The sequence below is a fragment of the Amblyomma mixtum genome, chromosome 1, assembly GCF_055824585.1.
Source record: "Amblyomma mixtum isolate Tamu chromosome 1, ASM5582458v1, whole genome shotgun sequence".
Classification (NCBI taxonomy): Eukaryota; Metazoa; Arthropoda; class Arachnida; order Ixodida; family Ixodidae; genus Amblyomma; species Amblyomma mixtum.
Window position 1 is genome coordinate 125,800,115 of NC_143012.1, and position 144,179 is coordinate 125,944,293.

Consider the following 144,179-nt stretch of genomic DNA (forward strand, 5'->3'; position numbering starts at 1 on the left):
GGAATATAAGGAGCACCTCGGCGAACAAGGCTTCAGAGGGCACGGTGTTACCGTGACCAACGCATCGGTGAACCCTTACTGTTCACCCAGGTCACGCTGTAGAAGACAGTCAAATTTTTGGTTGCATCCGGCGCCATCAGCCGTTAAGACACATGGCAAAGGCCTGCTATTCGCGTCCCCTTGAGACACCCAGATCCCACCCGCGCAATTTCTGCGCCACTAATAATCGAATATAAGGAGCACCTCGGCGAACAAGGCTTCAGAGGGCACGGTGTTACCGTGACCAACGCTTGGTGAGCCCTTTACTCTTCATCCAGGTCAAGCTCTAGAAGACAGTCAAATTTTTGGTTGCATCCGGCACCATCAGCAGTCAAGACACATGGCAAAGGCCTGGCATTCGCGTCCCCTTGAGACACCCAGATCCCACCCGCGCAATTTCTGCGCCACTACTAATGGAATATAAGGAGCACCTCGGCGAACAAGGCTTCAGAGGGCACGGTGTTACCGTGACCAACGCATCGGTGAACCCTTTACTGTTCACCCAGGTCACGCTGTAGAAGACAGTCAAATTTTTGGTTGCATCCGGCGCCATCAGCAGTCAAGCCACATGGCAAAGCCCTGGCATTCGCGTCCCCTTGAGACACCCAGATCCCAACCGCGCAATTTCTGCGCCACTACTAATGGAATATAAGGAGCACCTCGGCGAACAAGGCTTCAGAGGGCACGGTGTTACCGTGACCAACGCATCGGTGAACCCTTACTGTTCACCCAGGTCATGCTGTAGAAGACAGTCAAATTTTTGGTTGCATCCGGCGCCATCAGCAGTCAAGACACATGGCAAAGGCCTGGCATTCGCGTCCCCTTGAGACACCCAGATCCCACCCGCGCAATTTCTGCGCCACTACTAATGGAATATAAGGAGCACCTCGGCGAACAAGGCTTCAGAGGGCACGGTGTTACCGTGACCAACGCATCGGTATTGGTGAACCCTTTACGTTTCACCCAGGTCACGCTGTAGAAGACAGTCAAATTATTGGTTGCACCCGGCACCATCAGCAGTCAAGACACATGGCAAAGGCCTGGCATTCCCGTCCCCTTGAGACACCCGGATCCCAACCGCGCAATTTCTGCGCCACTACTAATGGAATATAAGGAGTACCTCGGCGAACAAGGCTTTAGAGGGCACGGTGTTACCGTGACCAACGCATCGGTGAACCCTTACTGTTCACCCAGGTCACGCTGTAGAAGACAGTCAAATTTTTGGTTGCATCCGGCGCCATCAGCAGTCAAGACACATGGCAAAGGCCTGGCATTCGCGTCCCCTTGAGACACCCAGATCCCACCCGCGCAATTTCTGCGCCACTAATAATGGAATATAAGGAGCTCCTCGGCGAACAAGGCTTCAGAGGGCACGGTGTTACCATGACCAACGCTTGGTGAACCCTTTACTGTTCATCCAGGTCAAGCTCTAGAAGAGAGTCAAATTTTTGGTTGCATCCGGCACCATCAGCAGTCAAGACACATGGCAAAGGCCTGGCATTCGCGTCCCCTTGAGACACCCAGATCCCACCCGCGCAATTTCTGCGCCACTACTAATGGAATATAAGGAGCACCTCGGCGAACAAGGCTTCAGAGGGCACGGTGTTACCGTGACCAACGCATCGGTGAACCCTTACTGTTTACCCAGGTCACGCTGTAGAAGACAGTCAAATTTCTGGTTGCATCCGGCGCCATCAGCAGTCAAGACACATGGCAAAGGCCTGGCATTCGCGTCCCCTTGAGACACCCGGATCCCAACCGCGCAATTTCTGCGCCACTACTAATTGAATATAAGGAGCACCTCGGCGAACAAGGCTTCAGAGGGCACGATGTTACCGTGACCAACGCATCGGTGAACCCTTACTGTTCACCCAGGTCACGCTGTAGAAGACAGTCAAATTTCTGGTTGCATCCGGCGCCATCAGCAGTCAAGACACATGGCAAAGGCCTGGCATTCGCGTCCCCTTGAGACACCCAGATCCCACCCGCGCAATTTCTGCGCCACTAATAATGGAATATAAGGAGCACCTCGGCGAACAAGGCTTCAGAGGGCACGGTGTTGCCATGGCCAACGCTTGGTGAACCCTTTACTGTTCATCCAGGTCAAGCTCTAGAGGACAGTCAAATTTTTGGTTGCATCCGGCGCCATCACCAGTCAAGACACATGGCAAAGGCCTGGCATTCGCGTCCCCTTGAGCCACCCGGATCCCAACCGCGCAATTTCTGCGCCACTACTAATGGAATATAAGGAGCACCTCGGCGAACAAGGCTTCAGAGGGCACGGTGTTACCGTGACCAACGCATCGGTGAAGCCTTTACTGTTCACCCAGGCCACGCTGTAGAAGACAGTCAAATTTTTGGTTGCATCCGGCACCATCAGCAGTCAAGACACATGGCAAAGCCCTGGCATTCGCGTCCCCTTGAGACACCCAGATCCCACCCGCGCAATTTCTGCGCCACTACTAATGGAATATAAGGAGCACCTCGGCGAACAAGGCTTCAGAGGGCACGGTGTTACCGTGACCAACGCATAGATGAACCCTTTACTGTTCACCCAGGTCACGCTGTAGAAGACAGTCAAAGTTTTGGTTGCATCCGGCACCATCAGCAGTCAAGACACATGGCAAAGCCCTGGCATTCGCGTCCCCTTGAGACACCCAGATCCCACCCGCGCAATTTCTGCGCCACTAATAATGGAATATAAGCAGCACCTCGGCGAACAAGGCTTCAGAGGGCACGGTGTTACCATGACCAACGCTTGGTGAACCCTTTACTGTTCATCCAGGTCAAGCTCTAGAAGACAGTCAAATTTTTGGTTGCATCCGGCACCATCAGCAGTCAAGACACATGGCAAAGGCCTGGCATTCGCGTCCCCTTGAGACACCCAGATCCCACCCGCGCAATTTCTGCGCCACTACTAATGGAATATAAGGAGCACCTCGGCGAACAAGGCTTCAGAGGGCACGGTGTTACCGTGACCAACGCATCGGTGAACCCTTACTGTTCACCCAGGTCACGCTGTAGAAGACAGTCAAATTTCTGGTTGCATCCGGCGCCATCAGCAGTCAAGACACATGGCAAAGGCCTGGCATTCGCGTCCCCTTGAGACACCCAGATCCCACCCGCGCAATTTCTGCGCCACTACTAATGGAATATAAGGAGCACCTCGGCGAACAAGGCTTCAGAGGGCACGGTGTTACCGTGACCAACGCATCGGTATTGGTGAACCCTTTACGTTTCACCCAGGTCACGCTGTAGAAGACAGTCAAATTATTGGTTGCACCCGGCACCATCAGCAGTCAAGACACATGGCAAAGGCCTGGCATTCCCGTCCCCTTGAGACACCCGCATCCCAACCGCGCAATTTCTGCGCCACTACTAATGGAATATAAGGAGTACCTCGGCGAACAAGGCTTTAGAGGGCACGGTGTTACCGTGACCAACGCATCGGTGAACCCTTACTGTTCACCCAGGTCACGCTGTAGAAGATAGTCAAATTTTTGGTTGCATCCGGCGCCATCAGCAGTCAAGACACATGGCAAAGGCCTGGCATTCGCGTCCCCTTGAGACACCCAGATCCCACCCGCGCAATTTCTGCGCCACTACTAATGGAATATAAGGAGCACCTCGGCGAACAAGGCTTCAGAGGGCACGGTGTTACCGTGACCAACGCATCGGTATTGGTGAACCCTTTACGTTTCACCCAGGTCACGCTGTAGAAGACAGTCAAATTATTGGTTGCACCCGGCACCATCAGCAGTCAAGACACATGGCAAAGGCCTGCCATTCGCGTCCCCTTGAGACACCCAGATCCCACCCGCGCAATTTCTGCGCCACTAATAATGGAATATAAGGAGCACCTCGGCGAACAAGGCTTCAGAGGGCACGGTGTTACCGTGACCAACGCTTGGTGAGCCCTTTACTGTTCATCCAGGTCAAGCTCTAGAAGACAGTCAAATTTTTGGTTGCATCCGGCACCATCAGCAGTCAAGACACATGGCAAAGGCCTGGCATTCGCGTCCCCTTGAGACACCCAGATCCCACCCGCGCAATTTCTGCGCCACTACTAATGGAATATAAGGAGCACCTCGGCGAACAAGGCTTCAGAGGGCACGGTGTTACCGTGACCAACGCATCGGTGAACCCTTTACTGTTCACCCAGGTCACGCTGTAGAAGACAGTCAAATTTTTGGTTGCATCCGGCGCCATCAGCAGTCAAGCCACATGGCAAAGCCCTGGCATTCGCGTCCCCTTGAGACACCCAGATCCCAACCGCGCAATTTCTGCGCCACTACTAATGGAATATAAGGAGCACCTCGGCGAACAAGGCTTCAGAGGGCACGGTGTTACCGTGACCAACGCATCGGTGAACCCTTACTGTTCACCCAGGTCATGCTGTAGAAGACAGTCAAATTTTTGGTTGCATCCGGCGCCATCAGCAGTCAAGACACATGGCAAAGGCCTGGCATTCGCGTCCCCTTGAGACACCCAGATCCCACCCGCGCAATTTCTGCGCCACTACTAATGGAATATAAGGAGCACCTCGGCGAACAAGGCTTCAGAGGGCACGGTGTTACCGTGACCAACGCATCGGTATTGGTGAACCCTTTACGTTTCACCCAGGTCACGCTGTAGAAGACAGTCAAATTTTTGGTTGCATCCGGCACCATCAGCAGTCAAGACACATGGCAAAGGCCTGGCATTCGCGTCCCCTTGAGACACCCAGATCCCACCCGCGCAATTTCTGCGCCACTACTAATGGAATATAAGGAGCACCTCGGCGAACAAGGCTTCAGAGGGCACGGTGTTACCGTGACCAACGCATCGGTGAACCCTTACTGTTCACCCAGGTCACGCTGTAGAAGACAGTCAAATTTCTGGTTGCATCCGGCGCCATCAGCAGTCAAGACACATGGCAAATGCCTGGCATTCGCGTCCCCTTGAGACACCCAGATCCCACCCGCGCAATTTCTGCGCCACTAATAATGGAATATAAGGAGCACCTCGGCGAACAAGGCTTCAGAGGGCACGGTGTTGCCATGACCAACGAATCGGTGAACCCTTTACTGTTCATCCAGGTCAAGCTCTAGAGGACAGTCAAATTTTTGGTTGCATCCGGCGCCATCACCAGTCAAGACACATGGCAAAGGCCTGGCATTCGCGTCCCCTTGAGCCACCCGGATCCCAACCGCGCAATTTCTGCGCCACTACCAATGGAATATAAGGAGCACCTCGGCGAACAAGGCTTCAGAGGGCACGGTGTTACCGTGACCAACGCATCGGTGAACCCTTTACTGTTCACCCAGGCCACGCTGTAGAAGACAGTCAAATTTTTGGTTGCATCCGGCACCATCAGCAGTCAAGACACATGGCAAAGCCCTGGCATTCGCGTCCCCTTGAGACACCCAGATCCCACCCGCGCAATTTCTGCGCCACTACTAATGGAATATAAGGAGCACCTCGGCGAACAAGGCTTCAGAGGGCACGGTGTTACCGTGACCAACGCATAGGTGAACCCTTTACTGTTCACCCAGGTCACGCTGTAGAAGACAGTCAAAGTTTTGGTTGCATCCGGCACCATCAGCAGTCAAGACACATGGCAAAGCCCTGGCATTCGCGTCCCCTTGAGACACCCAGATCCCACCCGCGCAATTTCTGCGCCACTAATAATGGAATATAAGCAGCACCTCGGCGAACAAGGCTTCAGAGGGCACGGTGTTACCATGACCAACGCTTGGTGAACCCTTTACTGTTCATCCAGGTCAAGCTCTAGAAGACAGTCAAATTTTTGGTTGCATCCGGCACCATCAGCAGTCAAGACACATGGCAAAGGCCTGGCATTCGCGTCCCCTTGAGACACCCAGATCCCACCCGCGCAATTTCTGCGCCACTACTAATGGAATATAAGGAGCACCGCGGCGAACAAGGCTTCAGAGGGCACGGTGTTACCGTGACCAACGCATCGGTGAACCCTTACTGTTCACCCAGGTCACGCTGTAGAAGACAGTCAAATTTCTGGTTGCATCCGGCGCCATCAGCAGTCAAGACACATGGCAAAGGCCTGGCATTCGCGTCCCCTTGAGACACCCAGATCCCACCCGCGCAATTTCTGCGCCACTACTAATGGAATATAAGGAGCACCTCGGCGAACAAGGCTTCAGAGGGCACGGTGTTACCGTGACCAACGCATCGGTATTGGTGAACCCTTTACGTTTCACCCAGGTCACGCTGTAGAAGACAGTCAAATTATTGGTTGCACCCGGCACCATCAGCAGTCAAGACACATGGCAAAGGCCTGGCATTCCCGTCCCCTTGAGACACCCGCATCCCAACCGCGCAATTTCTGCTCCACTACTAATGGAATATAAGGAGTACCTCGGCGAACAAGGCTTTAGAGGGCACGGTGTTACCGTGACCAACGCATCGGTGAACCCTTACTGTTCACCCAGGTCACGCTGTAGAAGATAGTCAAATTTTTGGTTGCATCCGGCGCCATCAGCAGTCAAGACACATGGCAAAGGCCTGCCATTCGCGTCCCCTTGAGACACCCAGATCCCACCCGCGCAATTTCTGCGCCACTAATAATGGAATATAAGGAGCACCTCGGCGAACAAGGCTTCAGAGGGCACGGTGTTACCGTGACCAACGCTTGGTGAGCCCTTTACTGTTCATCCAGGTCAAGCTCTAGAAGACAGTCAAATTTTTGGTTGCATCCGGCACCATCAGCAGTCAAGACACATGGCAAAGGCCTGGCATTCGCGTCCCCTTGAGACACCCAGATCCCACCCGCGCAATTTCTGCGCCACTACTAATGGAATATAAGGAGCACCTCGGCGAACAAGGCTTCAGAGGGCACGGTGTTACCGTGACCAACGCATCGGTGAACCCTTTACTGTTCACCCAGGTCACGCTGTAGAAGACAGTCAAATTTTTGGTTGCATCCGGCGCCATCAGCAGTCAAGCCACATGGCAAAGCCCTGGCATTCGCGTCCCCTTGAGACACCCAGATCCCAACCGCGCAATTTCTGCGCCACTACTAATGGAATATAAGGAGCACCTCGGCGAACAAGGCTTCAGAGGGCACGGTGTTACCGTGACCAACGCATCGGTGAACCCTTACTGTTCACCCAGGTCATGCTGTAGAAGACAGTCAAATTTTTGGTTGCATCCGGCGCCATCAGCAGTCAAGACACATGGCAAAGGCCTGGCATTCGCGTCCCCTTGAGACACCCAGATCCCACCCGCGCAATTTCTGCGCCACTACTAATGGAATATAAGGAGCACCTCGGCGAACAAGGCTTCAGAGGGCACGGTGTTACCGTGACCAACGCATCGGTATTGGTGAACCCTTTACGTTTCACCCAGGTCACGCTGTAGAAGACAGTCAAATTATTGGTTGCACCCGGCACCATCAGCAGTCAAGACACATGGCAAAGGCCTGGCATTCCCGTCCCCTTGAGACACCCGGATCCCAACCGCGCAATTTCTGCGCCACTACTAATGGAATATAAGGAGTACCTCGGCGAACAAGGCTTTAGAGGGCACGGTGTTACCGTGACCAACGCATCGGTGAACCCTTACTGTTCACCCAGGTCACGCTGTAGAAGACAGTCAAATTTTTGGTTGCATCCGGCGCCATCAGCAGTCAAGACACATGGCAAAGGCCTGGCATTCGCGTCCCCTTGAGACACCCAGATCCCACCCGCGCAATTTCTGCGCCACTAATAATGGAATATAAGGAGCTCCTCGGCGAACAAGGCTTCAGAGGGCACGGTGTTACCATGACCAACGCTTGGTGAACCCTTTACTGTTCATCCAGGTCAAGCTCTAGAAGACAGTCAAATTTTTGGTTGCATCCGGCACCATCAGCAGTCAAGACACATGGCAAAGGCCTGGCATTCGCGTCCCCTTGAGACACCCAGATCCCACCCGCGCAATTTCTGCGCCACTACTAATGGAATATAAGGAGCACCTCGGCGAACAAGGCTTCAGAGGGCACGGTGTTACCGTGACCAACGCATCGGTGAACCCTTACTGTTCACCCAGGTCACGCTGTAGAAGACAGTCAAATTTCTGGTTGCATCCGGCGCCATCAGCAGTCAAGACACATGGCAAAGGCCTGGCATTCGCGTCCCCTTGAGACACCCAGATCCCACCCGCGCAATTTCTGCGCCACTAATAATGGAATATAAGGAGCACCTCGGCGAACAAGGCTTCAGAGGGCACGGTGTTGCCATGACCAACGCTTGGTGAACCCTTTACTGTTCATCCAGGTCAAGCTCTAGAGGACAGTCAAATTTTTGGTTGCATCCGGCGCCATCACCAGTCAAGACACATGGCAAAGGCCTGGCATTCGCGTCCCCTTGAGCCACCCGGATCCCAACCGCGCAATTTCTGCGCCACTACTAATGGAATATAAGGAGCACCTCGGCGAACAAGGCTTCAGAGGGCACGGTGTTACCGTGACCAACGCATCGGTGAACCCTTTACTGTTCACCCAGGCCACGCTGTAGAAGACAGTCAAATTTTTGGTTGCATCCGGCACCATCAGCAGTCAAGACACATGGCAAAGCCCTGGCATTCGCGTCCCCTTGAGACACCCAGATCCCACCCGCGCAATTTCTGCGCCACTAATAATGGAATATAAGCAGCACCTCGGCGAACAAGGCTTCAGAGGGCACGGTGTTACCATGACCAACGCTTGGTGAACCCTTTACTGTTCATCCAGGTCAAGCTCTAGAAGACAGTCAAATTTTTGGTTTCATCCGGCACCATCAGCAGTCAAGACACATGGCAAAGGCCTGGCATTCGCGTCCCCTTGAGACACCCAGATCCCACCCGCGCAATTTCTGCGCCACTACTAATGGAATATAAGGAGCACCTCGGCGAACAAGGCTTCAGAGGGCACGGTGTTACCGTGACCAACGCATCGGTGAACCCTTACTGTTCACCCAGGTCACGCTGTAGAAGACAGTCAAATTTCTGGTTGCATCCGGCGCCATCAGCAGTCAAGACACATGGCAAAGGCCTGGCATTCGCGTCCCCTTGAGACACCCAGATCCCACCCGCGCAATTTCTGCGCCACTACTAATGGAATATAAGGAGCACCTCGGCGAACAAGGCTTCAGAGGGCACGGTGTTACCGTGACCAACGCATCGGTGAACCCTTACTGTTCACCCAGGTCACGCTGTAGAAGACAGTCAAATTTCTGGTTGCATCCGGCGCCATCAGCAGTCAAGACACATGGCAAAGGCCTGGCATTCGCGTCCCCTTGAGACACCCGGATCCCAACCGCGCATTTTCTGCGCCACTACTAATTGAATATAAGGAGCAACTCGGCGAACAAGGCTTCAGAGGGCACGGTGTTACCGTGACCAACGCATCGGTGAACCCTTTACTGTTCACCCAGGTCACGCTGTAGAAGACAGTCAAATTTTTGGTTGCATCCGGCGCCATCAGCAGTCAAGACACATGGCAAAGGCCTGGCATTCGCGTCCCCTTGAGACACCCAGATCCCACCCGCGCAATTTCTGCGCCACTACTAATGGAATATAAGGAGCACCTCGGCGAACAAGGCTTCAGAGGGCACGGTGTTACCGTGACCAACGCATCGGTGAACCCTTACTGTTCACCCAGGTCACGCTGTAGAAGACAGTCAAATTTCTGGTTGCATCCGGCGCCATCAGCAGTCAAGACACATGGCAAAGGCCTGGCATTCGCGTCCCCTTGAGACACCCAGATCCCACCCGCGCAATTTCTGCGCCACTACTAATGGAATATAAGGAGCACCTCGGCGAACAAGGCTTCAGAGGGCACGGTGTTACCGTGACCAACGCATCGGTGAACCCTTACTGTTCACCCAGGTCACGCTGTAGAAGACAGTCAAATTTCTGGTTGCATCCGGCGCCATCAGCAGTCAAGACACATGGCAAAGGCCTGGCATTCGCGTCCCCTTGAGACACCCGGATCCCAACCGCGCATTTTCTGCGCCACTACTAATTGAATATAAGGAGCAACTCGGCGAACAAGGCTTCAGAGGGCACGGTGTTACCGTGACCAACGCATCGGTGAACCCTTTACTGTTCACCCAGGTCACGCTGTAGAAGACAGTCAAATTTTTGGTTGCATCCGGCGCCATCAGCAGTCAAGACACATGGCAAAGGCCTGGCATTCGCGTCCACTTGAGACACCCAGATCCCACCCGCGCAATTTCTGCGCCACTAATAATGGAATATAAGGAGCACCTCGGCGAACAAGGCTTCAGAGGGCACGGTGTTACCATGACCAACGCTTGGTGAACACTTTACTGTTCATCCAGGTCAAGCTCTAGAAGACAGTCAAATTTTTGGTTGCATCCGGCACCATCAGCAGTCAAGACACATGGCAAAGGCCTGGCATTCGCGTCCCCTTGAGACACCCAGATCCCACCCGCGTAATTTCTGCGCGACTACTAATGGAATATAAGGAGCACCTCGGCGAACAAGGCTTCAGAGGGCACGGTGTTACCGTGACCAACGCATCGGTGAACCCTTACTGTTCACCCAGGTCACGCTGTAGAAGACAGTCAAATTTCTGGTTGCATCCGGCGCCATCAGCAGTCAAGACACATGGCAAAGGCCTGGCATTCGCGTCCCCTTGAGACACCCAGATCCCACCCGCGCAATTTCTGCGCCACTAATAATGGAATATAAGGAGCACCTCGGCGAACAAGGCTTCAGAGGGGACGGTGTTGCCATGACCAACGCTTGGTGAACCCTTTACTGTTCATCCAGGTCAAGCTCTAGAGGACATTCAAATTTTTGGTTGCATCCGGCGCCATCACCAGTCAAGACACATGGCAAAGGCCTGGCATTCGCGTCCCCTTGAGCCACCCGGATCCCAACCGCGCAATTTCTGCGCCACTACTAATGGGATATAAGGAGCACCTCGGCGAACAAGGCTTCAGAGGGCACGGTGTTACCGTGACCAACGCATCGGTGAACCCTTTACTGTTCACCCAGGCCACGCTGTAGAAGACAGTCAAATTTTTGGTTGCATCCGGCACCATCAGCAGTCAAGACACATGGCAAAGCCCTGGCATTCGCGTCCCCTTGAGACACCCAGATCCCACCCGCGCAATTTCTGCGCCACTACTAATGGAATATAAGGAGCACCTCGGCGAACAAGGCTTCAGAGGGCACGGTGTTACCGTGACCAACGCATAGGTGAACCCTTTACTGTTCACCCAGGTCACGCTGTAGAAGACAGTCAAAGTTTTGGTTGCATCCGGCACCATCAGCAGTCAAGACACATGGCAAAGCCCTGGCATTCGCGTCCCCTTGAGACACCCAGATCCCACCCGCGCAATTTCTGCGCCACTAATAATGGAATATAAGCAGCACCTCGGCGAACAAGGCTTCAGAGGGCACGGTGTTACCATGACCAACGCTTGGTGAACCCTTTACTGTTCATCCAGGTCAAGCTCTAGAAGACAGTCAAATTTTTGGTTGCATCCGGCACCATCAGCAGTCAAGACACATGGCAAAGGCCTGGCATTCGCGTCCCCTTGAGACACCCAGATCCCACCCGCGCAATTTCTGCGCCACTACTAATGGAATATAAGGAGCACCTCGGCGAACAAGGCTTCAGAGGGCACGGTGTTACCGTGACCAACACATCGGTGAACCCTTACTGTTCACCCAGGTCACGCTGTAGAAGACAGTCAAATTTCTGGTTGCATCCGGCGCCATCAGCAGTCAAGACACATGGCAAAGGCCTGGCATTCGCGTCCCCTTGAGACACCCAGATTCCACCCGCGCAATTTCTGCGCCACTAATAATGGAATATAAGGAGCACCTCGGCGAACAAGGCTTCAGAGGGCACGGTGCTACCATGACCAACGCTTGGTGAACCCTTTACTGTTCATCCAGGTCAAGCTCTAGAAGACAGTCAAATTTTTGGTTGCATCCGGCGCCATCAGCAGTCAAGACACATGGCAAAGGCCTGGCATTCGCGTCCCCTTGAGACACCCGGATCCCAACCGCGCAATTTCTGCGCCACTACTAATGGAATATAAGGAGCACCTCGGCGAACAAGGCTTCAGAGGGCACGGTGTTACCGTGACCAACGCATCGGTGAACCCTTTACTGTTCACCCAGGCCACGCTGTAGAAGACAGTCAAATTTTTGGTTGCATCCGGCACCATCAGCAGTCAAGACACATGGCAAAGCCCTGGCATTCGCGTCCCCTTGAGACACCCAGATCCCACCTGCGCAATTTCTGCGCCACTAATAATGGAATATAAGGAACACCTCGGCGAACAAGGCTTCAGAGGGCACGCTGTTACCGTGATCAACGCTTGGTGAACCCTTCACTGTTCATCCAGGTCACGCTGTAGAAGACATTCAAAGTTTTGGTTGCATCCGGCACCATCAGCAGTCAAGACACATGGCAAAGGCCTGGCATTCGCGTCCCCTTGAGACACCCAGATCCCACCCGCGCATTTTCTGCGCCACTACTAATGGAATATAAGGAGCACCTCGGCGAACAAGGCTTCAGAGGGCACGGTGTTACCGTGACCAACGCATCGGTGAACCCTTACTGTTCACCCAGGTCACGCTGTAGAAGACAGTCAAATTTTTGGTTGCATCCGGCGCCATCAGCAGTCAAGACACATGGCAAAGGCCTGGCATTCGCGTCCCCTTGAGACACCCAGATCCCACCCGCGCAATTTCTGCGCCACTAATAATGGAATATAAGGAACACCTCGGCGAACAAGGCTTCAGAGGGCACGGTGTTACCGTGACCAACGCTTGGTGAACCCTTCACTGTTCATCCAGGTCAAGCTCTAGAAGACAGTCAAATTTTTGGTTGCATCCGGCACCATAAGCAGTAAAGACACATGGCAAAGGCCTGGCATTCACGTCCCCTTGAGACACCCAGATCCCACCCGCGCAATTTCTGCGCCACTACTAATGGAATATAAGGAGCACCTCGGCGAACAAGGCTTCAGAGGGCACGGTGTTACCGTGACCAACGCATCGGTATTGGTGAACCCTTTACGTTTCACCCAGGTCACGCTGTAGAAGACAGTCAAATTATTGGTTGCACCCGGCACCATCAGCAGTCAAGACACATGGCAAAGGCCTGGCATTCCCGTCCCCTTGAGACACCCGGATCCCAACCGCGCAATTTCTGCGCCACTACTAATGGAATATAAGGAGTACCACGGCTAACAAGGCTTTAGAGGGCACGGTGTTACCGTGACCAACGCATCGGTGAACCCTTACTGTTCACCCAGGTCACGCTGTAGAAGACAGTCAAATTTTTGGTTGCATCCGGCGCCATCAGCAGTCAAGACACATGGCAAAGGCCTGGCATTCGCGTCCCCTTGAGACACCCAGATCCCACCCGCGATATTTCTGCGCCACTAATAATGGAATATAAGGAGCACCTCGGCGAACAAGGCTTCAGAGGGCACGGTGTTACCATGACCAACGCTTGGTGAACCCTTTACTGTTCACCCAGGTCAAGCTCTAGAAGACAGTCAAATTTTTGGTTGCATCCGGCACCATCAGCAGTCAAGACACATGGCAAAGGCCTGGCATTCGCGTCCCCTTGAGACACCCAGATCCCACCCGCGCAATTTCTGCGCCACTACTAATGGAATATAAGGAGCACCTCGGCGAACAAGGCTTCAGAGGGCACGGTGTTACCGTGACCAACGCATCGGTGAACCCTTTACTGTTCACCCAGGTCACGCTGTAGAAGACAGTCAAAGTTTTGGTTGCATCCGGCGCCATCAGCAGTCAAGACACATGGCAAAGCCCTGGCATTCGCGTCCCCTTGAGACACCCAGATCCCACCCGCGCAATTTCTGCGCCACTAATAATGGAATATAAGGAGCACCTCGGCGAACAAGGCTTCAGAGGGCACGGTGTTACCGTGACCAACGCATCGGTGAACCCTTTACTGTTCACCCAGGTCACGCTGTAGAAGACAGTCAAATTTTTGGTTGCATCCGGCACCATCAGCAGTCAAGACACATGGCAAAGGCCTGCATTCGCGTCCCCTTGAGACACCCAGATCCCACCCGCGCAATTTCTGCGCCACTACTAATGGAATATAAGGAGCACCTCGGCGAACAAGGCTTCAGAGGGCACGGTGTTACCGTGACCAACGCATCGGTGAACCCTTTACTGTTCACCCAGGTCACGCTGTAGAAGACAGTCAAAGTTTTGGTTGCATCCGGCGCCATCAGCAGTCAAGACACATGGCAAAGCCCTGGCATTCGCGTCCCCTTGAGACACCCAGATCCCACCCGCGCAATTTCTGCGCCACTACTAATGGAATATAAGGAGTACCTCGGCGAACAAGGCTTCAGAGGGCACGGTGTTACCGTGACCAACGCATAGGTGAACCCTCTACTGTTCACCCAGGTCACGCTGTAGAAGACAGTCAAAGTTTTGGTTGCATCCGGCACCATCAGCAGTCAAGACACATGGCAAAGCCCTGGCATTCGCGTCCCCTTGAGACACCCAGATCCCACCCGCGCAATTTCTGCGCCACTACTAATGGAATATAAGGAGCACCTCGGCGAACAAGGCTTCAGAGGGCACGGTGTTACCGTGACCAACGCATCGGTGAACCCTTTACTGTTCACCCAGGTCACACTGTAGAAGACAGTCAAATTTTTGGTTGCATCCGGCGCCATCAGCAGTCAAGCTACATGGCAAAGCCCTGGCATTCGCGTCCCCTTGAGACACCCAGATCCCAACGGCGCAATTTCTGCGCCACTACTAATGGAATATAAGGAGCACCTCGGCGAACAAGGCTTCAGAGGGCACGGTGTTACCGTGACCAACGCATCGGTGAACCCTTACTGTTCACCCAGGTCACGCTGTAGAAGACAGTCAAATTTTTGGTTGCATCCGGCGCCATCAGCACTCAAGACACATGGCAAAGGCCTGGCATTCGCGTCCCCTTGAGACACCCAGATCCCACCCGCGCAATTTCTGCGCCACTAATAATGGAATATAAGGAGCACCTCGGCGAACAAGGCTTCAGAGGGCACGGTGTTACCGTGACCAACGCTTGGTGAGCCCTTTACTGTTCATCCAGGTCAAGCTCTAGAAGACAGTCAAATTTTTGGTTGCATCCGGCACCATCAGCAGTCAAGACACATGGCAAACCCTGACAATCGCGTCCCCTTGAGACACCCGGATCCCAACCGCGCAATTTCTGCGCCACTACTAATGGAATATAAGGAGCACCTCGGCGAACAAACTTCAAAGCGCACGGTGTTACCGTGACCAACGCATCGGTGAACCCTTTACTGTTCACCCAGTTCACGCTGTAGAAGACAGTCAAAGTTTTGGTTGCATCCGGCGCCATCAGCAGTCAAGACACATGGCAAAGCCCTGGCATTCGCGTCCCCTTGAGACACCCAGATCCCACCCGCGCAATTTCTGCGCCACTACTAATGGAATATAAGGAGCACCTCGGCGAACAAGGCTTCAGAGGGCACTGTGTTACCGTGACCAACGCATCGGTGAACCCTTTACTGTTCACCCAGGTCACGCTGTAGAAGACAGTCAAATTTTTGGTTGCATCCGGCGCCATCAGCAGTCAAGCCACATGGCAAAGCCCGGGCATTCGCCCAGGCAGCACAACAACATTGGCCGAACGTCGCGCAAGTGTTGGCAAAACTTGGCACGAACATCGGTCCTACACTGGCATTTGGGCCGAGCGCTACCACTTCACACATTGGCCTTACTTTCATGCCAGTTTTGGGCCAACGCTCGGCCGATCAAGCGGCCAACGCAGTCCCGATGTTCGTTCTGCAGCATGGACCAGCAAAGGTCTCATACTGGCATCCAACTTTCAAACATTGGTAGCCAAGTTTTAAACATTGGTAGCCAGCTTTCGAATAATGGTTTCCAGCTTTCGAATATTGGCATCCAGCTTTCGAATAATGGTTTCCAGCTTTCGAATAATGGCATCCATCTTTCGAACGCTAGCACATGCAATTAACCCACTCGCCAATGACCGGCACTGTGGATAGATGTACATACATAACATTCTACCTAGCAAATATTCATAAATGAGGGTGCGAAAGAACTCCAGAAAAAAGACCCGTTTATTGCATTGAGTTACAAGAATCACGCTTCTAGCCCACACAGGATGGTTTGCGCTACCACCAGCCACCCTGGGGAGTAAAGAAAAGGGGCCCAAGAGCATGGTGGCAGAGGCTGTGGGAAAACAATTTATTTTCAAGTTTGGTGAGTGCCGATCAGGTTGGACAAAGCATCTCGGCAAGCTGCTGCGGCACGGCTAAGGCATCCAAAAAGCGCTCAACGGAGCTGTCCTCCAGTGAACTGATCAGTCATATCCGAAGTAATCGTTGCACTCCACTTGCAAGGGGGCTGCTGGACTGCATTCAAACAAATTCCTCGTCCAGTTCTTGCACGATGGCCTCACGAAGTGCCAAGCCTGCAAAGAGATGCATGATGTCATGGTAAGTTGAATTATGGCCATCACAGAACAAAAACAAACATAACAAAGATAACACCGAATTTTGTGAAACACAGTAATCGTGAAGACACTAGCAACATATTTTACAGGATAATTTTTAATTTATTCTTAAGAACCAGCCCCACATTAGTTGCACAAAGTGGAATTTAATTTACTAAACTTCCCTTACACCAAATGGTTTAATTTAGTTTAATGCGTCGTGTCGCACTCCCAGTAAATATATTCAATGCGAGATAAGGAAATTAATGTGATATTGAAAACAGATTAATGTATTATTTTGTTTTAATATCATAACTTGTGTCTCTAAATTGCGAGGTAATTTTTTATTCCAGTAAATATGCACAGGTTGTAGCGTCTCTTCCACATGGACGTCAAAACAACATTTTTGGTTAGTTTTATTTAATGGGGTCAAAAATGCGGCTTGCGACTTTTGACGAAATACGCTGAACGCAAGGAACTCAGGGCACCTTTGTTTTACCTTAGTTGCTTCGCATGCATGCTATAGTTGGATTCGAAACTGCAACTTGAAAACCACACAAAAATACTAGTCTGATAGTCCAGAGTAATGCCCTTTTTCATTGCGAGAGAACTTGGGCAAAAGCTTTAACCAGTAATTGCGGATTTTCTATTGAGTCTGCAAGAGTAGAAGGCAAAAAGAAATACTACGGAAGTGTTACACATATCCTTACCAACTAGTCTGCAGTGGAAAATTAATTAAGCGGTTCTGATTTCCGTCGTGCATAAGCGGTAAAGGACATATTCCCGAATGCATCCTATCTCAATTCATATGACTTCAAACCCGCTGTTAGCCAAAGTAGTGAATCTTTAGTGAGTTCATCTCACCAAAGACGAAAAATTAAATTCTCACCATTCGGCCACAATTCCACTGCGCACGACGTCAAGCAAGCCATTTCGCAATGAGAGTGGGTACACAGAAGTCGTCCTCGTGCTTTTTGGCTCGCTCTCTTCTCCTGCCGAAAAAATAAAGGCGCATGTAGTCAAAGCAACATTTACTACAAAAACCACTTTAACTTCCAGACGTATATCAAGATAAAAGAGTTTTAGTACTTACAAAAGATCTTGCAGGCGATACGAACAGCGTCGGAGCTCTCCTAATATATGAGTGTGGCTTTTCGCGTGCGCAGACTATGAACGGTGCTAGCTCGAGTGTGCATGCATTTTCGTCGCGTTGGTTTGCACGTGGTTGAGCTCCGCCCTGCAGTCAAGAATGTCTTATTGTGATGAGTCGCGCGGTTCCAAGACGAGCAGTGGAGACGATGGTGTGGGGGGGTGGGGGGTTGGCTGGAGGGGAGAGAGGAATTTTCCTTTACACAGGTTTGGCGGTTCCGAGAAAAGTCCTCGAGCTGAAAGCTGGAGACAGGGAGGTGGAGGATCAGCGAAGCGCGTAGCTGCGCGCGAGGGAAAACAGGTTTGAGAAAGTGACAACCAGAAAGAAAAAATAGCGCTTCGCGGGGTGGGGTGTTAGCCCGCTACCTGGAAAAGGGCACGGCCGGGAGAACAGGTGGGGAGATATTGGACTTGAAGACTTGAAAGAGAAAGGGAAAGAGGCCAGAACACGTGAAAAGGGTTTGGAATTTTTGGAGAATGAGTCACATGGCCACAGGCAGTACAGAAAGGAATATCTACAAGAGAGAAGTGGATGGGAAACACGGAAGCGTCAAAGTATTGCTACAAAGCTGCAGCAAAAGCCTGAAAATTTTGAAGTGAAAAACTTGGAGCTTCAAGATGCATTTCGCCAAAACGACTTGAGACACTCGCGTATTTTGTGGGGCCGTATGATGTGGCTTCTGTTAGTTCAAGATAGCTTAAAATGTTACCACATAATAACAAAAATATAAAGCAAAAAAAATATCCAAGCAGAATGCGCGCTCTTTCATAGTTTCATGTACCGTACATGCGCCAAACAAGCTAGGTTAACATGCGTCTAACGCCAGTTGTCAGTCCATTTATTCAGTGGTCGTCGAAGAATCCTCAAAGTGTTTGTTGGTGTGGAACTTTCGCGCAAAAAAGCAAAAACAAACAAAGGCATGTTGAATTGTGGTTCGCAACTACTTTCGACGGTTTTCATCAATAAAGGTCATGTTCGAAAGAAAAAAAAAACTTGCGAGTAAATATGCAAGGACGTGAGCAAGAGCTATATTGCCCCCAATGCAAATTACGCAACAGAAGAATAAAATGGTCAAAAACAACAATTTCCGTGGAAGAGCTCCGTGCGGTACCTCGGCCTGGAAATCGACCAGCGCCTCTCCTTCCGCCCCGCGGCGACCAGGGCCTGCCAGCAGATGAAGAGGACTACAGCCGCTGTGCACAAGCTCACCGCCCGGGGCCAGGGGATTTCTCAGCAGGCTGCGCTGCGCCTCTACAACGCCGCAGCCTTAGGGGCGATACTCTACGCGCTGCCCCTCGTCACGGTGCGCAAACCATCATGGAAGGCACTGGAGGTGCAGCATCGCAAAGCGCTGCGGACCTGCCTCGGTCTACCCGGAAACTCGCAATGCGAGGCGACACTGGCCGAGGCGGGCGCGTGGCCGCTGCAGCTACAGGCCACGCAGCGCTCGCTGCACCACATTGACCGCCTTCACCGCGCACCAGACGGCGCGGAACTCCTGCAGCGCCTTCGTCACTACCCGCGCTCAAGAATGGGCGCGGCACTGCAGGAATATGACCAGCTGACGCGCGCCACGCCCCCCTACGGCCTCTGCTCCCCCTGGCCCCTCACGACGGAGGTACAGCGAGAGATCGTCGGCATCGCGGGAAAACGCAGCACACCACTATGTGCAGTGCAGCAGCTAGCCGGAGCCGTCATCTACGAGCAACTGCGCGACCATCTGCTTTTGTTCACTGACGGCTCCGTGGTGAGCGAAAACTGCTCGCTCGCCGCAGCGGCCACCATCCCCGCCCTGCAGCTGCACCGCCAGCAAAGAGTGGCTTACCTGGGCTCTTCGACCACGGCGGAGCTACTGGGTCTTCGCCTGGGCTTGGACCTGGTGCTCACCCTTACTCCGCCGCCACCCAGGTGTGCTCTGCTGTGTGATTCCCGTGCCGCCCTTAGCCGCCTGCAGACTCACGGCCGTGGCACCCCGTTGCTGTGCGCGTTACGCGAGCGCATTGAGCGCCTTGCGGAGCGCAGATGCAGTATTCGCGTGCAGTGGGTGCCCGGTCACTACGGCATGCGCGGCAACGAGCAAGCCGACGAGCTCGCCACCGCCGCACATCAGCTTCCTCCCAGCGACGAACCGCTCGCCCTGGAAGACGTGCGTGCGGTGATCTATGACCACCTCCGTCAGCAACACCCGGACCCTCGCATCGCGCGAGGAGAGCGCATTTCTCTCGTCGGCGCGCGCTCACTGTCGCGCCTCCAGCGGGCGATGATCATCCGAGTGCGCGTCGGCTGCGTGTGGCCCGGGGAAAGACGGGTGCGCCACGGACTTTCGTCGAGCGACGCGTGCGCTGACTGCGGCGCAGTGGAGACATTGGAGCACATGCTCCTTCGCTGTACCGCTTCTGCAGTGCCGCGTCGCGAGATGCTCGCGGCCTACAGGGCGCTGGGAATCATCCCGGACAGTCTCGAAGCGCTCCTGTGGCCGCGCGGCAGTGCGCGCACCCGTGACAGAACAATGGTGAGCCTCTGTGCGTTCATCGAGCAGGCGGATTTGACTTCCCGCCTGCTCTACGCCAGGTAGTGCACGCGTGACACGAACGCTCCGTGGGTGCTACCTCGGACGGTATACGCGGTCGGGCGCCCCACCCCGGCCGCTAGTGCAGTGTGCCGCGCGCGCGATTAGTCCGAGACAGGACGCTACGTGCGCGCGGCTATGTACATACAGTTTACTTCTTGTGTAAGTAATTGTGCGCAGTGGCCGCTCGCGCGCACTTATTTTCGGACAATGCTTGGACATTAGCGCGCGAGCGGCGCGAACTTGATTACTTTTGTATTTTGTAAATAGTGTACAAAGCTCTCCCCTGTCCTTTCTTGCTGTCGCTCCCCTCTATACTTCTCCTCACTATCCTCTCCCTTTCCCTTTAATTTCCGCCGGCTGCAGCTCGGGTGCTTAAGATATTAGATAGCAATTGCCGCGGCCGGCAACACTCTTTTGCTTCACTTTTTTATTTATTTATTTATTTTTAAATAAACCACTACCACCACCACCAACACAACGATTTGCAGAAAAGGAAGGAAATAGCAAATCAGAAAACACGGGAAAGGCGCAATCACAGGGCACGACGTAGGGAAGCGTAGGAATCGCTTAGCACGTGTCCGCGTGCGTTTATGAAGCACCCGCCTAATATTTCACGAGCGCAACGCATAATTCAAAATTACGAGGCGACTGCTTCGTTTCTGGACGTTGCCAAAACTGAGCACAATTTCGGTTTAGCGAATGCACTTGCGCTAATCTATTACGTTTGTATCGCGATCTCCCTGAAGCAGACACCAGCTGCGCACTGCGGCAGTGAATTCCTAGAGCGAATAAAAAAAAGTGATTTTTTATTCCAAAAATTTAATAAAATGAAACTTATTTGATTTTTGTTGAAGGCACCTGTTCACAATTTTTGTTTAAGGCGTCTCGGGTGTAATCAGAACGTTAATTCTGATCAACAGGACTTCGATCGCAATTCTAAACGTATTATTGCTGCTCACTGCGCAACCAGAGTGCAGTTTTTCCAACGGAATCATGGGTAGCTTTGCTCACAAACTGCAAAAGTGTTCGCTTAAAATATAATTATAAATAAAACCAAATCTTTGAACTCGCATGTTTTAGCGCGTTCGAAAATTATGAACTGCCGATATGGTACTCGACAATAAAATTAATTTTGAACCCATTTTAATGGATGACACAATGTTTACCAACGTTTGCCAGTATACTTTGAACACTGGATAAGCGGTGGTAATCCTAGGCCAATATAGCCAGCTCCCGGAAATGGCATAGCCAATTCTGGCAAAGAGTGGAACAACACTGGCTAACATGGCCCATGATAGCCATGATTCGGTGATGGCACAGCCAGCAATGGCAAACAGTGGGGCAATCCTGGCTAACCTGGCCCATGATAGCCAGGATCTAATGAGGGCTCAGCCAATACTGGTAAAGCGACGGACAACCAGGGCCATTGTTGGATGTGCTAAGGAGTGGCACAACCAATATCGGATGCTCACTGGCAACTCTGGGCCTAGTTAGGGCCACGCTTTGCCAGTGGATTTCCAATATTGGCCCGCCGTCGTGTGCTACCTGGGCGCGTCCCCTTGAGACACCCAGATCCCAACCGCGCAATTTCTGCGCCACTACTAATGGAATATAAGGAGCACCTCGGCGAACAAGGCTTCAGAGGGCACGGTGTTACCGTGACCAACGCATCGGTATTGGTGAACCCTTTACGTTTCACCCAGGTCACGCTGTAGAAGACAGTCAAATTATTGGTTGCACCCAGCACCATCAGCAGTCAAGACACATGGCAAAGGCCTGGCATTCCCGTCCCCTTGAGACACCCGGATTCCAACCGCGCAATTTCTGCGCCACTACTAATGGAATATAAGGAGTACCTCGGCGAACAAGGCTTTAGAGGGCACGGTGTTACCATGACCAACGCTTGGTGAACCCTTTACTGTTCATCCAGGTCAAGCTCTAGAAGACAGTCAAATTTTTGGTTGCATCCGGCACCATCAGCAGTCAAGACACATGGCAAAGGCCTGGCATTCGCGTCCCCTTGAGACACCCAGATCCCACCCGCGCAATTTCTGCGCCACTACTAATGGAATATAAGGAGCACCTCGGCGAACAAGTCTTCAGAGGGCACGTTGTTACCATGACCAACGCTTGGTGAACCCTTTACTGTTCATCCAGGTCAAGCTCTAGAAGACAGTCAAATTTTTGGTTGCATCCGGCACCATCAGCAGTCAAGACACATGGCAAAGGCCTGGCATTCGCGTCCCCTTGAGACACCCAGATCCCACCCGCGCAATTTCTGCGCCACTACTAATGGAATATAAGGAGTACCTCGGCGAACAAGGCTTTAGAGGGCACGGTGTTACCATGACCAACGCATCGGTGAACCCTTACTGTTCACCCAGGTCACGCTGTAGAAGACAGTCAAATTTTTGGTTGCATCCGGCGCCATCAGCAGTCAAGACACATGGCAAAGGCCTGGCATTCGCGTCCCCTTGAGACACCCAGATCCCACCCGCGCAATTTCTGCGCCACTAATAATGGAATATAAGGAGCACCTCGGCGAACAAGTCTTCAGAGGGCACGTTGTTACCATGACCAACGCTTGGTGAACCCTTTACTGTTCATCCAGGTCAAGCTCTAGAAGACAGTCAAATTTTTGGTTGCATCCGGCACCATCAGCAGTCAAGACACATGGCAAAGGCCTGGCATTCGCGTCCCCTTGAGACACCCAGATCCCACCCGCGCAATTTCTGCGCCACTACTAATGGAATATAAGGAGCACCTCGGCGAACAAGGCTTCAGAGGGCACGGTGTTACCTTGACGAACGCATCGGTGAACCCTTACTGGTCACCCAGGTCACGCTGTAGAAGACAGTCAAATTTCTGGTTGCATCCGGCGCCATCAGCAGTCAAGACACATGGCAAAGGCCTGGCATTCGCGTCCCCTTGAGACACCCGGATCCCACCCGCGCAATTTCTGCGCCACTACTAATGGAATATAAGGAGCACCTCGGCGAACAAGGCTTCAGAGGGCACGGTGTTACCGTGACCAACGCATCGGTGAACCCTTTACTGTTCACCCAGGTCACGCTGTAGAAGACAGTCAAATTTTTGGTTGCATCCGGCGCCATCAGCAGTCAAGCCACATGGCAAAGCCCTGGCATTCGCGTCCCCTTGAGACACCCAGATCCCAACCGCGCAATTTCTGCGCCACTACTAATGGAATATAAGGAGCACCTCGGCGAACAAGGCTTCAGAGGGCACGGTGTTACCGTGACCAACGCATCGGTGAACCCTTACTGTTCACCCAGGTCACGCTGTAGAAGACAGTCAAATTTTTGGTTGCATCCGGCGCCATCAGCAGTCAAGACACATGGCAAAGGCCTGGCATTCGCGTCCCCTTGAGACACCCAGATCCCACCCGCGCAATTTCTGCGCCACTAATAATGGAATATAAGGAGCACCTCGGCGAACAAGGCTTCAGAGGACACGGTGTTACCATGCCCAACGCTTGGTGAACACTTTACTGTTCATCCAGGTCAAGCTCTAGAAGACAGTCAAATTTTTGGTTGCATCCGGCACCATCAGCAGTCAAGACACATGGCAAAGGCCTTGCATTCAATCCCCTTGAGACACCCAGATCCCACCCGCGCAATTTCTGCGCCACTACTAATGGAATATAAGGAGCACCTCGGCGAACAAGGCTTCAGAGGGCACGGTGTTACCGTGACCAACGCATCGGTGAACCCTTACTGTTCACCCTGGTCACGCTGTAGAAGACAGTCAAATTTCTGGTTGCATCCGGCGCCATCAGCAGTCAAGACACATGGCAAAGGCCTGGCATTCGCGTCCCCTTGAGACACCCAGATCCCACCCGCGCAATTTCTGCGCCACTAATAATGGAATATAAGGAGCACCTCGGCGAACAAGGCTTCAGAGGGCACGGTGTTACCATGACCAACGCTTGGTGAACCCTTTACTGTTCATCCAGGTCAAGCTCTAGAAGACAGTCAAATTTTTGGTTGCATCCGGCGCCATCAGCAGTCAAGACACATGGCAAAGGCCTGGCATTCGCGTCCCCTTGAGACACCCGGATCCCAACCGCGCAATTTCTGCGCCACTACTAATGGAATATAAGGAGCACCTCGGCGAACAAGGCTTCAGAGGGCACGGTGTTACCGTGACCAACGCATCGGTGAACCCTTTACTGTTCACCCAGGCCACGCTGTAGAAGACAGTCAAATTTTTGGTTGCATCCGGCACCATCAGCAGTCAAGACACATGGCAAAGCCCTGGCATTCGCGTCCCCTTGAGACACCCAGATCCCACCCGCGCACTTTCTGCGCCACTACTAATGGAATATAAGTAGCACCTCGGCGAACAAGGCTTCAGAGGGCACGGTGTTACCGTGACCAACGCATAGGTGAACCCTTTACTGTTCACCCAGGTCACGCTGTAGAAGACAGTCAAAGTTTTGGTTCCATCCGGCACCATCAGCAGTCAAGACACATGGCAAAGGCCTGGCATTCGCGTCCCCTTGAGACACCCAGATCCCACCCGCGCAATTTCTGCGCCACTACTAACGGAATATAAGGAGCACCTCGGCGAACAAGGCTTCAGAGGGCACGGTGTTACCGTGACCAACGCATCGGTGAACCCTTTACTGTTCACCCAGGTCACGCTGTAGAAGACAGTCAAAGTTTTGGTTGCATCCGGCGCCATCAGCAGTCAAGACACATGGCAAAGCCCTGGCATTCGCGTCCCCTTGAGACACCCAGATCCCACCCGCGCAATTTCTGCGCCACTACTAATGGAATACAAGGAGCACCTCGGCGAACAAGGCTTCAGAGGGCACGGTGTTACCGTGACCAACGCATCGGTGAACCCTTTACTGTTCACCCAGGTCACGCTGTAGAAGAGTCAAATTTTTGGTTGCATCCGGCGCCATCAGCAGTCAAGCCACATGGCAAAGCCCTGGCATTCGCGTCCCCTTGAGACACCCAGATCCCAACCGCGCAATTTCTGCGCCACTACTAATGGAATATAAGGAGCACCTCGGCGAACAAGGCTTCAGAGGGCACGGTGTTACCGTGACCAACGCATCGGTGAACCCTTACTGTTCACCCAGGTCACGCTGTAGAAGACAGTCAAATTTTTGGTTGCATCCGGCGCCATCAGCAGTCAAGACACATGGCAAAGGCCTGGCATTCGCGTCCCCTTGCGACACCCAGATCCCACCCGCGCAATTTCTGCGCCACTAATAATGGAATATAAGGAGCACCTCGGCGAACAAGGCTTCAGAGGGCACGGTGTTACCGTGACCAACGCTTGGTGAACCCTTCACTGTTCATCCAGGTCAAGCTCTAGAAGACAGTCAAATTTTTGGTTGCATCCGGCACCATCAGCAGTCAAGACACATGGCAAAGCCCTGGCATTCGCGTCCCCTTGAGACACCCAGATCCCACCCGCGCAATTTCTGCGCCACTACTAATGGAATATAAGGAGCACCTCGGCGAACAAGGCTTCAGAGGGCACGGTGTTACCGTGACCAACGCATAGGTGAACCCTTTACTGTTCACCCAGGTCACGCTGTAGAAGACAGTCAAAGTTTTGGTTGCATCCGGTGCCATCAGCAGTCAAGACACATGGCAAAGCCCGGGCATTCGCGTCCCCTTGAGACACCCAGATCCCACCCGCGCAATTTTTGCGCCACTACTAATGGAATATAAGGAGCACCTCGGCGAACAAGGCTTCAGAGGGCATGGTGTTACCATGACCAACGCATCGGTGAACCCTTTACTGTTCACCCAGGTCACGCTGTAGAAGACAGTCAAAGTTTTGGTTGCATCCGGCGCCATCAGCAGTCAAGACACATGGCAAAGCCCTGGCATTCGCGTCCCCTTGAGACACCCAGATCCCACCCGCGCAATTTCTGCGCCACTACTAATGGAATATAAGGAGCACCTCGGCGAACAAGGCTTCAGAGGGCACGGTGTTACCGTGACCAACGCATCGGTGAACTCTTTACTGTTCACCCAGTTCACGCTGTAGAAGACAGTCAAAGTTTTGGTTGCATCCGGCGCCATCAGCAGTCAAGACACATGGCAAAGCCCTGGCATTCGCGTCCCCTTGAGACACCCAGATCCCACCCGCGCAATTTCTGTGCCACTACTAATGGAATAAAGGAGCACCTCGGCGAACAAGGCTTCAGAGGGCACGGTGTTACCGTGACCAACGCATCGGTGAACCCTTTACTGTTCACCCAGGTCACGCTGTAGAAGACAGTCAAATTTTTCATTGCATCCGGCGCCATCAGCAGTCAAGCCACATGGCAAAGCCCTGGCATTCGCGTCCCCTTGAGACACCCAGATCCCAACCGCGCAATTTCTGCGCCACTACTAATGGAATATAAGGAGCACCTCGGCGAACAAGGCTTCAGAGGGCACGGTGTTACCGTGACCAACGCATCGGTGAACCCTTACTGTTCACCCAGGTCACGCTGTAGAAGACAGTCAAATTTTTGGTTGCATCCGGCGCCATCAGCAGTCAAGACACATGGCAAAGGCCTGGCATTCGCGTCCCCTTGAGACACCCAGATCCCACCCGCGCAATTTCTGCGCCACTAATAATGGAATATAAGGAGCACCTCGGCGAACAAGGCTTCAGAGGGCACGGTGTTACCGTGACCAACGCTTGGTGAACCCTTCACTGTTCATCCAGGTCAAGCTCTAGAAGACAGTCAAATTTTTGGTTGCATCCGGCACCATCAGCAGTCAAGACACATGGCAAAGCCCTGGCATTCGCGTCCCCTTGAGACACCCAGATCCCACCCGCGCAATTTCTGCGCCACTACTAATGGAATATAAGGAGCACCTCGGCGAACAAGGCTTCAGAGGGCACGGTGTTACCGTGACCAACGCATAGGTGAACCCTTTACTGTTCACCCAGGTCACGCTGTAGAAGACAGTCAAAGTTTTGGTTGCATCCGGCGCCATCAGCAGTCAAGACACATGGCAAAGCCCTGGCATTCGCGTCCCCTTGAGACACCCAGATCCCACCCGCGCAATTTCTGCGCCACTACTAATGGAATATAAGGAGCACCTCGGCGAACAAGGCTTCAGAGGGCACGGTGTTACCGTGACCAACGCATCGGTGAACCCTTTACTGTTCACCCAGGTCACGCTGTAGAAGACAGTCAAATTTTTGGTTGCATCCAGTGCCATCAGCAGTCAAGCCACATGGCAAAATCCCTGGCATTCGCGTCCCCTTGAGACACCCAGATGCCAACCGCGCAATTTCTGCGCCACTACTAATGGAATATAAGGAGCACCTCGGCGAACAAGGCTTCAGAGGGCACGGTGTTACCGTGACCAACGCATCGGTGAACCCTTACTGTTCACCCAGGTCACGCTGTAGAAGACAGTCAAATTTTTGGTTGCATCCGGCGCCATCAGCAGTCAAGACACATGGCAAAGGCCTGGCATTCGCGTCCCCTTGAGACACCCAGATCCCACCCGCGCAATTTCTGCGCCACTAATAATGGAATATAAGGAGCACCTCGGCGAACAAGGCTTCAGAGGGCACGGTGTTACCGTGACCAACGCTTGGTGAACCCTTCACTGTTCATCCAGGTCAAGCTCTAGAAGACAGTCAAATTTTTGGTTGCATCCGGCACCATCAGCAGTCAAGACACATGGCAAAGCCCTGGCATTCGCGTCCCCTTGAGACACCCAGATCCCACCCGCGCAATTTCTGCGCCACTACTAATGGAATATAAGGAGCACCTCGGCGAACAAGGCTTCAGAGGGCACGGTGTTACCGTGACCAACGCATAGGTGAACCCTTTACTGTTCACCCAGGTCACGCTGTAGAAGACAGTCAAAGTTTTGGTTGCATCCGGCACCATCAGCAGTCAAGACACATGGCAAAGGCCTGGCATTCGCGTCCCCTTGAGACACCCAGATCCCACCCGCGCAATTTCTGCGCCACTACTAATGGAATATAAGGAGCACCTCGGCGAACAAGGCTTCAGAGGGCACGGTGTTACCGTGACCAACGCATCGGTGAACCCTTTACTGTTCACCCAGGTCACGCTGTAGAAGACAGTCAAAGTTTTGGTTGCATCCGGCGCCATCAGCAGTCAAGACACATGGCAAAGCCCTGGCATTCGCGTCCCCTTGAGACACCCAGATCCCACCCGCGCAATTTCTGCGCCACTACTAATGGAATATAAGGAGCACCTCGGCGAACAAGGCTTCAGAGGGCACGGTGTTACCGTGACCAACGCATCGGTGAACCCTTACTGTTCACCCAGGTCACGCTGTAGAAGACAGTCAAATTTTTGGTTGCATCCGGCGCCATCAGCAGTCAAGACACATGGCAAACGCCTGGCATTCGCGTCCCCTTGAGACACCCAGATCCCACCCGCGCAATTTCTGCGCCACTAATAATGGAATATAAGGAGCACCTCGGCGAACAAGGCTTCAGAGGGCACGGTGTTACCGTGACCAACGCATCAGTGAACCCTTTACTGTTCAGCCAGGTCACGCTGTTGAAGACAGTCAAATTTTTGGTTGCATCCGGCGCCATCAGCAGTCAAGACACATGGCAAAGCCCTGGCATTCGCGTCCCCTTGAGACACCCAGATCCCACAAGCGCAATTTCTGCGCCACTACTAATGGAATATAAGGAGCACCTCGGCGAACAAGGCTTCAGAGGGCACGGTGTTACCGTGACCAACGCATCGGTGAACCCTTTACTGTTCACCCAGGTCACGCTGTAGAAGACAGTCAAATTTTTGGTTGCATCCGGCGCCATCAGCAGTCAAGCCACATGGCAAAGCCCTGGCATTCGCGTCCCCTTGAGACACCCAGATCCCAACCGCGCAATTTCTGCGCCACTACTAATGGAATATAAGGAGCACCTCGGCGAACAAGGCTTAAGAGGGCACGGTGTTACCGTGACCAACGCATCGGTGAACCCTTACTGTTCACCCAGGTCACGCTGTAGAAGACAGTCAAGTTTTTGGTTGCATCTGGCGCCATCAGCAGTCAAGACACATGGCAAAGGCCTGGCATTCGCGTCCCCTTGAGACACCCAGATCCCACCCGCGCAATTTCTGCGCCACCAATAATGGAATATAAGGAGCACCTCGGCGAACAAGGCTTCAGAGGGCACGGGTTACCGTGACCAACGCTTGGTGAACCCTTCACTGTTCATCCAGGTCAAGCTCTAGAAGACAGTCAAACTTTTCGTTGCATCCGGCACCATCAGCAGTAAAGACACATGGCAAAGGCCTGGCATTCACGTCCCCTTGAGACACCCAGATCCCACCCGCGCAATTTCTGCGCCACTACTAATGGAATATAAGGAGCACCTCGGCGAACAAGGCTTCAGAGGGCACGGTGTTACCGTGACCAACGCATCGGTATCGGTGAACCCTTTACGTTTCACCCAGGTCACGCTGTAGAAGACAGTCAAATTATTGGTTGCACCCGGCACCATCAGCAGTCAAGACACATGGCAAAGGCCTGGCATTCCCGTCCCATTGAGACACCCGGATCCCAACCGCGCAATTTCTGCGCCACTACTAATGGAATATAAGGAGTACCTCGGCGAACAAGGCTTTAGAGGGCACGGTGTTACCGTGACCAACGCATTGGTGAACCCTTTACTGTTCGCCAGGTCACGCTGTAGAAGACAGTCAAATTTTTGGTTGCACCCGGCACCATCACCAGTCAAGACACATGGCAAAGGCCTGGCATTCGCGTCCCCTTGAGACACCCGGATCCCAACCGCGCAATTTCTGCGCCACTAATAATGGAATATAAGGAGCAACTCGGCGAACAAGGCTTCAGAGGGCACGGTGTTACCGTGACCAACGCATCGGTGAACCCTTTACTGTTCACCCAGGTCACGCTGTAGAAGGCAGTCAAATTTTTGGTTGCATCCGGCGCAATCAGCAGTCAAGACACATGGCAAAGGCCTGGCATTCGCGTCCCCTTGAGACACCCGGATCCCAACCGCGCAATTTCTGCGCCACTACTAATGGAATATAAGGAGCACCTCGGCGAACAAGGCTTCAGAGGGCACGGTGTTACCGTGACCAACGCATCGGTGAACCCTTTACTGTTCACCCAGTCACGCTATAGAAGACAGTCAAATTTTTGGTTGCATCCGGCGCCATCAGCAGTCAAGACACATGGCAAAGCCCTGGCATTCGCGTCCCCTAGAGACACCCAGATCCCACCCGCGCAATTTCTGCGCCACTACTAATGGAATATAAGGAGCAACTCGGCGAACAAGGCTTCAGAGGGCACGGTGTTACCGTGACCAACGCATCGGTGAACCCTTTACTGTTCACCCAGGTCACGCTGTAGAAGGCAGTCAAATTTTTGGTTGCATCCGGCGCAATCAGCAGTCAAGACACATGGCAAAGGCCTGGCATTCGCGTCCCCTTGAGACACCCGGATCCCAACCGCGCAATTTCTGCGCCACTACTAATGGAATATAAGGAGCACCTCGGCGAACAAGGCTTCAGAGGGCACGGTGTTACCGTGACCAACGCATCGGTGAACCCTTTACTGTTCACCCAGTCACGCTATAGAAGACAGTCAAATTTTTGGTTGCATCCGGCGCCATCAGCAGTCAAGACACATGGCAAAGCCCTGGCATTCGCGTCCCCTAGAGACACCCAGATCCCACCCGCGCAATTTCTGCGCCACTACTAATGGAATATAAGGAGCAACTCGGCGAACAAGGCTTCAGAGGGCACGGTGTTACCGTGACCAACGCATCGGTGAACCCTTTACTGTTCACCCAGGTCACGCTGTAGAAGACAGTCAAAGTTTTGGTTGCATCCGGCGCCATCAGCAGTCAAGACACATGGCAAAGGCCTGGCATTCGTGTCCCCTTGAGACACCCAGATCCCACGCGCGCAATTTCTGCGCCACTACTAATGGAATATAAGGAGCACCTCGGCGAACAAGGCTTCAGAGGGCACGGTGTTACCATGACCAACGCATCGGTGAACCCTTTACTGTTTACTCAGGTCACGCTGTAGAAGACAGTCAAATTTTTGGTTGCATCCGGCACCATCAGCAGTCAAGCCACATGGCAAAGCCCTGGCATTCGCGTCCCCTTGAGACACCCAGATCCCAACCGCGCAATTTCTGCGCCACTACTAATGGAATATAAGGAGCACCTCGGCGAACAAGGCTTAAGAGGGCACGGTGTTACCGTGACCAACGCATCGGTGAACCCTTACTGTTCACCCAGGTCACGCTGTAGAAGACAGTCAAGTTTTTGGTTGCATCCGGCGCCATCAGCAGTCAAGACACATGGCAAAGGCCTGGCATTCGCGTCCCCTTGAGACACCCAGATCCCACCCGCGCAATTTCTGCGCCACCAATAATGGAATATAAGGAGCACCTCGGCGAACAAGGCTTCAGAGGGCACGGTGTTACCGTGACCAACGCTTGGTGAACCCTTCACTGTTCATCCAGGTCAAGCTCTAGAAGACAGTCAAACTTTTCGTTGCATCCGGCACCATCAGCAGTAAAGACACATGGCAAAGGCCTGGCATTCACGTCCCCTTGAGACACCCAGATCCCGCCCGCGCAATTTCTGCGCCACTACTAATGGAATATAAGGAGCACCTCGGCGAACAAGGCTTCAGAGGGCACGGTGTTACCGTGACCAACGCATCGGTATCGGTGAACCCTTTACGTTTCACCCAGGTCACGCTGTAGAAGACAGTCAAATTATTGGTTGCACCCGGCACCATCAGCAGTCAAGACACATGGCAAAGGCCTGGCATTCCCGTCCCATTGAGACACCCGGATCCCAACCGCGCAATTTCTGCGCCACTACTAATGGAATATAAGGAGTACCTCGGCGAACAAGGCTTTAGAGGGCACGGTGTTACCGTGACCAACGCATCGGTGAACCCTTTACTGTTCGCCAGGTCACGCTGTAGAAGACAGTCAAATTTTTGGTTGCACCCGGCACCATCACCAGTCAAGACACATGGCAAAGGCCTGGCATTCGCGTCCCCTTGAGACACCCGGATCCCAACCGCGCAATTTCTGCGCCACTAATAATGGAATATAAGGAGCAACTCGGCGAACAAGGCTTCAGAGGGCACGGTGTTACCGTGACCAACGCATCGGTGAACCCTTTACTGTTCACCCAGGTCACGCTGTAGAAGGCAGTCAAATTTTTGGTTGCATCCGGCGCAATCAGCAGTCAAGACACATGGCAAAGGCCTGGCATTCGCGTCCCCTTGAGACACCCGGATCCCAACCGCGCAATTTCTGCGCCACTACTAATGGAATATAAGGAGCACCTCGGCGAACAAGGCTTCAGACGGCACGGTGTTACCGTGACCAACGCATCGGTGAACCCTTTACTGTTCACCCAGTCACGCTATAGAAGACAGTCAAATTTTTGGTTGCATCCGGCGCCATCAGCAGTCAAGACACATGGCAAAGCCCTGGCATTCGCGTCCCCTAGAGACACCCAGATCCCACCCGCGCAATTTCTGCGCCACTACTAATGGAATATAAGGAGCAACTCGGCGAACAAGGCTTCAGAGGGCACGGTGTTACCGTGACCAACGCATCGGTGAACCCTTTACTGTTCACCCAGGTCACGCTGTAGAAGGCAGTCAAATTTTTGGTTGCATCCGGCGCAATCAGCAGTCAAGACACATGGCAAAGGCCTGGCATTCGCGTCCCCTTGAGACACCCGGATCCCAACCGCGCAATTTCTGCGCCACTACTAATGGAATATAAGGAGCACCTCGGCGAACAAGGCTTCAGAGGGCACGGTGTTACCGTGACCAACGCATCGGTGAACCCTTTACTGTTCACCCAGTCACGCTATAGAAGACAGTCAAATTTTTGGTTGCATCCGGCGCCATCAGCAGTCAAGACACATGGCAAAGCCCTGGCATTCGCGTCCCCTAGAGACACCCAGATCCCACCCGCGCAATTTCTGCGCCACTACTAATGGAATATAAGGAGCAACTCGGCGAACAAGGCTTCAGAGGGCACGGTGTTACCGTGACCAACGCATCGGTGAACCCTTTACTGTTCACCCAGGTCACGCTGTAGAAGACAGTCAAAGTTTTGGTTGCATCCGGCGCCATCAGCAGTCAAGACACATGGCAAAGGCCTGGCATTCGCGTCCCCTTGAGACACCCAGATCCCACGCGCGCAATTTCTGCGCCACTACTAATGGAATATAAGGAGCACCTCGGCGAACAAGGCTTCAGAGGGCACGGTGTTACCATGACCAACGCATCGGTGAACCCTTTACTGTTTACTCAGGTCACGCTGTAGAAGACAGTCAAATTTTTGGTTGCATCCGGCACCATCAGCAGTCAAGCCACATGGCAAAGCCCTGGCATTCGCGTCCCCTTGAGACACCCAGATCCCAACCGCGCAATTTCTGCGCCACTACTAATGGAATATAAGGAGCACCTCGGCGAACAAGGCTTAAGAGGGCACGGTGTTACCGTGACCAACGCATCGGTGAACCCTTAGTGTTCACCCAGGTCACGCTGTAGAAGACAGTCAAGTTTTTGGTTGCATCCGGCGCCATCAGCAGTCAAGACACATGGCAAAGGCCTGGCATTCGCGTCCCCTTGAGACACCCAGATCCCACCCGCGCAATTTCTGCGCCACCAATAATGGAATATAAGGAGCACCTCGGCGAACAAGGCTTCAGAGGGCACGGTGTTACCGTGACCAACGCTTGGTGAACCCTTCACTGTTCATCCAGGTCAAGCTCTAGAAGACAGTCAAACTTTTCGTTGCATCCGGCACCATCAGCAGTAAAGACACATGGCAAAGGCCTGGCATTCACGTCCCCTTGAGACACCCAGATCCCACCCGCGCAATTTCTGCGCCACTACTAATGGAATATAAGGAGCACCTCGGCGAACAAGGCTTCAGAGGGCACGGTGTTACCGTGACAAACGCATCGGTATCGGTGAACCCTTTACGTTTCACCCAGGTCACGCTGTAGAAGACAGTCAAATTATTGGTTGCACCCGGCACCATCAGCAGTCAAGACACATGGCAAAGGCCTGGCATTCCCGTCCCATTGAGACACCCGGATCCCAACCGCGCAATTTCTGCGCCACTACTAATGGAATATAAGGAGTACCTCGGCGAACAAGGCTTTAGAGGGCACGGTGTTACCGTGACCAACGCATCGGTGAACCCTTTACTGTTCGCCAGGTCACGCTGTAGAAGACAGTCAAATTTTTGGTTGCACCCGGCACCATCACCAGTCAAGACACATGGCAAAGGCCTGGCATTCGCGTCCCCTTGAGACACCCGGATCCCAACCGCGCAATTTCTGCGCCACTAATAATGGAATATAAGGAGCAACTCGGCGAACAAGGCTTCAGAGGGCACGGTGTTACCGTGACCAACGCATCGGTGAACCCTTTACTGTTCACCCAGGTCACGCTGTAGAAGGCAGTCAAATTTTTGGTTGCATCCGGCGCAATCAGCAGTCAAGACACATGGCAAAGGCCTGGCATTCGCGTCCCCTTGAGACACCCGGATCCCAACCGCGCAATTTCTGCGCCACTACTAATGGAATATAAGGAGCACCTCGGCGAACGAGGCTTCAGAGGGCACGGTGTTACCGTGACCAACGCATCGGTGAACCCTTTACTGTTCACCCAGTCACGCTATAGAAGACAGTCAAATTTTTGGTTGCATCCGGCGCCATCAGCAGTCAAGACACATGGCAAAGCCCTGGCATTCGCGTCCCCTAGAGACACCCAGATCCCACCCGCGCAATTTCTGCGCCACTACTAATGGAATATAAGGAGCAACTCGGCGAACAAGGCTTCAGAGGGCACGGTGTTACCGTGACCAACGCATCGGTGAACCCTTTACTGTTCACCCAGGTCACGCTGTAGAAGGCAGTCAAATTTTTGGTTGCATCCGGCGCAATCAGCAGTCAAGACACATGGCAAAGGCCTGGCATTCGCGTCCCCTTGAGACACCCGGATCCCAACCGCGCAATTTCTGCGCCACTACTAATGGAATATAAGGAGCACCTCGGCGAACAAGGCTTCAGAGGGCACGGTGTTACCGTGACCAACGCATCGGTGAACCCTTTACTGTTCACCCAGTCACGCTATAGAAGACAGTCAAATTTTTGGTTGCATCCGGCGCCATCAGCAGTCAAGACACATGGCAAAGCCCTGGCATTCGCGTCCCCTAGAGACACCCAGATCCCACCCGCGCAATTTCTGCGCCACTACTAATGGAATATAAGGAGCAACTCGGCGAACAAGGCTTCAGAGGGCACGGTGTTACCGTGACCAACGCATCGGTGAACCCTTTACTGTTCACCCAGGTCACGCTGTAGAAGACAGTCAAAGTTTTGGTTGCATCCGGCGCCATCAGCAGTCAAGACACATGGCAAAGGCCTGGCATTCGCGTCCCCTTGAGACACCCAGATCCCACGCGCGCAATTTCTGCGCCACTACTAATGGAATATAAGGAGCACCTCGGCGAACAAGGCTTCAGAGGGCACGGTGTTACCATGACCAACGCATCGGTGAACCCTTTACTGTTTACTCAGGTCACGCTGTAGAAGACAGTCAAATTTTTGGTTGCATCCGGCACCATCAGCAGTCAAGCCACATGGCAAAGCCCTGGCATTCGCGTCCCCTTGAGACACCCAGATCCCAACCGCGCAATTTCTGCGCCACTACTAATGGAATATAAGGAGCACCTCGGCGAACAAGGCTTCAGAGGGCACGGTGTTACCGTGACCAACGCATCGGTGAACCCTTACTGTTCACCCAGGTCACGCTGTAGAAGACAGTCAAATTTTTGGTTGCATCCGGCGCCATCAGCAGTCAAGACACATGGCAAAGGCCTGGCATTCGCGTCCCCTTGAGACACCCAGATCCCACCCGCGCAATTTCTGCGCCACCAATAATGGAATATAAGGAGCACCTCGGCGAACAAGGCTTCAGAGGGCACGGTGTTACCGTGACCAACGCTTGGTGAACCCTTCACTGTTCATCCAGGTCAAGCTCTAGAAGACAGTCAAACTTTTGGTTGCATCCGGCACCATCAGCAGTAAAGACACATGGCAAAGGCCTGGCATTCACGTCCCCTTGAGACACCCAGATCCCACCCGCGCAATTTCTGCGCCACTACTAATGGAATATAAGGAGCACCTCGGCGAACAAGGCTTCAGAGGGCACGGTGTTACCGTGACCAACGCATCGGTATCGGTGAACCCTTTACGTTTCACCCAGGTCACGCTGTAGAAGACAGTCAAATTATTGGTTGCACCCGGCGCAATCAGCAGTCAAGACACATGGCAAAGGCCTGGCATTCGCGTCCCCTTGAGACACCCGGATCCCAACCGCGCAATTTCTGCGCCACTACTAATGGAATATAAGGAGCACCTCGGCGAACAAGGCTTCAGAGGGCACGGTGTTACCGTGACCAACGCATCGGTATCGGTGAACCCTTTACGTTTCACCCAGGTCACGCTGTAGAAGACAGTCAAATTATTTGTTGCACCCGGCACCATCAGCAGTCAAGACACATGGCAAAGGCCTGGCATTCCCGTCCCATTGAGACACCCGGATCCCAACCGCGCAATTTCTGCGCCACTACTAATGGAATATAAGGAGTACCTCGGCGAACAAGGCTTTAGAGGGCACGGTGTTACCGTGACCAACGCATCGGTGAACCCTTTACTGTTTGCCAGGTCACGCTGTAGAAGACAGTCAAATTTTTGGTTGCACCCGGCACCATCACCAGTCAAGACACATGGCAAAGGCCTGGCATTCGCGTCCCCTTGAGACACCCGGATCCCAACCGCGCAATTTCTGCGCCACTAATAATGGAATATAAGGAGCAACTCGGCGAACAAGGCTTCAGAGGGCACGGTGTTACCGTGACCAACGCATCGGTGAACCCTTTACTGTTCACCCAGGTCACGCTGTAGAAGGCAGTCAAATTTTTGGTTGCATCCGGCGCAATCAGCAGTCAAGACACATGGCAAAGGCCTGGCATTCGCGTCCCCTTGAGACACCCGGATCCCAACCGCGCAATTTCTGCGCCACTACTAATGGAATATAAGGAGCACCTCGGCGAACAAGGCTTCAGAGGGCACGGTGTTACCGTGACCAACGCATCGGTGAACCCTTTACTGTTCACCCAGTCACGCTATAGAAGACAGTCAAATTTTTGGTTGCATCCGGCGCCATCAGCAGTCAAGACACATGGCAAAGCCCTGGCATTCGCGTCCCCTAGAGACACCCAGATCCCACCCGCGCAATTTCTGCGCCACTACTAATGGAATATAAGGAGCAACTCGGCGAACAAGGCTTCAGAGGGCACGGTGTTACCGTGACCAACGCATCGGTGAACCCTTTACTGTTCACCCAGGTCACGCTGTAGAAGGCAGTCAAATTTTTGGTTGCATCCGGCGCAATCAGCAGTCAAGACACATGGCAAAGGCCTGGCATTCGCGTCCCCTTGAGACACCCGGATCCCAACCGCGCAATTTCTGCGCCACTACTAATGGAATATAAGGAGCACCTCGGCGAACAAGGCTTCAGAGGGCACGGTGTTACCGTGACCAACGCATCGGTGAACCCTTTACTGTTCACCCAGTCACGCTATAGAAGACAGTCAAATTTTTGGTTGCATCCGGCGCCATCAGCAGTCAAGACACATGGCAAAGCCCTGGCATTCGCGTCCCCTAGAGACACCCAGATCCCACCCGCGCAATTTCTGCGCCACTACTAATGGAATATAAGGAGCAACTCGGCGAACAAGGCTTCAGAGGGCACGGTGTTACCGTGACCAACGCATCGGTGAACCCTTTACTGTTCACCCAGGTCACGCTGTAGAAGACAGTCAAAGTTTTGGTTGCATCCGGCGCCATCAGCAGTCAAGACACATGGCAAAGGCCTGGCATTCGCGTCCCCTTGAGACACCCAGATCCCACGCGCGCAATTTCTGCGCCACTACTAATGGAATATAAGGAGCACCTCGGCGAACAAGGCTTCAGAGGGCACGGTGTTACCATGACCAACGCATCGGTGAACCCTTTACTGTTTACTCAGGTCACGCTGTAGAAGACAGTCAAATTTTTGGTTGCATCCGGCACCATCAGCAGTCAAGACACATGGCAAAGGCCTGGCATTCGCGTCCCCTTGAGACACCCGGATCCCAACCGCGCAATTTCTGCGCCACTACTAATTGAATACAAGGAGCAACTCGGCGAACAAGGCTTCAGAGGGCACGGTGTTACCGTGACCAACGCATCGGTGAACCCTTTACTGTTCACCCAGGTCACGCTGTAGAAGACAGTCAAAGTTTTGGTTGCATCCGGCGCCATTAGCAGTCAAGACACATGGCAAAGCCCTGGCATTCGCGTCCCCTTGAGACACCCAGATCCCACCCGCGCAATTTCTGCGCCACTACTAATGGAATATAAGGAGCACCTCGGCGAACAAGGCTTCAGAGGGCACGGTGTTACCGTGACCAACGCATCGGTGAACCCTTTACTGTTCACCCAGGTCACGCTGTAGAAGACAGTCAAATTTTTGGTTGCATCCGGCGCCATCAGCAGTCAAGCCACATGGCAAAGCCCTGGCATTCGCGTCCCCTTGAGACACCCAGATCCCAACCGCGCAATTTCTGCGCCACTACTAATGGAATATAAGGAGCACCTCGGCGAACAAGGCTTCAGAGGGCACGGTGTTACCGTGACCAACGCATCGGTGAACCCTTACTGTTCACCCAGGTCACGCTGTAGAAGACAGTCAAATTTTTGGTTGCATCCGGCGCCATCAGCAGTCAAGACACATGGCAAAGGCCTGGCATTCGCGTCCCCTTGAGACACCCAGATCCCACCCGCGCAATTTCTGCGCCACCAATAATGGAATATAAGGAGCACCTCGGCGAACAAGGCTTCAGAGGGCACGGTGTTACCGTGACCAACGCTTGGTGAACCCTTCACTGTTCATCCAGGTCAAGCTCTAGAAGACAGTCAAACTTTTGGTTGCATCCGGCACCATCAGCAGTAAAGACACATGGCAAAGGCCTGGCATTCACGTCCCCTTGAGACACCCAGATCCCACCCGCGCAATTTCTGCGCCACTACTAATGGAATATAAGGAGCACCTCGGCGAACAAGGCTTCAGAGGGCACGGTGTTACCGTGACCAACGCATCGGTATCGGTGAACCCTTTACGTTTCACCCAGGTCACGCTGTAGAAGACAGTCAAATTATTGGTTGCACCCGGCACCATCAGCAGTCAAGACACATGGCAAAGGCCTGGCATTCCCGTCCCATTGAGACACCCGGATCCCAACCGCGCAATTTCTGCGCCACTACTAATGGAATATAAGGAGTACCTCGGCGAACAAGGCTTTAGAGGGCACGGTGTTACCGTGACCAACGCATCGGTGAACCCTTTACTGTTCGCCAGGTCACGCTGTAGAAGACAGTCAAATTTTTGGTTGCACCCGGCACCATCACCAGTCAAGACACATGGCAAAGGCCTGGCATTCGCGTCCCCTAGAGACACCCAGATCCCACCCGCGCAATTTCTGCGCCACTACTAATGGAATATAAGGAGCAACTCGGCGAACAAGGCTTCAGAGGGCACGGTGTTACCGTGACCAACGCATCGGTGAACCCTTTACTGTTCACCCAGGTCACGCTGTAGAAGACAGTCAAAGTTTTGGTTGCATCCGGCGCCATCAGCAGTCAAGACACATGGCAAAGGCCTGGCATTCGCGTCCCCTTGAGACACCCAGATCCCACGCGCGCAATTTCTGCGCCACTACTAATGGAATATAAGGAGCACCTCGGCGAACAAGGCTTCAGAGGGCACGGTGTTACCATGACCAACGCATCGGTGAACCCTTTACTGTTTACTCAGGTCACGCTGTAGAAGACAGTCAAATTTTTGGTTGCATCCGGCACCATCAGCAGTCAAGCCACATGGCAAAGCCCTGGCATTCGCGTCCCCTTGAGACACCCAGATCCCAACCGCGCAATTTCTGCGCCACTACTAATGGAATATAAGGAGCACCTCGGCGAACAAGGCTTCAGAGGGCACGGTGTTACCGTGACCAACGCATCGGTGAACCCTTACTGTTCACCCAGGTCACGCTGTAGAAGACAGTCAAATTTTTGGTTGCATCCGGCGCCATCAGCAGTCAAGACACATGGCAAAGGCCTGGCATTCGCGTCCCCTTGAGACACCCAGATCCCACCCGCGCAATTTCTGCGCCACCAATAATGGAATATAAGGAGCACCTCGGCGAACAAGGCTTCAGAGGGCACGGTGTTACCGTGACCAACGCATCGGTATCGGTGAACCCTTTACGTTTCACCCAGGTCACGCTGTAGAAGACAGTCAAATTATTGGTTGCACCCGGCACCATCAGCAGTCAAGACACATGGCAAAGGCCTGGCATTCCCGTCCCATTGAGACACCCGGATCCCAACCGCGCAATTTCTGCGCCACTACTAATGGAATATAAGGAGTACCTCGGCGAACAAGGCTTTAGAGGGCACGGTGTTACCGTGACCAACGCATCGGTGAACCCTTTACTGTTCGCCAGGTCACGCTGTAGAAGACAGTCAAATTTTTGGTTGCACCCGGCACCATCACCAGTCAAGACACATGGCAAAGGCCTGGCATTCGCGTCCCCTTGAGACACCCGGATCCCAACCGCGCAATTTCTGCGCCACTACTAATGGAATATAAGGAGCACCTCGGCGAACAAGGCTTCAGAGGGCACGGTGTTACCGTGACCAACGCATCGGTATCGGTGAACCCTTTACGTTTCACCCAGGTCACGCTGTAGAAGACAGTCAAATTATTGGATGCACCCGGCACCATCAGCAGTCAAGACACATGGCAAAGGCCTGGCATTCCCGTCCCATTGAGACACCCGGATCCCAACCGCGCAATTTCTGCGCCACTACTAATGGAATATAAGGAGTACCTCGGCGAACAAGGCTTTAGAGGGCACGGTGTTACCGTGACCAACGCATCGGTGAACCCTTTACTGTTCGCCAGGTCACGCTGTAGAAGACAGTCAAATTTTTGGTTGCACCCGGCACCATCACCAGTCAAGACACATGGCAAAGGCCTGGCATTCGCGTCCCCTAGAGACACCCAGATCCCACCCGCGCAATTTCTGCGCCACTACTAATGGAATATAAGGAGCAACTCGGCGAACAAGGCTTCAGAGGGCACGGTGTTACCGTGACCAACGCATCGGTGAACCCTTTACTGTTCACCCAGGTCACGCTGTAGAAGACAGTCAAAGTTTTGGTTGCATCCGGCGCCATCAGCAGTCAAGACACATGGCAAAGGCCTGGCATTCGCGTCCCCTTGAGACACCCAGATCCCACGCGCGCAATTTCTGCGCCACTACTAATGGAATATAAGGAGCACCTCGGCGAACAAGGCTTCAGAGGGCACGGTGTTACCATGACCAACGCATCGGTGAACCCTTTACTGTTTACTCAGGTCACGCTGTAGAAGACAGTCAAATTTTTGGTTGCATCCGGCACCATCAGCAGTCAAGCCACATGGCAAAGCCCTGGCATTCGCGTCCCCTTGAGACACCCAGATCCCAACCGCGCAATTTCTGCGCCACTACTAATGGAATATAAGGAGCACCTCGGCGAACAAGGCTTCAGAGGGCACGGTGTTACCGTGACCAACGCATCGGTGAACCCTTACTGTTCACCCAGGTCACGCTGTAGAAGACAGTCAAATTTTTGGTTGCATCCGGCGCCATCAGCAGTCAAGACACATGGCAAAGGCCTGGCATTCGCGTCCCCTTGAGACACCCAGATCCCACCCGCGCAATTTCTGCGCCACCAATAATGGAATATAAGGAGCACCTCGGCGAACAAGGCTTCAGAGGGCACGGTGTTACCGTGACCAACGCATCGGTATCGGTGAACCCTTTACGTTTCACCCAGGTCACGCTGTAGAAGACAGTCAAATTATTGGTTGCACCCGGCACCATCAGCAGTCAAGACACATGGCAAAGGCCTGGCATTCCCGTCCCATTGAGACACCCGGATCCCAACCGCGCAATTTCTGCGCCACTACTAATGGAATATAAGGAGTACCTCGGCGAACAAGGCTTTAGAGGGCACGGTGTTACCGTGACCAACGCATCGGTGAACCCTTTACTGTTCGCCAGGTCACGCTGTAGAAGACAGTCAAATTTTTGGTTGCACCCGGCACCATCACCAGTCAAGACACATGGCAAAGGCCTGGCATTCGCGTCCCCTTGAGACACCCGGATCCCAACCGCGCAATTTCTGCGCCACTACTAATGGAATATAAGGAGCACCTCGGCGAACAAGGCTTCAGAGGGCACGGTGTTACCGTGACCAACGCATCGGTATCGGTGAACCCTTTACGTTTCACCCAGGTCACGCTGTAGAAGACAGTCAAATTATTGGATGCACCCGGCACCATCAGCAGTCAAGACACATGGCAAAGGCCTGGCATTCCCGTCCCATTGAGACACCCGGATCCCAACCGCGCAATTTCTGCGCCACTACTAATGGAATATAAGGAGTACCTCGGCGAACAAGGCTTTAGAGGGCACGGTGTTACCGTGACCAACGCATCGGTGAACCCTTTACTGCTCTCCAGGTCACGCTGTAGAAGACAGTCAAATTTTTGGTTGCACCCGGCACCATCACCAGTCAAGACACATGGCAAAGGCCTGGCATTCGCGTCCCCTTGAGACACCCGGATCCCAACCGCGCAATTTCTGCGCCACTAATAATGGAATATAAGGAGCAACTCGGCGAACAAGGCTTCAGAGGGCACGGTGTTACCGTGACCAACGCATCGGTGAACCCTTTACTGTTCACCCAGGTCACGCTGTAGAAGGCAGTCAAATTTTTGGTTGCATCCGGCGCAATCAGCAGTCAAGACACATGGCAAAGGCCTGGCATTCGCGTCCCCTTGAGACACCCGGATCCCAACCGCGCAATTTCTGCGCCACTACTAATGGAATATAAGGAGCACCTCGGCGAACAAGGCTTCAGAGGGCACGGTGTTACCGTGACCAACGCATCGGTGAACCCTTTACTGTTCACCCAGTCACGCTATAGAAGACAGTCAAATTTTTGGTTGCATCCGGCGCCATCAGCAGTCAAGACACATGGCAAAGCCCTGGCATTCGCGTCCCCTAGAGACACCCAGATCCCACCCGCGCAATTTCTGCGCCACTACTAATGGAATATAAGGAGCAACTCGGCGAACAAGGCTTCAGAGGGCACGGTGTTACCGTGACCAACGCATCGGTGAACCCTTTACTGTTCACCCAGGTCACGCTGTAGAAGGCAGTCAAATTTTTGGTTGCATCCGGCGCAATCAGCAGTCAAGACACATGGCAAAGGCCTGGCATTCGCGTCCCCTTGAGACACCCGGATCCCAACCGCGCAATTTCTGCGCCACTACTAATGGAATATAAGGAGCACCTCGGCGAACAAGGCTTCAGAGGGCACGGTGTTACCGTGACCAACGCATCGGTGAACCCTTTACTGTTCACCCAGTCACGCTATAGAAGACAGTCAAATTTTTGGTTGCATCCGGCGCAATCAGCAGTCAAGAGACATGGCAAAGGCCTGGCATTCGCGTCCCCTTGAGACACCCAGATCCCACGCGCGCAATTTCTGCGCCACTACTAATGGAATATAAGGAGCACCTCGGCGAACAAGGCTTCAGAGGGCACGGTGTTACCGTGACCAACGCATCGGTATCGGTGAACCCTTTACGTTTCACCCAGGTCACGCTGTAGAAGACAGTCAAATTATTGGTTGCACCCGGCGCAATCAGCAGTCAAGACACATGGCAAAGGCCTGGCATTCGCGTCCCCTTGAGACACCCGGATCCCAACCGCGCAATTTCTGCGCCACTACTAATGGAATATAAGGAGCACCTCGGCGAACAAGGCTTCCGAGGGCACGGTGTTACCGTGACCAACGCATCGGTATCGGTGAACCCTTTACGTTTCACCCAGGTCACGCTGTAGAAGACAGTCAAATTATTGGTTGCACCCGGCACCATCAGCAGTCAAGACACATGGCAAAGGCCTGGCATTCCCGTCCCATTGAGACACCCGGATCCCAACCGCGCAATTTCTGCGCCACTACTAATGGAATATAAGGAGTACCTCGGCGAACAAGGCTTTAGAGGGCACGGTGTTACCGTGACCAACGCATCGGTGAACCCTTTACTGTTCACCCAGGTCACGCTGTAGAAGGCAGTCAAATTTTTGGTTGCATCCGGCGCAATCAGCAGTCAAGACACATGGCAAAGGCCTGGCATTCGCGTCCCCTTGAGACACCCGGATCCCAACCGCGCAATTTCTGCGCCACTACTAATGGAATATAAGGAGCACCTCGGCGAACAAGGCTTCAGAGGGCACGGTGTTACCGTGACCAACGCATCGGTGAACCCTTTACTGTTCACCCAGTCACGCTATAGAAGACAGTCAAATTTTTGGTTGCATCCGGCGCCATCAGCAGTCAAGACACATGGCAAAGCCCTGGCATTCGCGTCCCCTAGAGACACCCAGATCCCACCCGCGCAATTTCTGCGCCACTACTAATGGAATATAAGGAGCAACTCGGCGAACAAGGCTTCAGAGGGCACGGTGTAACCGTGACCAACGCATCGGTGAACCCTTTACTGTTCACCCAGGTCACGCTGTAGAAGGCAGTCAAATTTTTGGTTGCATCCGGCGCAATCAGCAGTCAAGACACATGGCAAAGGCCTGGCATTCGCGTCCCCTTGAGACACCCGGATCCCAACCGCGCAATTTCTGCGCCACTACTAATGGAATATAAGGAGCACCTCGGCGAACAAGGCTTCAGAGGGCACGGTGTTACCGTGACCAACGCATCGGTGAACCCTTTACTGTTCACCCAGTCACGCTATAGAAGACAGTCAAATTTTTGGTTGCATCCGGCGCAATCAGCAGTCAAGACACATGGCAAAGGCCTGGCATTCGCATCCCCTTGAGACACCCAGATCCCACGCGCGCAATTTCTGCGCCACTACTAATGGAATATAAGGAGCACCTCGGCGAACAAGGCTTCAGAGGGCACGGTGTTACCATGACCAACGCATCGGTGAACCCTTTACTGTTTACTCAGGTCACGCTGTAGAAGACAGTCAAATTTTTGGTTGCATCCGGCACCATCAGCAGTCAAGACACATGGCAAAGGCCTGGCATTCGCGTCTCCTTGAGACACCCGGATCCCAACCGCGCAATTTCTGCGCCACTACTAATTGAATACAAGGAGCAACTCGGCGAACAAGGCTTCAGAGGGCACGGTGTTACCGTGACCAACGCATCGGTGAACCCTTTACTGTTCACCCAGGTCACGCTGTAGAAGACAGTCAAAGTTTTGGTTGCATCCGGCGCCATTAGCAGTCAAGACACATGGCAAAGCCCTGGCATTCGCGTCCCCTTGAGACACCCAGATCCCAACCGCGCAATTTCTGCGCCACTACTAATGGAATATAAGGAGCACCTCGGCGAACAAGGCTTCAGAGGGCACGGTGTTACCGTGACCAACGCATCGGTGAACCCTTACTGTTCACCCAGGTCACGCTGTAGAAGACAGTCAAATTTTTGGTTGCATCCGGCGCCATCAGCAGTCAAGACACATGGCAAAGGCCTGGCATTCGCGTCCCCTTGAGACACCCAGATCCCACCCGCGCAATTTCTGCGCCACCAATAATGGAATATAAGGAGCACCTCGGCGAACAAGGCTTCAGAGGGCACGGTGTTACCGTGACCAACGCTTGGTGAACCCTTCACTGTTCATCCAGGTCAAGCTCTAGAAGACAGTCAAACTTTTGGTTGCATCCGGCACCATCAGCAGTAAAGACACATGGCAAAGGCCTGGCATTCACGTCCCCTTGAGACACCCAGATCCCACCCGCGCAATTTCTGCGCCACTACTAATGGAATATAAGGAGCACCTCGGCGAACAAGGCTTCAGAGGGCACGGTGTTACCGTGGCCAACGCATCGGTATCGGTGAACCCTTTACGTTTCACCCAGGTCACGCTGTAGAAGACAGTCAAATTATTGGTTGCACCCGGCACCATCAGCAGTCAAGACACATGGCAAAGGCCTGGCATTCCCGTCCCATTGAGACACCCGGATCCCAACCGCGCAATTTCTGCGCCACTACTAATGGAATATAAGGAGTACCTCGGCGAACAAGGCTTTAGAGGGCACGGTGTTACCGTGACCAACGCATCGGTGAACCCTTTACTGTTCGCCAGGTCACGCTGTAGAAGACAGTCAAATTTTTGGTTGCACCCGGCACCATCACCAGTCAAGACACATGGCAAAGGCCTGGCATTCGCGTCCCCTAGAGACACCCAGATCCCACCCGCGCAATTTCTGCGCCACTACTAATGGAATATAAGGAGCAACTCGGCGAACAAGGCTTCAGAGGGCACGGTGTTACCGTGACCAACGCATCGGTGAACCCTTTACTGTTCACCCAGGTCACGCTGTAGAAGACAGTCAAAGTTTTGGTTGCATCCGGCGCCATCAGCAGTCAAGACACATGGCAAAGGCCTGGCATTCGCGTCCCCTTGAGACACCCAGATCCCACGCGCGCAATTTCTGCGCCACTACTAATGGAATATAAGGAGCACCTCGGCGAACAAGGCTTCAGAGGGCACGGTGTTACCATGACCAACGCATCGGTGAACCCTTTACTGTTTACTCAGGTCACGCTGTAGAAGACAGTCAAATTTTTGGTTGCATCCGGCACCATCAGCAGTCAAGCCACATGGCAAAGCCCTGGCATTCGCGTCCCCTTGAGACACCCAGATCCCAACCGCGCAATTTCTGCGCCACTACTAATGGAATATAAGGAGCACCTCGGCGAACAAGGCTTCAGAGGGCACGGTGTTACCGTGACCAACGCATCGGTGAACCCTTTACTGTTCACCCAGTCACGCTATAGAAGACAGTCAAATTTTTGGTTGCATCCGGCGCCATCAGCAGTCAAGACACATGGCAAAGCCCTGGCATTCGCGTCCCCTAGAGACACCCAGATCCCACCCGCGCAATTTCTGCGCCACTACTAATGGAATATAAGGAGCAACTCGGCGAACAAGGCTTCAGAGGGCACGGTGTTACCGTGACCAACGCATCGGTGAACCCTTTACTGTTCACCCAGGTCACGCTGTAGAAGACAGTCAAAGTTTTGGTTGCATCCGGCGCCATCAGCAGTCAAGACACATGGCAAAGGCCTGGCATTCGCGTCCCCTTGAGACACCCAGATCCCACGCGCGCAATTTCTGCGCCACTACTAATGGAATATAAGGAGCACCTCGGCGAACAAGGCTTCAGAGGGCACGGTGTTACCATGACCAACGCATCGGTGAACCCTTTACTGTTTACTCAGGTCACGCTGTAGAAGACAGTCAAATTTTTGGTTGCATCCGGCACCATCAGCAGTCAAGACACATGGCAAAGGCCTGGCATTCGCGTCCCCTTGAGACACCCGGATCCCAACCGCGCAATTTCTGCGCCACTACTAATTGAATACAAGGAGCAACTCGGCGAACAAGGCTTCAGAGGGCACGGTGTTACCGTGACCAACGCATCGGTGAACCCTTTACTGTTCACCCAGGTCACGCTGTAGAAGACAGTCAAAGTTTTGGTTGCATCCGGCGCCATTAGCAGTCAAGACACATGGCAAAGCCCTGGCATTCGCGTCCCCTTGAGACACCCAGATCCCACCCGCGCAATTTCTGCGCCACTACTAATGGAATATAAGGAGCACCTCGGCGAACAAGGCTTCAGAGGGCACGGTGTTACCGTGACCAACGCATCGGTGAACCCTTTACTGTTCACCCAGGTCACGCTGTAGAAGACAGTCAAATTTTTGGTTGCATCCGGCGCCATCAGCAGTCAAGCCACATGGCAAAGCCCTGGCATTCGCGTCCCCTTGAGGCACCCAGATCCCAACCGCGCAATTTCTGCGCCACTACTAATGGAATATAAGGAGCACCTCGGCGAACAAGGCTTCAGAGGGCACGGTGTTACCGTGACCAACGCATCGGTGAACCCTTACTGTTCACCCAGGTCACGCTGTAGAAGACAGTCAAATTTTTGGTTGCATCCGGCGCCATCAGCAGTCAAGACACATGGCAAAGGCCTGGCATTCGCGTCCCCTTGAGACACCCAGATCCCACCCGCGCAATTTCTGCGCCACCAATAATGGAATATAAGGAGCACCTCGGCGAACAAGGCTTCAGAGGGCACGGTGTTACCGTGACCAACGCATCGGTATCGGTGAACCCTTTACGTTTCACCCAGGTCACGCTGTAGAAGACAGTCAAATTATTGGTTGCACCCGGCACCATCAGCAGTCAAGACACATGGCAAAGGCCTGGCATTCCCGTCCCATTGAGACACCCGGATCCCAACCGCGCAATTTCTGCGCCACTACTAATGGAATATAAGGAGTACCTCGGCGAACAAGGCTTTAGAGGGCACGGTGTTACCGTGACCAACGCATCGGTGAACCCTTTACTGTTCGCCAGGTCACGCTGTAGAAGACAGTCAAATTTTTGGTTGCACCCGGCACCATCACCAGTCAAGACACATGGCAAAGGCCTGGCATTCGCGTCCCCTAGAGACACCCAGATCCCACCCGCGCAATTTCTGCGCCACTACTAATGGAATATAAGGAGCAACTCGGCGAACAAGGCTTCAGAGGGCACGGTGTTACCGTGACCAACGCATCGGTGAACCCTTTACTGTTCACCCAGGTCACGCTGTAGAAGACAGTCAAAGTTTTGGTTGCATCCGGCGCCATCAGCAGTCAAGACACATGGCAAAGGCCTGGCATTCGCGTCCCCTTGGGACACCCAGATCCCACGCGCGCAATTTCTGCGCCACTACTAATGGAATATAAGGAGCACCTCTGCGAACAAGGCTTCAGAGGGCACGGTGTTACCATGACCAACGCATCGGTGAACCCTTTACTGTTTACTCAGGTCACGCTGTAGAAGACAGTCAAATTTTTGGTTGCATCCGGCACCATCAGCAGTCAAGCCACATGGCAAAGCCCTGGCATTCGCGTCCCCTTGAGACACCCAGATCCCAACCGCGCAATTTCTGCGCCACTACTAATAGAATATAAGGAGCACCTCGGCGAACAAGGCTTCAGAGGGCACGGTGTTACCGTGACCAACGCATCGGTGAACCCTTACTGTTCACCCAGGTCACGCTGTAGAAGACAGTCAAATTTTTGGTTGCATCCGGCTCCATCAGCAGTCAAGACACATGGCAAAGGCCTGGCATTCGCGTCCCCTTGAGACACCCAGATCCCACCCGCGCAATTTCTGCGCCACCAATAATGGAATATAAGGAGCACCTCGGCGAACAAGGCTTCAGAGGGCACGGTGTTACCGTGACCAACGCTTGGTGAACCCTTCACTGTTCATCCAGGTCAAGCTCTAGAAGACAGTCAAACTTTTGGTTGCATCCGGCACCATCAGCAGTAAAGACACATGGCAAAGGCCTGGCATTCACGTCCCCTTGAGACACCCAGATCCCACCCGCGCAATTTCTGCGCCACTACTAATGGAATATAAGGAGCACCTCGGCGAACAAGGCTTCAGAGGGCACGGTGTTACCGTGACCAACGCATCGGTATCGGTGAACCCTTTACGTTTCACCCAGGTCACGCTGTAGAAGACAGTCAAATTATTGGTTGCACCCGGCGCAATCAGCAGTCAAGACACATGGCAAAGGCCTGGCATTCGCGTCCCCTTGAGACACCCGGATCCCAACCGCGCAATTTCTGCGCCACTACTAATGGAATATAAGGAGCACCTCGGCGAACAAGGCTTCAGAGGGCACGGTGTTACCGTGACCAACGCATCGGTATCGGTGAACCCTTTACGTTTCACCCAGGTCACGCTGTAGAAGACAGTCAAATTATTGGTTGCACCCGGCACCATCAGCAGTCAAGACAAATGGCAAAGGCCTGGCATTCCCGTCCCATTGAGACACCCGGATCCCAACCGCGCAATTTCTGCGCCACTACTAATGGAATATAAGGAGTACCTCGGCGAACAAGGCTTTAGAGGGCACGGTGTTACCGTGACCAACGCATCGGTGAACCCTTTACTGTTCGCCAGGTCACGCTGTAGAAGACAGTCAAATTTTTGGTTGCACCCGGCACCATCACCAGTCAAGACACATGGCAAAGGCCTGGCATTCGCGTCCCCTTGAGACACCCGGATCCCAACCGCGCAATTTCTGCGCCACTAATAATGGAATATAAGGAGCAACTCGGCGAACAAGGCTTCAGAGGGCACGGTGTTACCGTGACCAACGCATCGGTGAACCCTTTACTGTTCACCCAGGTCACGCTGTAGAAGGCAGTCAAATTTTTGGTTGCATCCGGCGCAATCAGCAGTCAAGACACATGGCAAAGGCCTGGCATTCGCGTCCCCTTGAGACACCCGGATCCCAGCCGCGCAATTTCTGCGCCACTACTAATGGAATATAAGGAGCACCTCGGCGAACAAGGCTTCAGAGGGCACGGTGTTACCGTGACCAACGCATCGGTGAACCCTTTACTGTTCACCCAGTCACGCTATAGAAGACAGTCAAATTTTTGGTTGCATCCGGCGCCATCAGCAGTCAAGACACATGGCAAAGCCCTGGCATTCGCGTCCCCTAGAGACACCCAGATCCCACCCGCGCAATTTCTGCGCCACTACTAATGGAATATAAGGAGCAACTCGGCGAACAAGGCTTCAGAGGGCACGGTGTTACCGTGACCAACGCATCGGTGAACCCTTTACTGTTCACCCAGGTCACGCTGTAGAAGGCAGTCAAATTTTTGGTTGCATCCGGCGCAATCAGCAGTCAAGACACATGGCAAAGGCCTGGCATTCGCGTCCCCTTGAGACACCCGGATCCCAACCGCGCAATTTCTGCGCCACTACTAATGGAATATAAGGAGCACCTCGGCGAACAAGGCTTCAGAGGGCACGGTGTTACCGTGACCAACGCATCGGTGAACCCTTTACTGTTCACCCAGTCACGCTATAGAAGACAGTCAAATTTTTGGTTGCATCCGGCGCAATCAGCAGTCAAGACACATGGCAAAGGCCTGGCATTCGCGTCCCCTTGAGACACCCAGATCCCACGCGCGCAATTTCTGCGCCACTACTAATGGAATATAAGGAGCACCTCGGCGAACAAGGCTTCAGAGGGCACGGTGTTACCATGACCAACGCATCGGTGAACCCTTTACTGTTTACTCAGGTCACGCTGTAGAAGACAGTCAAATTTTTGGTTGCATCCGGCACCATCAGCAGTCAAGACACATGGCAAAGGCCTGGCATTCGCGTCTCCTTGAGACACCCGGATCCCAACCGCGCAATTTCTGCGCCACTACTAATTGAATACAAGGAGCAACTCGGTGAACAAGGCTTCAGAGGGCACGGTGTTACCGTGACCAACGCATCGGTGAACCCTTTACTGTTCACCCAGGTCACGCTGTAGAAGACAGTCAAAGTTTTGGTTGCATCCGGCGCCATTAGCAGTCAAGACACATGGCAAAGCCCTGGCATTCGCGTCCCCTTGAGACACCCAGATCCCACCCGCGCAATTTCTGCGCCACTACTAATGGAATATAAGGAGCACCTCGGCGAACAAGGCTTCAGAGGGCACGGTGTTACCGTGACCAACGCATCGGTGAACCCTTTACTGTTCACCCAGGTCACGCTGTAGAAGACAGTCAAATTTTTGGTTGCATCCGGCGCCATCAGCAGTCAAGCCACATGGCAAAGCCCTGGCATTCGCGTCCCCTTGAGACACCCAGATCCCAACCGCGCAATTTCTGCGCCACTACTAATGGAATATAAGGAGCACCTCGGCGAACAAGGCTTCAGAGGGCACGGTGTTACCGTGACCAACGCATCGGTGAACCCTTACTGTTCACCCAGGTCACGCTGTAGAAGACAGTCAAATTTTTGGTTGCATCCGGCGCCATCAGCAGTCAAGACACATGGCAAAGGCCTGGCATTCGCGTCCCCTTGAGACACCCAGATCCCACCCGCGCAATTTCTGCGCCACCAATAATGGAATATAAGGAGCACCTCGGCGAACAAGGCTTCAGAGGGCACGGTGTTACCGTGACCAACGCTTGGTGAACCCTTCACTGTTCATCCAGGTCAAGCTCTAGAAGACAGTCAAACTTTTGGTTGCATCCGGCACCATCAGCAGTAAAGACACATGGCAAAGGCCTGGCATTCACGTCCCCTTGAGACACCCAGATCCCACCCGCGCAATTTCTGCGCCACTACTAATGGAATATAAGGAGCACCTCGGCGAACAAGGCTTCAGAGGGCACGGTGTTACCGTGACCAACGCATCGGTATCGGTGAACCCTTTACTTTTCACCCAGGTCACGCTGTAGAAGACAGTCAAATTATTGGTTGCACCCGGCACCATCAGCAGTCAAGACACATGGCAAAGGCCTGGCATTCCCGTCCCATTGAGACACCCGGATCCCAACCGCGCAATTTCTGCGCCACTACTAATGGAATATAAGGAGTACCTCGGCGAACAAGGCTTTAGAGGGCACGGTGTTACCGTGACCAACGCATCGGTGAACCCTTTACTGTTCGCCAGGTCACGCTGTAGAAGACAGTCAAATTTTTGGTTGCACCCGGCACCATCACCAGTCAAGACACATGGCAAAGGCCTGGCATTCGCGTCCCCTAGAGACACCCAGATATCACCCGCGCAATTTCTGCGCCACTACTAATGGAATATAAGGAGCAACTCGGCGAACAAGGCTTCAGAGGGCACGGTGTTACCGTGACCAACGCATCGGTGAACCCTTTACTGTTCACCCAGGTCACGCTGTAGAAGACAGTCAAAGTTTTGGTTGCATCCGGCGCCATCAGCAGTCAAGACACATGGCAAAGGCCTGGCATTCGCGTCCCCTTGAGACACCCAGATCCCACGCGCGCAATTTCTGCGCCACTACTAATGGAATATAAGGAGCACCTCGGCGAACAAGGCTTCAGAGGGCACGGTGTTACCATGACCAACGCATCGGTGAACCCTTTACTGTTTACTCAGGTCACGCTGTAGAAGACAGTCAAATTTTTGGTTGCATCCGGCACCATCAGCAGTCAAGCCACATGGCAAAGCCCTGGCATTCGCGTCCCCTTGAGACACCCAGATCCCAACCGCGCAATTTCTGCGCCACTACTAATGGAATATAAGGAGCACCTCGGCGAACAAGGCTTCAGAGGGCACGGTGTTACCGTGACCAACGCATCGGTGAACCCTTACTGTTCACCCAGGTCACGCTGTAGAAGACAGTCAAATTTTTGGTTGCATCCGGCGCCATCAGCAGTCAAGACACATGGCAAAGGCCTGGCATTCGCGTCCCCTTGAGACACCCAGATCCCACCCGCGCAATTTCTGCGCCACCAATAATGGAATATAAGGAGCACCTCGGCGAACAAGGCTTCAGAGGGCACGGTGTTACCGTGACCAACGCTTGGTGAACCCTTCACTGTTCATCCAGGTCAAGCTCTAGAAGACAGTCAAACTTTTGGTTGCATCCGGCACCATCAGCAGTAAAGACACATGGCAAAGGCCTGGCATTCACGTCCCCTTGAGACACCCAGATCCCACCCGCGCAATTTCTGCGCCACTACTAATGGAATATAAGGAGCACCTCGGCGAACAAGGCTTCAGAGGGCACGGTGTTACCGTGACCAACGCATCGGTATCGGTGAACCCTTTACGTTTCACCCAGGTCACGCTGTAGAAGACAGTCAAATTATTGGTTGCACCCGGCGCAATCAGCAGTCAAGACACATGGCAAAGGCCTGGCATTCGCGTCCCCTTGAGACACCCGGATCCCAACCGCGCAATTTCTGCGCCACTACTAATGGAATATAAGGAGCACCTCGGCGAACAAGGCTTCAGAGGGCACGGTGTTACCGTGACCAACGCATCGGTATCGGTGAACCCTTTACGTTTCACCCAGGTCACGCTGTAGAAGACAGTCAAATTATTGGTTGCACCCGGCACCATCAGCAGTCAAGACACATGGCAAAGGCCTGGCATTCCCGTCCCATTGAGACACCCGGATCCCAACCGCGCAATTTCTGCGCCACTACTAATGGAATATAAGGAGTACCTCGGCGAACAAGGCTTTAGAGGGCACGGTGTTACCGTGACCAACGCATCGGTGAACCCTTTACTGTTCGCCAGGTCACGCTGTAGAAGACAGTCAAATTTTTGGTTGCACCCGGCACCATCACCAGTCAAGACACATGGCAAAGGCCTGGCATTCGCGTCCCCTTGAGACACCCGGATCCCAACCGCGCAATTTCTGCGCCACTAATAATGGAATATAAGGAGCAACTCGGCGAACAAGGCTTCAGAGGGCACGGTGTTACCGTGACCAACGCATCGGTGAACCCTTTACTGTTCACCCAGGTCACGCTGTAGAAGGCAGTCAAATTTTTGGTTGCATCCGGCGCAATCAGCAGTCAAGACACATGGCAAAGGCCTGGCATTCGCGTCCCCTTGAGACACCCGGATCCCAACCGCGCAATTTCTGCGCCACTACTAATGGAATATAAGGAGCACCTCGGCGAACAAGGCTTCAGAGGGCACGGTGTTACCGTGACCAACGCATCGGTGAACCCTTTACTGTTCACCCAGTCACGCTATAGAAGACAGTCAAATTTTTGGTTGCATCCGGCGCCATCAGCAGTCAAGACACATGGCAAAGCCCTGGCATTCGCGTCCCCTAGAGACACCCAGATCCCACCCGCGCAATTTCTGCGCCACTACTAATGGAATATAAGGAGCAACTCGGCGAACAAGGCTTCAGAGGGCACGGTGTTACCGTGACCAACGCATCGGTGAACCCTTTACTGTTCACCCAGGTCACGCTGTAGAAGGCAGTCAAATTTTTGGTTGCATCCGGCGCAATCAGCAGTCAAGACACATGGCAAAGGCCTGGCATTCGCGTCCCCTTGAGACACCCGGATCCCAACCGCGCAATTTCTGCGCCACTACTAATGGAATATAAGGAGCACCTCGGCGAACAAGGCTTCAGAGGGCACGGTGTTACCGTGACCAACGCATCGGTGAACCCTTTACTGTTCACCCAGTCACGCTATAGAAGACAGTCAAATTTTTGGTTGCATCCGGCGCAATCAGCAGTCAAGACACATGGCAAAGGCCTGGCATTCGCGTCCCCTTGAGACACCCGGATCCCAACCGCGCAATTTCTGCGCCACTACTAATGGAATATAAGGAGCACCTCGGCGAACAAGGCTTCAGAGGGCACGGTGTTACCGTGACCAACGCATCGGTGAACCCTTTACTGTTCACCCAGTCACGCTATAGAAGACAGTCAAATTTTTGGTTGCAGCCGGCGCCATCAGCAGTCAAGACACATGGCAAAGCCCTGGCATTCGCGTCCCCTAGAGACACCCAGATCCCACCCGCGCAATTTCTGCGCCACTACTAATGGAATATAAGGAGCAACTCGGCGAACAAGGCTTCAGAGGGCACGGTGTTACCGTGACCAACGCATCGGTGAACCCTTTACTGTTCACCCAGGTCACGCTGTAGAAGACAGTCAAAGTTTTGGTTGCATCCGGCGCCATCAGCAGTCAAGACACATGGCAAAGGCCTGGCATTCGCGTCCCCTTGAGACACCCAGATCCCACGCGCGCAATTTCTGCGCCACTACTAATGGAATATAAGGAGCACCTCGGCGAACAAGGCTTCAGAGGGCACGGTGTTACCATGACCAACGCATCGGTGAACCCTTTACTGTTTACTCAGGTCACGCTGTAGAAGACAGTCAAATTTTTGGTTGCATCCGGCACCATCAGCAGTCAAGACACATGGCAAAGGCCTGGCATTCGCGTCCCCTTGAGACACCCGGATCCCAACCGCGCAATTTCTGCGCCACTACTAATTGAATACAAGGAGCAACTCGGCGAACAAGGCTTCAGAGGGCACGGTGTTACCGTGACCAACGCATCGGTGAACCCTTTACTGTTCACCCAGGTCACGCTGTAGAAGACAGTCAAAGTTTTGGTTGCATCCGGCGCCATTAGCAGTCAAGACACATGGCAAAGCCCTGGCATTCGCGTCCCCTTGAGACACCCAGATCCCACCCGCGCAATTTCTGCGCCACTACTAATGGAATATAAGGAGCACCTCGGCGAACAAGGCTTCAGAGGGCACGGTGTTACCGTGACCAACGCATCGGTGAACCCTTTACTGTTCACCCAGGTCACGCTGTAGAAGACAGTCAAATTTTTGGTTGCATCCGGCGCCATCAGCAGTCAAGCCACATGGCAAAGCCCTGGCATTCGCGTCCCCTTGAGACACCCAGATCCCAACCGCGCAATTTCTGCGCCACTACTAATGGAATATAAGGAGCACCTCGGCGAACAAGGCTTCAGAGGGCACGGTGTTACCGTGACCAACGCATCGGTGAACCCTTACTGTTCACCCAGGTCACGCTGTAGAAGACAGTCAAATTTTTGGTTGCATCCGGCGCCATCAGCAGTCAAGACACATGGCAAAGGCCTGGCATTCGCGTCCCCTTGAGACACCCAGATCCCACCCGCGCAATTTCTGCGCCACCAATAATGGAATATAAGGAGCACCTCGGCGAACAAGGCTTCAGAGGGCACGGTGTTACCGTGACCAACGCTTGGTGAACCCTTCACTGTTCATCCAGGTCAAGCTCTAGAAGACAGTCAAACTTTTGGTTGCATCCGGCACCATCAGCAGTAAAGACACATGGCAAAGGCCTGGCATTCACGTCCCCTTGAGACACCCAGATCCCACCCGCGCAATTTCTGCGCCACTACTAATGGAATATAAGGAGCACCTCGGCGAACAAGGCTTCAGAGGGCACGGTGTTACCGTGACCAACGCATCGGTATCGGTGAACCCTTTACGTTTCACCCAGGTCACGCTGTAGAAGACAGTCAAATTATTGGTTGCACCCGGCACCATCAGCAGTCAAGACACATGGCAAAGGCCTGGCATTCCCGTCCCATTGAGACACCCGGATCCCAACCGCGCAATTTCTGCGCCACTACTAATGGAATATAAGGAGTACCTCGGCGAACAAGGCTTTAGAGGGCACGGTGTTACCGTGACCAACGCATCGGTGAACCCTTTACTGTTCGCCAGGTCACGCTGTAGAAGACAGTCAAATTTTTGGTTGCACCCGGCACCATCACCAGTCAAGACACATGGCAAAGGCCTGGCATTCGCGTCCCCTTGAGACACCCGGATCCCAACCGCGCAATTTCTGCGCCACTAATAATGGAATATAAGGAGCAACTCGGCGAACAAGGCTTCAGAGGGCACGGTGTTACCGTGACCAACGCATCGGTGAACCCTTTACTGTTCACCCAGGTCACGCTGTAGAAGGCAGTCAAATTTTTGGTTGCATCCGGCGCAATCAGCAGTCAAGACACATGGCAAAGGCCTGGCATTCGCGTCCCCTTGAGACACCCGGATCCCAACCGCGCAATTTCTGCGCCACTACTAATGGAATATAAGGAGCACCTCGGCGAACAAGGCTTCAGAGGGCACGGTGTTACCGTGACCAACGCATCGGTGAACCCTTTACTGTTCACCCAGTCACGCTATAGAAGACAGTCAAATTTTTGGTTGCAGCCGGCGCCATCAGCAGTCAAGACACATGGCAAAGCCCTGGCATTCGCGTCCCCTAGAGACACCCAGATCCCACCCGCGCAATTTCTGCGCCACTACTAATGGAATATAAGGAGCAACTCGGCGAACAAGGCTTCAGAGGGCACGGTGTTACCGTGACCAACGCATCGGTGAACCCTTTACTGTTCACCCAGGTCACGCTGTAGAAGACAGTCAAAGTTTTGGTTGCATCCGGCGCCATCAGCAGTCAAGACACATGGCAAAGGCCTGGCATTCGCGTCCCCTTGAGACACCCAGATCCCACGCGCGCAATTTCTGCGCCACTACTAATGGAATATAAGGAGCACCTCGGCGAACAAGGCTTCAGAGGGCACGGTGTTACCATGACCAACGCATCGGTGAACCCTTTACTGTTTACTCAGGTCACGCTGTAGAAGACAGTCAAATTTTTGGTTGCATCCGGCACCATCAGCAGTCAAGACACATGGCAAAGGCCTGGCATTCGCGTCCCCTTGAGACACCCGGATCCCAACCGCGCAATTTCTGCGCCACTACTAATTGAATACAAGGAGCAACTCGGCGAACAAGGCTTCAGAGGGCACGGTGTTACCGTGACCAACGCATCGGTGAACCCTTTACTGTTCACCCAGGTCACGCTGTAGAAGACAGTCAAAGTTTTGGTTGCATCTGGCGCCATTAGCAGTCAAGACACATGGCAAAGCCCTGGCATTCGCGTCCCCTTGAGACACCCAGATCCCACCCGCGCAATTTCTGCGCCACTACTAATGGAATATAAGGAGCACCTCGGCGAACAAGGCTTCAGAGGGCACGGTGTTACCGTGACCAACGCATCGGTGAACCCTTTACTGTTCACCCAGGTCACGCTGTAGAAGACAGTCAAATTTTTGGTTGCATCCGGCGCCATCAGCAGTCAAGCCACATGGCAAAGCCCTGGCATTCGCGTCCCCTTGAGACACCCAGATCCCAACCGCGCAATTTCTGCGCCACTACTAATGGAATATAAGGAGCACCTCGGCGAACAAGGCTTCAGAGGGCACGGTGTTACCGTGACCAACGCATCGGTGAACCCTTACTGTTCACCCAGGTCACGCTGTAGAAGACAGTCAAATTTTTGGTTGCATCCGGCGCCATCAGCAGTCAAGACACATGGCAAAGGCCTGGCATTCGCGTCCCCTTGAGACACCCAGATCCCACCCGCGCAATTTCTGCGCCACCAATAATGGAATATAAGGAGCACCTCGGCGAACAAGGCTTCAGAGGGCACGGTGTTACCGTGACCAACGCTTGGTGAACCCTTCACTGTTCATCCAGGTCAAGCTCTAGAAGACAGTCAAACTTTTGGTTGCATCCGGCACCATCAGCAGTAAAGACACATGGCAAAGGCCTGGCATTCACGTCCCCTTGAGACACCCAGATCCCACCCGCGCAATTTCTGCGCCACTACTAATGGAATATAAGGAGCACCTCGGCGAACAAGGCTTCAGAGGGCACGGTGTTACCGTGACCAACGCATCGGTATCGGTGAACCCTTTACGTTTCACCCAGGTCACGCTGTAGAAGACAGTCAAATTATTGGTTGCACCCGGCACCATCAGCAGTCAAGACACATGGCAAAGGCCTGGCATTCCCGTCCCATTGAGACACCCGGATCCCAACCGCGCAATTTCTGCGCCACTACTAATGGAATATAAGGAGTACCTCGGCGAACAAGGCTTTAGAGGGCACGGTGTTACCGTGACCAACGCATCGGTGAACCCTTTACTGTTCGCCAGGTCACGCTGTAGAAGACAGTCAAATTTTTGGTTGCACCCGGCACCATCACCAGTCAAGACACATGGCAAAGGCCTGGCATTCGCGTCCCCTTGAGACACCCGGATCCCAACCGCGCAATTTCTGCGCCACTAATAATGGAATATAAGGAGCAACTCGGCGAACAAGGCTTCAGAGGGCACGGTGTTACCGTGACCAACGCATCGGTGAACCCTTTACTGTTCACCCAGGTCACGCTGTAGAAGGCAGTCAAATTTTTGGTTGCATCCGGCGCAATCAGCAGTCAAGACACATGGCAAAGGCCTGGCATTCGCGTCCCCTTGAGACACCCGGATCCCAACCGCGCAATTTCTGCGCCACTACTAATGGAATATAAGGAGCACCTCGGCGAACAAGGCTTCAGAGGGCACGGTTTTACCGTGACCAACGCATCGGTGAACCCTTTACTGTTCACCCAGTCACGCTATAGAAGACAGTCAAATTTTTGGTTGCATCCGGCGCCATCAGCAGTCAAGACACATGGCAAAGCCCTGGCATTCGCGTCCCCTAGAGACACCCAGATCCCACCCGCGCAATTTCTGCGCCACTACTAATGGAATATAAGGAGCAACTCGGCGAACAAGGCTTCAGAGGGCACGGTGTTACCGTGACCAACGCATCGGTGAACCCTTTACTGTTCACCCAGGTCACGCTGTAGAAGACAGTCAAAGTTTTGGTTGCATCCGGCGCCATCAGCAGTCAAGACACATGGCAAAGGCCTGGCATTCGCGTCCCCTTGAGACACCCAGATCCCACGCGCGCAATTTCTGCGCCACTACTAATGGAATATAAGGAGCACCTCGGCGAACAAGGCTTCAGAGGGCACGGTGTTACCATGACCAACGCATCGGTGAACCCTTTACTGTTTACTCAGGTCACGCTGTAGAAGACAGTCAAATTTTTGGTTGCATCCGGCACCATCAGCAGTCAAGCCACATGGCAAAGCCCTGGCATTCGCGTCCCCTTGAGACACCCAGATCCCAACCGCGCAATTTCTGCGCCACTACTAATGGAATATAAGGAGCACCTCGGCGAACAAGGCTTCAGAGGGCACGGTGTTACCGTGACCAACGCATCGGTGAACCCTTACTGTTCACCCAGGTCACGCTGTAGAAGACAGTCAAATTTTTGGTGTCATCCGGCGCCATCAGCAGTCAAGACACATGGCAAAGGCCTGGCATTCGCGTCCCCTTGAGACACCCAGATCCCACCCGCGCAATTTCTGCGCCACCAATAATGGAATATAAGGAGCACCTCGGCGAACAAGGCTTCAGAGGGCACGGTGTTACCGTGACCAACGCTTGGTGAACCCTTCACTGTTCATCCAGGTCAAGCTCTAGAAGACAGTCAAACTTTTGGTTGCATCCGGCACCATCAGCAGTAAAGACACATGGCAAAGGCCTGGCATTCACGTCCCCTTGAGACACCCAGATCCCACCCGCGCAATTTCTGCGCCACTACTAATGGAATATAAGGAGCACCTCGGCGAACAAGGCTTCAGAGGGCACGGTGTTACCGTGACCAACGCATCGGTATCGGTGAACCCTTTACGTTTCACCCAGGTCACGCTGTAGAAGACAGTCAAATTATTGGTTGCACCCGGCGCAATCAGCAGTCAAGACACATGGCAAAGGCCTGGCATTCGCGTCCCCTTGAGACACCCGGATCCCAACCGCGCAATTTCTGCGCCACTACTAATGGAATATAAGGAGCACCTCGGCGAACAAGGCTTCAGAGGGCACGGTGTTACCGTGACCAACGCATCGGTATCGGTGAACCCTTTACGTTTCACCCAGGTCACGCTGTAGAAGACAGTCAAATTATTGGTTGCACCCGGCACCATCAGCAGTCAAGACACATGGCAAAGGCCTGGCATTCCCGTCCCATTGAGACACCCGGATCCCAACCGCGCAATTTCTGCGCCACTACTAATGGAATATAAGGAGTACCTCGGCGAACAAGGCTTTAGAGGGCACGGTGTTACCGTGACCAACGCATCGGTGAACCCTTTACTGTTCGCCAGGTCACGCTGTAGAAGACAGTCAAATTTTTGGTTGCACCCGGCACCATCACCAGTCAAGACACATGGCAAAGGCCTGGCATTCGCGTCCCCTTGAGACACCCGGATCCCAACCGCGCAATTTCTGCGCCACTAATAATGGAATATAAGGAGCAACTCGGCGAACAAGGCTTCAGAGGGCACGGTGTTACCGTGACCAACGCATCGGTGAACCCTTTACTGTTCACCCAGGTCACGCTGTAGAAGGCAGTCAAATTTTTGGTTGCATCCGGCGCAATCAGCAGTCAAGACACATGGCAAAGGCCTGGCATTCGCGTCCCCTTGAGACACCCGGATCCCAACCGCGCAATTTCTGCGCCACTACTAATGGAATATAAGGAGCACCTCGGCGAACAAGGCTTCAGAGGGCACGGTGTTACCGTGACCAACGCATCGGTGAACCCTTTACTGTTCACCCAGTCACGCTATAGAAGACAGTCAAATTTTTGGTTGCATCCGGCGCCATCAGCAGTCAAGACACATGGCAAAGCCCTGGCATTCGCGTCCCCTAGAGACACCCAGATCCCACCCGCGCAATTTCTGCGCCACTACTAATGGAATATAAGGAGCAACTCGGCGAACAAGGCTTCAGAGGGCACGGTGTTACCGTGACCAACGCATCGGTGAACCCTTTACTGTTCACCCAGGTCACGCTGTAGAAGGCAGTCAAATTTTTGGTTGCATCCGGCGCAATCAGCAGTCAAGACACATGGCAAAGGCCTGGCATTCGCGTCCCCTTGAGACACCCGGATCCCAACCGCGCAATTTCTGCGCCACTACTAATGGAATATAAGGAGCACCTCGGCGAACAAGGCTTCAGAGGGCACGGTGTTACCGTGACCAACGCATCGGTGAACCCTTTACTGTTCACCCAGTCACGCTATAGAAGACAGTCAAATTTTTGGTTGCATCCGGCGCCATCAGCAGTCAAGACACATGGCAAAGCCCTGGCATTCGCGTCCCCTAGAGACACCCAGATCCCACCCGCGCAATTTCTGCGCCACTACTAATGGAATATAAGGAGCAACTCGGCGAACAAGGCTTCAGAGGGCACGGTGTTACCGTGACCAACGCATCGGTGAACCCTTTACTGTTCACCCAGGTCACGCTGTAGAAGACAGTCAAAGTTTTGGTTGCATCCGGCGCCATCAGCAGTCAAGACACATGGCAAAGGCCTGGCATTCGCGTCCCCTTGAGACACCCAGATCCCAGGCGCGCAATTTCTGCGCCACTACTAATGGAATATAAGGAGCACCTCGGCGAACAAGGCTTCAGAGGGCACGGTGTTACCATGACCAACGCATCGGTGAACCCTTTACTGTTTACTCAGGTCACGCTGTAGAAGACAGTCAAATTTTTGGTTGCATCCGGCACCATCAGCAGTCAAGACACATGGCAAAGGCCTGGCATTCGCGTCCCCTTGAGACACCCGGATCCCAACCGCGCAATTTCTGCGCCACTACTAATTGAATACAAGGAGCAACTCGGCGAACAAGGCTTCAGAGGGCACGGTGTTACCGTGACCAACGCATCGGTGAACCCTTTACTGTTCACCCAGGTCACGCTGTAGAAGACAGTCAAAGTTTTGGTTGCATCCGGCGCCATTAGCAGTCAAGACACATGGCAAAGCCCTGGCATTCGCGTCCCCTTGAGACACCCAGATCCCACCCGCGCAATTTCTGCGCCACTACTAATGGAATATAAGGAGCACCTCGGCGAACAAGGCTTCAGAGGGCACGGTGTTACCGTGACCAACGCATCGGTGAACCCTTTACTGTTCACCCAGGTCACGCTGTAGAAGACAGTCAAATTTTTGGTTGCATCCGGCGCCATCAGCAGTCAAGCCACATGGCAAAGCCCTGGCATTCGCGTCCCCTTGAGACACCCAGATCCCAACCGCGCAATTTCTGCGCCACTACTAATGGAATATAAGGAGCACCTCGGCGAACAAGGCTTCAGAGGGCACGGTGTTACCGTGACCAACGCATCGGTGAACCCTTACTGTTCACCCAGGTCACGCTGTAGAAGACAGTCAAATTTTTGGTTGCATCCGGCGCCATCAGCAGTCAAGACACATGGCAAAGGCCTGGCATTCGCGTCCCCTTGAGACACCCAGATCCCACCCGCGCAATTTCTGCGCCACCAATAATGGAATATAAGGAGCACCTCGGCGAACAAGGCTTCAGAGGGCACGGTGTTACCGTGACCAACGCTTGGTGAACCCTTCACTGTTCATCCAGGTCAAGCTCTAGAAGACAGTCAAACTTTTGGTTGCATCCGGCACCATCAGCAGTAAAGACACATGGCAAAGGCCTGGCATTCACGTCCCCTTGAGACACCCAGATCCCACCCGCGCAATTTCTGCGCCACTACTAATGGAATATAAGGAGCACCTCGGCGAACAAGGCTTCAGAGGGCACGGTGTTACCGTGACCAACGCATCGGTATCGGTGAACCCTTTACGTTTCACCCAGGTCACGCTGTAGAAGACAGTCAAATTATTGGTTGCACCCGGCACCATCAGCAGTCAAGACACATGGCAAAGGCCTGGCATTCCCGTCCCCTTGAGACACCCGGATCCCAACCGCGCAATTTCTGCGCCACTACTAATGGAATATAAGGAGTACCTCGGCGAACAAGGCTTTAGAGGGCACGGTGTTACCGTGACCAACGCATCGGTGAACCCTTTACTGTTCGCCAGGTCACGCTGTAGAAGACAGTCAAATTTTTGGTTGCACCCGGCACCATGACCAGTCAAGACACATGGCAAAGGCCTGGCATTCGCGTCCCCTTGAGACACCCGGATCCCAACCGCGCAATTTCTGCGCCACTAATAATGGAATATAAGGAGCAACTCGGCGAACAAGGCTTCAGAGGGCACGGTGTTACCGTGACCAACGCATCGGTGAACCCTTTACTGTTCACCCAGGTCACGCTGTAGAAGACAGTCAAATTTTTGGTTGCACCCGGCACCATCAGCAGTCAAGACACATGGCAAAGGCCTGGCATTCGCGTCCCCTTGAGACACCCGGATCCCAACCGCGCAATTTCTGCGCCACTACTAATGGAATATAAGGAGCACCTCGGCGAACAAGGCTTCAGAGGGCACGGTGTTACCGTGACCAACGCTTGGTGAACCCTTCATTGTTCATCCAGGTCAAGCTCTAGAAGACAGTCAAACTTTTGGTTGCATCCGGCACCATCAGCAGTAAAGACACATGGCAAAGGCCTGGCATTCACGTCCCCTTGAGACACCCAGATCCCACCCGCGCAATTTCTGCGCCACTACTAATGGAATATAAGGAGCACCTCGGCGAACAAGGCTTCAGAGGGCACGGTGTTACCGTGACCAACGCATCGGTATCGGTGAACCCTTTACGTTTCACCCAGGTCACGCTGTAGAAGACAGTCAAATTATTGGTTGCACCCGGCACCATCAGCAGTCAAGACACATGGCAAAGGCCTGGCATTCCCGTCCCCTTGAGACACCCGGATCCCAACCGCGCAATTTCTGCGCCACTACTAATGGAATATAAGGAGTACCTCGGCGAACAAGGCTTTAGAGGGCACGGTGTTACCGTGACCAACGCATCGGTGAACCCTTTACTGTTCGCCAGGTCACGCTGTAGAAGACAGTCAAATTTTTGGTTGCACCCGGCACCATGACCAGTCAAGACACATGGCAAAGGCCTGGCATTCGCGTCCCCTTGAGACACCCGGATCCCAACCGCGCAATTTCTGCGCCACTAATAATGGAATATAAGGAGCAACTCGGCGAACAAGGCTTCAGAGGGCACGGTGTTACCGTGACCAACGCATCGGTGAACCCTTTACTGTTCACCCAGGTCACGCTGTAGAAGACAGTCAAATTTTTGGTTGCACCCGGCACCATCAGCAGTCAAGACACATGGCAAAGGCCTGGCATTCGCGTCCCCTTGAGACACCCGGATCCCAACCGCGCAATTTCTGCGCCACTACTAATGGAATATAAGGAGCACCTCGGCGAACAAGGCTTCAGAGGGCACGGTGTTACCGTGACCAACGCATCGGTGAACCCTTTACTGTTCACCCAGGTCACGCTATAGAAGACAGTCAAATTTTTGGTTGCATCCGGTGCCATCAGAAGTCAAGACACATGGCAAAGCCCTGGCATTCGCGTCCCCTAGAGACACCCAGATCCCACCCGCGCAATTTCTGCGCCACTACTAATGGAATATAAGGAGCACCTCGGCGAACAAGGCTTCAGAGGGCACGGTGTTACCGTGACCAACGCTTGGTGAACCCTTTACTGTTCAACCAGGTCACGCTCTAGAAGACAGTCAAATTTTTGGTTGCATCCGGCGCCATCAGCAGTCAAGACACATGGCAAAGGCCTGGCATTCGCGTCCCCTTGAGACACCCAGATCCCACGCGCGCAATTTCTGCGCCACTACTAATGGAATATAAGGAACACCTCGGCGAACAAGGCTTCAGAGGGCACGGTGTTACCATGACCAACGCATCGGTGAACCCTTTACTGTTCACTCAGGTCACGCTGTAGAAGACAGTCAAATTTTTGGTTGCATCCGGCACCATCAGCAGTCAAGACACATGGCAAAGGCCTGGCATTCGCGTCCCCTTGAGACACCCGGATCCCAACCGCGCAATTTCTGCGCCACTACTAATTGAATACAAGGAGCAACTCGGCGAACAAGGCTTCAGAGGGCACGGTGTTACCGTGACCAACGCATCGGTGAACCCTTTACTGTTCACCCAGGTCACGCTGTAGAAGACAGTCAAAGTTTTGGTTGCATCCGGCGCCATTAGCAGTCAAGACACATGGCAAAGCCCTGGCATTCACGTCCCCTTGAGACACCGAGATCCCACCCGCGCAATTTCTGCGCCACTACTAATGGAATATAAGGAGCACCTCGGCGAACAAGGCTTCAGAGGGCACGGTGTTACCGTGACCAACGCATCGGTGAACCCTTTACTGTTCACCCAGGTCACGCTGTAGAAGACAGTCAAATTTTTGGTTGCATCCGGCGCCATCAGCAGTCAAGCCACATGGCAAAGCCCTGGCATTCGCGTCCCCTTGAGACACCCAGATCCCAACCGCGCAATTTCTGCGCCACTACTAATGGAATATAAGGAGCACCTCGGCGAACAAGGCTACAGAGGGCACGGTGTTACCGTGACCAACGCATCGGTGAACCCTTACTGTTCACCCAGGTCACGCTGTAGAAGACAGTCAAATTTCTGGTTGCATCCGGCGCCATCAGCAGTGAAGACACATGGCAAAGGCCTGGCATTCGCGTCCCCTTGAGACACCCAGATCCCACCCGCGCAATTTCTGCGCCACTAATAATGGAATATAAGGAGCACCTCGGCGAACAAGGCTTCAGAGGGCACGGTGTTACCATGACCAACGCTTGGTGAACCCTTTACTGTTCATCCAGGTCAAGCTCTAGAAGACAGTCAAATTTTTGGTTGCATCCGGCGCCATCAGCAGTCAAGACACATGGCAAAGCCCTGGCATTCGCGTCCCCTTGAGACACCCAGATCCCACCCGCGCAATTTCTGCGCCACTACTAATGGAATATAAGGAGCACCTCGGCGAACAAGGCTTCAGAGGGCACTGTGTTACCGTGACCAACGCATCGGTGAACCCTTTACTGTTCACCCAGGTCACGCTGTAGAAGACAGTCAAATTTTTGGTTGCATCCGGCGCCATCAGCAGTCAAGACACATGGCAAAGGCCTGGCATTCGCGTCCCCTTGAGACACCCAGATCCCACGCGCGCAATTTCTGCGCCACTACTAATGGAATATAAGGAGCACCTCGGCGAACAAGGCTTCAGAGGGCACGGTGTTACCATGACCAACGCATCGGTGAACCCTTTACTGTTCACTCAGGTCACGCTGTAGAAGACAGTCAAATTTTTGGTTGCATCGGGCACCATCAGCAGTCAAGACACATGGCAAAGGCCTGGCATTCGCGTCCCCTTGAGACACGCGGATCCCAACCGCGCAATTTCTGCGCCACTACTAATTGAATACAAGGAGCAACTCGGCGAACAAGGCTTCAGAGGGCACGGTGTTACCGTGACCAACGCATCGGTGAACCCTTTACTGTTCACCCAGGTCACGCTGTAGAAGACAGTCAAAGTTTTGGTTGCATCCGGCGCCATTAGCAGTCAAGACACATGGCAAAGCCCTGGCATTCGCGTCCCCTTGAGACACCCAGATCCCACCCGCGCAATTTCTGCGCCACTACTAATGGAATATAAGGAGCACCTCGGCGAACAAGGCTTCAGAGGGCACGGTGTTACCGTGACCAACGCATCGGTGAACCCTTTACTGTTCACCCAGGTCACGCTGTAGAAGACAGTCAAATTTTTGGTTGCATCCGGCGCCATCAGCAGTCAAGCCACATGGCAAAGCCCTGGCATTCGCGTCCCCTTGAGACACCCAGATCCCAACCGCGCAATTTCTGCGCCACTACTAATGGAATATAAGGAGCACCTCGGCGAACAAGGCTTCAGAGGGCACGGTGTTACCGTGACCAACGCGTCGGTGAACCCTTACTGTTCACCCAGGTCACGCTGTAGAAGACAGTCAAATCTCTGGTTGCATCCGGCGCCATCAGCAGTCAAGACACATGGCAAAGGCCTGGCATTCGCGTCCCCTTGAGACACCCAGATCCCACCCGCGCAATTTCTGCGCCACTAATAATGGAATATAAGGAGCACCTCGGCGAACAAGGCTTCAGAGGGCACGGTGTTACCATGACCAACGCTTGGTGAACCCTTTACTGTTCATCCAGGTCAAGCTCTAGAAGACAGTCAAATTTTTGGTTGCATCCGGCGCCATCAGCAGTCAAGACACATGGCAAAGCCCTGGCATTCGCGTCCCCTTGAGACACCCAGATCCCACCCGCACAATTTCTGCGCCACTACTAATGGAATATAAGGAGCACCTCGGCGAACAAGGCTTCAGAGGGCACGGTGTTACCGTGACCAACGCATCGGTGAACCCTTACTGTTCACCCAGGTCACGCTGTAGAAGACAGTCTAATTTTTGGTTGCATCCGGCGCCATCAGCAGTCAAGACACATGGCAAAGGCCTGGCATTCGCGTCCCCTTGAGACACCCAGATCCCACCCGCGCAATTTCTGCGCCACTAATAATGGAATATAAGGAGCACCTCGGCGAACAAGGCTTCAGAGGGCACGGTGTTACCATGATCAACGCTTGGTGAACACTTTACTGTTCATCCAGGTCAAGCTCTAGAAGACAGTAAAATTTTTGGTTGCATCCGGCACCATCAGCAGTCAAGACACATGGCAAAGGCCTTGCATTCGCGTCCCCTTGAGACACCCAGATCCCAACCGCGCAATTTCTGCGCCACTACTAATGGAATATAAGGAGCACCTCGGCGAACAAGGCTTCAGAGGGCACGGTGTTACCGTGACCAACGCATCGGTGAACCCTTACTGTTCACCCAGGTCACGCTGTAGAAGACAGTCAAATCTCTGGTTGCATCCGGCGCCATCAGCAGTCAAGACACATGGCAAAGGCCTGGCATTCGCGTCCCCTTGAGACACCCAGATCCCACCCGCGCAATTTCTGCGCCACTAATAATGGAATATAAGGAGCACCTCGGCGAACAAGGCTTCAGAGGGCACGGTGTTACCATGACCAACGCTTGGTGAACCCTTTACTGTTCATCCAGGTCAAGCTCTAGAAGACAGTCAAATTTTTGGTTGCATCCGGCGCCATCAGCAGTCAAGACACATGGCAAAGCCCTGGCATTCGCGTCCCCTTTTGTACACCCAGATCCCACCCGCGCAATTTCTGCGCCACTACTAATGGAATATAAGGAGCACCTCGGCGAACAAGGCTTCAGAGGGCACTGTGTTACCGTGACCAACGCATCGGTGAACCCTTTACTGTTCACCCAGGTCACGCTGTAGAAGACAGTCAAATTTTTGGTTGCATCCGGCGCCATCAGCAGTCAAGACACATGGCAAAGGCCTGGCATTCGCGTCCCCTTGAGACACCGAGATCCCACCCGCGCAATTTCTGCGCCACTAATAATGGAATATAAGGAGCACCTCGGCGAACAAGGCTTCAGAGGGCACGGTGTTACCGTGACCAACGCTTGGTGAACCCTTCACTGTTCATCCAGGTCAAGCTCTAGAAGACAGTCAAATTTTTGGTTGCATCCGGCACCATAAGCAGTAAAGACACATGGCAAAGGCCTGGCATTCACGTCCCCTTGAGACACCCAGATCCCACCCGCGCAATTTCTGCGCCACTACTAATGGAATATAAGGAGCACCTCGGCGAACAAGGCTTCAGAGGGCACGGTGTTACCGTGACCAACGCATCGGTATTTGTGAACCCTTTACGTTTCACCCAGGTCACACTGTAGAAGACAGTCAAATTATTGGTTGCACCCGGCACCATCAGCAGTCATGACACATGGCAAATGCCTGGCATTCCCGTCCCCTTGAGACACCCGGATCCCAACCGCGCAATTTCTGCGCCACTACTAATGGAATATAAGGAGTACCTCGGCGAACAAGGCTTTAGAGGGCACGGTGTTACCGTGACCAACGCATCGGTGAATCCTTACTGTTCACCCAGGTCACGCTGTAGAAGACAGTCAAATTTTTGGTCGCATCCGGCGCCATCAGCAGTCAAGACACATGGCAAAGGCCTGGCATTCGCGTCACCTTGAGACACCCAGATCCCACCCGCGCAATTTCTGCGCCACTAATAATGGAATATAAGGAGCACCTCGGCGAACAAGGCTTCAGAGGGCACGGTGTTACCATGACCAACGCTTGGTGAACCCTTTACTGTTCATCCAGGTCAAGCTCTAGAAGACAGTCAAATTTTTGGTTGCATCCGGCACCATCAGCAGTCAAGACACCTGGCAAAGGCCTGGCATTCGCGTCCCCTTGAGTCACCCAGATCCCACCCGCACAATTTCTGCGCCACTACTAATGGAATATAAGGAGCACCTCGGCGAACAAGGCTTCAGAGGGCACGGTGTTACCGTGACCAACGCATCGGTGAACCCTTACTGTTCACCCAGGTCACGCTGTAGAAGACAGTCTAATTTTTGGTTGCATCCGGCGCCATCAGCAGTCAAGACACATGGCAAAGGCCTGGCATTCGCGTCCCCTTGAGACACCCAGATCCCACCCGCGCAATTTCTGCGCCACTAATAATGGAATATAAGGAGCACCTCGGCGAACAAGGCTTCAGAGGGCACGGTGTTACCATGATCAACGCTTGGTGAACACTTTACTGTTCATCCAGGTCAAGCTCTAGAAGACAGTAAAATTTTTGGTTGCATCCGGCACCATCAGCAGTCAAGACACATGACAAAGGCCTTGCATTCGCGTCCCCTTGAGACACCCAGATCCCACCCGCGTAATTTCTGCGCCACTACTAATGGAATATAAGGAGCACCTCGGCGAACAAGGCTTCAGAGGGCACGGTGTTACCGTGACCAACGCATCGGTGAACCCTTACTGTTCACCCAGGTCACGCTGTAGAAGACAGTCAAATTTCTGGTTGCATCCGGCGCCATCAGCAGTCAAGACACATGGCAAAGGCCTGGCATTCGCGTCCCCTTGAGACACCCAGATCCCACCCGCGCAATTTCTGCGCCACTAATAATGGAATATAAGGAGAACCTCGGCGAACAAGGCTTCAGAGGGCACGGTGTTACCATGACCAACGCTTGGTGAATCCTTTACTGTTCATCCAGGTCAAGCTTTAGAAGACAGTCAAATTTTTGGTTGCATCCGGCGCCATCAGCAGTGAAGACACATGGCAAAGGCCTGGCATTCGCGTCCCCTTGAGACACCCGGATCCCAACCGCGCAATTTCTGCGCCACTACTAATGGAATATAAGGAGTACCTCGGCGAACAAGGCTTCAGAGGGCACGGTGTTACCGTGACCAACGCATCGGTGAACCCTTTACTGTTCACCCAGGCCACGCTGTAGAAGACAGTCAAATTTTTGGTTGCATCCGGCTCCATCAGCAGTCAAGACACATGGCAAAGCCCTGGCATTCGCGTCCCCTTGAGACACCCAGATCCCACCCGCGCACTTTCTGCGCCACTACTAATGGAATATAAGGAGCACCTCGGCGAACAAGGCTTCAGAGGGCACGGTGTTACTGTGACCAACCCATAGGTGAACCCTTTACTGTTCACCCAGGTCACGCTGTAGAAGACAGTCAAAGTTTTGGTTGCATCCGGCACCATCAGCAGTCAAGACACATGGCAAAGGCCTGGCATTCGCGTCCCCTTGAGACACCCAGATCCCACCCGCGCAATTTCTGCGCCACTACTAATGGAATATAAGGAGCACCTCGGCGAACAAGGCTTCAGAGGGCACGGTGTTACCGTGACCAACGCATCGGTGAACCCTTTACTGTTCACCCAGGTCACGCTGTAGAAGACAGTCAAATTTTTGGTTGCATCCGGCGCCATCAGCAGTCAAGCCACATGGCAAAGCCCTGGCATTCGCGTCCCCTTGAGACACTCAGATCCCAACCGCGCAATTTCTGCGCCACTACTAATGGAATATAAGGAGCACCTCGGCGAACAAGGCTTCAGAGGGCACGGTGTTACCGTGACCAACGCATCGGTGAACCCTTACTGTTCACCCAGGTCACGCTGTAGAAGACAGTCAAATTTTTGGTTGCATCCGGCGCCATCAGCAGTCAAGACACATGGCAAAGGCCTGGCATTCGCGTCCCCTTGAGACACCCAGATCCCACCCGCGCAATTTCTGTGCCACTAATAATGGAATATAAGGAGCACCTCGGCGAACAAGGCTTCAGAGGGCACGGTGTTACCGTGACCAACGCATCGGTGAACCCTTACTGTTCACCCAGGTCACGCTGTAGAAGACAGTCAAATCTCTGGTTGCATCCGGCGCCATCAGCAGTCAAGACACATGGCAAAGGCCTGGCATTCGCGTCCCCTTGAGACACCCAGATCCCACCCGCGCAATTTCTGCGCCACTAATAATGGAATATAAGGAGCACCTCGGCGAACAAGGCTTCAGAGGGCACGGTGTTACCATGACCAACGCTTGGTGAACCCTTTACTGTTCATCCAGGTCAAGCTCTAGAAGACAGTCAAATTTTTGGTTGCATCCGGCGCCATCAGCAGTCAAGACACATGGCAAAGCCCTGGCATTCGCGTCCCCTTGAGACACCCAGATCCCATCCGCGCAATTTCTGCGCCACTACTAATGGAATATAAGGAGCACCTCGGCGAACAAGGCTTCAGAGGGCACTGTGTTACCGTGACCAACGCATCGGTGAACCCTTTACTGTTCACCCAGGTCACGCTGTAGAAGACAGTCAAATTTTTGGTTGCATCCGGCGCCATCAGCAGTCAAGACACATGGCAAAGGCCTGGCATTCGCGTCCCCTTGAGACACCGAGATCCCACCCGCGCAATTTCTGCGCCACTAATAATGGAATATAAGGAGCACCTCGGCGAACAAGGCTTCAGAGGGCACGGTGTTACCGTGACCAACGCTTGGTGAACCCTTCACTGTTCATCCAGGTCAAGCTCTAGAAGACAGTCAAATTTTTGGTTGCATCCGGCACCATAAGCAGTAAAGACACATGGCAAAGGCCTGGCATTCACGTCCCCTTGAGACACCCAGATCCCACCCGCGCAATTTCTGCGCCACTACTAATGGAATATAAGGAGCACCTCGGCGAACAAGGCTTCAGAGGGCACGGTGTTACCGTGACCAACGCATCGGTATTTGTGAACCCTTTACGTTTCACCCAGGTCACACTGTAGAAGACAGTCAAATTATTGGTTGCACCCGGCACCATCAGCAGTCATGACACATGGCAAATGCCTGGCATTCCCGTCCCCTTGAGACACCCGGATCCCAACCGCGCAATTTCTGCGCCACTACTAATGGAATATAAGGAGTACCTCGGCGAACAAGGCTTTAGAGGGCACGGTGTTACCGTGACCAACGCATCGGTGAATCCTTACTGTTCACCCAGGTCACGCTGTAGAAGACAGTCAAATTTTTGGTCGCATCCGGCGCCATCAGCAGTCAAGACACATGGCAAAGGCCTGGCATTCGCGTCACCTTGAGACACCCAGATCCCACCCGCGCAATTTCTGCGCCACTAATAATGGAATATAAGGAGCACCTCGGCGAACAAGGCTTCAGAGGGCACGGTGTTACCATGACCAACGCTTGGTGAACCCTTTACTGTTCATCCAGGTCAAGCTCTAGAAGACAGTCAAATTTTTGGTTGCATCCGGCACCATCAGCAGTCAAGACACCTGGCAAAGGCCTGGCATTCGCGTCCCCTTGAGACACCCAGATCCCACCCGCGCAATTTCTGCGCCACTACTAATGGAATATAACGAGCACCTCGGCGAACAAGGCCTCAGAGGGCACGGTGTTACCGTGACCAACGCATCGGTGAACCCTTACTGTTCACCCAGGTCACGCTGTAGAAGACAGTCAAATTTCTGGTTGCATCCGGCGCCATCAGCAGTCAAGACACATGGCAAAGCCCTGGCATTCGCGTCCCCTTGAGTCACCCAGATCCCACCCGCACAATTTCTGCGCCACTACTAATGGAATATAAGGAGCACCTCGGCGAACAAGGCTTCAGAGGGCACGGTGTTACCGTGACCAACGCATCGGTGAACCCTTACTGTTCACCCAGGTCACGCTGTAGAAGACAGTCTAATTTTTGGTTGCATCCGGCGCCATCAGCAGTCAAGACACATGGCAAAGGCCTGGCATTCGCGTCCCCTTGAGACACCCAGATCCCACCCGCGCAATTTCTGCGCCACTAATAATGGAATATAAGGAGCACCTCGGCGAACAAGGCTTCAGAGGGCACGGTGTTACCATGATCAACGCTTGGTGAACACTTTACTGTTCATCCAGGTCAAGCTCTAGAAGACAGTAAAATTTTTGGTTGCATCCGGCACCATCAGCAGTCAAGACACATGGCAAAGGCCTTGCATTCGCGTCCCCTTGAGACACCCAGATCCCATCCGCGCAATTTCTGCGCCACTAATAATGGAATATAAGGAGCACCTCGGCGAACAAGGCTTCAGAGGGCACGGTGTTACCATGACCAACGCTTGGTGAACCCTTTACTGTTCACCCAGGTCACGCTGTAGAAGACAGTCAAATTTTTGGTTGCATCCGGCGCCATCAGCAGTCAAGACACATGGCAAAGGCCTGGCATTCGCGTCCCCTTGAGACACCGAGATCCCACCCGCGCAATTTCTGCGCCACTAATAATGGAATATAAGGAGCACCTCGGCGAACAAGGCTTCAGAGGGCACGGTGTTACCGTGACCAACGCTTGGTGAACCCTTCACTGTTCATCCAGGTCAAGCTCTAGAAGACAGTCAAATTTTTGGTTGCATCCGGCACCATAAGCAGTAAAGACACATGGCAAAGGCCTGGCATTCACGTCCCCTTGAGACACCCAGATCCCACCCGCGCAATTTCTGCGCCACTACTAATGGAATATAAGGAGCACCTCGGCGAACAAGGCTTCAGAGGGCACGGTGTTACCGTGACCAACGCATCGGTATTTGTGAACCCTTTACGTTTCACCCAGGTCACACTGTAGAAGACAGTCAAATTATTGGTTGCACCCGGCACCATCAGCAGTCATGACACATGGCAAATGCCTGGCATTCCCGTCCCCTTGAGACACCCGGATCCCAACCGCGCAATTTCTGCGCCACTACTAATGGAATATAAGGAGTACCTCGGCGAACAAGGCTTTAGAGGGCACGGTGTTACCGTGACCAACGCATCGGTGAATCCTTACTGTTCACCCAGGTCACGCTGTAGAAGACAGTCAAATTTTTGGTCGCATCCGGCGCCATCAGCAGTCAAGACACATGGCAAAGGCCTGGCATTCGCGTCACCTTGAGACACCCAGATCCCACCCGCGCAATTTCTGCGCCACTAATAATGGAATATAAGGAGCACCTCGGCGAACAAGGCTTCAGAGGGCACGGTGTTACCATGACCAACGCTTGGTGAACCCTTTACTGTTCATCCAGGTCAAGCTCTAGAAGACAGTCAAATTTTTGGTTGCATCCGGCACCATCAGCAGTCAAGACACCTGGCAAAGGCCTGGCATTCGCGTCCCCTTGAGACACCCAGATCCCACCCGCGCAATTTCTGCGCCACTACTAATGGAATATAACGAGCACCTCGGCGAACAAGGCCTCAGAGGGCACGGTGTTACCGTGACCAACGCATCGGTGAACCCTTACTGTTCACCCAGGTCACGCTGTAGAAGACAGTCAAATTTCTGGTTGCATCCGGCGCCATCAGCAGTCAAGACACATGGCAAAGCCCTGGCATTCGCGTCCCCTTGAGTCACCCAGATCCCACCCGCACAATTTCTGCGCCACTACTAATGGAATATAAGGAGCACCTCGGCGAACAAGGCTTCAGAGGGCACGGTGTTACCGTGACCAACGCATCGGTGAACCCTTACTGTTCACCCAGGTCACGCTGTAGAAGACAGTCTAATTTTTGGTTGCATCCGGCGCCATCAGCAGTCAAGACACATGGCAAAGGCCTGGCATTCGCGTCCCCTTGAGACACCCAGATCCCACCCGCGCAATTTCTGCGCCACTAATAATGGAATATAAGGAGCACCTCGGCGAACAAGGCTTCAGAGGGCACGGTGTTACCATGATCAACGCTTGGTGAACACTTTACTGTTCATCCAGGTCAAGCTCTAGAAGACAGTAAAATTTTTGGTTGCATCCGGCACCATCAGCAGTCAAGACACATGGCAAAGGCCTTGCATTCGCGTCCCCTTGAGACACCCAGATCCCACCCGCGTAATTTCTGCGCCACTACTAATGGAATATAAGGAGCACCTCGGCGAACAAGGCTTCAGAGGGCACGGTGTTACCGTGACCAACGCATCGGTGAACCCTTACTGTTCACCCAGGTCACGCTGTAGAAGACAGTCAAATTTCTGGTTGCATCCGGCGCCATCAGCAGTCAAGACACATGGCAAAGGCCTGGCATTCGCGTCCCCTTGAGACACCCAGATCCCACCCGCGCAATTTCTGCGCCACTAATAATGGAATATAAGGAGAACCTCGGCGAACAAGGCTTCAGAGGGCACGGTGTTACCATGACCAACGCTTGGTGAACCCTTTACTGTTCATCCAGGTCAAGCTTTAGAAGACAGTCAAATTTTTGGTTGCATCCGGCGCCATCAGCAGTGAAGACACATGGCAAAGGCCTGGCATTCGCGTCCCCTTGAGACACCCGGATCCCAACCGCGCAATTTCTGCGCCACTACTAATGGAATATAAGGAGTACCTCGGCGAACAAGGCTTCACAGGGCACGGTGTTACCGTGACCAACGCATCGGTGAACCCTTTACTGTTCACCCAGGCCACGCTGTAGAAGACAGTCAAATTTTTGGTTGCATCCGGCTCCATCAGCAGTCAAGACACATGGCAAAGCCCTGGCATTCGCGTCCCCTTGAGACACCCAGATCCCACCCGCGCACTTTCTGCGCCACTACTAATGGAATATAAGGAGCACCTCGGCGAACAAGGCTTCAGAGGGCACGGTGTTACTGTGACCAACCCATAGGTGAACCCTTTACTGTTCACCCAGGTCACGCTGTAGAAGACAGTCAAAGTTTTGGTTGCATCCGGCACCATCAGCAGTCAAGACACATGGCAAAGGCCTGGCATTCGCGTCCCCTTGAGACACCCAGATCCCACCCGCGCAATTTCTGCGCCACTACTAATGGAATATAAGGAGCACCTCGGCGAACAAGGCTTCAGAGGGCACGGTGTTACCGTGACCAACGCATCGGTGAACCCTTTACTGTTCACCCAGGTCACGCTGTAGAAGACAGTCAAATTTTTGGTTGCATCCGGCGCCATCAGCAGTCAAGCCACATGGCAAAGCCCTGGCATTCGCGTCCCCTTGAGACACTCAGATCCCAACCGCGCAATTTCTGCGCCAATACTAATGGAATATAAGGAGCACCTCGGCGAACAAGGCTTCAGAGGGCACGGTGTTACCGTGACCAACGCATCGGTGAACCCTTACTGTTCACCCAGGTCACGCTGTAGAAGACAGTCAAATTTTTGGTTGCATCCGGCGCCATCAGCAGTCAAGACACATGGCAAAGGCCTGGCATTCGCGTCCCCTTGAGACACCCAGATCCCACCCGCGCAATTTCTGTGCCACTAATAATGGAATATAAGGAGCACCTCGGCGAACAAGGCTTCAGAGGGCACGGTGTTACCGTGACCAACGCTTGGTGAGCCCTTTACTGTTCATGCAGGTCAAGCTCTAGAAGACAGTCAAATTTTTGGTTGCATCCGGCACCATCAGCAGTCAAGACACATGGCAAAGGCCTGGCATTCGCGTCCCCTTGAGACACCCAGATCCCACCCGCGCAATTTCTGCGCCACTACTAATGGAATATAAGGAGCACCTCGGCGAACAAGGCTTCAGAGGGCACGGTGTTACCGTGACCAACGCATCGGTGAACCCTTACTGTTCACCCAGGTCACGCTGTAGAAGACAGTCTAATTTTTGGTTGCATCCGGCGCCATCAGCAGTCAAGACACATGGCAAAGGCCTGGCATTCGCGTCCCCTTGAGACACCCAGATCCCACCCGCGCAATTTCTGCGCCACTAATAATGGAATATAAGGAGCACCTCGGCGAACAAGGCTTCAGAGGGCACGGTGTTACCATGACCAACGCTTGGTGAACACTTTACTGTTCATCCAGGTCAAGCTGTAGAAGACATTCAAAATTTTGGTTGCATCCGGCACCATCAGCAGTCAAGACACATGGCAAAGGCCTTGCATTCGCGTCCCCTTGAGACACCTAGATCCCACCCGCGTAATTTCTGCGCCACTACTAATGGAATATAAGGAGCACCTCGGCGAACAAGGCTTCAGAGGGCACGGTGTTACCGTGACCAACGCATCGGTGAACCCTTACTGTTCACCCAGGTCACGCTGTAGAAGACAGTCAAATTTCTGGTTGCATCCGGCGCCATCAGCAGTCAAGACACATGGCAAAGGCCTGGCATTCGCGTCCCCTTGAGACACCCAGATCCCACCCGCGCAATTTCTGCGCCACTAATAATGGAATATAAGGAGAACCTCGGCGAACAAGGCTTCAGAGGGCACGGTGTTACCATGACCAACGCTTGGTGAACCCTTTACTGTTCATCCAGGTCAAGCTTTAGAAGACAGTCAAATTTTTGGTTGCATCCGGCGCCATCAGCAGTGAAGACACATGGCAAAGGCCTGGCATTCGCGTCCCCTTGAGACACCCGGATCCCAACCGCGCAATTTCTGCGCCACTACTAATGGAATATAAGGAGTACCACGGCGAACAAGGCTTCAGAGGGCACGGTGTTACCGTGACCAACGCATCGGTGAACCCTTTACTGTTCACCCAGGCCACGCTGTAGAAGACAGTCAAATTTTTGGTTGCATCCGGCACCATCAGCAGTCAAGACACATGGCAAAGCCCTGGCATTCGCGTCCCCTTGAGACACCCAGATCCCACCCGCGCACTTTCTGCGCCACTACTAATGGAATATAAGGAGCACCTCGGCGAACAAGGCTTCAGAGGGCACGGTGTTACCGTGACCAACGCATCGGTGAACCCTTTACTGTTCACCCAGGTCACGCTGTAGAAGACAGTCAAAGTTTTGGTTGCATCCGGCACCATCAGCAGTCAAGACACATGGCAAAGGCCTGGCATTCGCGTCCCCTTGAGACACCCAGATCCCACCCGCGCAATTTCTGCGCCACTACTAATGGAATATAAGGAGCACCTCGGCGAACAAGGCTTCAGAGGGCACGGTGTTACCGTGACCAACGCATCGGTGAACCCTTTACTGTTCACCCAGGTCACGCTGTAGAAGACAGTCAAAGTTTTGGTTGCATCCGGCGCCATCAGCAGTCAAGACACATGGCAAACGCCTGGCATTCGCGTCCCCTTGAGACACCCAGATCCCACCCGCGCAATTTCTGCGCCACTAATAATGGAATATAAGGAGCACCTCGGCGACAAGGCTTCAGAGGGCATGGTGTTACCATGACCAACGCTTGGTGAACCCTTTACTGTTCATCCAGGTCAAGCTCTAGAAGACAGTCAAATTTTTGGTTGCATCCGGCACCATCAGCAGTCAAGACACATGGCAAAGGCCTGGCATTCGCGTCCCCTTGAGACACCCGGATCCCAACCGCGCAATTTCTGCGCCACTACTAATTGAATATAAGGAGCACCTTGGCGAACAAGGCTTCAGAGGGCACGGTGTTACCATGACCAACGCTTGGTGAACACTTTACTGTTCATCCAGGTCAAGCTCTAGAAGACAGTCAAATTTTTGGTGGCATCCGGCACCATCAGCAGTCAAGACACATGGCAAAGGCCTTGCATTCGCGTCCCCTTGAGACACTCAGATCCCACCCGCGTAATTTCTGCGCCACTACTAATGGAATATAAGGAGCACCTCGGCGAACAAGGCTTCAGAGGGCACGTGTTAGCGTGACCAACGCATCGGTGAACCCTTACTGTTCACCCAGGTCACGCTGTAGAAGACAGTGAAATTTCTGGTTGCATCCGGCGCCATCAGCAGTCAAGACACATGGCAAATACCTGGCATTCGCGTCCCCTTGAGACACCCAGATCCCACCCGCGCAATTTCTGCGCCACTAATAATGGAATATAAGGAGCACCTTGGCGAACAAGGCTTCAGAGGGCACGGTGTTACCATGACCAACGCTTGGTGAACCCTTTACTGTTCATCCAGGTCAAGCTTTAGAAGACAGTCAAATTTTTGGTTGCATCCGGCGCCATCAGCAGTGAAGACACATGGCAAAGGCCTGGCATTCGCGTCCCCTTGAGACACCCAGATCCCACCCGCGCACTTTCTGCGCCACTACTAATGGAATATAAGGAGCACCTCGGCGAACAAGGCTTCAGGGGGCACGGTGTTACCGTGACCAACCCATAGGTGAAGAAGAACTTGCTTTGGGGCTAGTTGGTTCATGATTGTAGTTCAGAATGGCGCAAAAGACACACACACAGGAAAAAAGGGGATGACACAAAGAGCGCCTACTACCAACTGAATTTATTTCAGAAACACCCTCTTTTATAAGGCAAGACATATCAACCACGAACCGGAAGCAGAAAAAACACATATTCATGGTTTGAATTCATATTTCGAAACACCATCGGCAGAAAAGAAAACCACAAGAACAAAAAACAGAAACTAGAACTACACATGCCCGTCCAAGAAACCCAGCTCCTGGCGGCATAGTTTAATCGATGAAGTGCTAATGCACGTGGACCCAGCTTTCTGTATATGGTATGCTTCTATAATCTCTCTTTCAAATCGCTCCTTGCCTCTGCCGATAAACGTTGCCTGTTCCAGCATCGGTCCGCAATCTCTGCACTCCCTACAGTGATCCGGCAGGTTGCCCCTGTCATTGTTTTTAATTGTTCTTCTGTGCTCGCTAGCTCTCTCGTTGAAACACCGGCCAGTCTGGCCAATGTAGGCGGATCCACAGCTGAGCGGTATGCGATACACGACTTCGGACTTGCATTCGGTGAACCGTATCTGATGTTTGATAGCGCATCTTCGGGGTCGTCTGTTCATCATGGAGCAAACTTTTGCAAGCTTGCATGGTGCTGAAAACAACACATTTACACCATATCGACCCCCTACCTTCTTGATATTGTGCGCTATCTTATGCATGTACGGAATTACCACCACAGGCCTCTTGTCTTCCTGCTTGCTTTGCGTATCACCGCTAGAAGTGACCTTGATTTTTTGTAGCAGAGATTCACATATCGCTGTTATCATCATACACGGGTAGCCAGCGCTACCCAGTCTCACTAGCTGCTTGTCAAAGCTGGCCTGCACACAATGATCGCAGGATTTCGAGAGAGCTGCGTGTAGGCACGTGATGGCAATGCTGCGTTTGACCAGTTTGGAGTGGGCACTGCTGAACGGCATGAGGCTTTTCTTAGAACGGGGGTTGTACACCCAACACACATGGTCTTTTTTAGAGAAATCAAACAGAATGTCCAGGAACTGGATTTTGCCCTCTTGAGGCAGTTCCCAAGTAAACGTAAGGCCTTGAGAACTGTCTCTAAAAATGTTACGAACATCAGCAACAGCATCGTCAAAGATAAAAGGAGAGGTCCCGTCAAAAAGAATAAAATAGTCATCAACAAAGCGGAAAACCCGTCTAACAGGTGTCCCATTCAACTGCGCACTAATGCGCTTGTCAATAAATGATAAAAAGATGTCGGTTAAAATAGGGGCAATAGACGAGCCAATGCATATTCCATCTCTTTGCAAATAAAACTTCTGGTTAAAATCAATGACAGTAGAGTGAAGATAAAATTCTAGCAATGACATAAAGTGGTCACTGGTTATGCCACAGGCGTTTTGAAATTCTACTTCATCAGACTCGTTTAACTTCTCACGAATAGCTGTAAAGAGGCCATCGTGAGGAACGGAGTAATAAAGGTTTTCTACATCTATTGAAAAGGCACACGATGCCTTGTCCAACCCTGCTTTCATTTCAGTCAAAACGGAGTCAGAATTCCGGATAAGGAAAGGGTCATCCACACAAAGATGCTTCAAAGAGCGTTGTAGGAAATGGGAGATATGGGATTGCCACGTTCCTCTTTCCGATACAATCACTCGCAAGGGACATTCAGGTTTATGGGTTTTCCCAGTGAAGAACACTTCTAAAACACCTTTTTTTTCTGAGTTTACGAGCCTATGCAATGATTCTAGGTGCATATCATTTAGTAATTTTAAGGCAGCTGTCTTCTGCTTATTAGAACGAAACTTGATAGGTTCGAAATTCTTTGCAATGGCTTGTTCCGATTTCTTTCGCATTATGTCGTTATGGATAACTACAAATCCTCCTTCCTTATCTGCTTCAATAACAGAAAGACTGGCCTCTTGCAACGATTGTACAATATGTTTCAACGGCGGTTGTCTACAATGGTTTGCACTCACGGATCGGATGACAGCGTCCACTCCATCGCCTATAACTCTCTCACGTTGTTGGAGGCTTGCACGTCCGGCGACTTGCCGAACCAAACCAAGGAGATGCGGTCTGGAAGCAGATGGCTGGAAAGAATATTTAGGGCCTAGCTGCAGAGTGTCCATTGCCGAGCACGGTGACTTGGCAGGGAGCACTAGGTGTTTTTGGTTTCTTAGGAAGGTGAAGTCTAGCCTGTTGCCAGATGAACTCCGTTATGTTGGATGCCTGCTTCTTGAAAGCCTGTAGCTTGCGCTCAGTGCCTTGAGGGTTCCGGGCATCATGCACCAGGATTAACATCCAGTCCTGTAGCAGACGGATCTGTCTCCACTTCTCTGACTTAAAGATCTTGTAGATCCGTCTCGTGTGACCCCATGATGGTTCCACTCCACCAAAAATGGCTTGTACTTCTGGTAGAACGATGCGATGCTTGAGGCAGTAGGAAAAGATCCTGGCATGACATGTGGAAACTGCGATGAGGTTCGTGCAGGATATGACAGGCGAATGTCCGAGTGGTGAACACAGAAAAGAGCCCAGAGTAGAAGAAATGCGTTGCAGAAGAACTTTCTTTGGGGCTAGTTGGTTCATGATTGTAGTTCAGAATGGCGCAAAAGACACACAAAGGAAAAAAGGGGATGACACAAAGAGCGCCTACTACCAACTGAATTTATTTCAGAAACACCCTCTTTTATAAGGCAAGACATATCAACCACGAACCGGAAGCAGAAAAAACACATATTCATGGTTTGAATTCATATTTCGAAACACCATCGGCAGAAAAGAAAACCACAAGAACAAAAAACAGAAACTAGAACTACACATGCCCGTCCAAGAAACCCAGCTCCTGGCGGCATAGTTTAATCGATGAAGTGCTAATGCACGTGGACCCAGCTTTCTGTATATGGTATGCTTCTATAATCTCTCTTTCAAATCGCTCCTTGCCTCTGCCGATAAACGTTGCCTGTTCCAGCATCGGTCCGCAATCTCTGCACTCCCTACAGTGATCCGGCAGGTTGCCCCTGTCATTGTTTTTAATTGTTCTTCTGTGCTCGCTAGCTCTCTCGTTGAAACACCGGCCAGTCTGGCCAATGTAGGCGGATCCACAGCTGAGCGGTATGCGATACACGACTTCGGACTTGCATTCGGTGAACCGTATCTGATGTTTGATAGCGCATCTTCGGGGTCGTCTGTTCATCATGGAGCAAACTTTTGCAAGCTTGCATGGTGCTGAAAACAACACATTTACACCATATCGACCCCCTACCTTCTTGATATTGTGCGCTATCTTATGCATGTACGGAATTACCACCACAGGCCTCTTGTCTTCCTGCTTGCTTTGCGTATCACCGCTAGAAGTGACCTTGATTTTTTGTAGCAGAGATTCACATATCGCTGTTATCATCATACACGGGTAGCCAGCGCTACCCAGTCTCACTAGCTGCTTGTCAAAGCCGGCCTGCACACAATGATCGCAGGATGCACACAATGATCGCAGGATAACAGCGATATGTGAATCTCTGCTACAAAAAATCAAGGTCACTTCTAGCGGTGATACGCAAAGCAAGCAGGAAGACAAGAGGCCTGTGGTGGTAATTCCGTACATGCATAAGATAGCGCACAATATCAAGAAGGTAGGGGGTCGATATGGTGTAAATGTGTTGTTTTCAGCACCATGCAAGCTTGCAAAAGTTTGCTCCATGATGAACAGACGACCCCGAAGATGCGCTATCAAACATCAGATACGGTTCACCGAATGCAAGTCCGAAGTCGTGTATCGCATACCGCTCAGCTGTGGATCCGCCTACATTGGCCAGACTGGCCGGTGTTTCAACGAGAGAGCTAGCGAGCACAGAAGAACAATTAAAAACAATGACAGGGGCAACCTGCCGGATCACTGTAGGGAGTGCAGAGATTGCGGACCGATGCTGGAACAGGCAACGTTTATCGGCAGAGGCAAGGAGCGATTTGAAAGAGAGATTATAGAAGCATACCATATACAGAAAGCTGGGTCCACGTGCATTAGCACTTCATCGATTAAACTATGCCGCCAGGAGCTGGGTTTCTTCGACGGGCATGTGTAGTTCTAGTTTCTGTTTTTTGTTCTTGTGGTTTTCTTTTCTGCCGATGGTGTTTCGAAATATGAATTCAAACCATGAATATGTGTTTTTTCTGCTTCCGGTTCGTGGTTGATATGTCTTGCCTTATAAAAGAGGGTGTTTCTGAAATAAATTCAGTTGGTAGTAGGCGCTCTTTGTGTCATCCCCCTTTTTTCCTGTGTGTGTGTCTTTTGCGCCATTCTGAACTACAATCATGAACCAACTAGCCCCAAAGCAAGTTCTTCTGCAACGCATTTCTTCTACTCTGGGCTCTTTTCTGTGTTCACCACTCGGACATTCGCCTGTCATATCCTGCACGAACCTCATCGCAGTTTCCACATGTCATGCCAGGATCTTTTCCTACTGCCTCAAGCATCGCATCGTTCTACCAGAAGTACAAGCCATTTTTGGTGGAGTGGAACCATCATGGGGTCGCACGAGACGGATCTACAAGATCTTTAAGTCAGAGAAGTGGAGACAGATCCGTCTGCTACAGGACTGGATGTTAATCCTGGTGCATGATGCCCGGAACCCTCAAGGCACTGAGCGCAAGCTACAGGCTTTCAAGAAGCAGGCATCCAACATAACGGAGTTCATCTGGCAACAGGCTAGACTTCACCTTCCTAAGAAACCAAAAACACCTAGTGCTCCCTGCCAAGTCACCGTGCTCGGCAATGCTAGGCTTCCCCGTGATGTTATGGACACTCTGCAGCTAGGCCCTAAATATTCTTTCCAGCCATCTGCTTCCAGACCGCATCTCCTTGGTTTGGTTCGGCAAGTCGCCGGACGTGCAAGCCTCCAACAACGTGAGAGAGTTATAGGCGATGGAGTGGACGCTGTCATCCGATCCGTGAGTGCAAACCATTGTAGACAACCGCCGTTGAAACATATTGTACAATCGTTGCAAGAGGCCAGTCTTTCTGTTATTGAAGCAGATAAGGAAGGAGGATTTGTAGTTATCCATAACGACATAATGCGAAAGAAATCGGAACAAGCCATTGCAAAGAATTTCGAACCTATCAAGTTTCGTTCTAATAAGCAGAAGACAGCTGCCTTAAAATTACTAAATGATATGCACCTAGAATCATTGCATAGGCTCGTAAACTCAGAAAATAAAAAGGTGTTTTAGAAGTGTTCTTCACTGGGAAAACCCATAAACCTGAATGTCCCTTGCGAGTGATTGTATCGGAAAGAGGAACGTGGCAATCCCATATCTCCCATTTCCTACAACGCTCTTTGAAGCATCTTTGTGTGGATGACCCTTTCCTTATCCGGAATTCTGACTCCGTTTTGACTGAAATGAAAGCAGGGTTGGACAAGGCATCGTGTGCCTTTTCAATAGATGTAGAAAACCTTTTTTACTCCGTTCCTCACGATGGCCTCTTTACAGCTATTCGTGAGAAGTTAAACGAGTCTGATGAAGTAGAATTTCAAAACGCCTGTGGCATAACCAGTGACCACTTTATGTCATTGCTAGAATTTTATCTTCACTCTACTGTCATTGATTTTAACCAGAAGTTTTATTTGCAAAGAGATGGAATATGCATTGGCTCGTCTATTGCCCCTATTTTAACCGACATCTTTTTATCATTTATTGACAAGCGCATTAGTGCGCAGTTGAATGGGACACCTGTTAGGCGGGTTTTCCGCTTTGTTGATGACTATTTTATTCTTTTTGACGGGACCTCTCCTTTTATCTTTGACGATGCTGTTGCTGATGTTCTTAACATTTTTAGAGACAGTTCTCAAGGCCTTACGTTTACTTGGGAACTGCCTCAAGAGGGCAAAATCCAGTTCCTGGACATTCTGTTTGATTTCTCTAAAAAAGACCATGTGTGTTGGGTGTACAACCCCCGTTCTAAGAAAAGCCTCATGCCGTTCAGCAGTGCCCACTCCAAACTGGTCAAACGCAGCATTGCCATCACGTGCCTACACGCAGCTCTCTCGAAATCCTGCGATCATTGTGTGCAGGCCGGCTTTGACAAGCAGCTAGTGAGACTGGGTAGCGCTGGCTACCCGTGTATGATGATAACAGCGATATGTGAATCTCTGCTACAAAAAATCAAGGTCACTTCTAGCGGTGATACGCAAAGCAAGCAGGAAGACAAGAGGCCTGTGGTGGTAATTCCGTACATGCATAAGATAGCGCACAATATCAAGAAGGTAGGGGGTCGATATGGTGTAAATGTGTTGTTTTCAGCACCATGCAAGCTTGCAAAAGTTTGCTCCATGATGAACAGACGACCCCGAAGATGCGCTATCAAACATCAGATACGGTTCACCGAATGCAAGTCCGAAGTCGTGTATCGCATACCGCTCAGCTGTGGATCCGCCTACATTGGCCAGACTGGCCGGTGTTTCAACGAGAGAGCTAGCGAGCACAGAAGAACAATTAAAAACAATGACAGGGGCAACCTGCCGGATCACTGTAGGGAGTGCAGAGATTGCGGACCGATGCTGGAACAGGCAACGTTTATCGGCAGAGGCAAGGAGCGATTTGAAAGAGAGATTATAGAAGCATACCATATACAGAAAGCTGGGTCCACGTGCATTAGCACTTCATCGATTAAACTATGCCGCCAGGAGCTGGGTTTCTTGGACGGGCATGTGTAGTTCTAGTTTCTGTTTTTTGTTCTTGTGGTTTTCTTTTCTGCCGATGGTGTTTCGAAATATGAATTCAAACCATGAATATGTGTTTTTTCTGCTTCCGGTTCGTGGTTGATATGTCTTGCCTTATAAAAGAGGGTGTTTCTGAAATAAATTCAGTTGGTAGTAGGCGCTCTTTGTGTCATCCCCTTTTTTCCTGTGTGTGTGTCTGTTGCGCCATTCTGAACTACAACCATAGGTGAACCCTTTACTGTTCACCCAGGTCACGCTGTAGAAGACAGTCAAAGTTTTGGTTGCATCCGGCACCATCAGCGGTCAAGACACATGGCAAAGGCCTGGCATTCGCGTCCCCTTGAGACACCCAGATCCCACCCGCGCAATTTCTGCGCCACTACTAACGGAATATAAGGAGCACCTCGGCGAACAAGGCTTCAGAGGGCACGGTGTTACCGTGACCAACGCATCGGTGAACCCTTTACTGTTCACCCAGGTCACGCTGTAGAAGACAGTCAAAGTTTTGGTTGCATCCGGCGCCATCAGCAGTCAAGACACATGGCAAAGCCCTGGCATTCGCGTCCCCTTGAGACACCCAGATCCCACCCGCGCAATTTCTGCGCCACTACTAATGGAATATAAGGAGCACCTCGGCGAACAAGGCTTCAGGGTTCACCAACGCATCGGTGAACCCTTTACTGTTCACCCAGGTCACGCTGTAGAAGACAGTCAAATTTTTGGTTGCATCCGGCGCCATCAGCAGTCAAGCCACATGGCAAAGCCCTGGCATTCGCGTCCCCTTGAGACACCCAGATCCCAACCGCGCAATTTCTGCGCCACTACTAATGGAATATAAGGAGCACCTCGGCGAACAAGGCTTCAGAGGGCACGGTGTTACCGTGACCAACGCATCGGTGAACCCTTACTGTTCACCCAGGTCACGCTGTAGAAGACAGTCAAATTTTTGGTTGCATCCGGCGCCATCAGCAGTCAAGACACATGGCAAAGGCCTGGCATTCGCGTCCCCTTGAGACACCCAGATCCCACCCGCGCAATTTCTGTGCCACTAATAATGGAATATAAGGAGCACCTCGGCAACAAGGCTTCAGAGGGGACGGTGTTACCGTGACCAACGCTTGGTGAGCCCTTTACTGTTCATCCAGGTCAAGCTCTAGAAGACAGTCAAATTTTTGGTTGCATCCGGCACCATCAGCAGTCAAGACACATGGCAAAGGCCTGGCATTCGCGTCCCCTTGAGACACCCAGATCCCACCCGCGCAATTTCTGCGCCACTACTAATGGAATATAAGGAGCACCTCGGCGAACAAGGCTTCAGAGGGCACGGTGTTACCGTGACCAACGCATCGGTGAACCCTTTACTGTTCACCCAGTTCACGCTGTAGAAGACAGTCAAAGTTTTGGTTGCATCCGGCGCCATCAGCTGTCAAGACACATGGCAAAGCCCTGGCATTCGCGTCCCCTTGAGACACCCAGATCCCACCCGCGCAATTTCTGCGCCACTACTAATGGAATATAAGGAGCTCCTCGGCGAACAAGGCTTCAGAGGGCACGGTGTTACCGTGACCAACGCATCGGTGAACCCTTTACTGATCGCCCAGGTCACGCTGTAGAAGACAGTCAAATTTTTGGTTGCATCCGGCGCCATCAGCAGTCAAGCCACATGGCAAAGCCCTGGCATTCGCGTCCCCTTGAGACACCCAGATCCCAACCGCGCAATTTCTGCGCCACTACTAATGGAATATAAGGAGCACCTCGGCGAACAAGGCTTCAGAGGGCACGGTGTTACCGTGACCAACGCATCGGTGAACCCTTACTGTTCACCCAGGTCACGCTGTAGAAGACAGTCAAATTTTTGGTTGCATCCGGCGCCATCAGCAGTCAAGACACATGGCAAAGGCCTGGCATTCGTGTCCCCTTGAGACACCCAGATCCCAACCGCGCAATTTCTGCGCCACTAATAATGGAATATAAGGAGCAGCCCGGCGAACAAGGCTTCAGAGGGCACGGTGTTAACGTGACCAACGCTTGGTGAACCCTTCACTGTTCATCCAGGTCAAGCTCTAGAAGACAGTCAAATTTTTGGTTGCATCCAGCACCATCAGCAGTCAAGACACATGGCAAAGCCCTGGCATTCGCGTCCCCTTGAGACACCCAGATCCCACCCGCGCAATTTCTGCGCCACTACTAATGGAATATAAGGAGCACCTCGGCGAACAAGGCTTCAGAGGGCACGGTGTTACCGTGACCAACGCATAGGTGAACCCTTTACTGTTCACCCAGGTCACGCTGTAGAAGACAGTCAAAGTTTTGGTTGCATCCGGCACCATCAGCAGTCAAGACACATGGCAAAGGCCTGGCATTCGCGTCCCCTTGAGACACCCAGATCCCACCCGCGCAATTTCTGCGCCACTACTAATGGAATATAAGGAGCACCTCGGCGAACAAGGCTTCAGAGGGCACGGTGTTACCGTGACCAACGCATCGGTGAACCCTTTACTGTTCACCCAGGTCACGCTGTAGAAGACAGTCAAAGTTTTGGTTGCATCCGGCGCCATCAGCAGTCAAGACACATGGCAAACGCCTGGCATTCGCGTCCCCTTGAGACACCCAGATCCCACCCGCGCAATTTCTGCGCCACTAATAATGGAATATAAGGAGCACCTCGGCGAACAAGGCTTCAGAGGGCACGGTGTTACCGTGACCAACGCTTGGTGAGCCTTTTACTGTTCATCCAGGTCAAGCTCTAGAAGACAGTCAAATTTTTGGTTGCATCCGGCACCATCAGCAGTCAAGACACATGGCAAAGGCCTGGCATTCGCGTCCCCTTGAGACACCCAGATCCCACCCGCGCAGTTTCTGCGCCACTAATAATGGAATATAAGGAGCACCTCGGCGAACAAGGCTTCAGAGGGCACGGTGTTACCGTGACCAACGCTTGGTGAACCCTTCACTGTTCATCCAGGTCAAGCTCTAGAAGACAGTCAAATTTTTGGTTGCATCCGGCACCATCAGCAGTAAAGACACATGGCAAAGGCCTGGCATTCACGTCCCCTTGAGACACCCAGATCCCAACCGCGCAATTTCTGCGCCACTACTAATGGAATATAAGGAGCACCTCGGCGAACAAGGCTTCATAGGGCACGGTGTTACCGTGACCAACGCATCGGTATCGGTGAACCCTTTACGTTTCACCCAGGTCACGCTGTAGAAGACAGTCAAATTATTGGTTGCACCCGGCACCATCAGCAGTCAAGACACATGGCAAAGGCCTGGCATTCCCGTCCCCTTGAGGCACCCGGATCCCAACCGCGCAATTTCTGCGCCACTACTAATGGAATATAACGAGTACCTCGGCGAACAAGGCTTTAGAGGGCACGGTGTTACCGTGACCAACGCATCGGTGAACCCTTTACTGTTCACCCAGGTCACGCTGTAGAAGACAGTCAAATTTTTGGTTGCACCCGGCACCATCAGCAGTCAAGACATATGGCAAAGGCCTGGCATTCGAGTCCCCTTGAGACACCCGGATCCCAACCGCGCAATTTCTGCGCCACTACTAATGGAATATAAGGAGCACCTCGGCGAACAAGGCTTCAGAGGGCACGGTGTTACCGTGACCAACGCATCGGTGAACCCTTTACTGTTCACCCAGGTCACGCTGTAGAAGGCAGTCAAATTTTTGGTTGCATCCGGCGCAATCAGCAGTCAAGACACATGGCAAAGGCCTGGCATTCGCGTCCCCTTGAGACACCCGGATCCCAACCGCGCAATTTCTGCGCCACTACTAATGGAATATAAGGAGCACCTCGGCGAACAAGGCTTCAGAGGGCACGGTGTTACCGTGACCAACGCATCGGTGAACCCTTTACTGTTCACCCAGGTCACGCTATAGAAGAGTCAAATTTTTGGTTGCATCCAGCGCCATCAGCAGTCAAGACACATGGCAAAGCCCTGGCATTCGCGTCCCCTAGAGACACCCAGATCCCACCCGCGCAATTGCTGCGCCACTACTAATGGAATATAAGGAGCACCTCGGCGAACAAGGCTTCAGAGGGCACGGTGTTACCGTGACCAACGCATCGGTGAACCCTTTACTGTTCACCCAGGTCACGCTGTAGAAGACAGTCAAAGTTTTGGTTGCATCCGGCGCCATCAGCAGTCAAGACACATGGCAAAGCCCTGGCATTCGCGTCCCCTTGAGACACCGAGATCCCACCCGCGCAATTTCTGCGCCACTACTAATGGAATATAAGGAGCACCTCGGCGAACAAGGCTTCAGAGGGCACGGTGTTACCGTGACCAACGCATCGGTGAACCCTTTACTGTTCACCCAGGTCACGCTGTAGAAGACAGTCAAATTTTTGGTTGCATCCGGCGCCATCAGCAGTCAAGCCACATGGCAAAGCCCTGGCATTCGTGTCCCCTTGAGACACCCAGATCCCAACCGCGCAATTTCTGCGCCACTACTAATGGAATATAAGGAGCACCTCGGCGAACAAGGCTTCAGAGGGCACGGTGTTACCGTGACCAACGCATCGGTGAACCCTTACTGTTCACCCAGGTCACGCTGTAGAAGACAGTCAAATTTTTGGTTGCATCCGGCGCCATCAGCAGTCAAGACACATGGCAAAGCCCTGGCATTCGCGTCCCCTTGAGACACCCAGATCCCACCCGCGCAATTTCTGCGCCACTACTAATGGAATATAAGGAGCACCTCGGCGAACAAGGCTTCAGAGGGCACGGTGTTACCGTGACCAACGCATCGGTGAACCCTTTACTGTTCACCCAGGTCACGCTGTAGAAGACAGTCAAATTTTTGGTTGCATCCGGCGCCATCAGCAGTCAAGCCACATGGCAAAGCCCTGGCATTCGCGTCCCCTTGAGACACCCAGATCCCAACCGCGCAATTTCTGCGCCACTACTAATGGAATATAAGGAGCACCTCGGCGAACAAGGCTTCAGAGGGCACGGTGTTACCGTGACCAACGCATCGGTGAACCCTTACTGTTCACCCAGGTCACGCTGTAGAAGACAGTCAAATTTTTGGTTGCATCCGGCGCCATCAGCAGTCAAGACACATGGCAAAGGCCTGGCATTCGCGTCCCCTTGAGACACCCAGATCCCACCCGCGCAATTTCTGTGCCACTAATAATGGAATATAAGGAGCACCTCGGCGAACAAGGCTTCAGAGGGCACGGTGTTAGCGTGACCAACGCTTGGTGAGCTCTTTACTGTTCATCCAGGTCAAGCTCTAGAAGACAGTCAAATTTTTGGTTGCATCCGGCACCATCAGCAGTCAAGACACATGGCAAAGGCCTGGCATTCGCGTCCCCTTGAGACACCCAGATCCCACCCGCGCAATTTCTGCGCCACTACTAATGGAATATAAGGAGCACCTCGGCGAACAAGGCTTCAGAGGGCACGGTGTTACCGTGACCAACGCATCGGTGAACCCTTTACTGTTCACCCAGTTCACGCTGTAGAAGACAGTCAAAGTTTTGGTTGCATCCGGCGCCATCAGCAGTCAAGACACATAGCAAAGCCCTGGCATTCGCGTCCCCTTGAGACACCCAGATCCCACCCGCGCAATTTCTGCGCCACTACTAATGGAATATAAGGAGCTCCTCGGCGAACAAGGCTTCAGAGGGCACGGTGTTACCGTGACCAACGCATCGGTGAACCCTTTACTGATCACCCAGGTCACGCTGTAGAAGACAGTCAAATTTTTGGTTGCATCCGGCGCCATCAGCAGTCAAGCCACATGGCAAAGCCCTGGCATTCGCGTCCCCTTGAGACACCCAGATCCCAACCGCGCAATTTCTGCGCCACTACTAATGGAATATAAGGAGCACCTCGGCGAACAAGGCTTCAGAGGGCACGGTGTTACCGTGACCAACGCATCGGTGAACCCTTACTGTTCACCCAGGTCACGCTGTAGAAGACAGTCAAATTTTTGGTTGCATCCGGCGCCATCAGCAGTCAAGACACATTGCAAAGGCCTGGCATTCGTGTCCCCTTGAGACACCCAGATCCCACCCGCGCATTTTCTGCGCCACTAATAATGGAATATAAGGAGCAGCTCGGCGAACAAGGCTTCAGAGGGCACGGTGTTAACGTGACCAACGCTTGGTGAACCCTTCACTGTTCATCCAGGTCAAGCTCTAGAAGACAGTCAAATTTTTGGTTGCATCCAGCACCATCAGCAGTCAAGACACATGGCAAAGCCCTGGCATTCGCGTCCCCTTGAGACACCCAGATCCCACCCGCGCAATTTCTGCGCCACTACTAATGGAATATAAGGAGCACCTCGGCGAACAAGGCTTCAGAGGGCACGGTGTTACCGTGACCAACGCATAGGTGAACCCTTTACTGTTCACCCAGGTCACGCTGTAGAAGACAGTCAAAGTTTTGGTTGCATCCGGCACCATCAGCAGTCAAGACACATGGCAAAGGCCTGGCATTCGCGTCCCCTTGAGACACCCAGATCCCACCCGCGCAATTTCTGCGCCACTACTAATGGAATATAAGGAGCACCTCGGCGAACAAGGCTTCAGAGGGCACGGTGTTACCGTGACCAACGCATCGGTGAACCCTTTACTGTTCACCCAGGTCACGCTGTAGAAGACAGTCAAAGTTTTGGTTGCATCCGGCGCCATCAGCAGTCAAGACACATGGCAAACGCCTGGCATTCGCGTCCCCTTGAGACACCCAGATCCCACCCGCGCAATTTCTGCGCCACTAATAATGGAATATAAGGAGCACCTCGGCGAACAAGGCTTCAGAGGGCACGGTGTTACCGTGACCAACGCTTGGTGAGCCTTTTACTGTTCATCCAGGTCAAGCTCTAGAAGACAGTCAAATTTTTGGTTGCATCCGGCACCATCAGCAGTCAAGACACATGGCAAAGGCCTGGCATTCGCGTCCCCTTGAGACACCCAGATCCCACCCGCGCAATTTCTGCGCCACTAATAATGGAATATAAGGAGCACCTCGGCGAACAAGGCTTCAGAGGGCACGGTGTTACCGTGACCAACGCTTGGTGAACCCTTCACTGTTCATCCAGGTCAAGCTCTAGAAGACAGTCAAATTTTTGGTTGCATCCGGCACCATCAGCAGTAAAGACACATGGCAAAGGCCTGGCATTCACGTCCCCTTGAGACACCCAGATCCCAACCGCGCAATTTCTGCGCCACTACTAATGGAATATAAGGAGCACCTCGGCGAACAAGGCTTCATAGGGCACGGTGTTACCGTGACCAACGCATCGGTGAACCCTTTACTGTTCACCCAGGTCACGCTGTAGAAGACAGTCAAATTTTTGGTTGCACCCGGCACCATCAGCAGTCAAGACATATGGCAAAGGCCTGGCATTCGCGTCCCCTTGAGACACCCGGATCCCAAACGCGCAATTTCTGCGCCACTACTAATGGACTATAAGGAGCACCTCGGCGAACAAGGCTTCAGAGGGCACGGTGTTACCGTGACCAACGCATCGGTGAACCCTTTACTGTTCACCCAGGTCACGCTGTAGAAGGCAGTCAAATTTTTGGTTGCATCCGGCGCAATCAGCAGTCAAGACACATGGCAAAGGCCTGGCATTCGCGTCCCCTTGAGACACCCGGATCCCAACCGCGCAATTTCTGCGCCACTACTAATGGAATATAAGGAGCACCTCGGCGAACAAGGCTTCAGAGGGCACGGTATTACCGTGACCAACGCATCGGTGAACCCTTTACTGTTCACCCAGGTCACGCTATAGAAGAGTCAAATTTTTGGTTGCATCCAGCGCCATCAGCAGTCAAGACACATGGCAAAGCCCTGGCATTCGCGTCCCCTAGAGACACCCAGATCCCACCCGCGCAATTGCTGCGCCACTACTAATGGAATATAAGGAGCACCTCGGCGAACAAGGCTTCAGAGGGCACGGTGTTACCGTGACCAACGCATCGGTGAACCGTTTACTGTTCACCCAGGTCACGCTGTAGAAGACAGTCAAAGTTTTGGTTGCATCCGGCGCCATCAGCAGTCAAGACACATGGCAAAGCCCTGGCATTCGCGTCCCCTTGAGACACCCAGATCCCACCCGCGCCATTTCTGCGCCACTACTAATGTAATATAAGGAGCACCTCGGCGAACAAGGCTTCAGAGGGCACGGTGTTACCGTGACCAACGCATCGGTGAACCCTTTACTGTTCACCCAGGTCACGCTGTAGAAGACAGTCAAATTTTTGGTTGCATCCGGCGCCATCAGCAGTCAAGCCACATGGCAAAGCCCTGGCATTCGTGTCCCCTTGAGACACCCAGATCCCAACCGCGCAATTTCTGCGCCACTACTAATGGAATATAAGGAGCACCTCGGCGAACAAGGCTTCAGAGGGCACGGTGTTACCGTGACCAACGCATCGGTGAACCCTTACTGTTCACCCAGGTCACGCTGTAGAAGACAGTCAAATTTTTGGTTGCATCCGGCGCCATCAGCAGTCAAGACACATGGCAAAGCCCTGGCATTCGCGTCCCCTTGAGACACCCAGATCCCACCCCCGCAATTTCTGCGCCACTACTAATGGAATATAAGGAGCACCTCGGCGAACAAGGCTTCAGAGGGCACGGTGTTACCGTGACCAACGCATCGGTGAACCCTTTACTGTTCACCCAGGTCACGCTGTAGAAGACAGTCAAATTTTTGGTTGCATCCGGCGCCATCAGCAGTCAAGCCACATGGCAAAGCCCTGGCATTCGCGTCCCCTTGAGACACCCAGCTCCCAACCGTGCAATTTCTGCGCCACTACTAATGGAATATAAGGAGCACCTCGGCGAACAAGGCTTCAGAGGGCACGGTGTTACCGTGACCAACGCATCGGTGAACCCTTACTGTTCACCCAGGTCACGCTGTAGAAGACAGTCAAATTATTGGTTGCATCCAGCGCCATCAGCAGTCAAGACACATGGCAAAGGCCTGGCATTCGCGTCCCCTTGAGACACCCAGATCCCACCCGCGCAATTTCTGCGCCACTAATAATGGAATATAAGGAGCACCTCGGCGAACAAGGCTTCAGAGGGCACGGTGTTACCATGACCAACGCTTGGTGAACACTTTACTGTTCATCCAGGTCAAGCTCTAGAAGACAGTCAAATTTTTGGTTGCATCCGGCACCATCAGCAGTCAAGACACATGGCAAAGGCCTTGCATTCGCGTCCCCTTGAGACACCCAGATCCCACCCGCGCAATTTCTGCGCCACTACTAATGGAATATAAGGAGCACCTCGGCGAACAAGGCTTCAGAGGGCACGGTGTTACCGTGACCAACGCATCGGTGAACCCTTACTGTTCACCCAGGTCACGCTGTAGAAGACAGTCAAATTTCTGGTTGCATCCGGCGCCATCAGCAGTCAAGACACATGGCAAAGGCCTGGCATTCGCGTCCCCTTGAGACACCCAGATCCCACCCGCGCAATTTCTGCGCCACTAATAATGGAATATAAGGAGCACCTCGGCGAACAAGGCTTCAGAGGGCACGGTGTTACCATGACCAACGCTTGGTGAACCCTTTACTGTTCATCCAGGTCAAGCTCTAGAAGACAGTCAAATTTTTGGTTGCATCCGGCGCCATCAGCAGTCAAGACACATGGCAAAGGCCTGGCATTCGCGTCCCCTTGAGACACCCGGATCCCAACCGCGCAATTTCTGCGCCACTACTAATGGAATATAAGGAGCACCTCGGCGAACAAGGCTTCAGAGGGCACGGTGTTACCGTGACCAACGCATCGGTGAACCCTTTACTGTTCACCCAGGCCACGCTGTAGAAGACAGTCAAATTTTTGGTTGCATCGGGCACCATCAGCAGTCAAGACACATGGCAAAGCCCTGGCATTCGCGTCCCCTTGAGACACCCAGATCCCAACCGCGCAATTTCTGCGCCACTACTAATGGAATATAAGGAGCACCTCGGCGAACAAGGCTTCAGAGGGCACGGTGTTACCGTGACCAACGCATCGGTGAACCCTTACTGTTCACCCAGGTCACGCTGTAGAAGACAGTCAAATTTTTGGTTGCATCCGGCGCCATCAGCAGTCAAGACACATGGCAAAGGCCTGGCATTCGCGTCCCCTTGAGACACCCAGATCCCACCCGCGCAATTTCAGCGCCACTAATAATGGAATATAAGGAGCACCTCGGCGAACAAGGCTTCAGAGGGCACGGTGTTACCGTGACCAACGCTTGGTGAACACTTTACTGTTCATCCAGGTCAAGCTCTAGAAGACAGTCAAATTTTTGGTTGCATCCGGCACCATCAGCAGTCAAGACACATGGCAAAGGCCTTGCATTCGCGTCCCCTTGAGACACCCAGATCCCACCCGCGCAATTTCTGCGCCACTACTAATGGAATATAAGGAGCACCTCGGCGAACAAGGCTTCAGAGGGCACGGTGTTACCGTGACCAACGCATCGGTGAACCCTTACTGTTCACCCAGGTCACGCTGTAGAAGACAGTCAAATTTCTGGTTGCATCCGGCGCCATCAGCAGTCAAGACACATGGCAAAGGCCTGGCATTCGCGTCCCCTTGAGACACCCAGATCCCACCCGCGCAATTTCTGCGCCACTAATAATGGAATATAAGGAGCACCTCGGCGAACAAGGCTTCAGAGGGCACGGTGTTACCATGACCAACGCTTGGTGAACCCTTTACTGTTCATCCAGGTCAAGCTCTAGAAGACAGTCAAATTTTTGGTTACATCCGGCGCCATCAGCAGTCAAGACACATGGCAAAGGCCTGGCATTCGCGTCCCCTTGAGACACCCGGATCCCAACCGCGCAATTTCTGCGCCACTACTAATGGAATATAAGGAGCACCTCGGCGAACAAGGCTTCGGAGGGCACGGTGTTACCGTGACCAACGCATCGGTGAACCCTTTACTGTTCACCCAGGCCACGCTGTAGAAGACAGTCAAATTTTTGGTTGCATCGGGCACCATCAGCAGTCAAGACACATGGCAAAGCCCTGGCATTCGCGTCCCCTTGAGACACCCAGATCCCACCCGCGCACTTTCTGCGCCACTACTAATGGAATATAAGGAGCACTTCGGCGAACAAGGCTTCAGAGGGCACGGTGTTACCGTGACCAACGCATCGGTGAACCCTTTACTGTTCACCCAGGTCACGCTGTAGAAGACAGTCAAAGTTTTGGTTGCATCCGGCGCCATCAGCAGTCAAGACACATGGCAAAGCCCTGGCATTCGCGTCCCCTTGAGACACCCAGATCCCACCCGCGCAATTTCTGCGCCACTACTAATGGAATATAAGGAGCACCTCGGCGAACAAGGCTTCAAAGGGCATGGTGTTACCGTGACCAACGCATCGGTGAACCCTTTACTGTTCACCCAGGTCACGCTGTAGAAGACAGTCAAATTTTTGGTTGCATCCGGCGCCATCAGCAGTCAAGCCACATGGCAAAGCCCAGGCATTCGCGTCCCGTTGAGACACCCAGATCCCAACCGCGCAATTTCTGCGCCACTACTAATGGAATATAAGGAGCACCTCGGCGAACAAGGCTTCAGAGGGCACGGTGTTACCGTGACCAACGCATCGGTGAACCCTTACTGTTCACCCAGGTCACGCTGTAGAAGACAGTCAAATTTCTGGTTGCATCCGGCGCCATCAGCAGTCAAGACACATGGCAAAGGCCTGGCATTCGCGTCCCCTTGAGACACCCAGATCCCACCCGCGCAATTTCTGCGCCACTAATAATGGAATATAAGGAGCACCTCGGCGAACAAGGCTTCAGAGGGCACGGTGTTACCATGACCAACGCTTGGTGAACCCTTTACTGTTCACCCAGGTCACGCTGTAGAAGACAGTCAAAGTTTTGGTTGCATCCGGCGCCATCAGCAGTCAAGACACATGGCAAAGCCCTGGCATTCGCGTCCCCTTGAGACACCCAGATCCCACCCGCGCAATTTCTGCGCCACTACTAATGGAATATAAGGAGCACCTCGGCGAACAAGGCTTCAAAGGGCATGGTGTTATCGTGACCAACGCATCGGTGAACCCTTTACTGTTCACCCAGGTCACGCTGTAGAAGACAGTCAAATTTTTGGTTGCATCCGGCGCCATCAGCAGTCAAGCCACATGGCAAAGCCCTGGCATTCGCGTCCCGTTGAGACACCCAGATCCCAACCGCGCAATTTCTGCGCCACTACTAATGGAATATAAGGAGCACCTCGGCGAACAAGGCTTCAGAGGGCACGGTGTTACCGTGACCAACGCATCGGTGAACCCTTACTGTTCACCCAGGTCACGCTGTAGAAGACAGTCAAATTTTTGGTTGCATCCGGCCCCATCAGCAGTCAAGACACACGGCAAAGGCCTGGCATTCGCGTCCCCTTGAGACACCCAGATCCCACCCGCGCAATTTCTGCGAAACTAATAATGGAATATAAGGAGCACCTCGGCGAACAAGGCTTCAGAGGGCACGGTGTTACCGTGACCAACGCTTGGTGAACCCTTCACTGTTCATCCAGGTCAAGCTCTAGAAGACAGTCAAATTTTTGGTTGCATCCGGCACCATCAGCAGTCAAGACACATGGCAAAGCCCTGGCATTCGCGTCCCCTTGAGACACCCAGATCCCACCCGCGCAATTTCTGCGCCACTACTAATGGAATATAAGGAGCACCTCGGCGAACAAGGCTTCAGAGGGCACGGTGTTACCGTGACCAACGCATAGGTGAACCCTCTACTGTTCACCCAGGTCACGCTGTAGAAGACAAAGTTTTGGTTGCATCCGGCACCATCAGCAGTCAAGACACATGGCAAAGGCCTGGCATTCGCGTCCCCCTGAGACACCCAGATCCCACCCGCGCAATTTCTGCGCCACTACTAATGGAATATAAGGAGCACCTCGGCGAACAAGGCTTCAGAGGGCACGGTGTTACCGTGACCAACGCATCGGTGAACCCTTACTGTTCACCCAGGTCACGCTGTAGAAGACAGTCAAATTTTTGGTTGCATCCGGCGCCATCAGCAGTCAAGACACATGGCAAACGCCTGGCATTCGCGTCCCCTTGAGACACCCAGATCCCACCCGCGCAATTTCTGCGCCACTAATAATGGAATATAAGGAGCACCTCGGCGAACAAGGCTTCAGAGGGCACGGTGTTACCGTGACCAACGCTTGGTGAGCCCTTTACTGTTCATCCAGGTCAAGCTCTAGAAGACAGTCAAATTTTTGGTTGCATCCGGCACCATCAGCAGTCAAGACACATGGCAAAGGCCTGGCATTCGCGTCCCCTTGAGACACCCAGATCCCACCTGCGCAATTTCTGCGCCACTACTAATGGAATATAAGGAGCACCTCGGCGAACAAGGCTTCAGAGGGCACGCTGTTACCGTGACCAACGCATCGGTGAACCCTTTACTGTTCAGCCAGGTCACGCTGTAGAAGACAGTCAAATTTTTGGTTGCATCCGGCACCATCAGCAGTCAAGACACATGGCAAAGCCTGGCATTCGCGTCCCCTTGAGACACCCGGATCCCAACCGCGCAATTTCTGCGCCACTACTAATGGAATATAAGGAGCACCTCGGCGAACAAGGCTTCAGAGGGCACGGTGTTACCGTGACCAACGCATCGGTGAACCCTTACTGTTCACCCAGGTCACGCTGTAGAAGACAGTCAAATTTTTGGTTGCATCCGGCGCCTTCAGCAGTCAAGACACATGGCAAAGGCCTGGCATTCGCGTCCCCTTGAGACACCCAGATCCCACCCGCGCAATTTCTGCGCCACTACTAATGGAATATAAGGAGCACCTCGGCGAACAAGGCTTCAGAGGGCACGGTGTTACCGTGACCAACGCATCGGTGAACCCTTTACTGTTCACCCAGGTCACGCTGTAGAAGGCAGTCAAATTTTTGGTTGCATCCGGCGCCATCAGCAGTCAAGACACATGGCAAAGGCCTGGCATTCGCGTCCCCTTGAGACACCCGGATCCCAACCGCGCAATTTCTGCGCCACTACTAATGGAATATAAGGAGAACCTCGGCGAACAAGGCTTCAGAGGGCACGGTGTTACCGTGACCAACGCATCGGTGAACCCTTTACTGTTCACCCAGGTCACGCTATAGAAGACAGTCAAATTTTTGGTTGCATCCGGCGCCATCAGCAGTCAAGACACATGGCAAAGCCCTGGCATTCGCGTCCCCTAGAGACACCCAGATCCCACCCGCGCAATTTCTGCGCCACTACTAATGGAATATAAGGAGCACATCGGCGAACAAGGCTTCAGAGGGCACGGTGTTACCGTGACCAACGCTTGGTGAACCCTTTACTGTTCAACCAGGTCACGCTCTAGAAGACAGTCAAATTTTTGTTTGCATCCGGCGCCATCAGCAGTCAAGACACATGGCAAAGGCCTGGCATTCGCGTCCCCTTGAGACACCCAGATCCCACGCGCGCAATTTCTGCGCCACTACTAATGGAATATAAGGAGCACTTCGGCGAACAAGGCTTCAGAGGGCACGGTGTTACCGTGACCAACGCATCGGTGAACCCTTTACTGTTCACCCAGGTCACGCTGTAGAAGACAGTCAAAGTTTTGGTTGCATCCGGCGCCATCAGCAGTCAAGACACATGGCAAAGCCCTGGCATTCGCGTCCCCTTGAGACACCCAGATCCCACCCGCGCAATTTCTGCGCCACTACTAATGGAATATAAGGAGCACCTCGGCGAACAAGGCTTCAAAGGGCATGGTGTTATCGTGACCAACGCATCGGTGAACCCTTTACTGTTCACCCAGGTCACGCTGTAGAAGACAGTCAAATTTTTGGTTGCATCCGGCGCCATCAGCAGTCAAGCCACATGGCAAAGCCCTGGCATTCGCGTCCCGTTGAGACACCCAGATCCCAACCGCGCAATTTCTGCGCCACTACTAATGGAATATAAGGAGCACCTCGGCGAACAAGGCTTCAGAGGGCACGGTGTTACCGTGACCAACGCATCGGTGAACCCTTACTGTTCACCCAGGTCACGCTGTAGAAGACAGTCAAATTTTTGGTTGCATCCGGCCCCATCAGCAGTCAAGACACATGGCAAAGGCCTGGCATTCGCGTCCCCCTGAGACACCCAGATCCCACCCGCGCAATTTCTGCGCCACTACTAATGGAATATAAGGAGCACCTCGGCGAACAAGGCTTCAGAGGGCACGGTGTTACCGTGACCAACGCATCGGTGAACCCTTACTGTTCACCCAGGTCACGCTGTAGAAGACAGTCAAATTTTTGGTTGCATCCGGCGCCATCAGCAGTCAAGACACATGGCAAACGCCTGGCATTCGCGTCCCCTTGAGACACCCAGATCCCACCCGCGCAATTTCTGCGCCACTAATAATGGAATATAAGGAGCACCTCGGCGAACAAGGCTTCAGAGGGCACGGTGTTACCGTGACCAACGCTTGGTGAGCCCTTTACTGTTCATCCAGGTCAAGCTCTAGAAGACAGTCAAATTTTTGGTTGCATCCGGCACCATCAGCAGTCAAGACACATGGCAAAGGCCTGGCATTCGCGTCCCCTTGAGACACCCAGATCCCACCTGCGCAATTTCTGCGCCACTACTAATGGAATATAAGGAGCACCTCGGCGAACAAGGCTTCAGAGGGCACGCTGTTACCGTGACCAACGCATCGGTGAACCCTTTACTGTTCAGCCAGGTCACGCTGTAGAAGACAGTCAAATTTTTGGTTGCATCCGGCACCATCAGCAGTCAAGACACATGGCAAAGCCTGGCATTCGCGTCCCCTTGAGACACCCGGATCCCAACCGCGCAATTTCTGCGCCACTACTAATGGAATATAAGGAGAACCTCGGCGAACAAGGCTTCAGAGGGCACGGTGTTACCGTGACCAACGCATCGGTGAACCCTTACTGTTCACCCAGGTCACGCTGTAGAAGACAGTCAAATTTTTGGTTGCATCCGGCGCCTTCAGCAGTCAAGACACATGGCAAAGGCCTGGCATTCGCGTCCCCTTGAGACACCCAGATCCCACCCGCGCAATTTCTGCGCCACTACTAATGGAATATAAGGAGCACCTCGGCGAACAAGGCTTCAGAGGGCACGGTGTTACCGTGACCAACGCATCGGTGAACCCTTTACTGTTCACCCAGGTCACGCTGTAGAAGGCAGTCAAATTTTTGGTTGCATCCGGCGCCATCAGCAGTCAAGACACATGGCAAAGGCCTGGCATTCGCGTCCCCTTGAGACACCCGGATCCCAACCGCGCAATTTCTGCGCCACTACTAATGGAATATAAGGAGAACCTCGGCGAACAAGGCTTCAGAGGGCACGGTGTTACCGTGACCAACGCATCGGTGAACCCTTTACTGTTCACCCAGGTCACGCTATAGAAGACAGTCAAATTTTTGGTTGCATCCGGCGCCATCAGCAGTCAAGACACATGGCAAAGCCCTGGCATTCGCGTCCCCTAGAGACACCCAGATCCCACCCGCGCAATTTCTGCGCCACTACTAATGGAATATAAGGAGCACATCGGCGAACAAGGCTTCAGAGGGCACGGTGTTACCGTGACCAACGCTTGGTGAACCCTTTACTGTTCAACCAGGTCACGCTCTAGAAGACAGTCAAATTTTTGTTTGCATCCGGCGCCATCAGCAGTCAAGACACATGGCAAAGGCCTGGCATTCGCGTCCCCTTGAGACACCCAGATCCCACGCGCGCAATTTCTGCGCCACTACTAATGGAATATAAGGAGCACTTCGGCGAACAAGGCTTCAGAGGGCACGGTGTTACCGTGAACAACGCATCGGTGAACCCTTTACTGTTCACCCAGGTCACGCTGTAGAAGACAGTCAAAGTTTTGGTTGCATCCGGCGCCATCAGCAGTCAAGACACATGGCAAAGCCCTGGCATTCGCGTCCCCTTGAGACACCCAGATCCCACCCGCGCAATTTCTGCGCCACTACTAATGGAATATAAGGAGCACCTCGGCGAACAAGGCTTCAAAGGGCATGGTGTTATCGTGACCAACGCATCGGTGAACCCTTTACTGTTCACCCAGGTCACGCTGTAGAAGACAGTCAAATTTTTGGTTGCATCCGGCGCCATCAGCAGTCAAGCCACATGGCAAAGCCCTGGCATTCGCGTCCCGTTGAGACACCCAGATCCCAACCGCGCAATTTCTGCGCCACTACTAATGGAATATAAGGAGCACCTCGGCGAACAAGGCTTCAGAGGGCACGGTGTTACCGTGACCAACGCATCGGTGAACCCTTACTGTTCACCCAGATCACGCTGTAGAAGACAGTCAAATTTTTGGTTGCATCCGGCCCCATCAGCAGTCAAGACACATGGCAAAGGCCTGGCATTCGCGTCCCCTTGAGACACCCAGATCCCACCCGCGCAATTTCTGCGAAACTAATAATGGAATATAAGGAGCACCTCGGCGAACAAGGCTTCAGAGGGCACGGTGTTACCGTGACCAACGCTTGGTGAACCCTTCACTGTTCATCCAGGTCAAGCTCTAGAAGACAGTCAAATTTTTGGTTGCATCCGGCACCATCAGCAGTCAAGACACATGGCAAAGCCCTGGCATTCGCGTCCCCTTGAGACACCCAGATCCCACCCGCGCAATTTCTGCGCCACTACTAATGGAATATAAGGAGCACCTCGGCGAACAAGGCTTCAGAGGGCACGGTGTTACCGTGACCAACGCATAGGTGAACCCTCTACTGTTCACCCAGGTCACGCTGTAGAAGACAAAGTTTTGGTTGCATCCGGCACCATCAGCAGTCAAGACACATGGCAAAGGCCTGGCATTCGCGTCCCCCTGAGACACCCAGATCCCACCCGCGCAATTTCTGCGCCACTACTAATGGAATATAAGGAGCACCTCGGCGAACAAGGCTTCAGAGGGCACGGTGTTACCGTGACCAACGCATCGGTGAACCCTTACTGTTCACCCAGGTCACGCTGTAGAAGACAGTCAAATTTTGGTTGCATCCGGCGCCATCAGCAGTCAAGACACATGGCAAACGCCTGGCATTCGCGTCCCCTTGAGACACCCAGATCCCACCCGCGCAATTTCTGCGCCACTAATAATGGAATATAAGGAGCACCTCGGCGAACAAGGCTTCAGAGGGCACGGTGTTACCGTGACCAACGCTTGGTGAGCCCTTTACTGTTCATCCAGGTCAAGCTCTAGAAGACAGTCAAATTTTTGGTTGCATCCGGCACCATCAGCAGTCAAGACACATGGCAAAGGCCTGGCATTCGCGTCCCCTTGAGACACCCAGATCCCACCTGCGCAATTTCTGCGCCACTACTAATGGAATATAAGGAGCACCTCGGCGAACAAGGCTTCAGAGGGCACGCTGTTACCGTGACCAACGCATCGGTGAACCCTTTACTGTTCAGCCAGGTCACGCTGTAGAAGACAGTCAAATTTTTGGTTGCATCCGGCACCATCAGCAGTCAAGACACATGGCAAAGCCTGGCATTCGCGTCCCCTTGAGACACCCGGATCCCAACCGCGCAATTTCTGCGCCACTACTAATGGAATATAAGGAGCACCTCGGCGAACAAGGCTTCAGAGGGCACGGTGTTACCGTGACCAACGCATCGGTGAACCCTTACTGTTCACCCAGGTCACGCTGTAGAAGACAGTCAAATTTTTGGTTGCATCCGGCGCCTTCAGCAGTCAAGACACATGGCAAAGGCCTGGCATTCGCGTCCCCTTGAGACACCCAGATCCCACCCGCGCAATTTCTGCGCCACTACTAATGGAATATAAGGAGCACCTCGGCGAACAAGGCTTCAGAGGGCACGGTGTTACCGTGACCAACGCATCGGTGAACCCTTTACTGTTCACCCAGGTCACGCTGTAGAAGGCAGTCAAATTTTTGGTTGCATCCGGCGCCATCAGCAGTCAAGACACATGGCAAAGGCCTGGCATTCGCGTCCCCTTGAGACACCCGGATCCCAACCGCGCAATTTCTGCGCCACTACTAATGGAATATAAGGAGAACCTCGGCGAACAAGGCTTCAGAGGGCACGGTGTTACCGTGACCAACGCATCGGTGAACCCTTTACTGTTCACCCAGGTCACGCTATAGAAGACAGTCAAATTTTTGGTTGCATCCGGCGCCATCAGCAGTCAAGACACATGGCAAAGCCCTGGCATTCGCGTCCCCTAGAGACACCCAGATCCCACCCGCGCAATTTCTGCGCCACTACTAATGGAATATAAGGAGCACTTCGGCGAACAAGGCTTCAGAGGGCACGGTGTTACCGTGACCAACGCTTGGTGAACCCTTTACTGTTCAACCAGGTCACGCTCTAGAAGACAGTCAAATTTTTGTTTGCATCCGGCGCCATCAGCAGTCAAGACACATGGCAAAGGCCTGGCATTCGCGTCCCCTTGAGACACCCAGATCCCACGCGCGCAATTTCTGCGCCACTACTAATGGAATATAAGGAGCACCTCGGCGAACAAGGCTTCAGAGGGCACGGTGTTACCATGACCAACGCATCGGTGAACCCTTTACTGTTCACTCAGGTCACGCTGTAGAAGACAGTCAAATTTTTGGTTGCATCCGGCACCATCAGCAGTCAAGACACATGGCAAAGGCCTGGCATTCGCGTCCCCTTGAGACACCCGGATCCCAACCGCGCAATTTCTGCGCCACTACTAATGGAATATAAGGAGCACCTCGGCGAACAAGGCTTCAGAGGGCACGGTGTTACCGTGACCAACGCATCGGTGAACCCTTTACTGTTCACCCAGGCCACGCTGTAGAAGACAGTCAAATTTTTGGTTGCATCGGGCACCATCAGCAGTCAAGACACATGGCAAAGCCCTGGCATTCGCGTCCCCTTGAGACACCCAGATCCCAACCGCGCAATTTCTGCGCCACTACTAATGGAATATAAGGAGCACCTCGGCGAACAAGGCTTCAGAGGGCACGGTGTTACCGTGACCAACGCATCGGTGAACCCTTACTGTTCACCCAGGTCACGCTGTAGAAGACAGTCAAATTTTTGGTTGCATCCGGCGCCATCAGCAGTCAAGACACATGGCAAAGGCCTGGCATTCGCGTCCCCTTGAGACACCCAGATCCCACCCGCGCAATTTCTGCGCCACTAATAATGGAATATAAGGAGCACCTCGGCGAACAAGGCTTCAGAGGGCACGGTGTTACCGTGACCAACGCTTGGTGAACACATTACTGTTCATCCAGGTCAAGCTCTAGAAGACAGTCAAATTTTTGGTTGCATCCGGCACCATCAGCAGTCAAGACACATGGCAAAGGCCTTGCATTCGCGTCCCCTTGAGACACCCAGATCCCACCCGCGCAATTTCTGCGCCACTACTAATAGAATATAAGGAGCACCTCGGCGAACAAGGCTTCAGAGGGCACGGTGTTACCGTGACCAACGCATCGGTGAACCCTTGCTGTTCACCCAGGTCACGCTGTAGAAGACAGTCAAATTTCTGGTTGCATCCGGCGCCATCAGCAGTCAAGACACATGGCAAAGGCCTGGCATTCGCGTCCCCTTGAGACACCCAGATCCCACCCGCGCAATTTCTGCGCCACTAATAATGGAATATAAGGAGCACCTCGGCGAACAAGGCTTCAGAGGGCACGGTGTTACCATGACCAACGCTTGGTGAACCCTTTACTGTTCATCCAGGTCAAGCTCTAGAAGACAGTCAAATTTTTGGTTACATCCGGCGCCATCAGCAGTCAAGACACATGGCAAAGGCCTGGCATTCGCGTCCCCTTGAGACACCCGGATCCCAACCGCGCAATTTCTGCGCCACTACTAATGGAATATAAGGAGCACCTCGGCGAACAAGGCTTCGGAGGGCACGGTGTTACCGTGACCAACGCATCGGTGAACCCTTTACTGTTCACCCAGGCCACGCTGTAGAAGACAGTCAAATTTTTGGTTGCATCGGGCACCATCAGCAGTCAAGACACATGGCAAAGCCCTGGCATTCGCGTCCCCTTGAGACACCCAGATCCCACCCGCGCACTTTCTGCGCCACTACTAATGGAATATAAGGAGCACTTCGGCGAACAAGGCTTCAGAGGGCACGGTGTTACCGTGACCAACGCATCGGTGAACCCTTTACTGTTCACCCAGGTCACGCTGTAGAAGACAGTCAAAGTTTTGGTTGCATCCGGCGCCATCAGCAGTCAAGACACATGGCAAAGCCCTGGCATTCGCGTCCCCTTGAGACACCCAGATCCCACCCGCGCAATTTCTGCGCCACTACTAATGGAATATAAGGAGCACCTCGGCGAACAAGGCTTCAAAGGGCATGGTGTTACCGTGACCAACGCATCGGTGAACCCTTTACTGTTCACCCAGGTCACGCTGTAGAAGACAGTCAAATTTTTGGTTGCATCCGGCGCCATCAGCAGTCAAGCCACATGGCAAAGCCCTGGCATTCGCGTACCGTTGAGACACCCAGATCCCAACCGCGCAATTTCTGCGCCACTACTAATGGAATATAAGGAGCACCTCGGCGAACAAGGCTTCAGAGGGCACGGTGTTACCGTGACCAACGCATCGGTGAACCCTTACTGTTCACCCAGGTCACGCTGTAGAAGACAGTCAAATTTTTGGTTGCATCCGGCCCCATCAGCAGTCAAGACACATGGCAAAGGCCTGGCATTCGCGTCCCCTTGAGACACCCAGATCCCACCCGCGCAATTTCTGCGAAACTAATAATGGAATATAAGGAGCACCTCGGCGAACAAGGCTTCAGAGGGCACGGTGTTACTGTGACCAACGCTTGGTGAACCCTTCACTGTTCATCCAGGTCAAGCTCTAGAAGACAGTCAAATTTTTGGTTGCATCCGGCACCATCAGCAGTCAAGACACATGGCAAAGCCCTGGCATTCGCGTCCCCTTGAGACACCCAGATCCCACCCGCGCAATTTCTGCGCCACTACTAATGGAATATAAGGAGCACCTCGGCGAACAAGGCTTCAGAGGGCACGGTGTTACCGTGACCAACGCATAGGTGAACCCTCTACTGTTCACCCAGGTCACGCTGTAGAAGACAAAGTTTTGGTTGCATCCGGCACCATCAGCAGTCAAGACACATGGCAAAGGCCTGGCATTCGCGTCCCCCTGAGACACCCAGATCCCACCCGCGCAATTTCTGCGCCACCACTATTAATGGAATATAAGGAACACCTCGGCGAACAAGGCTTCAGAGGGCACGGTGTTACCGTGACCAACGCATCGGTGAACCCTTACTGTTCACCCAGGTCACGCTGTAGAAGACAGTCAAATTTTTGGTTGCATCCGGCGCCATCAGCAGTCAAGACACATGGCAAACGCCTGGCATTCGCGTCCCCTTGAGACACCCAGATCCCACCCGCGCAATTTCTGCGCCACTAATAATGGAATATAAGGAGCACCTCGGCGAACAAGGCTTCAGAGGGCACGGTGTTACCGTGACCAACGCTTGGTGAGCCCTTCACTGTTCATCCAGGTCAAGCTCTAGAAGACAGTCAAATTTTTGGTTGCATCCGGCACCATCAGCAGTCAAGACACATGGCAAAGGCCTGGCATTCGCGTCCCCTTGAGACACCCAGATCCCACCTGCGCAATTTCTGCGCCACTACTAATGGAATATAAGGAGCACCTCGGCGAACAAGGCTTCAGAGGGCACGCTGTTACCGTGACCAACGCATCGGTGAACCCTTTACTCTTCAGCCAGGTCACGCTGTAGAAGACAGTCAAATTTTTGGTTGCATCCGGCACCATCAGCAGTCAAGACACATGGCAAAGCCTGGCATTCGCGTCCCCTTGAGACACCCGGATCCCAACCGCGCAATTTCTGCGCCACTACTAATGGAATATAAGGAGCACCTCGGCGAACAAGGCTTCAGAGGGCACGGTGTTACCGTGACCAACGCATCGGTGAACCCTTACTGTTCACCCAGGTCACGCTGTAGAAGACAGTCAAATTTTTGGTTGCATCCGGCGCCTTCAGCAGTCAAGACACATGGCAAAGGCCTGGCATTCGCGTGCCCTTGAGACACCCAGATCCCACCCGCGCAATTTCTGCGCCACTACTAATGGAATATAAGGAGCACCTCGGCGAACAAGGCTTCAGAGGGCACGGTGTTACCGTGACCAACGCATCGGTGAACCCTTTACTGTTCACCCAGGTCACGCTGTAGAAGGCAGTCAAATTTTTGGTTGCATCCGGCGCCATCAGCAGTCAAGACACATGGCAAAGGCCTGGCATTCGCGTCCCCTTGAGACACCCGGATCCCAACCGCGCAATTTCTGCGCCACTACTAATGGAATATAAGGAGAACCTCGGCGAACAAGGCTTCAGAGGGCACGGTGTTACCGTGACCAACGCATCGGTGAACCCTTTACTGTTCACCCAGGTCACGCTATAGAAGACAGTCAAATTTTTGGTTGCATCCGGCGCCATCAGCAGTCAAGACACATGGCAAAGCCCTGGCATTCGCGTCCCCTAGGACACCCAGATCCCACCCGCGCAATTTCTGCGCCACTACTAATGGAATATAAGGAGCACTTCGGCGAACAAGGCTTCAGAGGGCACGGTGTTACCGTGACCAACGCTTGGTGAACCCTTTACTGTTCAACCAGGTCACGCTCTAGAAGACAGTCAAATTTTTGTGTGCATCCGGCGCCATCAGCAGTCAAGACACATGGCAAAGGCCTGGCATTCGCGTCCCCTTGAGACACCCAGATCCCACGCGCGCAATTTCTGCGCCACTACTAATGGAATATAAGGAGCACCTCGGCGAACAAGGCTTCAGAGGGCACGGTGTTACCATGACCAACGCATCGGTGAACCCTTTACTGTTCACTCAGGTCACGCTGTAGAAGACAGTCAAATTTTTGGTTGCATCCGGCACCATCAGCAGTCAAGACACATGGCAAAGGCCTGGCATTCGCGTCCCCTTGAGACACCCGGATCCCAACCGCGCAATTTCTGCGCCACTACTAATGGAATATAAGGAGCACCTCGTCGAACAAGGCTTCAGAGGGCACGGTGTTACCGTGACCAACGCATCGGTGAACCCTTTACTGTTCACCCAGGCCACGCTGTAGAAGACAGTCAAATTTTTGGTTGCATCCGGCACCATCAGCAGTCAAGACACATGGCAAGGCCCTGGCATTCGCGTCCCCTTGAGACACCCAGATCCCACCCGCGCACTTTCTGCGCCACTACTAATGGAATATAAGGAGCACCTCGGCGAACAAGGCTTCAGAGGGCACGGTGTTACCGTGACCAACGCATCGGTGAGCCCTTTACTGTTCACCCAGGTCACGCTGTAGAAGACAGTCAAATTTTTGGTTGCATCCGGCGCCATCAGCAGTCAAGCCACATGGCAAAGCCCTGGCATTCGCGTCCCCTTGAGACACCCAGATCCCAACCGCGCAATTTCTGCGCCACTACTAATGGAATATAAGGAGCACCTCGGCGAACAAGGCTTCAGAGGGCACGGTGTTACCGTGACCAACGCATCGGTGAACCCTTACTGTTCACCCAGGTCACGCTGTAGAAGACAGTCAAATTTTTGGTTGCATCCGGCGCCATCAGCAGTCAAGACACATGGCAAAGGCCTGGCATTCGCGTCCCCTTGAGACACCCAGAACCCACCCGCGCAATTTCTGCGAAACTAATAATGGAATATAAGGAGCACCTCGGCGAACAAGGCTTCAGAGGGCACGGTGTTACCGTGACCAACGCTTGGTGAACGCTTCACTGTTCATCCAGGTCAAGCTCTAGAAGACAGTCAAATTTTTGGTTGCATCCGGCACCATCAGCAGTCAAGACACATGGCAAAGCCCTGGCATTCGCGTCCCCTTGAGACACCCAGATCCCACCCGCGCAATTTCTGCGCCACTACTAATGGAATATAAGGAGCACCTCGGCGAACAAGGCTTCAGACGGCACGGTGTTACCGTGACCAACGCATAGGTGAACCCTCTACTGTTCACCCAGGTCACGCTGTAGAACACAGTCAAAGTTTTGGTTGCATCCGGCACCATCAGCAGTCAAGACACATGGCAAAGGCCTGGCATTCGCGTCCCCTTGAGACACCCAGATCCCACCCGCGCAATTTCTGCGAAACTACTAATGGAATATAAGGAGCACCTCGGCGAACAAGGCTTCAGAGGGCACGGTGTTACCGTGACCAACGCATCGGTGAACCCTTACTGTTCACCCAGGTCACGCTGTAGAAGACAGTCAAATTTTTGGTTGCATCCGGCGCCATCAGCAGTCAAGACACATGGCAAACGCCTGGCATTCGCGTCCCCTTGAGACACCCAGATCCCACCCGCGCAATTTCTGCGCCACTAATAATGGAATATAAGGAGCACCTCGGCGAACAAGGCTTCAGAGGGCACGGTGTTACCGTGACCAACGCTTGGTGAGCCCTTTACTGTTCATCCAGGTCAAGCTCTAGAAGACAGTCAAATTTTTGGTTGCATCCGGCACCATCAGCAGTCAAGACACATGGCAAAGGCCTGGCATTCGCGTCCCCTTGAGACACCCAGATCCCACCTGCGCAATTTCTGCGCCACTACTAATGAAATATAAGGAGCACCTCGGCGAACAAGGCTTCAGAGGGCACGCTGTTACCGTGACCAACGCATCGGTGAACCCTTTACTGTTCAGCCAGGTCACGCTGTAGAAGACAGTCAAATTTTTGGTTGCATCCGGCACCATCAGCAGTCAAGACACATGGCAAAGCCTGGCATTCGCGTCCCCTTGAGACACCCGGATCCCAACCGCGCAATTTCTGCGCCACTACTAATGGAATATAAGGAGCACCTCGGCGAACAAGGCTTCAGAGGGCACGGTGTTACCGTGACCAACGCATCGGCGAACCCTTACTGTTCACCCAGGTCACGCTGTAGAAGACAGTCAAATTTTTGGTTGCATCCGGCGCCATCAGCAGTCAAGACACATGGCAAAGGCCTGGCATTCGCGTCCCCTTGAGACACCCAGATCCCACCCGCGCAATTTCTGCGCCACTACTAATGGAATATAAGGAGCACCTCGGCGAACAAGGCTTCAGAGGGCACGGTGTTACCGTGACCAACGCATCGGTATCGGTGAACCCTTTACGTTTCACCCAGGTCACGCTGTAGAAGACAGTCAAATTATTGGTTGCACCCGGCACCATCAGCAGTCAAGACACATGGCAAAGGCCTGGCATTCCCGTCCCCTTGAGACACCCGGATCCCAACCGCGCAATTTCTGCGCCACTACTAATGGAATATAAGGAGTACCTCGGCGAACAAGGCTTTAGAGGGCACGGTGTTACCGTGACCAACGCATCGGTGAACCCTTTACTGTTCACCCAGGTCACGCTGTAGAAGACAGTCAAATTTTTGGTTGCACCCGGCACCATCAGCAGTCAAGACACATGGCAAAGGCCTGGCATTCGCGTGCCCTTGGGACACCCGGATCCCAACCGCGCAATTTCTGCGCCACTACTAATGGAATATAAGGAGCACCTCGGCGAACAAGGCTTCAGAGGGCACGGTGTTACCGTGACCAACGCATCGGTGAACCCTTTACTGTTCACCCAGGTCACGCTGTAGAAGGCAGTCAAATTTTTGGTTGCATCCGGCGCCATCAGCAGTCAAGACACATGGCAAAGGCCTGGCATTCGCGTCCCCTTGAGACACCCGGATCCCAACCGCGCAATTTCTGCGCCACTACTAATGGAATATAAGGAGCACCTCGGCGAACAAGGCTTCAGAGGGCACGGTGTTACCGTGACCAACGCATCGGTGAACCCTTTACTGTTCACCCAGGTCACGCTATAGAAGACAGTCAAATTTTTGGTTGCATCCGGCGCCATCAGCAGTCAAGACACATGGCAAAGCCCTGGCATTCGCGTCCCCTAGAGACACCCAGATCCCACCCGCGCAATTTCTGCGCCACTACTACTGGAATATAAGGAGCACCTCGGCGAACAAGGCTTCAGAGGGCACGGTGTTACCGAGACCAACGCTTGGTGAACCCTTTACTGTTCAACCAGGTCACGCTCTAGAAGACAGTCAAATTTTTGGTTGCATCCGGCGCCATCAGCAGTCAAGACGCATGGCAAAGGCCTGGCATTCGCGTCCCCTTGAGACACCCAGATCCCACCCGCGCAATTTCTGCGACACTAATAATGGAATATAAGGAGCGCCTCGGCGAACAAGGCTTCAGAGGGCACGGTGTTACCGTGACCAACGCTTGGTGAACACTTTACTGTTCATCCAGGTCAAGCTCTAGAAGACAGTCAAATTTTTGGTTGCATCCGGCACCATCAGCAGTCAAGACACATGGCAAAGGCCTTGCATTCGCGTCCCCTTGAGACACCCAGATCCCACCCGCGCAATTTCTGCGCCACTACTAATGGAATATAAGGAGCACCTCGGCGAACAAGGCTTCAGAGGGCACGGTGTTACCGTGACCAACGCATCGGTGAACCCTTACAGTTCACCCAGGTCACGCTGTAGAAGACAGTCAAATTTCTGGTTGCATCCGGCGCCATCAGCAGTCAAGACACATGGCAAAGGCCTGGCATTCGCGTCTCCTTGAGACACCCAGATCCCACCCGCGCAATTTCTGCGCCACTAATAATGGAATATAAGGAGCACCTCGGCGAACAAGGCTTCAGAGGGCACGGTGTTACCATGACCAACGCTTGGTGAACACTTTACTGTTCATCCAGGTCAAGCTCTAGAAGACAGTCAAATTTTTGGTTGCATCCGGCACCATCAGCAGTCAAGACACATGGCAAAGGCCTTGCATTCGCGTCCCCTTGAGACACCCAGATCCCACCCGCGCAATTTCTGCGCCACTACTAATGGAATATAAGGAGCACCTCGGCGAACAAGGCTTCAGAGGGCACGGTGTTACCGTGACCAACGCATCGGTGAACCCTTACAGTTCACCCAGGTCACGCTGTAGAAGACAGTCAAATTTTTGGTTGCATCCGGCGCCATCAGCAGTCAAGACGCATGGCAAAGGCCTGGCATTCGCGTCCCCTTGAGACACCCAGATCCCACCCGCGCAATTTCTGCGAAACTAATAATGGAATATAAGGAGCACCTCGGCGAACAAGGCTTCAGAGGGCACGGTGTTACCGTGACCAACGCTTGGTGAACCCTTCACTGTTCATCCAGGTCAAGCTCTAGAAGACAGTCAAATTTTTGGTTGCATCCGGCACCATCAGCAGTCAAGACACATGGCAAAGCCCTGGCATTCGCGTCCCCTTGAGACACCCAGATCCCACCCGCGCAATTTCTGCGCCACTACTAATGGAATATAAGGAGCACCTCGGCGAACAAGGCTTCAGAGGGCACGGTGTTACCGTGACCAACGCATAGGTGAACCCTCTACTGTTCACCCAGGTCACGCTGTAGAAGACAAAGTTTTGGTTGCATCCGGCACCATCAGCAGTCAAGACACATGGCAAAGGCCTGGCATTCGCGTCCCCCTGAGACACCCAGATCCCACCCGCGCAATTTCTGCGCCACTACTAATGGAATATAAGGAGCACCTCGGCGAACAAGGCTTCAGAGGGCACGGTGTTACCGTGACCAACGCATCGGTGAACCCTTACTGTTCACCCAGGTCACGCTGTAGAAGACAGTCAAATTTTTGGTTGCATCCGGCGCCATCAGCAGTCAAGACACATGGCAAACGCCTGGCATTCGCGTCCCCTTGAGACACCCAGATCCCACCCGCGCAATTTCTGCGCCACTAATAATGGAATATAAGGAGCACCTCGGCGAACAAGGCTTCAGAGGGCACGGTGTTACCGTGACCAACGCTTGGTGAGCCCTTTACTGTTCATCCAGGTCAAGCTCTAGAAGACAGTCAAATTTTTGGTTGCATCCGGCACCATCAGCAGTCAAGACACATGGCAAAGGCCTGGCATTCGCGTCCCCTTGAGACACCCAGATCCCACCTGCGCAATTTCTGCGCCACTACTAATGGAATATAAGGAGCACCTCGGCGAACAAGGCTTCAGAGGGCACGCTGTTACCGTGACCAACGCATCGGTGAACCCTTTACTGTTCAGCCAGGTCACGCTGTAGAAGACAGTCAAATTTTTGGTTGCATCCGGCACCATCAGCAGTCAAGACACATGGCAAAGCCTGGCATTCGCGTCCCCTTGAGACACCCGGATCCCAACCGCGCAATTTCTGCGCCACTACTAATGGAATATAAGGAGCACCTCGGCGAACAAGGCTTCAGAGGGCACGGTGTTACCGTGACCAACGCATCGGTGAACCCTTACTGTTCACCCAGGTCACGCTGTAGAAGACAGTCAAATTTTTGGTTGCATCCGGCGCCTTCAGCAGTCAAGACACATGGCAAAGGCCTGGCATTCGCGTCCCCTTGAGACACCCAGATCCCACCCGCGCAATTTCTGCGCCACTACTAATGGCATATAAGGAGCACCTCGGCGAACAAGGCTTCAGAGGGCACGGTGTTACCGTGACCAACGCATCGGTGAACCCTTTACTGTTCACCCAGGTCACGCTGTAGAAGGCAGTCAAATTTTTGGTTGCATCCGGCGCCATCAGCAGTCAAGACACATGGCAAAGGCCTAGCATTCGCGTCCCCTTGAGACACCCGGATCCCAACCGCACAATTTCTGCGCCACTACTAATGGAATATAAGGAGAACCTCGGCGAACAAGGCTTCAGAGGGCACGGTGTTACCGTGACCAACGCATCGGTGAACCCTTTACTGTTCACCCAGGTCACGCTATAGAAGACAGTCAAATTTTTGGTTGCATCCGGCGCCATCAGCAGTCAAGACACATGGCAAAGCCCTGGCATTCGCGTCCCCTAGAGACACCCAGATCCCACCCGCGCAATTTCTGCGCCACTACTAATGGAATATAAGGAGCACTTCGGCGAACAAGGCTTCAGAGGGCACGGTGTTACCGTGACCAACGCTTGGTGAACCCTTTACTGTTCAACCAGGTCACGCTCTAGAAGACAGTCAAATTTTTGTTTGCATCCGGCGCCATCAGCAGTCAAGACACATGGCAAAGGCCTGGCATTCGCGTCCCCTTGAGACACCCAGATCCCACGCGCGCAATTTCTGCGCCACTACTAATGGAATATAAGGAGCACCTCGGCGAACAAGGCTTCAGAGGGCACGGTGTTACCATGACCAACGCATCGGTGAACCCTTTACTGTTCACTCAGGTCACGCTGTAGAAGACAGTCAAATTTTTGGTTGCATCCGGCACCATCAGCAGTCAAGACACATGGCAAAGGCCTGGCATTCGCGTCCCCTTGAGACACCCGGATCCCAACCGCGCAATTTCTGCGCCACTACTAATGGAATATAAGGAGCACCTCGGCGAACAAGGCTTCAGAGGGCACGGTGTTACCGTGACCAACGCATCGGTGAACCCTTTACTGTTCACCCAGGCCACGCTGTAGAAGACAGTCAAATTTTTGGTTGCATCGGGCACCATCAGCAGTCAAGACACATGGCAAAGCCCTGGCATTCGCGTCCCCTTGAGACACCCAGATCCCAACCGCGCAATTTCTGCGCCACTACTAATGGAATATAAGGAGCACCTCGGCGAACAAGGCTTCAGAGGGCACGGTGTTACCGTGACCAACGCATCGGTGAACCCTTACTGTTCACCCAGGTCACGCTGTAGAAGACAGTCAAATTTTTGGTTGCATCCGGCGCCATCAGCAGTCAAGACACATGGCAAAGGCCTGGCATTCGCGTCCCCTTGAGACACCCAGATCCCACCCGCGCAATTTCTGCGCCACTAATAATGGAATATAAGGAGCACCTCGGCGAACAAGGCTTCAGAGGGCACGGTGTTACCGTGACCAACGCTTGGTGAACACTTTACTGTTCATCCAGGTCAAGCTCTAGAAGACAGTCAAATTTTTGGTTGCATCCGGCACCATCAGCAGTCAAGACACATGGCAAAGGCCTTGCATTCGCGTCCCCTTGAGACACCCAGATCCCACCCGCGCAATTTCTGCGCCACTACTAATGGAATATAAGGAGCACCTCGGCGAACAAGGCTTCAGAGGGCACGGTGTTACCGTGACCAACGCATCGGTGAACCCTTACTGTTCACCCAGGTCACGCTGTAGAAGACAGTCAAATTTCTGGTTGCATCCGGCGCCATCAGCAGTCAAGACACATGGCAAAGGCCTGGCATTCGCGTCCCCTTGAGACACCCAGATCCCACCCGCGCAATTTCTGCGCCACTAATAATGGAATATAAGGAGCACCTCGGCGAACAAGGCTTCAGAGGGCACGGTGTTACCGTGACCAACGCATCGGTGAACCCTTACTGTTCATCCAGGTCAAGCTCTAGAAGACAGTCAAATTTTTGGTTACATCCGGCGCCATCAGCAGTCAAGACACATGGCAAAGGCCTGGCATTCGCGTCCCCTTGAGACACCCGGATCCCAACCGCGCAATTTCTGCGCCACTACTAATGGAATATAAGGAGCACCTCGGCGAACAAGGCTTCGGAGGGCACGGTGTTACCGTGACCAACGCATCGGTGAACCCTTTACTGTTCACCCAGGCCACGCTGTAGAAGACAGTCAAATTTTTGGTTGCATCGGGCACCATCAGCAGTCAAGACACATGGCAAAGCCCTGGCATTCGCGTCCCCTTGAGACACCCAGATCCCACCCGCGCACTTTCTGCGCCACTACTAATGGAATATAAGGAGCACTTCGGCGAACAAGGCTTCAGAGGGCACGGTGTTACCGTGACCAACGCATCGGTGAACCCTTTACTGTTCACCCAGGTCACGCTGTAGAAGACAGTCAAAGTTTTGGTTGCATCCGGCGCCATCAGCAGTCAAGACACATGGCAAAGCCCTGGCATTCGCGTCCCCTTGAGACACCCAGATCCCACCCGCGCAATTTCTGCGCCACTACTAATGGAATATAAGGAGCACCTCGGCGAACAAGGCTTCAAAGGGCATGGTGTTACCGTGACCAACGCATCGGTGAACCCTTTACTGTTCACCCAGGTCACGCTGTAGAAGACAGTCAAATTTTTGGTTGCATCCGGCGCCATCAGCAGTCAAGCCACATGGCAAAGCCCTGGCATTCGCGTCTCGTTGAGACACCCAGATCCCAACCGCGCAATTTCTGCGCCACTACTAATGGAATATAAGGAGCACTTCGGCGAACAAGGCTTCAGAGGGCACGGTGTTACCGTGACCAACGCTTGGTGAACCCTTCACTGTTCATCCAGGTCAAGCTCTAGAAGACAGTCAAATTTTTGGTTGCATCCGGCACCATCAGCAGTCAAGACACATGGCAAAGCCCTGGCATTCGCGTCCCCTTGAGACACCCAGATCCCACCCGCGCAATTTCTGCGCCACTACTAATGGAATATAAGGAGCACCTCGGCGAACAAGGCTTCAGAGGGCACGGTGTTACCGTGACCAACGCATAGGTGAACCCTCTACTGTTCACCCAGGTCACGCTGTAGAAGACAAAGTTTTGGTTGCATCCGGCACCATCAGCAGTCAAGACACATGGCAAAGGCCTGGCATTCGCGTCCCCCTGAGACACCCAGATCCCACCCGCGCAATTTCTGCGCCACTACTAATGGAATATAAGGAGCACCTCGGCGAACAAGGCTTCAGAGGGCACGGTGTTACCGTGACCAACGCATCGGTGAACCCTTACTGTTCACCCAGGTCACGCTGTAGAAGACAGTCAAATTTTTGGTTGCATCCGGCGCCATCAGCAGTCAAGACACATGGGAAACGCCTGGCATTCGCGTCCCCTTGAGACACCCAGATCCCACCCGCGCAATTTCTGCGCCACTAATAATGGAATATAAGGAGCACCTCGGCGAACAAGGCTTCAGAGGGCACGGTGTTACCGTGACCAACGCTTGGTGAGCCCTTTACTGTTCATCCAGGTCAAGCTCTAGAAGACAGTCAAATTTTTGGTTGCATCCGGCACCATCAGCAGTCAAGACACATGGCAAAGGCCTGGCATTCGCGTCCCCTTGAGACACCCAGATCCCACCTGCGCACTTTCTGCGCCACTACTAATGGAATATAAGGAGCACTTCGGCGAACAAGGCTTCAGAGGGCACGGTGTTACCGTGACCAACGCATCGGTGAACCCTTTACTGTTCACCCAGGTCACGCTGTAGAAGACAGTCAAATTTTTGGTTGCATCGGGCACCATCAGCAGTCAAGACACATGGCAAAGCCCTGGCATTCGCGTCCCCTTGAGACACCCAGATCCCACCCGCGCACTTTCTGCGCCACTACTAATGGAATATAAGGAGCACTTCGGCGAACAAGGCTTCAGAGGGCACGGTGTTACCGTGACCAACGCATCGGTGAACCCTTTACTGTTCACCCAGGTCACGCTGTAGAAGACAGTCAAAGTTTTGGTTGCATCCGGCGCCATCAGCAGTCAAGACACATGGCAAAGCCCTGGCATTCGCGTCCCCTTGAGACACCCAGATCCCACCCGCGCAATTTCTGCGCCACTACTAATGGAATATAAGGAGCACCTCGGCGAACAAGGCTTCAAAGGGCATGGTGTTACCGTGACCAACGCATCGGTGAACCCTTTACTGTTCACCCAGGTCACGCTGTAGAAGACAGTCAAATTTTTGGTTGCATCCGGCGCCATCAGCAGTCAAGCCACATGGCAAAGCCCTGGCATTCGCGTCCCGTTGAGACACCCAGATCCCAACCGCGCAATTTCTGCGCCACTACTAATGGAATATAAGGAGCACCTCGGCGAACAAGGCTTCAGAGGGCACGGTGTTACCGTGACCAACGCATCGGTGAACCCTTACTGTTCACCCAGGTCACGCTGTAGAAGACAGCCAAATTTTTGGTTGCATCCGGCCCCATCAGCAGTCAAGACACATGGCAAAGGCCTGGCATTCGCGTCCCCTTGAGACACCCAGATCCCACCCGCGCACTTTCTGCGCCACTACTAATGGAATATAAGGAGCACTTCGGCGAACAAGGCTTCAGAGGGCACGGTGTTACCGTGACCAACGCATCGGTGAACCCTTTACTGTTCACCCAGGTCACGCTGTAGAAGACAGTCAAAGTTTTGGTTGCATCCGGCGCCATCAGCAGTCAAGACACATGGCAAAGCCCTGGCATTCGCGTCCCCTTGAGACACCCAGATCCCACCCGCGCAATTTCTGCGCCACTACTAATGGAATATAAGGAGCACCTCGGCGAACAAGGCTTCAAAGGGCATGGTGTTACCGTGACCAACGCATCGGTGAACCCTTTACTGTTCACCCAGGTCACGCTGTAGAAGACAGTCAAATTTTTGGTTGCATCCGGCGCCATCAGCAGTCAAGCCACATGGCAAAGCCCTGGCATTCGCGTCTCGTTGAGACACCCAGATCCCAACCGCGCAATTTCTGCGCCACTACTAATGGAATATAAGGAGCACTTCGGCGAACAAGGCTTCAGAGGGCACGGTGTTACCGTGACCAACGCTTGGTGAACCCTTCACTGTTCATCCAGGTCAAGCTCTAGAAGACAGTCAAATTTTTGGTTGCATCCGGCACCATCAGCAGTCAAGACACATGGCAAAGCCCTGGCATTCGCGTCCCCTTGAGACACCCAGATCCCACCCGCGCAATTTCTGCGCCACTACTAATGGAATATAAGGAGCACCTCGGCGAACAAGGCTTCAGAGGGCACGGTGTTACCGTGACCAACGCATAGGTGAACCCTCTACTGTTCACCCAGGTCACGCTGTAGAAGACAAAGTTTTGGTTGCATCCGGCACCATCAGCAGTCAAGACACATGGCAAAGGCCTGGCATTCGCGTCCCCCTGAGACACCCAGATCCCACCCGCGCAATTTCTGCGCCACTACTAATGGAATATAAGGAGCACCTCGGCGAACAAGGCTTCAGAGGGCACGGTGTTACCGTGACCAACGCATCGGTGAACCCTTACTGTTCACCCAGGTCACGCTGTAGAAGACAGTCAAATTTTTGGTTGCATCCGGCGCCATCAGCAGTCAAGACACATGGGAAACGCCTGGCATTCGCGTCCCCTTGAGACACCCAGATCCCACCCGCGCAATTTCTGCGCCACTAATAATGGAATATAAGGAGCACCTCGGCGAACAAGGCTTCAGAGGGCACGGTGTTACCGTGACCAACGCTTGGTGAGCCCTTTACTGTTCATCCAGGTCAAGCTCTAGAAGACAGTCAAATTTTTGGTTGCATCCGGCACCATCAGCAGTCAAGACACATGGCAAAGGCCTGGCATTCGCGTCCCCTTGAGACACCCAGATCCCACCTGCGCACTTTCTGCGCCACTACTAATGGAATATAAGGAGCACTTCGGCGAACAAGGCTTCAGAGGGCACGGTGTTACCGTGACCAACGCATCGGTGAACCCTTTACTGTTCACCCAGGTCACGCTGTAGAAGACAGTCAAATTTTTGGTTGCATCGGGCACCATCAGCAGTCAAGACACATGGCAAAGCCCTGGCATTCGCGTCCCCTTGAGACACCCAGATCCCACCCGCGCACTTTCTGCGCCACTACTAATGGAATATAAGGAGCACTTCGGCGAACAAGGCTTCAGAGGGCACGGTGTTACCGTGACCAACGCATCGGTGAACCCTTTACTGTTCACCCAGGTCACGCTGTAGAAGACAGTCAAAGTTTTGGTTGCATCCGGCGCCATCAGCAGTCAAGACACATGGCAAAGCCCTGGCATTCGCGTCCCCTTGAGACACCCAGATCCCACCCGCGCAATTTCTGCGCCACTACTAATGGAATATAAGGAGCACCTCGGCGAACAAGGCTTCAAAGGGCATGGTGTTACCGTGACCAACGCATCGGTGAACCCTTTACTGTTCACCCAGGTCACGCTGTAGAAGACAGTCAAATTTTTGGTTGCATCCGGCGCCATCAGCAGTCAAGCCACATGGCAAAGCCCTGGCATTCGCGTCCCGTTGAGACACCCAGATCCCAACCGCGCAATTTCTGCGCCACTACTAATGGAATATAAGGAGCACCTCGGCGAACAAGGCTTCAGAGGGCACGGTGTTACCGTGACCAACGCATCGGTGAACCCTTACTGTTCACCCAGGTCACGCTGTAGAAGACAGCCAAATTTTTGGTTGCATCCGGCCCCATCAGCAGTCAAGACACATGGCAAAGGCCTGGCATTCGCGTCCCCTTGAGACACCCAGATCCCACCCGCGCAATTTCTGCGAAACTAATAATGGAATATAAGGAGCACCTCGGCGAACAAGGCTTCAGAGGGCACGGTGTTACCGTGACCAACGCTTGGTGAACCCTTCACTGTTCATCCAGGTCAAGCTCTAGAAGACAGTCAAATTTTTGGTTGCATCCGGCACCATCAGCAGTCAAGACACATGGCAAAGCCCTGGCATTCGCGTCCCCTTGAGACACCCAGATCCCACCCGCGCAATTTCTGCGCCACTACTAATGGAATATAAGGAGCACCTCGGCGAACAAGGCTTCAGAGGGCACTGTGTTACCGTGACCAACGCATAGGTGAACCCTCTACTGTTCACCCAGGTCACGCTGTAGAAGACAAAGTTTTGGTTGCATCCGGCACCATCAGCAGTCAAGACACATGGCAAAGGCCTGGCATTCGCGTCCCCCTGAGACACCCAGATCCCACCCGCGCAATTTCTGCGCCACTACTAATGGAATATAAGGAGCACCTCGGCGAACAAGGCTTCAGAGGGCACGGTGTTACCGTGACCAACGCATCGGTGAACCCTTACTGTTCACCCAGGTCACGCTGTAGAAGACAGTCAAATTTTTGGTTGCATCCGGCGCCATCAGCAGTCAAGACACATGGGAAACGCCTGGCATTCGCGTCCCCTTGAGACACCCAGATCCCACCCGCGCAATTTCTGCGCCACTAATAATGGAATATAAGGAGCACCTCGGCGAACAAGGCTTCAGAGGGCACGGTGTTACCGTGACCAACGCTTGGTGAGCCCTTTACTGTTCATCCAGGTCAAGCTCTAGAAGACAGTCAAATTTTTGGTTGCATCCGGCACCATCAGCAGTCAAGACACATGGCAAAGGCCTGGCATTCGCGTCCCCTTGAGACACCCAGATCCCACCTGCGCAATTTCTGCGCCACTACTAATGGAATATAAGGAGCACCTCGGCGAACAAGGCTTCAGAGGGCACGCTGTTACCGTGACCAACGCATCGGTGAACCCTTTACTGTTCAGCCAGGTCACGCTGTAGAAGACAGTCAAATTTTTGGTTGCATCCGGCACCATCAGCAGTCAAGACACATGGCAAAGCCTGGCATTCGCGTCCCCTTGAGACACCCGGATCCCAACCGCGCAATTTCTGCGCCACTACTAATGGAATATAAGGAGCACCTCGGCGAACAAGGCTTCAGAGGGCACGGTGTTACCGTGACCAACGCATCGGTGAACCCTTACTGTTCACCCAGGTCACGCTGTAGAAGACAGTCAGATTTTTGGTTGCATCCGGCGCCTTCAGCAGTCAAGACACATGGCAAAGGCCTGGCATTCGCGTCCCCTTGAGACACCCAGATCCCACCCGCGCAATTTCTGCGCCACTACTAATGGAATATAAGGAGCACCTCGGCGAACAAGGCTTCAGAGGGCACGGTGTTACCGTGACCAACGCATCGGTGAACCCTTTACTGTTCACCCAGGTCACGCTGTAGAAGGCAGTCAAATTTTTGGTTGCATCCGGCGCCATCAGCAGTCAAGACACATGGCAAAGGCCTGGCATTCGCGTCCCCTTGAGACACCCGGATCCCAACCGCGCAATTTCTGCGCCACTACTAATGGAATATAAGGAGAACCTCGGCGAACAAGGCTTCAGAGGGCACGGTGTTACCGTGACCAACGCATCGCTGAACCCTTTACTGTTCACCCAGGTCACGCTATAGAAGACAGTCAAATTTTTGGTTGCATCCGGCGCCATCAGCAGTCAAGACACATGGCAAAGCCCTGGCATTCGCGTCCCCTAGAGACACCCAGATCCCACCCGCGCAATTTCTGCGCCACTACTAATGGAATATAAGGAGCACTTCGGCGAACAAGGCTTCAGAGGGCACGGTGTTACCGTGACCAACGCTTGGTGAACCCTTTACTGTTCAACCAGGTCACGCTCTAGAAGACAGTCAAATTTTTGTTTGCATCCGGCGCCATCAGCAGTCAAGACACATGGCAAAGGCCTGGCATTCGCGTCCCCTTGAGACACCCAGATCCCACGCGCGCAATTTCTGCGCCACTACTAATGGAATATAAGGAGCACCTCGGCGAACAAGGCTTCAGAGGGCACGGTGTTACCATGACCAACGCATCGGTGAACCCTTTACTGTTCACTCAGGTCACGCTGTAGAAGACAGTCAAATTTTTGGTTGCATCCGGCACCATCAGCAGTCAAGACACATGGCAAAGGCCTGGCATTCGCGTCCCCTTGAGACACCCGGATCCCAACCGCGCAATTTCTGCGCCACTACTAATGGAATATAAGGAGCACCTCGTCGAACAAGGCTTCAGAGGGCACGGTGTTACCGTGACCAACGCGTCGGTGAACCCTTTACTGTTCACCCAGGCCACGCTGTAGAAGACAGTCAAATTTTTGGTTGCATCCGGCACCATCAGCAGTCAAGACGCATGGCAAGGCCCTGGCATTCGCGTCCCCTTGAGACACCCAGATCCCACCCGCGCACTTTCTGCGCCACTACTAATGGAATATAAGGAGCACCTCGGCGAACAAGGCTTCAGAGGGCACGGTGTTACCGTGACCAACGCATCGGTGAGCCCTTTACTGTTCACCCAGGTCACGCTGTAGAAGACAGTCAAATTTTTGGTTGCATCCGGCGCCATCAGCAGTCAAGCCACATGGCAAAGCCCTGGCATTCGCGTCCCCTTGAGACACCCAGATCCCAACCGCGCAATTTTCGGCGCCACTACTAATGGAATATAAGGAGCACCTCGGCGAACAAGGCTTCAGAGGGCACGGTGTTACCGTGACCAACGCATCGGTGAACCTTTACTGTTCACCCAGGTCACGCTGTAGAAGACAGTCAAATTTTTGGTTGCATCCGGCGCCATCAGCAGTCAAGACACATGGCAAAGGCCTGGCATTCGCGTCCCCTTGAGACACCCAGATCCCACCCGCGCAATTTCTGCGAAACTAATAATGGAATATAAGGAGCACCTCGGCGAACAAGGCTTCAGAGGGCACGGTGTTACCGTGACCAACGCTTGGTGAACGCTTCACTGTTCATCCAGGTCAAGCTCTAGAAGACAGTCAAATTTTTGGTTGCATCCGGCACCATCAGCAGTCAAGACACATGGCAAAGCCCTGGCATTCGCGTCCCCTTGAGACACCCAGATCCCACCCGCGCAATTTCTGCGCCACTACTAATGGAATATAAGGAGCACCTCGGCGAACAAGGCTTCAGACGGCACGGTGTTACCGTGACCAACGCATAGGTGAACCCTCTACTGTTCACCCAGGTCACGCTGTAGAAGACAGTCAAAGTTTTGGTTGCATCCGGCACCATCAGCAGTCAAGACACATGGCAAAGGCCTGGCATTCGCGTCCCCTTGAGACACCCAGATCCCACCCGCGCAATTTCTGCGAAACTACTAATGGAATATAAGGAGCACCTCGGCGAACAAGGCTTCAGAGGGCACGGTGTTACCGTGACCAACGCATCGGTGAACCCTTACTGTTCACCCAGGTCACGCTGTAGAAGACAGTCAAATTTTTGGTTGCATCCGGCGCCATCAGCAGTCAAGACACATGGCAAACGCCTGGCATTCGCGTCCCCTTGAGACACCCAGATCCCACCCGCGCAATTTCTGCGCCACTAATAATGGAATATAAGGAGCACCTCGGCGAACAAGGCTTCAGAGGGCACGGTGTTACCGTGACCAACGCTTGGTGAGCCCTTTACTGTTCATCCAGGTCAAGCTCTAGAAGACAGTCAAATTTTTGGTTGCATCCGGCACCATCAGCAGTCAAGACACATGGCAAAGGCCTGGCATTCGCGTCCCCTTGAGACACCCAGATCCCACCTGCGCAATTTCTGCGCCACTACTAATGAAATATAAGGAGCACCTCGGCGAACAAGGCTTCAGAGGGCACGCTGTTACCGTGACCAACGCATCGGTGAACCCTTTACTGTTCAGCCAGGTCACGCTGTAGAAGACAGTCAAATTTTTGGTTGCATCCGGCACCATCAGCAGTCAAGACACATGGCAAAGCCTGGCATTCGCGTCCCCTTGAGACACCCGGATCCCAACCGCGCAATTTCTGCGCCACTACTAATGGAATATAAGGAGCACCTCGGCGAACAAGGCTTCAGAGGGCACGGTGTTACCGTGACCAACGCATCGGTATCGGTGAACCCTTTACGTTTCACCCAGGTCACGCTGTAGAAGACAGTCAAATTATTGGTTGCACCCGGCACCATCAGCAGTCAAGACACATGGCAAAGGCCTGGCATTCCCGTCCCCTTGAGACACCCGGATCCCACGCGCGCAATTTCTGCGCCACTACTAATGGAATATAAGGAGCACCTCGGCGAACAAGGCTTCAGAGGGCACGGTGTTACCGTGACCAACGCATCGGTGAACCCTTTACTGTTCACCCAGGTCACGCTGTAGAAGACAGTCAAATTTTTGGTTGCACCCGGAACCATCAGCAGTCAAGACACATGGCAAAGGCCTGGCATTCGCGTGCCCTTGAGACACCCGGATCCCAACCGCGCAATTTCTGCGCCACTACTAATGGAATATAAGGAGCACCTCGGCGAACAAGGCTTCAGAGGGCACGGTGTTACCGTGACCAACGCATCGGTGAACCCTTTACTGTTCACCCAGGTCACGCTGTAGAAGGCAGTCAAATTTTTGGTTGCATCCGGCGCCATCAGCAGTCAAGACACATGGCAAAGGCCTGGCATTCGCGTCCCCTTGAGACACCCGGATCCCAACCGCGCAATTTCTGCGCCACTACTAATGGAATATAAGGAGCACCTCGGCGAACAAGGCTTCAGAGGGCACGGTGTTACCGTGACCAACGCATCGGTGAACCCTTTACTGTTCACCCAGGTCACGCTATAGAAGACAGTCAAATTTTTGGTTGCATCCGGCGCCATCAGCAGTCAAGACACATGGCAAAGCCCTGGCATTCGCGTCCCCTAGAGACACCCAGATCCCACCCGCGCAATTTCTGCGCCACTACTACTGGAATATAAGGAGCACCTCGGCGAACAAGGCTTCAGAGGGCACGGTGTTACCGAGACCAACGCTTGGTGAACCCTTTACTGTTCAACCAGGTCACGCTCTAGAAGACAGTCAAATTTTTGGTTGCATCCGGCGCCATCAGCAGTCAAGACGCATGGCAAAGGCCTGGCATTCGCGTCCCCTTGAGACACCCAGATCCCACCCGCGCAATTTCTGCGCCACTAATAATGGAATATAAGGAGCACCTCGGCGAACAAGGCTTCAGAGGGCACGGTGTTACCATGACCAACGCTTGGTGAACACTTTACTGTTAATCCAGGTCAAGCTCTAGAAGACAGTCAAATTTTTGGTTGCATCCGGCACCATCAGCAGTCAAGACACATGGCAAAGGCCTTGCATTCGCGTCCCCTTGAGACACCCAGATCCCACCCGCGCAATTTCTGCGCCACTACTAATGGAATATAAGGAGCACCTCGGCGAACAAGGCTTCAGAGGGCACGGTGTTACCGTGACCAACGCATCGGTGAACCCTTACTGTTCACCCAGGTCACGCTGTAGAAGACAGTCAAATTTCTGGTTGCATCCGGCGCCATCAGCAGTCAAGACACATGGCAAAGGCCTGGCATTCGCGTCCCCTTGAGACACCCAGATCCCACCCGCGCAATTTCTGCGCCACTAATAATGGAATATAAGGAGCACCTCGGCGAACAAGGCTTCAGAGGGCACGGTGTTACCATGACCAACGCTTGGTGAACCCTTTACTGTTCATCCAGGTCACGCTGTAGAAGACAGTCAAAGTTTTGGTTGCATCCGGCGCCATCAGCAGTCAAGACACATGGCAAAGCCCTGGCATTCGCTTCCCCTTGAGACACCCAGATCCCACCCGCGCAATTTCTGCGCCACTACTACTGGAATATAAGGAGCACCTCGGCGAACAAGGCTTCAGAGGGCACGGTGTTACCGTGACCAACGCATCGGTGAACCCTTTACTGTTCACCCAGGTCACGCTGTAGAAGACAGTCAAATTTTTGGTTGCATCCGGCGCCATCAGCAGTCAAGCCACATGGCAAAGCCCTGGCATTCGCGTCCCCTTGAGACACCCAGATCCCAACCGCGCAATTTCTGCGCCACTACTAATGGAATATAAGGAGCACCTCGGCGAACAAGGCTTCAGAGGGCACGGTGTTACCGTGACGAACGCATCGGTGAACCCTTACTGTTCACCCAGGTCACGCTGTAGAAGACAGTCAAATTTTTGGTTGCATCTGGCGCCATCAGCAGTCAAGACACATGGCAAAGGCCTGGCATTCGCGTCCCCTTGAGACACCCAGATCCCACCCGCGCAATTTCTGCGCCACTAATAATGGAATATAAGGAGCACCTCGGCGAACAAGGCTTCAGAGGGCACGGTGTTACCGTGACCAACGCTTGGTGAACCCTTCACTGTTCATCCAGGTCAAGCTCTAGAAGACAGTCAAATTTTTGGTTGCATCCGGCACCATCAGCAGTCAAGACACATGGCAAAGCCCTGGCATTCGCGTCCCCTTGAGACACCCAGATCCCACCCGCGCAATTTCTGCGCCACTACTAATGGAATATAAGGAGCACCTCGGCGAACAAGGCTTCAGAGGGCACGGTGTTACCGTGACCAACGCATAGGTGAACCCTTTACTGTTCACCCAGGTCACGCTGTAGAAGACAGTCAAAGTTTTGGTTGCATCCGGCACCATCAGCAGTCAAGACACATGGCAAAGGCCTGGCATTCGCGTCCCCTTGAGACACCCAGATCCCACCCGCGCAATTTCTGCGCCACTACTAATGGAATATAAGGAGCACCTCGGCGAACAAGGCTTCAGAGGGCACGGTGTTACCGTGACCAACGCATCGGTGAACCCTTTACTGTTCACCCAGGTCACGCTATAGAAGACAGTCAAATTTTTGGTTGCATCCGGCGCCATCAGCAGTCAAGACACATGGCAAAGCCCTGGCATTCGCGTCCCCTAGAGACACCCAGATCCCACCCGCGCAATTTCTGCGCCACTACTACTGGAATATAAGGAGCACCTCGGCGAACAAGGCTTCAGAGGGCACGGTGTTACCGAGACCAACGCTTGGTGAACCCTTTACTGTTCAACCAGGTCACGCTCTAGAAGACAGTCAAATTTTTCGTTGCATCCGGCGCCATCAGCAGTCAAGACGCATGGCAAAGGCCTGGCATTCGCGTCCCCTTGAGACACCCAGATCCCACGCGCGCAATTTCTGCGCCACTACTAATGGAATATAAGGAGCACCTCGGCGAACAAGGCTTCAGAGGGCACGGTGTTACCATGACCAACGCATCGGTGAACCCTTTACTGTTCACTCAGGTCACGCTGTAGAAGACAGTCAAATTTTTGGTTGCATCCGGCACCATCAGCAGTCAAGACACATGGCAAAGGCCTGGCATTCGCGTCCCCTTGAGACACCCGGATCCCAACCGCGCAATTTCTGCGCCACTACTAATGGAATATAAGGAGCACCTCGGCGAACAAGGCTTCAGAGGGCACGGTGTTACCGTGACCAACGCATCGGTGAACCCTTTACTGTTCACCCAGGCCATGCTGTAGAAGACAGTCAAATTTTTGGTTGCATCCGGCACCATCAGCAGTCAAGACACATGGCAAGGCCCTGGCATTCGCGTCCCCTTGAGACACCCAGATCCCACCCGCGCACTTTCTGCGCCACTACTAATGGAATATAAGGAGCACCTCGGCGAACTAGGCTTCAGAGGGCACGGTGTTACCGTGACCAACGCATCGGTGAGCCCTTTACTGTTCACCCAGGTCACGCTGTAGAAGACAAATTTTTGGTTGCATCCGGCGCCATCAGCAGTCAAGCCACATGGCAAAGCCCTGGCATTCGCGTCCCCTTGAGACACCCAGATCCCAACCGCGCAATTTCTGCGCCACTAATAATGGAATATAAGGAGCACCTCGGCGAACAAGGCTTCAGAGGGCACGGTGTTACCGTGACCAACGCATCGGTGAACCCTTACTGTTCACCCAGGTCACGCTGTAGAAGACAGTCAAATTTTTGGTTGCATCCGGCGCCATCAGCAGTCAAGACACATGGCAAAGGCCTGGCATTCGCGTCCCCTTGAGACACCCAGATCCCACCCGCGCAATTTCTGCGCCACTAATAATGGAATATAAGGAGCACCTCGGCGAACAAGGCTTCAGAGGGCACGGTGTTACCGTGACCAACGCATCGGTGAACCTTTACTGTTCACCCAGGTCACGCTGTAGAAGACAGTCAAATTTTTGGTTGCATCCGGCGCCATCAGCAGTCAAGACACATGGCAAAGGCCTGGCATTCGCGTCCCCTTGAGACACCCAGATCCCACCCGCGCAATTTCTGCGAAACTAATAATGGAATATAAGGAGCACCTCGGCGAACAAGGCTTCAGAGGGCACGGTGTTACCGTGACCAACGCTTGGTGAACGCTTCACTGTTCATCCAGGTCAAGCTCTAGAAGACAGTCAAATTTTTGGTTGCATCCGGCACCATCAGCAGTCAAGACACATGGCAAAGCCCTGGCATTCGCGTCCCCTTGAGACACCCAGATCCCACCCGCGCAATTTCTGCGCCACTACTAATGGAATATAAGGAGCACCTCGGCGAACAAGGCTTCAGACGGCACGGTGTTACCGTGACCAACGCATAGGTGAACCCTCTACTGTTCACCCAGGTCACGCTGTAGAAGACAGTCAAAGTTTTGGTTGCATCCGGCACCATCAGCAGTCAAGACACATGGCAAAGGCCTGGCATTCGCGTCCCCTTGAGACACCCAGATCCCACCCGCGCAATTTCTGCGAAACTACTAATGGAATATAAGGAGCACCTCGGCGAACAAGGCTTCAGAGGGCACGGTGTTACCGTGACCAACGCATCGGTGAACCCTTACTGTTCACCCAGGTCACGCTGTAGAAGACAGTCAAATTTTTGGTTGCATCCGGCGCCATCAGCAGTCAAGACACATGGCAAACGCCTGGCATTCGCGTCCCCTTGAGACACCCAGATCCCACCCGCGCAATTTCTGCGCCACTAATAATGGAATATAAGGAGCACCTCGGCGAACAAGGCTTCAGAGGGCACGGTGTTACCGTGACCAACGCTTGGTGAGCCCTTTACTGTTCATCCAGGTCAAGCTCTAGAAGACAGTCAAATTTTTGGTTGCATCCGGCACCATCAGCAGTCAAGACACATGGCAAAGGCCTGGCATTCGCGTCCCCTTGAGACACCCAGATCCCACCTGCGCAATTTCTGCGCCACTACTAATGAAATATAAGGAGCACCTCGGCGAACAAGGCTTCAGAGGGCACGCTGTTACCGTGACCAACGCATCGGTATCGGTGAACCCTTTACGTTTCACCCAGGTCACGCTGTAGAAGACAGTCAAATTATTGGTTGCACCCGGCACCATCAGCAGTCAAGACACATGGCAAAGGCCTGGCATTCCCGTCCCCTTGAGACACCCGGATCCCACGCGCGCAATTTCTGCGCCACTACTAATGGAATATAAGGAGCACCTCGGCGAACAAGGCTTCAGAGGGCACGGTGTTACCGTGACCAACGCATCGGTGAACCCTTTACTGTTCACCCAGGTCACGCTGTAGAAGACAGTCAAATTTTTGGTTGCACCCGGAACCATCAGCAGTCAAGACACATGGCAAAGGCCTGGCATTCGCGTGCCCTTGAGACACCCGGATCCCAACCGCGCAATTTCTGCGCCACTACTAATGGAATATAAGGAGCACCTCGGCGAACAAGGCTTCAGAGGGCACGGTGTTACCGTGACCAACGCATCGGTGAACCCTTTACTGTTCACCCAGGTCACGCTGTAGAAGGCAGTCAAATTTTTGGTTGCATCCGGCGCCATCAGCAGTCAAGACACATGGCAAAGGCCTGGCATTCGCGTCCCCTTGAGACACCCGGATCCCAACCGCGCAATTTCTGCGCCACTACTAATGGAATATAAGGAGCACCTCGGCGAACAAGGCTTCAGAGGGCACGGTGTTACCGTGACCAACGCATCGGTGAACCCTTTACTGTTCACCCAGGTCACGCTATAGAAGACAGTCAAATTTTTGGTTGCATCCGGCGCCATCAGCAGTCAAGACACATGGCAAAGCCCTGGCATTCGCGTCCCCTAGAGACACCCAGATCCCACCCGCGCAATTTCTGCGCCACTACTACTGGAATATAAGGAGCACCTCGGCGAACAAGGCTTCAGAGGGCACGGTGTTACCGAGACCAACGCTTGGTGAACCCTTTACTGTTCAACCAGGTCACGCTCTAGAAGACAGTCAAATTTTTGGTTGCATCCGGCGCCATCAGCAGTCAAGACGCATGGCAAAGGCCTGGCATTCGCGTCCCCTTGAGACACCCAGATCCCACCCGCGCAATTTCTGCGCCACTAATAATGGAATATAAGGAGCACCTCGGCGAACAAGGCTTCAGAGGGCACGGTGTTACCATGACCAACGCTTGGTGAACACTTTACTGTTAATCCAGGTCAAGCTCTAGAAGACAGTCAAATTTTTGGTTGCATCCGGCACCATCAGCAGTCAAGACACATGGCAAAGGCCTTGCATTCGCGTCCCCTTGAGACACCCAGATCCCACCCGCGCAATTTCTGCGCCACTACTAATGGAATATAAGGAGCACCTCGGCGAACAAGGCTTCAGAGGGCACGGTGTTACCGTGACCAACGCATCGGTGAACCCTTACTGTTCACCCAGGTCACGCTGTAGAAGACAGTCAAATTTCTGGTTGCATCCGGCGCCATCAGCAGTCAAGACACATGGCAAAGGCCTGGCATTCGCGTCCCCTTGAGACACCCAGATCCCACCCGCGCAATTTCTGCGCCACTAATAATGGAATATAAGGAGCACCTCGGCGAACAAGGCTTCAGAGGGCACGGTGTTACCATGACCAACGCTTGGTGAACCCTTTACTGTTCATCCAGGTCACGCTGTAGAAGACAGTCAAAGTTTTGGTTGCATCCGGCGCCATCAGCAGTCAAGACACATGGCAAAGCCCTGGCATTCGCTTCCCCTTGAGACACCCAGATCCCACCCGCGCAATTTCTGCGCCACTACTACTGGAATATAAGGAGCACCTCGGCGAACAAGGCTTCAGAGGGCACGGTGTTACCGTGACCAACGCATCGGTGAACCCTTTACTGTTCACCCAGGTCACGCTGTAGAAGACAGTCAAATTTTTGGTTGCATCCGGCGCCATCAGCAGTCAAGCCACATGGCAAAGCCCTGGCATTCGCGTCCCCTTGAGACACCCAGATCCCAACCGCGCAATTTCTGCGCCACTACTAATGGAATATAAGGAGCACCTCGGCGAACAAGGCTTCAGAGGGCACGGTGTTACCGTGACGAACGCATCGGTGAACCCTTACTGTTCACCCAGGTCACGCTGTAGAAGACAGTCAAATTTTTGGTTGCATCTGGCGCCATCAGCAGTCAAGACACATGGCAAAGGCCTGGCATTCGCGTCCCCTTGAGACACCCAGATCCCACCCGCGCAATTTCTGCGCCACTAATAATGGAATATAAGGAGCACCTCGGCGAACAAGGCTTCAGAGGGCACGGTGTTACCGTGACCAACGCTTGGTGAACCCTTCACTGTTCATCCAGGTCAAGCTCTAGAAGACAGTCAAATTTTTGGTTGCATCCGGCACCATCAGCAGTCAAGACACATGGCAAAGCCCTGGCATTCGCGTCCCCTTGAGACACCCAGATCCCACCCGCGCAATTTCTGCGCCACTACTAATGGAATATAAGGAGCACCTCGGCGAACAAGGCTTCAGAGGGCACGGTGTTACCGTGACCAACGCATAGGTGAACCCTTTACTGTTCACCCAGGTCACGCTGTAGAAGACAGTCAAAGTTTTGGTTGCATCCGGCACCATCAGCAGTCAAGACACATGGCAAAGGCCTGGCATTCGCGTCCCCTTGAGACACCCAGATCCCACCCGCGCAATTTCTGCGCCACTACTAATGGAATATAAGGAGCACCTCGGCGAACAAGGCTTCAGAGGGCACGGTGTTACCGTGACCAACGCATCGGTGAACCCTTTACTGTTCACCCAGGTCACGCTATAGAAGACAGTCAAATTTTTGGTTGCATCCGGCGCCATCAGCAGTCAAGACACATGGCAAAGCCCTGGCATTCGCGTCCCCTAGAGACACCCAGATCCCACCCGCGCAATTTCTGCGCCACTACTACTGGAATATAAGGAGCACCTCGGCGAACAAGGCTTCAGAGGGCACGGTGTTACCGAGACCAACGCTTGGTGAACCCTTTACTGTTCAACCAGGTCACGCTCTAGAAGACAGTCAAATTTTTGGTTGCATCCGGCGCCATCAGCAGTCAAGACGCATGGCAAAGGCCTGGCATTCGCGTCCCCTTGAGACACCCAGATCCCACGCGCGCAATTTCTGCGCCACTACTAATGGAATATAAGGAGCACCTCGGCGAACAAGGCTTCAGAGGGCACGGTGTTACCATGACCAACGCATCGGTGAACCCTTTACTGTTCACTCAGGTCACGCTGTAGAAGACAGTCAAATTTTTGGTTGCATCCGGCACCATCAGCAGTCAAGACACATGGCAAAGGCCTGGCATTCGCGTCCCCTTGAGACACCCGGATCCCAACCGCGCAATTTCTGCGCCACTACTAATGGAATATAAGGAGCACCTCGGCGAACAAGGCTTCAGAGGGCACGGTGTTACCGTGACCAACGCATCGGTGAACCCTTTACTGTTCACCCAGGCCACGCTGTAGAAGACAGTCAAATTTTTGGTTGCATCCGGCACCATCAGCAGTCAAGACACATGGCAAGGCCCTGGCATTCGCGTCCCCTTGAGACACCCAGATCCCACCCGCGCACTTTCTGCGCCACTACTAATGGAATATAAGGAGCACCTCGGCGAACTAGGCTTCAGAGGGCACGGTGTTACCGTGACCAACGCATCGGTGAGCCCTTTACTGTTCACCCAGGTCACGCTGTAGAAGACAAATTTTTGGTTGCATCCGGCGCCATCAGCAGTCAAGCCACATGGCAAAGCCCTGGCATTCGCGTCCCCTTGAGACACCCAGATCCCAACCGCGCAATTTCTGCGCCACTAATAATGGAATATAAGGAGCACCTCGGCGAACAAGGCTTCAGAGGGCACGGTGTTACCGTGACCAACGCATCGGTGAACCCTTACTGTTCACCCAGGTCACGCTGTAGAAGACAGTCAAATTTTTGGTTGCATCCGGCGCCATCAGCAGTCAAGACACATGGCAAAGGCCTGGCATTCGCGTCCCCTTGAGACACCCAGATCCCACCCGCGCAATTTCTGCGCCACTAATAATGGAATATAAGGAGCACCTCGGCGAACAAGGCTTCAGAGGGCACGGTGTTACCATGACCAACGCTTGGTGAACACTTTACTGTTAATCCAGGTCAAGCTCTAGAAGACAGTCAAATTTTTGGTTGCATCCGGCACCATCAGCAGTCAAGACACATGGCAAAGGCCTTGCATTCGCGTCCCCTTGAGACACCCAGATCCCACCCGCGCAATTTCTGCGCCACTACTAATGGAATATAAGGAGCACCTCGGCGAACAAGGCTTCAGAGGGCACGGTGTTACCGTGACCAACGCATCGGTGAACCCTTACTGTTCACCCAGGTCACGCTGTAGAAGACAGTCAAATTTCTGGTTGCATCCGGCGCCATCAGCAGTCAAGACACATGGCAAAGGCCTGGCATTCGCGTCCCCTTGAGACACCCAGATCCCACCCGCGCAATTTCTGCGCCACTAATAATGGAATATAAGGAGCACCTCGGCGAACAAGGCTTCAGAGGGCACGGTGTTACCATGACCAACGCTTGGTGAACCCTTTACTGTTCATCCAGGTCAAGCTCTAGAAGACAGTCAAATTTTTGGTTGCATCCGGCGCCATCTGCAGTCAAGACACATGGCAAAGGCCTGACATTCGCGTCCCCTTGAGACACCCGGATCCCAACCGCGCAATTTCTGCGCCACTACTAATGGAATATAAGGAGCACCTCGGCGAACAAGGCTTCAGAGGGCACGGTGTTACCGTGACCAACGCATCGGTGAACCCTTTACTGTTCACCCAGGCCACGCTGTAGAAGACAGTCAAATTTTTGGTTGCATCCGGCACCATCAGCAGTCAAGACACATGGCAAAGCCCTGGCATTCGCGTCCCCTTGAGACACCCAGATCCCACCCGCGCACTTTCTGCGCCACTACTAATGGAATATAAGGAGCACCTCGGCGAACAAGGCTTCAGAGGGCACGGTGTTACCGTGACCAACGCATAGGTGAACCCTTTACTGTTCACCCAGGTCACGCTGTAGAAGACAGTCAAAGTTTTGGTTGCATCCGGCACCATCAGCAGTCAAGACACATGGCAAAGGCCTGGCATTCGCGTCCCCTTGAGACACCCAGATCCCACCCGCGCAATTTCTGCGCCACTACTAATGGAATATAAGGAGCACTTCGGCGAACAAGGCTTCAGAGGGCACGGTGTTACCGTGACCAACGCATCGGTGAACCCTTTACTGTTCACCCAGGTCACGCTGTAGAAGACAGTCAAAGTTTTGGTTGCATCCGGCGCCATCAGCAGTCAAGACACATGGCAAAGCCCTGGCATTCGCTTCCCCTTGAGACACCCAGATCCCACCCGCGCAATTTCTGCGCCACTACTACTGGAATATAAGGAGCACCTCGGCGAACAAGGCTTCAGAGGGCACGGTGTTACCGTGACCAACGCATCGGTGAACCCTTACTGTTCACCCAGGTCACGCTGTAGAAGACAGTCAGATTTTTGGTTGCATCCGGCGCCTTCAGCAGTCAAGACACATGGCAAAGGCCTGGCATTCGCGTCCCCTTGAGACACCCAGATCCCACCCGCGCAATTTCTGCGCCACTACTAATGGAATATAAGGAGCACCTCGGCGAACAAGGCTTCAGAGGGCACGGTGTTACCGTGACCAACGCATCGGTGAACCCTTTACTGTTCACCCAGGTCACGCTGTAGAAGGCAGTCAAATTTTTGGTTGCATCCGGCGCCATCAGCAGTCAAGACACATGGCAAAGGCCTGGCATTCGCGTCCCCTTGAGACACCCGGATCCCAACCGCGCAATTTCTGCGCCACTACTAATGGAATATAAGGAGAACCTCGGCGAACAAGGCTTCAGAGGGCACGGTGTTACCGTGACCAACGCATCGCTGAACCCTTTACTGTTCACCCAGGTCACGCTATAGAAGACAGTCAAATTTTTGGTTGCATCCGGCGCCATCAGCAGTCAAGACACATGGCAAAGCCCTGGCATTCGCGTCCCCTAGAGACACCCAGATCCCACCCGCGCAATTTCTGCGCCACTACTAATGGAATATAAGGAGCACTTCGGCGAACAAGGCTTCAGAGGGCACGGTGTTACCGTGACCAACGCTTGGTGAACCCTTTACTGTTCAACCAGGTCACGCTCTAGAAGACAGTCAAATTTTTGTTTGCATCCGGCGCCATCAGCAGTCAAGACACATGGCAAAGGCCTGGCATTCGCGTCCCCTTGAGACACCCAGATCCCACGCGCGCAATTTCTGCGCCACTACTAATGGAATATAAGGAGCACCTCGGCGAACAAGGCTTCAGAGGGCACGGTGTTACCATGACCAACGCATCGGTGAACCCTTTACTGTTCACTCAGGTCACGCTGTAGAAGACAGTCAAATTTTTGGTTGCATCCGGCACCATCAGCAGTCAAGACACATGGCAAAGGCCTGGCATTCGCGTCCCCTTGAGACACCCGGATCCCAACCGCGCAATTTCTGCGCCACTACTAATGGAATATAAGGAGCACCTCGTCGAACAAGGCTTCAGAGGGCACGGTGTTACCGTGACCAACGCGTCGGTGAACCCTTTACTGTTCACCCAGGCCACGCTGTAGAAGACAGTCAAATTTTTGGTTGCATCCGGCACCATCAGCAGTCAAGACGCATGGCAAGGCCCTGGCATTCGCGTCCCCTTGAGACACCCAGATCCCACCCGCGCACTTTCTGCGCCACTACTAATGAAATATAAGGAGCACCTCGGCGAACAAGGCTTCAGAGGGCACGGTGTTACCGTGACCAACGCATCGGTGAGCCCTTTACTGTTCACCCAGGTCACGCTGTAGAAGACAGTCAAATTTTTGGTTGCATCCGGCGCCATCAGCAGTCAAGCCACATGGCAAAGCCCTGGCATTCGCGTCCCCTTGAGACACCCAGATCCCAACCGCGCAATTTTCGGCGCCACTACTAATGGAATATAAGGAGCACCTCGGCGAACAAGGCTTCAGAGGGCACGGTGTTACCGTGACCAACGCATCGGTGAACCTTTACTGTTCACCCAGGTCACGCTGTAGAAGACAGTCAAATTTTTGGTTGCATCCGGCGCCATCAGCAGTCAAGACACATGGCAAAGGCCTGGCATTCGCGTCCCCTTGAGACACCCAGATCCCACCCGCGCAATTTCTGCGAAACTAATAATGGAATATAAGGAGCACCTCGGCGAACAAGGCTTCAGAGGGCACGGTGTTACCGTGACCAACGCTTGGTGAACGCTTCACTGTTCATCCAGGTCAAGCTCTAGAAGACAGTCAAATTTTTGGTTGCATCCGGCACCATCAGCAGTCAAGACACATGGCAAAGCCCTGGCATTCGCGTCCCCTTGAGACACCCAGATCCCACCCGCGCAATTTCTGCGCCACTACTAATGGAATATAAGGAGCACCTCGGCGAACAAGGCTTCAGACGGCACGGTGTTACCGTGACCAACGCATAGGTGAACCCTCTACTGTTCACCCAGGTCACGCTGTAGAAGACAGTCAAAGTTTTGGTTGCATCCGGCACCATCAGCAGTCAAGACACATGGCAAAGGCCTGGCATTCGCGTCCCCTTGAGACACCCAGATCCCACCCGCGCAATTTCTGCGAAACTACTAATGGAATATAAGGAGCACCTCGGCGAACAAGGCTTCAGAGGGCACGGTGTTACCGTGACCAACGCATCGGTGAACCCTTACTGTTCACCCAGGTCACGCTGTAGAAGACAGTCAAATTTTTGGTTGCATCCGGCGCCATCAGCAGTCAAGCCACATGGCAAAGCCCTGGCATTCGCGTCCCCTTGAGACACCCAGATCCCAACCGCGCAATTTTCGGCGCCACTACTAATGGAATATAAGGAGCACCTCGGCGAACAAGGCTTCAGAGGGCACGGTGTTACCGTGACCAACGCATCGGTGAACCTTTACTGTTCACCCAGGTCACGCTGTAGAAGACAGTCAAATTTTTGGTTGCATCCGGCGCCATCAGCAGTCAAGACACATGGCAAAGGCCTGGCATTCGCGTCCCCTTGAGACACCCAGATCCCACCCGCGCAATTTCTGCGAAACTAATAATGGAATATAAGGAGCACCTCGGCGAACAAGGCTTCAGAGGGCACGGTGTTACCGTGACCAACGCTTGGTGAACGCTTCACTGTTCATCCAGGTCAAGCTCTAGAAGACAGTCAAATTTTTGGTTGCATCCGGCACCATCAGCAGTCAAGACACATGGCAAAGCCCTGGCATTCGCGTCCCCTTGAGACACCCAGATCCCACCCGCGCAATTTCTGCGCCACTACTAATGGAATATAAGGAGCACCTCGGCGAACAAGGCTTCAGACGGCACGGTGTTACCGTGACCAACGCATAGGTGAACCCTCTACTGTTCACCCAGGTCACGCTGTAGAAGACAGTCAAAGTTTTGGTTGCATCCGGCACCATCAGCAGTCAAGACACATGGCAAAGGCCTGGCATTCGCGTCCCCTTGAGACACCCAGATCCCACCCGCGCAATTTCTGCGAAACTACTAATGGAATATAAGGAGCACCTCGGCGAACAAGGCTTCAGAGGGCACGGTGTTACCGTGACCAACGCATCGGTGAACCCTTACTGTTCACCCAGGTCACGCTGTAGAAGACAGTCAAATTTTTGGTTGCATCCGGCGCCATCAGCAGTCAAGACACATGGCAAACGCCTGGCATTCGCGTCCCCTTGAGACACCCAGATCCCACCCGCGCAATTTCTGCGCCACTAATAATGGAATATAAGGAGCACCTCGGCGAACAAGGCTTCAGAGGGCACGGTGTTACCGTGACCAACGCTTGGTGAGCCCTTTACTGTTCATCCAGGTCAAGCTCTAGAAGACAGTCAAATTTTTGGTTGCATCCGGCACCATCAGCAGTCAAGACACATGGCAAAGGCCTTGCATTCGCGTCCCCTTGAGACACCCAGATCCCACCCGCGCAATTTCTGCGCCACTACTAATGGAATATAAGGAGCACCTCGGCGAACAAGGCTTCAGAGGGCACGGTGTTACCGTGACCAACGCATCGGTGAACCCTTACTGTTCACCCAGGTCACGCTGTAGAAGACAGTCAAATTTCTGGTTGCATCCGGCGCCATCAGCAGTCAAGACACATGGCAAAGGCCTGGCATTCGCGTCCCCTTGAGACACCCAGATCCCACCCGCGCAATTTCTGCGCCACTAATAATGGAATATAAGGAGCACCTCGGCGAACAAGGCTTCAGAGGGCACGGTGTTACCATGACCAACGCTTGGTGAACCCTTTACTGTTCATCCAGGTCAAGCTCTAGAAGACAGTCAAATTTTTGGTTGCATCCGGCGCCATCTGCAGTCAAGACACATGGCAAAGGCCTGACATTCGCGTCCCCTTGAGACACCCGGATCCCAACTGCGCAATTTCTGCGCCACTACTAATGGAATATAAGGAGCACCTCGGCGAACAAGGCTTCAGAGGGCACGGTGTTACCGTGACCAACGCATCGGTGAACCCTTTACTGTTCACCCAGGCCACGCTGTAGAAGACAGTCAAATTTTTGGTTGCATCCGGCACCATCAGCAGTCAAGACACATGGCAAAGCCCTGGCATTCGCGTCCCCTTGAGACACCCAGATCCCACCCGCGCACTTTCTGCGCCACTACTAATGGAATATAAGGAGCACCTCGGCGAACAAGGCTTCAGAGGGCACGGTGTTACCGTGACCAACGCATAGGTGAACCCTTTACTGTTCACCCAGGTCACGCTGTAGAAGACAGTCAAAGTTTTGGTTGCATCCGGCACCATCAGCAGTCAAGACACATGGCAAAGGCCTGGCATTCGCGTCCCCTTGAGACACCCAGATCCCACCCGCGCAATTTCTGCGCCACTACTAATGGAATATAAGGAGCACTTCGGCGAACAAGGCTTCAGAGGGCACGGTGTTACCGTGACCAACGCATCGGTGAACCCTTTACTGTTCACCCAGGTCACGCTGTAGAAGACAGTCAAAGTTTTGGTTGCATCCGGCGCCATCAGCAGTCAAGACACATGGCAAAGCCCTGGCATTCGCTTCCCCTTGAGACACCCAGATCCCACCCGCGCAATTTCTGCGCCACTACTACTGGAATATAAGGAGCACCTCGGCGAACAAGGCTTCAGAGGGCACGGTGTTACCGTGACCAACGCATCGGTGAACCCTTACTGTTCACCCAGGTCACGCTGTAGAAGACAGTCAGATTTTTGGTTGCATCCGGCGCCTTCAGCAGTCAAGACACATGGCAAAGGCCTGGCATTCGCGTCCCCTTGAGACACCCAGATCCCACCCGCGCAATTTCTGCGCCACTACTAATGGAATATAAGGAGCACCTCGGCGAACAAGGCTTCAGAGGGCACGGTGTTACCGTGACCAACGCATCGGTGAACCCTTTACTGTTCACCCAGGTCACGCTGTAGAAGGCAGTCAAATTTTTGGTTGCATCCGGCGCCATCAGCAGTCAAGACACATGGCAAAGGCCTGGCATTCGCGTCCCCTTGAGACACCCGGATCCCAACCGCGCAATTTCTGCGCCACTACTAATGGAATATAAGGAGAACCTCGGCGAACAAGGCTTCAGAGGGCACGGTGTTACCGTGACCAACGCATCGCTGAACCCTTTAC

General features: G+C 53.1%; 1 long non-coding RNA gene across 1 annotated transcript; it reads right to left on the reverse strand.

Moving 5' to 3' along the window:
* Positions 1–16,260: 16,260 nt before the first annotated feature.
* LOC149367566 (uncharacterized) lies at positions 16,261–17,620 on the reverse strand. Its single transcript, XR_016287414.1, has 2 exons — positions 17,421–17,620; positions 16,261–16,510 (listed from the first exon to the last, which is right to left on the reverse strand). It is a non-coding gene; the product is annotated as an uncharacterized LOC149367566 (long non-coding RNA).
* Positions 17,621–144,179: the final 126,559 nt, after the last annotated feature.